This window comes from Haliotis rufescens, unplaced genomic scaffold, assembly GCF_023055435.1.
Source record: "Haliotis rufescens isolate VD_foot unplaced genomic scaffold, xgHalRufe1.0.p SCAF_9, whole genome shotgun sequence".
NCBI classification, from domain to species: Eukaryota; Metazoa; Mollusca; class Gastropoda; order Lepetellida; family Haliotidae; genus Haliotis; species Haliotis rufescens.
Genome location: NW_025964383.1, coordinates 24,852,543 through 24,956,523, shown reverse-complemented (window position 1 = coordinate 24,956,523; position 103,981 = coordinate 24,852,543). Strand labels below are relative to the sequence as shown.

Sequence of the window (103,981 nt, the reverse complement as noted above, 5' to 3'; positions counted from 1 at the left end):
CGTCATATTTGGAAATGTCCTCCACATGTCAAACCATAAAACTTTTTGAAAGCTTTAGTGATACCTTGAATGCTTTAACCTTGATCAAACAACTTCTGAGCAAGAGCCGTTTGACGTTCTTTGAAATCTTGGAAGAAAGAGCTTGCTCGATTGTATCTCAGAAGTTGTGAAATGTAATCTCCAAAGACTGGAGCCTGCTCGACATGAAGGGAAAGTTGAATGTTGGAAGTCATCCCTCTTGTCATAGTCTTGTGGGGAGTGTTTTGTCACTCTGAATCTTTATGCACGGATCCAAATATTTATCAGATGAGGCGATCTCACTGGTCTCCTTAAGGAGGGTAAATCAGTGGAATGGATTTGGCTCTTTGATGGTTATTGCACGATATCAGTTCATCGATATCCAAAGTTTATTGTCGTTGTAATAGACAGGAAAAATAAAACATGCACATGTGATATTTTTTTATCAAACAACTGCTTTGTTATAATTTCAGAAACATATGTCATATATAAACGTTGTAGTTTGTGCATTATGAAACTATCATTTTTATAAATTGTTTGTGATTGTGACATTTGATGGGCAAACCGAAAGCGAGTGGAGTGGAGGGGTTTGTTTGTTTGTTGTTTTACGCCGCACTCAGCAATATTCCAGCTATATGACGGCGGTCTGTAAATAACAGAGTCTGGTCCAGACAATCGAGTGCTTAATATCATGAGCATCGATCCGCGCAATTGGGATCGATGACATGCATCAACCAAGTCAGCGAGCCTTTTAAACTGTGTTAAACTGTGTTACATAGGAACTATCAGAGTTGTACACTTTATATCAAATGTTTACACCAAATAAAAGCAAAGAAAAGTCTTTGTACACATATTTCACTCCAATGTACCCGCTTACATTAATAAAAATCTACCTATTTATGATAGAGGTTTTATAGTTCTGCCCATATGTACTTGTTCCTGAATTTTTGTGTAGGTATATTGTTTTCACAGTTCAATTCATATTCACGAAACACTCGCGAAAAAGCACACATTTCTTTGTTCAAATTTTGAACCAACCCTTGTCTGGTTTCAACAACCGGAAAAAATGTTTGGTATTTGAAAAATATGATATGTTGTCCATTCGGTGTTACTTTTTCACTTTTTCTTAAGGTAGGCCACCTGTTACCTTATGTTTATGTGTCTTTGTAGATATTAAGTAAATTCAATTATATTTGTAGATCATATTGCAACGTTTAACAATATACTATAACGGTATATTTATATTATACTACATAATATTCAATCATTTATGGTGAGGTTGCTTGATAAATGGTGTCAGTGGAAAATGAAATTGAATATGAAATTGAAATTAGTTCTTTTAAAATTTGTGCAGGCATGCAGGAGACACGGAATATCGAAAACTGTACTGTTTAACAAATGCATAACAACACATGGCTTCTGAGTTAGGCTTCAGCAGTAGTCTGGTAGCGCTGTTGTCATACACTAAGACAGAAGGGGAATTTCTGTACAGCATCACATCACAGATCAATGATCGGTACATATCACACTGGTTATGGGCCAGGAACGCCACAATGAGTTTTCCTCCTAATGATCAGTGTTGGCTCTCCCGGGTCTACACCATCACACCAACAAAGCAAACTGAGTGAGTGAGTTGGGTTTAACGCCTTTAACAGTATTCCAGTTATATCACGGCGTGTCAGCTTAATGTGGGAGGAAAGCCCGAAGTGATGCAGGTCTCAGACGTTTACCACTTCGGTGAAACCCACGAGCACGGGTATGGTGCTGACAAACCTAGAAACATAATCGGGGCGAATCGGGATTCGAACCCACAATCATAGGTTTCTGGCGTGCCCAAGGGACGACTTAGACGACTGGGTCACCCGTACCCCCCAAAGCAAACTGAATATACGACACAAGATGTACCATATCCGATGCATTTCATGACATATACTTCCGTTACACATAGAGAGGTAATGTAAATCCATATTAACCAGTATTTATGATGTTGTACAACGCATTATTAAGTGTGGATAATAAGATTATAATTTTTGTGCGTGTATCTTACTGATTTTATGACACTTCTCTTAGATGACAACCGTCCTATAACATCAGTGAGTGAGTGAGTGAGTTGAGTTTAACGCCGCTTTTAACAGTATTCCAGTTATATCACGGCGTGTCAGCTTAATGTGGGAGGAAAGCCCGAAGTGATGCAGGTCTCAGACGTTTACCACTTCGGTGAAACCCACGAGCACGGGTATGGTGCTGACAAACCTAGAAACATAATCGGGGCGAACCGGAATTCGAACAATAACATCAGTGCACAGTTACAACCATGTAATAATACACATTTTCATACGTCATATTGTCTCTCTTCATAGTCTAAGATCTGAGTTCCAGTAATGAATCAGTTGACAATTTCATATAAGGCTTTATTATGCCTCAAAATGAGATTGACCAACCAGAGAGCAAGACTATTAACCCCACATGAGCCCGTAAACCGTCAGTAAAAATCCAAGATGGTTGTTACTGACCTAATCTGAGACCGTATACAATCAGTAACAGCCATCTTGGATTTTCCAACACACACACCTCACATATATTACATGAACATTCTGGTACCGCAATTCGTTATTTGACACTTTTTTGTGTTTTACTATCGTTAATTGTGATGTGCAAGGACATTGTTCTGTGTTTTAAATCACGTTCGTGACTTTATTGATAAAGATTATAGTTAAACTTGTCAACAAGGTTTGGCCTCTAAGATGTGAAGAGTAGTCTCCCTTTGACCCTTAACGTCAACGAACGGTTGTAAGTGTCAAGTTTATATGGATACCAGAGTGTGTAAATGTTTCGGCATAATAATTTCGTTACGGTGTCATATTAGGTTAGCAGAAAACTACTGGGCTCAGTATGTTTCTGCTAGCCTAATATGACACCGTATACGGCAACTGAAGACACCATGACCAATAATATGCAGTAGTGTCTTTTAGTAATAAAGAAATATGTAGGCCTCATCAACCATATTTCCTTTCAATTTTCTAGAACGAACATCCAAGTATTATTGCTCACCCCGTCACAAGTTTACTGGATCATCATGTAATATACTGGCGTGCACCTAGTCTTTCAGATTAAGGTCACACATTCCAAAGTTTGCAACATCACCAGATACATCGTCTGTGATGTTCCCATCAATTTCTACACTACCTATTGATTTCCCTCCAAAATAGCAATAACTGTTTTCTTATACTCTTCATTATCAGGGCAGTACTCATCGTAGTCATCCGGATCCTTGCCATCATCTTCGTCATTCATTGAAGAAATATCAGATGACAGGAACATTTCCAGGGGCGTTTCACACCTAGCATAAACATCACAGGCAATAGAGGAAAGAGCCTTCACAATCAGAAGATACTCATCCGCAAATTTTTTGAAATGAACGTTCCATGTCTTGATTGCTTCTAAGGCATAATGAAGAGGCGTTCTTTCTTTGTTGTCACGAACGGATGCATTGGCCCCCGACTGCAAAAGCCGATGTACGCTCCCATAACTTCCTCTTTGACAGGCAAAGTGTAAAGGTGTTTGGCCTTGATGATTTTGAATTTTCAAGTCTGCTCCGTATTCTAGGAGATGCTCAGTGCCTTTGTTAAAGTTCATGTATGCAGTAAGATGAAGTGCTGTGTTCCCCTTCTTATTTTGTATATCTGTCTTGGCTCCGCTCTCAAGAAGTAGTTTAACATTGGAAGCTAACCTGCTTTTTGCACTGCAGTGCAGAGGGGTGTCACCCTTTTCATCAACTGAACATGGGTCCGACTTTGCCTCGAGCAAATACTTCACACTGGTACTGTCTGAACCTTTGGCTGCAATATGAAGTGGCGTCCTGTTTTTGAGATCTGAGGCAAAAGGATAAGCACCTTTGTCTAGTAGTAATTTTACGGTCTTGCTAGAGCAACTCCAAGAGGCAAGATGTAATGGTGATCGGAGGCTCAAGTCAACGGAAAATGGGTTGGTCATTGTGTTCAGAAGGAGCTCTACTGTTTCCCTATTTCCCCATTCACATGCCGTATGCAGTGCTGTTTTTCCTTTGTTATCTTGTAAACATGGATCAGCGCCTCTGTCCAAGAGACTTTTCACATTGTCGCTGCGACCATACTCTGCCGCTATGTGCAATGCTGTGCAACCATCAACATCTTGTAGATTTACATCCAATCCTTCCTCGTTCAATAGAGGTTGAACACAAGTGTTGTTTCTTTGCATGAAAGCATAATGCAGGGCAGTGCGCATTTTGGTATCTGTTATCCATTGAACTCCTTTGTACTGGAGAAGAAGTTGAATACAGTCAAAACTGTTTGACAATACAGCATTATGGAGTGGAGTCATTCCCAGATGGTCCTGCAATGATGGATGAGCACCTCTCTCAAGCAACTTCCGAGTGCCACTTGCATTATTGTATTCTGCGAGTAGATGAAGAGCAGTCGCACCACTATTAGATTGGATGTTTAGAAATTGTGTATCAAACTGTGACAATATATCTAAGAGTGCTTCACAGTAGTCATGTTCCATAGAAAGCACATGCAATACAGAGTTTCCAGTATCATCTACCATTGTACGATCAAAGTGTCGTTCTAATAACACTTCCAAAATCTCAGCATTTCTTGACAACACAGCAGGAAACATGGCTGTTCTTCCATGGTCGTCAGCGACATCCACGGGTGAATGTTTCTCGTCGAGAATATATATCAACTTTTCAACCGGATCTATCTTAGATGCAGCTGCAATGTGTACAAGTGAACATCCAGTTTCATTTGTAAGGTCCAATCTTGCACCATGTTCACACAGACACGTTATCATATCAAGATCACATTTGAGAACTGCCTCAAATAAGACAGTTGATCCTTCAGAAACGTATGCATTGGGATCAGCACCCTTGTTGCAAAGTAGTCGCACTTGGTCAATATCTCCATATTGAACAGCTGTTAGCAGGCATGTAACATTTCGCCCACCTGTGTGGTTAATGTCACTTCCTGCATGAAGAAGCAGTTCCGTTGTCTGTTTACTACTCCAAAATGGATTAGTCAGAGGAGTATACCCCAAACTATCTTTGATTTCTACAGATGCTTTAGCTTCAAGCAAAGCATATATACAGTCTAAGTGATTAAAGCTGGCAGCTAGGTGCAGTGGAGTGTCCATTTCGCCATCTTGTATATCTACCATAGCCCCAATGCTTATCAAGAATCTCACTGATTCTACATTCCCATTGGCTGCTGCTATATGAAGAGGTGCTTGCTTCATGAAGTCTCTTTTGTCAACTAAACATTTTATTTTCGCAAAATGATCAGGGTGTAATTGTTTTGTATTTCCCTGATCAAACATGTCCACTATACCAAGTTCATGTTGAGGGATTTGATGTTCTGATAAAAGTCTTTCATATATCATTTCCATCTTCCTTTTGCTACTTAGTTTCGATTTTGCTGCCATATGCATTACGTTAGCTTTTGAGGGAACATCCTCCGTAACAGATATACTGGGGTCATGCTCCAGCAGCAGGGCCAGACATTCAAGTCCACCAAACTCCAGTGCTGCCGTTAGAGGGGTTCTCCCAAGATTGTGATGCGTTTTATCCACATTTACACCTGGGTACACTTTAAACACACATCGCATTGCTGAAGGTGTCACATGACTGGCTGCACGATATAATAGGGATTCTGGATTGACATTGCATCCTGTTGTAAGTAGGGCTTCAATGATATGCTGGAGTGTATCATCAATATTGTAGATCTGGTTGTGATGGCTCCCCCCTGAACTCAATACTTCAAAAATGTTGATCACACATTTACTTAGAAGTGACAGGTGCTCTGTGTTAAGCTGTTTCAGAAGAAGGTCAACTATCACTCTGTTGTGATTGAGGGCAAGCAGGGTAAACAAATGAGTGAAATCCAACATTTCAAAGTATCTCACGTCTTGTGAATACATTGTTCCGTGTATCATACTGATATCTTGCATATATGGCACTGCACAAAGTGCACGGAAACAGTTGTTATCAGGGTGTACACCCATCTGCAGGAGTATCTCATATAGCTGATGATGCCCACCATAGATGGCACATGCCATAATCTGTCTTAACACTGAGGCATGGAGATACGTATGTGAAACAGGAAGAAGTAACATGACAAGTTCCACATTTCCTTTCAAAGCCATGCACGAGAGCATGTTGTCACATTCAAATAATGTTATGTCACTCAAATAGACAAGAGGGTTGGGTGATTCTGCCTTCAAAGTGACACCGAAAGTTGTATTTAACAACCGAGAAATCATGTCTTCTGTGGACCATTTTTGGAACACAAATTTAGCAAATTCCTTTTCCTTTAAAGAAGGGTGATCAAGGACATCCAAACATTTTTCTGACACCATTATTTCTGTGATTCTGTCAGCTAAAAGATAATAGTTGTCATTCGTAAGTATTATCAGGTCTTCAGTAGGAGAATCCAGACTACTGGATTCCCTTACCTTTTCAACTAGCAGCATTACTGGACACACTCCGATGCACATCTTATAAGATGGAGCCATTTTCAGGAATACAGCATCAAATATGGACTGATGACTAAATGTATAATGATTGTCTGATATAGTGAGAAAAGAGTCACAGAGGGAATTAGCCTTTAGCCTGATATTTGATCGAGAAGGAAACGTCGAAGAGTGGCTGATATTTTGCAATGCACAGAGGATATTTTGAAAGGTTTCTGGTGCTTCTCTGGTATCAAGTGTTTTCGTCTTCAACTGACCTTTATGCAGTAACACCAGAAGCAACACAAAGTACCCAAAAGGGTCACTCTCTTCCAAGATGTCTATTTCTTGAGCCAAAAATTCAAACGGTTTCAAGAAGAAGGTTTTACCATTTGATTGTGCTTGTCTGCTGCTGGCAAAGAAACGGCAACATTGTGGAAATCCAAGGGAAGAATGGGCTGTCTCCGCTATTTCATCCATATCCTCTTTACTTATGCAAGACCTTCCACAATATACTTTCAGGAATCTTTTCTTCTCATTCACCTTTAGTTTATATTCGTCTTTGTCTAGAGTTATGCATTTCAAATGTTGCATGAGGATACTAGTATCAACCTGACTCGCACACTGGTCATAAACATCTGGTCTACTGGTCATTATCAGGAAAATATGTTTTGCCTCCACAATTGGCCAAATGATGTTAAATGTTCTGAGCCATCTATCGACATGTCCCTGTATCATGTTACTGGAACCAAATATGTCGTCCAGCATTACAATATACTTTGTCTGTCCTGTTTGCGGAATCATATTCCATTCCGACGGGGCAGTAATTATAACTGGTGTCCTGGAAGTTTCTGACGCTATTCCTGCCATTAACCTTAGGCCAAGATTCGACTTCCCAGATCCAGATATACCTTTAATGAATAAACACCCAAACCTTTTTAACGTTCTGAAGGCTGACCTCTCAGCATACGTGGACACATGTTTCCCCGAATGTTCATACTCCATCAATGCCCTTGTTGACTCTGAAAACAAAGAGAGGCGATATCATAAATATTTGTTTAATAGCACATACAAGTAAACTAAATGAATTGCCTATTTTATCATTCACAAACACAGTAACACCTGAATGAACCTCATCGCAACAACATATTTGGAAATATACTACTCAAAAGAAGTTATGGAACACCCGATTCTTTCATATTACTATAGTTAATATCTCAGATTATGACAGATTAACTATAGTAATATGAAAGAATCGTTTGTTCCTTAACCTCTTTTGAGTAGTATACATGTAATACCCCTAACACAGTTATCATGTCAGTCTAAACTTGAATCTGGACTCTAATGGACTATTATAACAACCCACCACCATCTACGACTTGGTCTGGTTTGTTCCAAAATGACACCAACGAAAAGTCGCATCCGCCGTAGCAGTTGTAGGGTCATGGGTATGGGCGTTGTTGTAAGGTTTCCATAACTAAATTTCAATCAACAGGTGTCCTCCTTTCCGTCGCTATGGAATTAGGAGAGTAATGAAAATGAGGTTACAGTGTAGAGTATCGTAAGATAACCTTTGCACTTCAGTGAGTTGATTGAAATCGGTTAAAAGGGTCAGTTGTCAATAAACCCTTTTATTAAACCTGCATATAGCAATCAGGTGGTCGTTGGAGAGAGGGAATGTAGAAATGATTAGTCATTTGCACATCAGGACAAAGTAACGATCAATTAAAACTGCGAAGTTTCATGATGGTCGGATAAGTAATATTTCATAGTGATAACCCTGAAGGTTGGTTGGTTGGTTTGTTGTTAAACGCCGCATTCAGCAATATTCAAGCTTTATGACGGCGGTCTTTAAAAAAAATCGAGTCTGGACAAGACAATCCAGTGATTGATATCATGAGCATCGATCCACGCAATTGGGATCGATGACAGTTCATCAACCATCTTGATCCCGTTAGTCGCCTCTTACGACAAGCATAGTCGCCTTTTACGACAAGCATAGTCGCCTTTTACGACAAGCATAGTCGCCTTTTACGGCAAGCTTGGGTTGCTGAAGACCTATTCTACCCCGGATCTTCACGGGTTGATAAACCTGAATATAAAAAAAAATTAAAAAAATCTTTCATTTCAACCCTTAATATAAAGGTTTGTTATTAAAGTGCAATTTTAACATGTAGAGTTGTAACAAGGGTTAACCCGCAACCCTTAATGTAAAGTTAATTACATAACGAGTATTGTTTACATTAAGGGTTTTAGTACAAACAAGGGTTAACAAGCAACCCTTAATGTACTTTTCACATGAAGAATAATTTTCACACTAAGGGTTGTAACAAGACAGTATGACTCTGAGAACCAGGGTGTCGACTCAAATTCAGCTTTAGCAGCAAAAATGTTCAACCCATCTAAATAAAGATACTTACCAACCATATTTTCAAAGGTTGGGTTACCTGTAACAGTACAATTACAACGTGTTAGTCAGTTGCTGCATCATTACAAACGGTGGGTAAATGCCATATTCACTCACTATCAACGTGACAGATGTATTCGTGATTTATTACATCGTTTTTGTGTTGGTTAGTTAATGCTGCTCTTAGCTATACACCAACTGTATGACGCTGGCCAGTAAATAATCGAATCTGGACCAGATAACCCAGAGGGTTTGACATCGTGAGCATCGACCTACGTAATTGGGATACGATGAGATGCATCAACCAAGTCAGCGAGCCTGAAAACCTGATCCTGTTAGTCGCCTCTTATAAAAGCATGGAATCCAACAATTATGTCCATCCTATCTTATTTTCAGGGTGAAAATTGGGACCCACTTCCTCATGTTTTATCATAAGAGTGAGTGAGTTTAGTTTTACGCCGCTTTTAGCAATATTCCAGCAATATCACGGCGAGGGACACCAGAAATGGGCTTCACACATTGTTACCTTGTAACCCGGGCTCTAGGCGTGACGAGCGAACGCTTTAACCACTATGCAACCGAACCGCCCCGTTTGTCATTAGAGCCAAATCATGAAGATGTTCAAAATGGGTGGTCAGACTTGGTTAAAAGCAGGTGATCTGATCCCTGTGACGATGCTTATTCTTTAAATCACATTGTTCCACACTCGATCACTTGCAGGCATCCTTGACAAATCTCGAGCATTGCTGAATGTGGCGCTAAACAAAATACTCACATTTACATGTTTTTTCATACTGTCATGTTTTGTTTTCATTTTGTATTCATTCCTCGTTTTGAGTTTTACAAGTCATTCGACCCATGAAGATCCGGGATAGAATAGGTCGTCAGCAACCCATGCTTGCCGGAAAAGGTGACCATGCTTGTCGTAAGAGGCGACTAACGGGATCGGGTGGTTAGGCTCGCTGACTTGGTTGATGCATGTCGTCGTATTCCAATTGCGTAGATCAAAGCTCATGATATCACTCACTGAATTGTCTAGCCCAGACTCGATTATTTACAGACCGCCGTCATATAGCTGGAATATTGCTGAGTGCGGCGTTAAACAACAAACCAACCAGCCAACCAACCTATACAGTACAATTACACGTGATCCTCCACACCCAAGGCTTTAATTGTTAAGCCAACACGGAAACTAAAGTGTGCGTAACGCAGGTCGCATTGCAGGTTTGGTTGTGTGACGTGTCAGGTAAACTATCAGTTTCGATTTACTGAGTGTTGTGTCCTTGTTTCGTAGATGTTATGAGATTGACTCGAAGGCTGATAACAGGGAGCTAGTGTGATAATGTCAATGTTTTCCTTCATTGTGTGGGTCATTTGGCAACTGACAATTGTGTGCCGTGTATGGGTAACGGGGTAAAACAAAGTCCCACGTGCTTGTGTAACATTTATTTTTGTGTTTATTTGATATGAAGAAATCAGTAAAGAAATGTTTCGCTAATTTTAGATAATAACATAAACGACTTGTTTGTATTTTTGTGTGTAAAAACATCGAGTCTGGACCAGACAATCCAGTGATTTATATCATGAGCATCAGTCCACGCAGTTGGGATCGATGACATGCATCAACCAAGTCAGCGAGCCTGGCCACCCGATCCCGTTAGTCGCCTTTTACGACAAGCATAGTCACCCTTTACGGCAAGCATGGTTTGCTATTCTACCCCGGAATCTTCACGGGGAGTACTGTATAGGACCTAAGACAAAATACAAGTGAATGCCTAGTATTACTGACACCCTGTATTCAATGGAGATGAAGTAAACGCTATTGTAAACTCACCTGTGTGTGACGCCATGCTGCGACAAAACACTCACACCTCGCACAGACAGTCTTGATTTATGGCAAAACACCTCGTGACGTGATAGCTGTGGACTGTTAGCTAACTTCCGGATTGTTTGATAACGTGACTGTGAGGGTAAGGTAGTGTTCATTTTGCTGTTCGGGGGTATGTTGGGAGGAGCGGAGGTTGTGCTTAGAGGTGGTGGCATGGTGGTGGCATGGTGGTGGACTGGTTGTGCTATGGGTGGGTGTGTGCGGGGATTGGACAGGATAGTTTTTCGGTCATGCTTCAATGCATGCAACTGTCCTTTGAAAGGAGAACTCGAGCAATTTAAAATGTTACACGGGACACACAGCATGTCCAGCTTGCAATTGTTTAAACCTTTTTACAATTATATTTTTTAATTATTGTCAGGAATACAATATGTGTGGTATATTGCTAACCATAGAGTGAAATTGACTATTTGAAAGTTGAAGTCATCCCTATTTCCATGCGGTCTTGTGATATATTAATATAAAGAAATTCTGTCCTTGATTGTTTTAAGGGTTATAGTTTATCTTTGAGACATAGATTACACGCTCCATATCATGGTTGGTTGGTTGGTTTGTTGTTTAACGCCGCACTCAGCAATGTTCCAGCTTTATGACAGCGGTCTGTAAATAATGGAGTCTGGATGAGACAATCCAGTGATTAATATCATGAGCATCGATCTACGCAATTGGGATCGATGACATGCATCAACCAAGTCAGCAAGCCTGACCACCCGATCCCGTTAGTCGCCTCTTGAGACAAGCATAGTCGCCTTTTACAGCAAGCATGGGTTGCTGAAGACCTATTCTACCCCGGATCTTCACGGGTGCCCATGTCATGGAGCTTTGGAATACAGTACAGTAGAGGAAAAGACGTGTCTTCTTAAAGAGTCAAAAGTTGATATTACTGATGCGCGAATTCAGTTGTTTAACACCGCAACCCCCTCCCTTCCGCGACATATAGTCGACGCCTCGTCAGTCTCTCCGCCCGTAATCATTTCGTTTCCGGAGCTCAACTCGACAACCGTTCAATATTTTTCAACAATAATTGGAAGATATATCAAACCGATCCTGATATGCGCCTTTGGCTATTTACGGATTTGTGGCGTTTTTTATTTTTGTCGATTTCCATGGAAACTATTTGTACTTAGTCTCGTAATGGGGTGGATTTCGTTTCCGGAGCACAACTAAAAACTCGTTCAATATCTCTCAACAAAATTTGGCAGATATATCAAACAGATCCTGAAGGGGTGTATTTTGCTATTTAAGTATTTTGTGCATTTTGTATTTTTCTCTGTGTCCATGAAAACAATTGGACTTAGTCGTTTTCAGAGCAGAACTCGAAAATAATATTAAAATATACTTAACCTGCAAGGTTCATCAATCATCTCCTGAAGTAGTGCCATTATTTTGATTTTTTAAAGGAAATTTCCCCTTTCCCTGGAGACGAACTGGTCTTTGTGTTTTTAGTGAGAGCAGAACTTGAAAGGCTTAAAATATCTTTATCAAGACTTTGAAAATGTGTTTTCAAATAAAATAAAAATTCCTTGATCGGATTGTGTGATTTCCTGTTTCATATTGACAGTTGTCGGGAAGTATTATCATATGATAGACAGATTAGATGAAAGTCCTGAAAAATGGGGACCAGTGGGATATGTCATCTTCAACACACTGTCCTGATACGTGACCTAATTTGATATGGTCTTTGATCAAACCTTAATGTAGTGATGCTTGCATATAATGTTTGGTTGGTTGGTTGGATTGTTGTTTTACAACTTCAACCAAGTCAGAGAGCCTGACCACCCGATCCCGTTAGTCGCCTCGTACGACAAGCCTAGTCGCCCTTTACGACAAGCATGGGTTGCTGAAGACCTCTTCTTTCCCGGATCTGCATATAAAGATTATGTTACTTGCATTCAGTCATATGACCAAGCAATGACGTCATAATTATGTAAGCGAAATCATAGTCGCTAACCATAAGTCTTAGTTCTCCCACGAGCAGACAGCTCTAAAGAAGAGGATGACATGCCAAAAACAATAACACATATTGAGAAATAATTGGATGAACTGTATATTCGTCAGTCTTCTGTGTTAGAATTATCAGGATTATCGCCAAGGCTAGGCCTTCTGAACAACCTTCAGACCTGTGAATGGGGTTTACAAGGCGAATGCCGACAGAGAGAAGATGGGAGCCCCGCTCCGTCGCAATACGGGACGCTGAGGGCAAACTGATCCCCAGGGAGAATTGCAGATTGTAAAACAATCCCTGCAAAGGATAAAACTGCTGTCAGACTTGGAAATTAAAAGACTCGGAAGTGTTAAAGCATCAGACAGGCCCTTGTTTAACAACATTAGCAAAACAGCGTGATATTTGGAAACAGCGTTGGAGATTGTGAGTCAAATCGACGGTGAAAATGAAACTTCCTCAGATGAACAAGGAGACCTTTATTGAGGCGTTGAAGCGCATTTAAAATACCTGCAAGACGAGCATACAGCTTTTATAGTTCAGGACAATTTGACCTCACAACCTCCAGACTTTTTCGTACCGTTCAGTCGAACAAGAGTATGTTTTCTCCTGCCTCGTTTGACCAACTGTGTAGTGCGGCGGCCATGTCTGCCATGGCAACCCAGAATGACTTTATCCCTCGTACCGTGGTGGTAGTGACTTATCGTCATATACGAGCGCTCTACCGATGAGCACTTTGCCGCAGTGTAGTAGTTTCAGAGTTACCTCCCTTATAGCATGCAATGTTTACACCCGTCAACTTGGCGGACTGTGAACACATTCCCTGGACTGGATAATTAATGGTGTTGAAATTCTTTTTACTGAAAAGCCGGAACCGTTTTCTTTTCCGAACCCTGCACTTACACCCAGAGGAGTATAATTCATAGACAGTGAGTGTGATTCTTGTTGACTTACGGTCGCAGTTACAGGCGGTGTAAATGGCCCAAATTACGTCTCACTTATCGGTCGCGTTCCGAAACGAAAAGGAAATCTACGTCTGACATCAATATGGACTCCAGGAACACCTGCGCTGATATCGCTGCAATGGTTACCACAAAAAGCCAGAATTGAATTCAAAATTCTAACCCTGGCCTACAAATGCTACATGGAAACATCCCCATTATATCTCACCGATCTACTGCCTAAATACAAGCCTTCCAGATCTCTCCGTTCTCAGAATAACCACCTGTTACAAGTCCTGGAAACCCGTCTCAAAACCTTTGGTCAGATATCTTTCCAGTTCTGCGCTTCCTCGCTATGGAACAAACTACCATCTGATCTTAGGTGTCGCCATCGCTTTCATCCTTTAAGGCTTATCTGAAAACACACCTTTTCAGACAACACTGTCAACTCGATTCACCTTTCATCAGCATAAATATTATTTGCTAAACCTATGTAACGCCATGAGCATTAACTTGGTGAAAGGCATCTGGCACAGTATAAATGGACTTATTATTATCATCATTATTATACTTGAAATACGTAAATAGTTATTGTGCACCTTCATACAGAAACGAGGATGTAAGAATTGTGTCTACAGTGATAAAGACAGATGACCTCTTCGTTTCCCCTAGACATTAAAAATGGTTTCCACCACGTGCACTAGGTCTGAGTGGAGAAATTATACTACAGATGGTGTGTATTACCATTTGACTTATAATGTGGTCCTCATTATAGCCAAGTGACCAAGACAACTTTTACCCTACCTCAAGATCAGATCGCTTGGTGTAAGACCAGTAGTCTCCGTGCAGAATGACCTCTAGTGTTGTAATTGGTGATCCTCGTGATTTGCATGATTAAGGGATTTAGATCAACTACCAGAGTTGTTGCTTAGAACCCTTTCACATTTTGGATTGTGTCGGTTATTTTGTTAATACATGCCAGACTAACAAACGAGTTCTGAAGAAAGATATTTTACATACATCCATCCACCCAAACATACATACATACCCGTGAAGATCCGGGTAGAGAATTGCCCTTCAGCAACCCATGCTTGCCGTAAAAGGCTACTAACGGGATCGGGTGGTCAGACTCGTTGACTTGGTTGATGCATGTCATCGTATCCCAATTGCGTGGACCGATACTCATGATGTCAGTCACTGGATTGTCTGGTCCTGACTCTATTATTTAAATGTTGCCGTCACATAGTTGGAATATTTCTGAGTGCGGCGCTAAACAACAAATACACAAACAAACAAGTCATTCATGTAATTATTCAAAATTAGCGAAACACTTCTTTATTGATTTCTTCATATGAAGCCTCGAACAAATCAACAAACAAACAAACAAACATAGACAAAGAGGTTATTCAGCTGCACGTCATCAGTTTCATTTGGTTACCACTTGACTCACTATACACTTGAAATCGTCCACTGTGACGAAATGCTCAACAAAGCAAATCAATAATTGTGAAGCTGGAAATTGTATGAATATGTTAATTTTGAAATATATACACGTGAGTGGACTTAGTGCTGTGAGGCTGAGTGAGTCAGCAGCCATCGCGCTTGTGTCTACTGAATATAGCTGGTAACTGGCCGGGCTTGAGTGGCTGTTTCAATATGGCGGCTACCTCAGTAACGCACTCTCTTATAGTGAGAAATATCTGTATTTTTCCTATTGTTAGTTTGCTTTGTTTGTTTGTGTGTTTGTGTGTTTGTTGTTTAACACCGCATTCAGCAATATTCCAGCTACATGACGGCGGTCTGTAAATAATCGAGTCTGAACCAGACGATAAAGTGATGGACATCATGACATGCATAAACCAAGACACCGAGCCTGATCACCCGATACCGATAGTCGCCTCTTACGACAAGCATAGTCGCCTTTTACGGCAAGCTTGGGTTGCTGAAGACCTATTCCAATCCGTATCTTCGCGGGTGCCCATTTTAAGAAGTGTTTACCAATGTACGTGGTTCTCTCTTGCTTGACGACTATTCCAGTGCTACGAATACATTTGGCCTCTATTTTCATGGATTACCCCGCGATCTACCAAGAAGAAAGCTATGGCTGGCGTATTGTCGACTCAAACTCAAAGTCATAAGCACATACAGCAGGTTGTGCTCCTTACATTCCTCAAAGAAGGATTATGAAAGGGATCCCGAGTTCATGGCACACTATGGCTACAATAAAAGTTAAACCCAAGCTTTTTAAGTATGCTGCACCGGGCATTCCCTTGGCTACCGACGGCACAAGTTTTGGTTGGTTGGTTGTTTAACGCCGCACTCAGCAATATTCCAGCTATATGACGGCGGTCTGTAAATAATCGAGTCTGGACCAGACAATCCAGTGATTGACAGCATGAACATCGATCCACCCGACGGCACAAGCAAGAATACGGTCACCAACCGTGCCAGGTTCACCGAGAGGGGGCGTTTCAGAAGCGACGACGGTTAGAACAATTAGAAGCGGAGAAGGAGATATGAACTTGATTGACAATATTAAGTTGTATAAATTACATGCTCTCTTGTATCTTTCACAGTTTTTATTTACCCGAGTTGTTGGTGTAGATCGATTTTACTGTACTTTGTTTTTATGTCAAAAATGTCGAAGGCTTTGTCATTCATTAGTGATTGGGCACTCGACTATATACACTAGCCGCATGGTTACTTGGTTTGAAAAAAATAAGAATTGTCATAGTTGTTTACGATTTATATAATTTATATTTTATATAATTAATCAGTGAGTTGGGTTTAACGTCGCTTTTAACAGTATTCCAGTTATATCACGGCGTATAAAATTCATTAAAATATGAAATAAAATCATAAAGTGTAAATTAATTATTTTCCGGTTATAGGATCTGAAAGGAGCATTATGTTTGTTTCAAAGCAACACAAGATTGTGGACAGTCCAGTACAGATATTCAACACAAGTCAATATTTCAGCGAGGGCACGGGTGGCCCAGCCGTCTAAGGCGCCGCGGTTCGCTGTGCAGAGTTGCTTCCCTTGGGCACACCAGAAACCTATGATTGTGGGTTCGAATCCCGGTTCGCCCCGATTATGTTTCTAGGTTGGTCAGCACCATGCCCGTGCTCGTGGGTTTCACCGAAGTGGTAAACGTCTTAGACCTGCATCACTTCGGGCTTTCCTCCCACATTAAGCTGACACGCCGTGATATAACTGGAATAATTTTAAAAGCGGCGTTAAACCCAACCCACTTACTCCAACTTGTGTTGAGTTTGCTGCATCTGTCAGTGGAAAACACCGTTTCGAATGTCAGGTGTCATGTTAGTGATTTATTCTACCATTCCATATATTGGTTTTGCTCAGAATCAAATTGTATTAATTAATTCCATAATTGTAACAATTTTAGCTTTCATAGTGATATATGGATTATCATTTAAGTTGAACAGATAATATATGTTGATTCATGGATACCTTCTTCCGATTATTCAGGCCATTGCGTCTCAATTCCATTATGATAAATACCATGTAGCAACTCAATATGATTTATGGCTTCCTACACACTCTGAGCTGTTGCACATGTATACATATCTGGTTTTGATTTGGTTTGCTGTTTTACGCCGCACTCAGCAATATTCCCGCTATATAGAGGCGGTCTGTAAATAATCGAGTCTGAACAAGACAATCCAGTGATTAACATCATGAACATCGATCCACGCAATTGGGATCGATGACATGTTTCAACCAAGTCAGCGAGCCTGACCACCCGACCCCGTTAGTCGCCTTTTACGACAAGCATAGTCGCCTTTTACGGCAAGTGCGGGTTGCTGAAGACCTATTCTATCCCGGACTCTTCACGGGTCCCGCGCAATTGGAGTCGATGACATGCATCAACCAAGTCAGCGAGCCTGACCACCCGGTCCGATCGCTTTACCCTGTAACATTTCTCGAACAGAAAGCACCATTAGCTTTAAATGTTGCATGAAAATGAATCCGTAAGGTACGACATTTTATGAAATCTAAGAAAACTATAAACACCTATGAATATAGCGCTAGCGATGTCTCGTATTATAGTACGTGGTATTCATTTGGAGTGGTGGTCCCTCGAACTGACGTCCCCAAACTTGCCTAATTTGTACTTACATTAACTATGTAACTCCGACATATTAGAGTTTATTGTCATATGAGATTCACTGCACATTGGCGATAGAAATGACATAAATACGAAGATCCAAATAAATAATGTAATTGAGGGCTACAGTGAATGACAGAGTTTTTGTACTTGGTTCACTATCAAATAATCTTATATTTACAAGCAAAAGCGCTGCTCACCCATACACGTTAGGTCGTACATCAGTCAGGGCGAATAGACAAACTGACACGCATGGCTTGCTCCCCCTTGCGTCAGTATGTCGCGGACAGTTCTCGCGGTTGATGTTCAATGTTTCGTTGTGCATCCCGCATCTCCAATTCAATAAACCTCTCCTGTCTATATCTTGCCGATTGAATACATGAAACCACCATAACACAATTAACTGCAACCTCGGGGTGTGGGAAGAAATCTCGAATGTGATGCACATACCTTCAGCAAAATACATATCTAAATAAATATTTAAACGCTAACGTTTTTATTGCACATATTAAGGTAAGGTGAAGAAAGTTACGTAATCAGTTGTTTTGGTCATGCAGCTAGTTATCTTTTCACACCGCCCCTCAATCACATTCCCTTAAATAAACACAAACAAAACAACAAGAAATTTTAAAGTGGACCTCGACTCGCTTCATGCGAAGACCCTAAGACAACACATATAACGTCAGCGTTTGGGGGACAAGATGGCGCCCTTGTGACAAGCAGTGAGGGAGAGCAGTGCTCTGGTTGGTTTAATGGCTTCAAGTCAGAACTTGGTATTCTGAACTAAAGCTATTGTCTCTCCAAGTTTACCTTCTTCGTATCAAGCCTCTGATGTGGAGCATGAATATGGTAAACACAAACAGTAACATAAGTGGTCTCATTCACTCGTCTTAGTGTAAAGCAGACACTTATGTTTGCCATAATGTTCAAGACACCTATTTGATTATCACCATTGGTAGTGGGATGCTGTGATGCAGCTAAAATAGCGCTGACTTTGGTGGTGAATCCAACACATGAATCCACAGTGACTAACTTTGTATCATGTCGTGTTCCTGTTGATCATCGGGGGTGATGAGGCTGGGTCTTCATAACCGCCGTGTAAACTAGATGCACTTCATCAACAACATACATACAAGAGGAGCTGTCCCTGGTCAGTTGATGAATGAGTGCATCATCTTACTATACTGACTAAAGCAGCGGATATCGAACTGAATATCAAGCACGTCCCTGAAAATAAAGTAATTGAGGTCATATTAACCGAACAACTACCATGACAAGTGTATTGACTGTGACTTAAATCACGAGGTCTGAATCCAAACGGGTAGGTGATGTTGTGAGGTGAGGCGTCCAAGATTATTGCACTCATATAGCGACGTGCATGTACGTGTGTGTGTTTGTGTGGCTGCTTGTACTAGTCCGGACTGATGCCGATTTATAGTGCTAGCACACTTAGATACCATGCCGCAGTTTAACATGAATACCCCACTCAGACACAGTATACTGACTCCGAGCCGACCAGTCCTTGTTTTAGCCCCTTAATGTCAAGCACCAGACAGGGTAACAAGTACCATCTTCAACGTCTTTTGGTATGACGCGGTCGGGGATCGAACCCCGGACCTTCCGTCTCCGGGCGGACGCTCTACCACTAGACCACGGAGGCAGTAGGTGATGTTGTGAACAACAATTAACCCTGTATGTGTGTGACAGGAAAGCTGAGGCCATTGTAACTACTTGTTATACAGGCCAGTTATTGTAACCGACAGTGAAGGGAGGAAATATTTCAACTGATCAGTAATACATAGGTTTGTTAAAGATGCCTCTTATTTAAAGCATTGTGTTTATGACCAATAGAGTGCTAATAAAATAAATATTGTATAGGGAATACCCTTCATAAATTTTTTCAAAGAATTCAACTTTTAACAGTCATGTAGTGACAATATCGTACCTGCAAATACATAGGTAAAATCATACACCATGCTTAACTTGAAAATCCAACCTGAAAAAAGAAAAGCAAATCATGACGAAGCTACTTTCACATCACCCAAAAGAAACCCTCTTCCCGAGGTAAGAGAGTTAACTGACTTAAAAGTCCAGTTTCCACCCTTGCCGAACTAGGCTGGAATTACTGGGCTCGATCGTAGCGCCACCAGTGGTCATTACGTGTTATGTCCCTTCTAAGCCTCTCCTATGGACCAATCAGATTCCACCCCTTGTATCACTTGCATTTGTTTCAAACAAAATGGCGGCGCCCTGTCAAGACGATCTGATCAATAATCAACATTTATGTTGTGATAAAACGGGCCTTACTTCGCGAAGTACATCAAATCACGCGAGCACCTTGATTAAAAACATGAAAAAATTTGGAAAATATCTGCTGACAACGAGTTGGCGGTGCACATGTTTTGCAAATCCTGCAATCGACTGAAATCTACACGACAATTTACGAACGGGATTTCGATTTCGGTGCGCGATTTTGATTGGACTGTGCATAGACTCGTTAGTTCAGCCAAAATGTAACTCCATAATACCACCCTAGTTCGGCAAGATGAAAGAAACCGGATCGAATAAGTAACACAGCTCCACAGGTAGGTTACGTATGCCACAGTTGAAGGGGTTATATTTAAGAATATTTCAGGAGTGTTAGGGTCATTAAATGTTTTTAAGTTTGCTCAAAGTAATTCTACATACTGCCTGTCACGCTGTGAAAAATATAACATCATCGCCAGAGATCCTCTGAAACAGGTTCCACTGTTGGCATCAATATGAATGTATCACTGAAAATTAGTGTTGACACCAGTTTGTCGCGTGAAGGGTAAGCATGTCCTGCCCTCACAGTCAGAAACACAAACAGGTGGGTGAGGTGAAATGGGGTTTAACCTCGCGTTCAAGATTATTGCACTTATGTAGCGTGGTGCATGTGTATGTGGCTGGCTGCTTGTACTAGTCCGGACTGATGCCGATTTATAGTACTAGCCCACTGAGATACCATGCCGCAGTTTAACATGAATACCCCACTCAGACACAGTATACTGACTCCGAGCCGACCAGTCCTTGTTTTAGCCCCTTAATGCCGAGCGCCAGACAGGGTAACAACAAGTACCACCTTTTGACGTCTTTAGGTATGACGCGGCCTGGGATCGAACCCCGGACCTTCCGCTCTCGGGGCGGACGCTCTACCACTAGACCACGGAGGCGGTCAGGAAACACAAACATATGCAATGGTGCCTTTACGAGCCACCAATATTGGAAGTTTGAATCGTAGTGATACTTACTTGCTACTGGAGGTCCTAGAATGTACCCAACTCCCATGGAGTAGTACACAAGCCCATATGCCACTGGAACATCCTTCAACGTAACCAAAGCAAGGACAATAGGACCCACTAGGGTATTTGTACCTTGGCTGTATGTCCCATATAAAATCCCAAACACCATCTGAGTGTTGTATGTGTGAGAATAAAGAGGGAATAACATCAATAGCACCCCAGATATGCCAGTGAATCCTATTTGGAGAATCATGTATGGAATTTTCGTGTCTGAGGCCATCATTCCCGCAACCACTCTTGAGAAGACACTTCCTACTCCCATTGCAGTGAAAAGAGTTGCAGCCTGATCTGGCGAGCTTCCTTTTTGTTGAGCATAGTATGGAAGATGGAAGACAGCGGCTGATTCACCAAGTGTCCACAGCATGATGCTTAGGTTATATATAAGAAATCGAATTTCCTTAAGAACTCGAAAAGCACTGACAACGTGGCATATATTTGATTTTATTCTTGATTTCTTCACATCTTGTTGGGGTGAAGAGATAAACGCATGGTTAAATAGAGGATCATCTGCAGTTGAAACTTCTGTTAGATCAATAGTATCCTCAGATTGTAGTTGGTAAATGCTAGTAATTTCTTTTTCTGAAGGTTTAGGATGTTTTTCTATCTCAAGAGCCATTTCCTCGCTTTCTGGTGACATATGTAAATCGTTTGTGCTCAAATGCTGCACACAATCGTGATCGTTATCAGTGTTTTCATCCACTGAGTGATCAATGTTGACTACAGTTGAACTCTGTGACTGTTGAAGTGGCCTTAAGACAGCACCAGCAACACACATATGCAATTCTATTGCACCAAGAATAAGAAGGGCGCCACTTAGATTGTACTGACTGAGAAGGTATCTCACAAGAGGCCCAGCAACGAACAGACCCATTCCTCCACCGGCAATGCACACACCAAACGCTGTTGCTTGCCTCTTTGAAAAGTACTGCCCTGTAACAACGCCTACTACATTCCAAGCAAGACAAATACCGAATCCTGTCCAAAGAGAAGAAACACATTTCAGATATGCCCATGAAAATATTACATATATGTAAAACATAGTGTGTGACTCAAAATCAGAATTTCAAGATAAAACGATTACAGACAATACAGAGAGAACTGTTAATGTGTTAATATATTTTTTATCAATTCTTAACAAACATTACAGATGAGTTACAATACTCGGTATCCTTGACAATCATTTTTGGTTTTGGTCAAAGAAGCAATGTTCAAAGACATATGTTATTTGTTTTGTATTTTTCTTACTCTATGTCAGTGACTGTTCATAATAAACTACATAAGAAAGTCAAATGTAACTATTAAGTAAATAGCAGATTCATACATACCTGATACAAAGCCATAGGTTAGCACCAGGCCCAATATGGATTTGCAAAATGAAGCAACCGTCATGCCAACTAGAGTTAAAGCGCCACCAACAATAGCTGTAATACGGGAACCAGCCTTAGATTGTATCAAGCCAGCAACGGGACCTGTGAAGTTGACAATACATACCCCTGTAAGACCCATGGACACCTAACAAACCAACACTCATTATTAGGCCGAATCTGGGATTCAAACCCATGATCTTCGAATCATGTCACGTCAAGTGTGCACAGAGTTGCAGTGTTACAGCGACAGGATTTACTCTGCGCGCCAAACAGCAGCTTTAGAACACCAGTTGAATAGAGATCTATTCCAAAGGAACATAGGAATACAGCTCGTTTGAACAAAGCATTGATGAGTCAGCTTAATCTTGCTACATTGGATCAACTTGGCAAAGCTGAGATGAATATCACTTTCTCGTCACATTTATACAGTACCCATTCACTTTCAAAATATGATCCTGATTACAATTTCATGCGCGAAAGCAGATACGTTATCAATTCAGATCTTACATACCCAGTAAAGTGCAAGTGCCAAAGTTGATTGAGCCAATCCAGGAGGTCTTAGTCAGATCATTTTCAATTTCCTCCAGGACTGCGATGTTCATGACACCAGGAGAGTACGCCAGTATTCCAGCCACGAACTGTAAGGTGAAGGCAGCTGCAAGGATCACCCAGGCGTAGCCCCGGTCGACATTTGCTCTTGAGACTTCCATCCCTCTGTCGCACAGATACATTATTATCATTCCTTGTTACTCTACAAAGTGAGGAATCTTTAAATGGATACTATGATAGTTGACGGGGGCACGGGTTGCCCAGTCGCCTAAGGCGCCACGATTCTCTGTTTAGAGTTGCGTCCCTTGGGCAAGCTAGAAGCCTATGATTGTGGGTTCGAATCCCGGTTCGTATGTTTCTAGGTTTGTCAGCAACCTACCAGTTTCCGTCGGTTTCACCGAAGTGGTAAACGTCTGACACCTGCATCACTTCGGGCTTTCCTCCCACATTAAGCTGACACGCCGTGATTTAGTTGTTGTTTATTGTTTAACGCCGCACTCAGCAATATTCCAGCCATATTAAACCAAACCCACTCACTCACTCACTATGACAGTTGACAACACTGCTGAGAACTTTTACCTTGCCTTTTCTGTTAGAATAATAACCAAAAGTCATTACATACTTTTCTGCACAGGTATGTAGGAACAGGCACGTCGGTTCTCTGGTGTGATAGGCTCAACATCAGATGTTACCTTGATTATCACAGGGCACATATGGCAGTAGACACGTCGGTTCTCTGGTGTGATAGGCTCAACATCAGATGTTACCTTGATTATCACAGGGCACATATGGCAGTGGACACGTCGGTTCTCTGGTGTGATAGGCTCAACATCAGATGTTACCTTGATTATCACAGGGCACATATGGCAGTGGACACGTCGGTTCTCTGGTGTGATAGGCTCAACATCAGATGTTACCTTGATTATAACAGGGCACATATGGCAGTGGACACGTCGGTTCTCTGGTGTGATAGGCTCAACATCAGATGTTACCTTGATTATCACAGGGCACATATGGCAGTGGACACGTCGGTTCTCTTGTGTGATAGGCTCAACATCAGATGTTACCTTGATTATCACAGGGCACATATGGCAGTAGACACGTCGGTTCTCTGGTGTGATAGGCTCAACATCAGATGTTACCTTGATTATCACAGGGCACATATGGCAGTGGACACGTCGGTTCTCTGGTGTGATAGGCTCAACATCAGATGTTACCTTGATTATCACAGGGCACATATGGCAGTGGACACGTCGGTTCTCTGGTGTGATAGGCTCAACATCAGATGTTACCTTGATTATCACAGGGCACATATGGCAGTGGACACGTCGGTTCTCTGGTGTGATAGGCTCAACATCAGATGTTACCTTGATTATCACAGGGCGCATATGGCAGTAGACACGTCGGTTCTCTGGTGTGATAGGCTCAACATCAGATGTTACCTTGATTATCACAGGGCACATATGGCAGTAGACACGTCGGTTCTCTGGTGTGATAGGCTCAACATCAGATGTTACCTTGATTATCACAGGGCACATATGGCAGTAGACACGTCGGTTCTCTGGTGTGATAGGCTCAACATCAGATGTTACCTTGATTATCACAGGGCGCATACACGCTTCAATATTGCATCGATGAAATAATGCGAACTCATTTTATTTATCAGCCTTTGTGTTATTTCCCACAACAATTCGAAGCATTCAAATCACAACAAATACATGTACTACCATGGACTTCAATTTAATAAAATTAGTGATACACCAACATGTGCAGCACACAGACATCTTTGACAGGCCTTTACCAATGATCTATATAGTAAGTTTAGATCGGGGCCTTTACATATTTTAAGAAGAAATAACGTTCAATATAATAAAACAACTGATTTTAAATGTTACTTTTTATATCAAAATAAAAGTTGCATCTGAATATTTAAATTTATATTATTTTTTTAGAAATAGTCCAAATGAACATCTACCATGCATCTGTTAAGCACTCAGTTACTCAGTTGCAATATACATACTAGTCATCATACTTTGAAATAAGAGATTTACCCATATTATTCTGCCCTTATAACATGTGTCCCACCATTCAGGGCTCTGAGTCATCACAGGTGTTATTTCATTCATCCATCATTTCTTACAGAATTCTTATACACATGCTCTTAAAATAGTAGTAAATTACAAAGTTTGTCCCAACAAACAACAAATCATACTTACTACCCCACAAAATGTGTATGATGCATACATAGATCTAAGTCATAGTTTTACCTTCTTGTTTTAGTAACATAATATGTATTTTAATGTTGACAAATTATTTCCCATACAAACCCACACACTACCCTGCTGTATCTAAGTATCCTGATTTTCATTCAACAGTACTTCAAGACACCTGTAGTATTAAGTATATATTGTAGATATTATTATCATGTAGCAAATATGAATTTAGAAAGTTTATCATCAAATCTTCTGATGGTTAAATAAATGCAAATTGAACCCCTCAGTCATTCCATGTAGATAAATGGATTTATTTATGTCAGTGTCTATAATCAGGCCCAATACGTATTTTGACTGAAAATTTCAGCTAATATGCATATTGACTGATTCACTCAGGCAAGGTATATTCTTTCTTAAAATTTCATTAATTTATTATTGCCTGAAAAATAGGACCGGATTTTTAGACAGACTGGCTGAAATGAGTTAGACTGCATAATTTAATCTCCTCAATTTAATTTGGATCTATTTTGATCTTATCAAGATCAAAGTAACTTATGTAAGAAATTACAAATGTTTTCACAATGAATTGATTGATTCTCTAAACCTGAAAGAATACCAGAGTCCCTTTTTTATGTTACTTATCTTTATTGGCATAATATTCACTTCAGAAACAGATGACTGCTAAAAAGTCATGCATGTGTAATCAAATACTAGTACACATGCACAAGTGTGCCAAGATATTAAATAAAATAAGAGTCATTCTGCAATGCAGATATATTTTGGTGTGAAGAGAAACAAGAATAACATTAATAATTTGTTTATGTTGGAATTTGAAACAACAGATTAGAACAAGGAAACATAAAAAGAAAGGCCTAATGAAGTTAAGAATCAGCTTTATCTGTGTCACAATCATATGATTATTGTCAATGCAAACTGGATATAGACACTGCATTGTTAATACAATCAACATTATAGAGATTGACAATTAGTATGAATATATTGTTTTATTTTACAAAAATTGTAGTTGGTACAAATGCTCTTGAATATGTATTTTAACTGAAATATAGGGTCCTCTGTGTCTGAAATCTTTTTTTCTACTTTGTAAAATTAAAAAAAGGCCAAAATAATATATATCTTTCATTGATCATATTGAAATATAATCATGGTAGTATTTGGCAACAAACAGCCACCAATCATACATAAAATCCTTTTATACAACATGCACCAATTAACCCTTAAATATCAAAACAGATTTCAGTTATTTCCATTTCTTTTATTTTGAACATTGTATCATGATATCTAGTTGATGACGTAATTTTACAGTGCCTGTTACCCTTACAATTTCTTGAGAACATTTCTTATTGCTCTCTGTTATATATCTGACAAATACTTACATGTGTTGCTGTCAATATTCACAACATTGAGGCAACGGGCAGCGTTGCATGAGACCTTCACATTTCGCGTACCGTATCGCCTAACCGCTGTACTTACTGAAATGCATGCATATGATGTAGCCTGCTCGGCGATGATACAACATAGATATAGGAACGTATACAAAATCTACTTGATTTTTAAAAGTGTGATATTCATACATCAAGGGCAACACTTTCAGTACCGATTGCAAAACGTCAACAAAGCGACCTGGGATGAACGATCAGCTGATCTCACCGCATCGCTTCGAACGCCTATCTAGTGGTTAACTATACAAAATAATCAGTCGTGGTCATCCCTGGTGTATCATTAAATCAAAGAACATTTGTTTCCGGACATGGCAATAGATAAATCATTGCTTAGGCGAAAAGATATACTGTCCACACACAAGCGTGACCGTTGCCGACAGAGGTGAAGGTTATACTAGTTAACTGTCTATAGGTGTCATAGTTACATGTAGTGCTCGTATCGCGCATACCACATACGCCGTCAGTTTAAGGTTGGACCGTCCGGGTCAGCGCACCTAGCGGGTTAGTGAAGGGAAGATAAATTGAAAAAGATCGCCCATTGTATGTACTACTTTCCAAATCATTGGAGGAAACATTCATTCATTCATTCATTCACGTTCTGCAACAGTGTGTGTCCGTTCTACTCCTCTCTCGAGGCGAGGAAGGCGCGGCAATACACACCTTGCCCCAGGAAAGACAAATGTTACATACCGATATTGATTACCGATCACATACACATGAACAAACATCATGTTGTTTATGTAGAGTCATAAAAAGTTACCGCTTACCTCTCACGTGATATCCTCAACAGTGACCTCCAGATATCACTGAGATAAATCTAGACGTACAGCAGGCAGACACACCACGTCAGCGTGGTGAAGTGTTACAGCGAATGCAGGACGTGTACTGCACGAACAATGTGGATATACAATCGTGTGCTTCTCCATACAAATGAGCAAATTATACATATCAATCCACTGTGACACTGCAGGATTGAATATTCTCGTCAAGCTGTAGCTGATAGTCAGTTGTACAGCGACTGTTGTAGCCGACTCATGAACGGAAAGCTCTGTTCAGACCTGCATCACGTGTTGAGCTGCGTGTTGTGTTACCGAAGTTTCGACCACGGGTGCTGGATATATAAACTGATGTATGCACATTGCACGGCGGGCCTATCATTCTCAACGTTCTAGCATCTTCGGTTAAATGTGTTTGTAATGTTGTGAGTGAGTGCATGAGTGAGTGAGTTGGGTTTAACGCCGCTTTTAACAGTATTCCAGTTATATCACGGCGTGTCAGCTTAATGTGGGATGAAAGCCCGAAGTGATGCAGGTTGGTGCTGGCAAAACCCAGAAACATAATCGGGGCGAACCGTGATTCAAACCCACAATCATAGGTTTCTGGCGAGCCCAAGGGACGCAACTCTACACAGCTAATCGCGGCGCCTTAGAACCCCCCCCCCCCCCCCCCCCCCCCCCCTTGATGTTGTAACAATGGTGAAAGTGCAACATATAATGGTGAAAGTGCAACATATTTTATATCAAAAGCGGCGAGTTCTTGAACAAAGTATGAGACAGCTATTAACTTCGCTTGACAATGCATATTGGTAAGTAAAAGCCAAATTGCGACTCGTCCTATTTATATGCACTCATTTAAAGTATTTAATTTATAAACATTAGACGGTTAGCCAATATGGAATTCCAAATTTTCTGAATCTTCCACATGACACCTTTCTGAACACGTTATTGCAACTATAAACCATAACTCACTGAACTCATTCACTCTGAACACGGTATATGTTTATTGTAATACAAGCGACAAGTGTTGTTTCCATAATCCTAAAAGATATATACGAAAAGTCCATTTTACGCTTCCGACTGTAACATAAGCATGCGTTTATGAGTGACTATCACATAGTGATGATACCAGCTGTTCTCGAAGAGGTGATTCTATCCCGCCCTAAAACACGGGAACATATGTTACATGTCAAGATGAAGAATTCCGTCGGACATAATTTTTGTCGCTGATAAAACAAATTTGTAAAAGTTCTCAACATATCTACCATAACACATTTGAAAGCTTCACTGCGGTCTTGAATGTTATAACCCTGATAAACAACTTTTATGTTTTCTTCATCGTATTGATAAGGCTAGTACTCCATCAATAATGGTGCAACATTAGTCAAATTACACGTGCACAATCAGGAGAATGTTGGAATCTAAGGACTAATTTATAGGACAGATAGGGCCATCCACTACGCTATTACGTCTTTTTTTTATGAAGTGCGATTTTATCATTTCTTATTGGTTTTTTTTTTATACCTATACGTATACAGTTTCAATAGATATACTAGTGTTGGAATAGTTTGGTTCCTCGAGAACAAAACACCAAGAAAATATATTATCCTTACCTACAGGTAATTCTCACCAAGTGACAGAGTTACAATAAACTTGTGCTAAGCATAGCGGAGTTATGCCCCCATTTCTTTGTAGGTGTGCAACCTTTCTGTCGCCACTTGACGTCAAAGAGGAAAATCAGTTTTCGTCATTTACGGCACGCCATTTTTTGCTTTGAATGTATGTCGTTATACATACGCATATAACTCCATTTGATATATATTTATGTCGTTCAGATATTAGGCAGTATTTTTTTCGCTCACCGCGTCCGTAAAGCTGCTAAAGAAAAGAAATCGTCGGACACTACTTTTATTGGTGTACGATAAAAAGCGGAAACATTGGCGGTTTTTCAACGCAGAATACATTTTCGGTCAACACTGAGCTGTGTCTTTTTTTCAAACCGGTTTAATATTTGCAGTTACATTTACACCATCAGATAGGAGTTTTTTTTTTTTTACATCTCTGCGTTATTCTGTAGCCGGAGGTAGATCCGGTGCCGCGTGAGCGCAATTCTCGCACAAGGTTCACTTTTCCGATCTCAGGAAAATGTGCGTAGAAAAAACAACTCGGGAAATCACCGACCCTCTACTAGCCTACAAAAATTCAATTGCATATTGTGACGTCATTGAACAAAAAAATATGAAGCGTTTACTTATTCCGGCAATTCAGATAACATATCAAATAAGAGTTGAAGACTCGCAATGGATTATCATACGTTAATCGAAAATACAGTCTACATCAATAATTTGTAAATCATATTAATTACATCTAACATCCATGGCAGAATGTTGAAATATGAGCTGTCGTGTTATGATAATATATTCAATTTTCTGAGGAGATTTATAATGTGTATTTGATGGTATATACACATACACAATTTGTTATAAATTTTCTTGTACAATCACAAAATGTACCATGTTCATTAGACTCACGGAAAGTACTATTTCAGGAAACCAATCATAGCGCCATTATCACAGTTTCAATGAAAGGAAAGACAAGTCGAAATTGAACTTTACAGCACATCGTATCCCGAAGCGGTTAACCCAAATGCAAAAAGGTATTGCTGTTATCACTTTAGAAGTTATGTTGATGTTTTCAATAGTTGTATTATGTTTGTATCGACAAAAACGGGGGCCGAGCTACCACACGTCAAACCGACCTCGACACAATTTGTTTACAATATGGCGTTGAATCATGTTAGATGTCGTGGCCACACTTTTGAAATCGTCTTTTTCGATAAAATGTCAAACGGTCAGGGCAATTCATTCACGCTGTCAGGTAGTTGAGCAATCACACAATTCTCATAGTCATTTCATATGAAAAAAGCAGCAGTTATTTGTCGAAACGGGCGAGCATGAAAGACAAATGGTAGACAAGAAATCACGGCACAGCTATGATGCGAACGTGTACTGTTCATCACTTCGGGCTTGGTCATTCAATGTTTACGTTTTGATCATGAACTTCCTGCCCCTACATATACACTATACCAACTTCATGTTACCACCTTCACCACCTATCTTTCCATATCTTAGATTTGAATATTTTCTGTAAATCAGCATCACATCATAAACAGAAAGACAATCTGCAGTGCCGTTTCGTCTCAAGCGCCGTGCTAAATCGCCATGACACACAGTCGATAAAAATATGCAATACTTGAACAAAACACTTCCGTTGCTGATTAAACGTTAATAGTCTTACGCCAATAACTGTGCAGTGGTGAAAAGTAATTATTTCTGACCCGTCTGATCAATTTCTTTTTCAAATTGGCTGTGGATATTATAATAGCTACGTGAATGTAGCAGGGATGCATAAGAAAGAATTCGCGGTCATTCGCATGAAATTCAACATGGCAGAAAAAGGTAAAGAAGAACGGTAACCACTTTACTAATCTCACCATATTTCGCAATTCGAAGCACTGTATAAAATATGAGTTACACGATGTTAAAGCTGAGATGATAAGGGTGATGATGGATATAATTTTGATTTTGCGCACTCAGTGTTTGACATCTTAATTCACAGTTGAAAAGGGATATTTTCGCGGGACCATATATAGTGCCAATACAACGTTAACATGACAACGCGATCAGCGCTATGTTCTAGGTGTCTGTTATTACCGTTATTAACGAAAATTAAAAAGGCATCAGATACATGATAAACCCATTGTTTAGAGAAACGTTTGAAGGTCTGATCCGATAGGTGTTTCTCGAGCTCGTTTGGCACATGTGCGTGTTATATACCCCGATAACGTAACCCTTGAAACACTCGTGCTGCAACAGTGTGTGTCCGTTCTACTTCTCTCTCGAGGCGAGGAAGGTGCGGTAATGCACACCTTGCCCCAGCACAGACGAATGTTACATACCGATATTGATTACCGATCATATAAACATGAAAAATCATCATGTTGTATATGTAGAGTCATAAAAAGTTACCGCTTACCTCTCACGCGATATCCACAACAGTGACCTCCAGATATCACTGAGATAAAACTAGACGCACAGCAGGCAGACATACAACCGCAGCGTGGTAAAGTGTCACAGCGAATGCGGGACGTGTACCGCAAGAACAATGTGGATATCCAATCGTGTGCTTCTCCATAGAACTGTGCAAATTATACATATCAATCCACTGTGACACTGCAGCATTGAATATTCTCGTCAAGTTGTAGCTGAAAGTCAGTTGTACATCGACTGGTGTTGCCGACTGATGATTGGAAAGCTCTGTTCAGACCTACATCATAAGCATGCATTTATAAGTGACTAGTGATGATACCAGCTGTTCTCGATGATGTGATTCTATCCCGCCATAAAACACGGGAACATATGTTACATGTCAAGATGAAGAATTCCGTCGGACATACTTTTTGTCGCTGATCAAACAAATTTGTAAAAGTTCTCAACATGTCTACCATAACACATTTTAAAAGGTTCACTGCAGTATTGAATGTTGTAACTCTGATCAAACAACTTTTGTGTTTTCTTCATCGTATTGTTCTCACACACCTCTCTTTGACCTGGTGTCTTATTCCTAGTTTGCAACAGGTGCCTTATTGCATAAGTGAATTATGATGCACTTCATCACATTTTTCTAAAAGGGGTAACTGTGGTTTTTGTTTGACGCTGAAGGTGTACCCACATGTCCATGAAGAGCAAAACTTTAAGAAGACATTGAATGAACGCTCAAGGATGAGCGTATTGCCTGGAGAGTGAACAAATCGTGTAAGCCCGAAGCCATTCTCAAGTTTTGGAACACATGAAGAGGTCACAACATGATCTGACTTCTCATAATTCAACATGAACTGGCAGGACGGCTGATAAACTCAACTATAAGTAAATGTTACGGCTGTGACCCTCCTCTATATTGGCGCGCGAACACATCCTTGTAGCAGACACACTCACCTCACATTTTGAATATCCGTTTAACCAAACCACCATACTTTGGCAAATTGCCATCAAACTTCTCCCAGACTCACCGGTGTAAGCACCCGTGCAGAGCACAATGAAAGCGCTATAAATAACTTCACAAGAAGGCAAGCAGCAAGAACCATCCAACCATATCCACGTTCAACCTGCTCTCTTGTAATTTTCATGATTGTGTTTTTACACATTGAACCAGTTTATGTTGAAACTGTGTGCAACTCACTAATGAAAATGCATCTGCCAATGCCACCATCTACTACAATCGGGTAAAAAACCTATACAAAATGAATATGTTCGGCAATGTTTCATTCATTAAACGAAAAACATATTCACGCGTATGTTGTAGGCTACCACCAGTGTTGTCAGCGTATGCATAGGTCATAATAACCCTGAATGTCGGTGCCACACAAAGTAAATTGTTTGCTTTACATACCATTTGTTGCATTTATTTGTTTGTTTTTTTGTTTAACGCCGCACTCAGCAATATTCCACCTGTATGACGGCGGTCAGTAAATAATCGAGTATGGACCAGACAATCCAGTGATTGACATCATGAGCATCGATCCACGCCATTGGGATCAATGACATGCATCAAGCAAGTCAGCGAGCCTGACAACCCGATCCCGTTAGTTGCCTCTTACGACAAGCACAGTCGCTGTTTACGGCAAGCATGGGTTTGTGAAGACCTGTTGTACCCCTTGTTGCACTTGTAGCTGTGGGCTATCAGCGTGGGTGTTCATGTATGTCCCAGTGTGTGTATCACGCTATACCTAGACCAGTGGTATGAATGTGAAGTGTATTACCATGGACATATTATCCCTCCTATCCTTGACGTTGTGTTGGAGCGACACAACCTGCGATCGTGAACTGCAATGACCCTCTTTTGGTTAATTGTTTGGCCTTATGTACTGCATTCCCGCTGGCATGGCATAATTGTATACGTGAACATGATCAGCCCTTTAAACTAAAGTTCCAGTTTCAGTAACACGTAGATTGAACAGTTTTAGTCCATATTATTGTGTTTACTAAATGCGTCTCTCTCACGCCAATTAAAATACCATTGTTTAGGTGTATCTTTCATAGGGAATATGTATCCACGCTTATGAGGTTTTCGGTTCTTTGAGAAAGAATGCAGTATTGTACGAGGGCTGGCTGAAAGGTTCTAAGCCTACCTGTGAAAGACCCGTACCAAGTCGATGGTTTTCATTTATTTCTCCACATAGTCCTCTTCCAGGTTTACACACTTTTGCCAGCGATGCTGCAAGGCCTGGATGCCGGTGAAGAAGAAATTATCTTCAGCCACTCTAAAAGTCATTCACAGCGGAAATGACGTCATCATTACTGGGAAAATGGCGACCGGCTAGTTCCTTTTTCATTTTGGGAAACAGGTAAAAGTCTGACGGGGCCAAATCGGGTGAATAAAGGGGATGGTCAAAGAGTTCGAAGCCACAATCATGGATCATGGCAACCACCGATTTGTGAACAAGAGCATTGTCTTCCTGGACTCCTTTAGTGAGCATTCGCCGTCGCTTAGCTTTGATAGCTTCACGCAACTGTCTCAGTAGGTCAGCATAATAACTTCCATTGATAGTCTGGCCTTTTTCAAGATAGTCAATCAGCAGAATATCCTTGGAATCCTAAAAGACTGAAGCCATCACCTTTCCAGCTAAAATAGTGGATCGAAATATTAGCACACAGTGAAAGGAGGGAAATTCAAAACCATCAGTGGTAGACCTGCTTGCAAAATGTTGGGGTTGACAAGGAAATCTACAGCATAATTAAACATTTCTAAGCAGATTATCATTGGCGGTCTTGAATTTCCCTCCTTTCACTGTGTGCTAATATTACGATACACATTTTAACCAATCAGAAACGTTTGCTGAGTTCAAGCCCGTGTAGCGCCGTAATTTCCGGCCACCTTTTTCTTGTTTACCTCAGCGGCGCAGCACAGAGCTGACATTTGATGGTTGTTTTAAAATAGATACGAGGTAGGGTGACCACAGATGAACATGATTGTACAGCCTATGGTTTGTTTAGCCGGTGCCAATCGGTTGAAATTAGTGACATTCATATTTCATGTGATATCAAGCTGTGATTCGAACCGACTGCGAAATCTTGAATAAGAACCAAGATGGCGGATGTCACTCCTTGTCTCCATGTACATAGAGGGGTGTGATTATTTTCTATACGAATATATTATGTTATACACGCTATTATCGAATTCCTGTGCTGGACACGGGTCATCGTCAAGGCTCTCTTTGCCAGGCTTGAATTCCGCAGCCCACTTCTTTACAGTGGAAAAGGAAGGGGCATCATCCCCTAAGGTGGAGACCATGTCAGCATGTATCTGTGTTGGAGTTAGCCCTTTCAGTTGCAGGTACTGGATGACTGCCCAATAGCCAGTTTTGTCCATTTCTGGTGATTTCAATGGGTAGGTTCACAAGATGGTCTGGTACGAAGACAATAATAACACTACAGTTGCATTTCTTATGTCTATGATTCATTAACTGATTCTACTTGTTGGTGGCAAAAGTTTGTTTCAATCCGATTGAGATATCCCACTTAGGCTTAGAACTTATCAGCCAGCCCTCGTACAATGTAATGCCAACCACTAATGTTATCAACATGGTAACTTCGAATCTTTTGACTTATGCCACGATTATGTTAAACACAGCTACATCCTCGTTATAACGCTTCTTGCATATCTTCCTTTCGCTGTGGCAATGACGTAAAGTCTTTCTCGATCATTTCGCCTATTGGGGATCTTTTTTCAAAATGTTTGGTCCTCCGCTCCCTACGACAATTTAGATGCAGTTGAACTGTCTTTCAAAAAATAAAAATAACAGATAAACATAATATCTATAATTATATTTGTTTCATGAGTATTAATTGCAAACGTCAACGCCAGAGAATGCTAAATTTGTCACTCAATGTTTAAGTGTTGATCATGAACTTCCTGCCTATAAATATACACTATACCAACTAAATATTAACGATCATATCTTTCCTAATCTTAGATTTAATTATTTTCTGTAAATCAGCATCATAAACAGAACGACAATGCGCACTCTCGGTACCTCTCTAGCGCCGTGCTAAATCGCCATGACACACTCACGCGTCAATTTCTTTTTCAAATTGGCTGTTTGATATTACAATAGTTACGTGAATGTGGCATGGCTGCATAATAAATAATTCGCGGTCATTCGCCTGAAATTCAACAGGGCAATCAGAGGTAAAGAAGAGCGGTAACCGCTTTACTAATCTCACCATATTTCGCAATCTGTAGTACTGTATAAAATATACAGTTACACGATGTTTAAGCTGAGATGATTGGGGTGATGATGGTTACAATTTTGAGTTGCGCACTCAGTGTTTGACATCTTAATTCACAGTTGAAAAGGGATATTTACGGGACAATTAATGGACCCGTGGCACCAAATGCGTATGGCATGTGAGGGTAGTCCCGCGGCACCATGAGAGTTGAAGCAGATTGCCACCTGATAGGGGATTGCCTTTTTCACATTAACAAGTTTTGTACGTCTGTATTTTATTATCATATTTTCAAAGATTTTCATTCCTCTGTGCTCGGCTCCAAAGTAAAATACTAAAATTCAAAACACAGAAGGTTTATCCGTTTGTTATGTGATCAAGAAGAGCGGAATAACAGATGGGCTTAGATCCACGCAAAATATCAACAATAATGTTCCCACGAAAGGTCTATAAGTGTTTGAATCGGGTTAAAATAGCATCATCGACGACAGATGCGCGTGCATATAATCAGTACCTTCGTTTCCGGTTCTGAACCCTTTTTTACAGTGATGCGTTGTGAATGCGCATTGAACATTTATAAAATGTCTTCTGCAATGAGTTCTGGACTGCGGAAGCTTTTCAGCGTTTTCAGTAGAAACAATTCATTTGCGCGTTTAACAAGAACTTTGAAGGTGGGGGACGAACTGTCGTTCAGGGTTATAAATTAGACAATTCGGAAAATTTAAGATAGACGAAGACGCAGCCATTAAAAGTATCCAGACACATGTAAAACGAATATACTTTTGTCTCACTTTGTTGGTACTCGTTGTGGAGTGAATACTACTCAAGAAGCAAGGATACAAGTACAAGTAACAGACAACATAGAGCAAAAGGTTAAAGTAGCAAGTTTTGCTCAGTTGGACAAAGCTTCCAATATTGAGAATGCTTCATACAAGAACTGTATTAATACACCTTAAATAATGCAGCAATTTATTCATGATATTGAATAATGTAATACAGTGATCAGAGGATGCATGATTGATGCCAGTTGTAGCAGTAAGTCAATATATCTAATGTGTTTACATTATAGCATTTTCCACCAGAGTGCTATGCACACAGTTATTATAACTAGTTGTTGTACCAGCACTGTACTGTAGATCATTGGGAGTTATTCCCCTTTAGTTGATTAAACATGGCTATAAAGTTGAACCTCCTAAACAGAAGATCCAGAAGTCAATAAGACCATTACACCATTGGTCAGTCTATACCAGTAGAGTTGCATGAGAGTTGCAAGACGGAGATGGTTGTGAGAGGATAAACCAAGGGGGAGGGGTAATTCCGATTCCCACACATCGTACAAGCAAGTTAAGATCCGACAGAAAAAAACGGTCCTATTCTAAGAAATTAAATATTTTAGCAACGTTTGTTCGATCTGCAATGACATATACATGATATATGTACATTGAAGAGGAGAATTAATAAAGTGACACATATTTTAGTTTTAATATATATTTAATTACTGAGATGACGCTATGGAAACAAATGACAATAGGAAGAGTAAGGAATTGCAACGGACATCATTTTGGTCACTTGAGCATCATATGTGCCACACATCTTCCACAAAACGTGAAAGCTTTACTTTTGTTTGTTTGTTGTTCAACAATTCAATTGTTATATTGAATATTGTATATGTTTTTACTTTTGTATTCATTATCAGCTCTGAAACATGGGATATCACTTATACACTGCATACAAAAGATAACTCTTCCCTTGTCGTGAATGCATGTCATCGTATCCCAACTGCGTGGATCGATGCTCATGATGTCAATCACTGGATTGTCTGGTCCAGACTTGATTATTTACAGATCGCCGTCATATAGCTGGAACATACATAGAGCGGCATTAAATAACAAACCAAACAACCAACCAACCCTTGTCGTGACATTGGCCCTACTTAATATCAGATGAATACTGAACAAGTGTAAGTGCAAAAGCAACAGTTTAAAAATTGAAATCAATAACTGTAAAATAAATATACATATTTGCATATACAACTCTGACATTAGATGTGGTATGACTTGTTGAGATACATACATGTGTACGTGTCACTAATTATGCCAAGGTTAGAAGGGTCCTTGAAAAGGACCATCAAAGGACAACACCTCGAAAAAAGGTTTAAGCTCGAACCTTTTTGGCAAACATGTTTTACACTTTTCTGTGCCCTAAGAAGACGCATGCCTGTAAACTCACTTTTGGAAAGAGTCCATTGTGAAATCACGTTCAATAATCTTGCATCCAAAAGGCATCAGATCTGTCCCGTGACTACACACACACACACACACTCATATATTCCTTTTGCACAGAGGTATGCACATGGCAAAGACGGCACTGGCGAGGTTACAACATCCTGAAAGAAGACAATGATTATGCGTGAACAAAGGTATACATATTACATAGGTCATGATGAACTGTCAATAACCTTTAACTACCAAGGCATGTTCCGGTATGTTTGTTTGTTGATTAACGCCGCACTCAGCAATATTCCAGCTATATGACGACGGTCAAAATAATCGAGTCTGTGATTGACATCATGAGCATCGATCCGCGCAATTAGGATCGATGGCATGCATCAACCAAGTCAGTGAGCCTGACCACCCGATTCCGTCAGTCGCCTCTTGCGTCAAGCATAGTCGCCTTTTATGGCAAGCATGGGTTGCTGAGGACCTATTCTACCCCGGAATCTTCACGGGTCTGTTCCGGTATGATGCCCAAGACACATACTGTACGGAAGCAAATGACTCACATTTCCCTGTGAAGATCATGCAACTATCAGGATTACCAAATGGCACTAGATATTTATTATTATTACTGGTTTAACATAGTAAGCATTAAGTAACACTTTTTCAATGTTGCATATTATCCATATATATATCGACTCAAATCTCTACGTTTACTTTCATTTTCCAAAGAATAGTTCTTTTATCATTTTCAATTACCCGCAAAAATAAACGTGTTGTCATAATCTCCGCTGCTTTCATAAATTAGACCTGAAACAAATATGGTTACCTTTTATCAAAACATTTTGCTGATAACACCTGAATTCAAGTTTACTAAAATTAATAATGCAACATACACATTAATATCGTAATAACATTGCAGCAATATTTATTCAATTGCAATATATTAAATTTTGGCTGAACAGCTCATAAACCAGCAAATATGTTCCATATTTATATGTACAGCTCAATAATGGTTACACGGTTGAAGATGTTTGCCCATTGAGGACAAAGCTGTTCTATTCTAACAATCAAATTAAAAAAAATTGTTCATTCACTCACAAAGTAGTTAAGAGAAAAATGTATTTCAAAATTTACTTACTTGCAATAGGTGGCCCAAACATTAAGCCGATTCCTAAGACAAAAGACCACATTCCATAGGCAACGGCTAGTTTAGATCGGCCTATCAGTTCAATACATATGGGACTCACTAACGTGTACGGTCCTTGACTGTATGTACCATATAATACACAGGCAACCATTTGGAGATGGTACGTATGTGATAGCACAGGGAGTATCATAATTGATATCCCTGACATTCCTTGCAGTCCAACATGAAGTAGGATGTTTCCGATAGATTTGTCAGATGACGCAAAACCAGCAAGCATTCCGGAGAAAAGGGCGGAAACACCCATTCCAGTAAACAGACTAGCTGACTGTGCAGGTGTACTACCTTTATATTCGGCATAATTTGGTAAATGAACCATGCAGGTAGCTTCTGAAAGAGACCAAAATAGAACACTGAGGAGGTAGAGGAAGAATCCATTTGCACCAAACAGAGTTACACTTTCTCGTATTGCCCCGCACCATGAATCTTTCTTTGGTGAACGTGAGTTCTGTTCCAGCAGGGGTGCAACAGTTGTATTTGCTGCTCTAAAATTGTCTTCTTTAGTAATAAAACCAGAGTCAGGACTTCGTACGTCTGTGTCTTCATTATCATCTGTTTGTGAACAGGTATGTCTGTCATCATCGCCCTGAAGGAAAACTGTAACAGTAGTCTCATTTTGTGCACATGGATCATCTGTTTTTGGCACACAATTAAGCTCAGCAGGGTCTTGAGGTGCATCAACACACTCTTCAGTCCCATCTTCACAATCAGGTTGCACCGAAATTGACTTCTCTGGCTTCAGTGTTGACGATGGTCTAATTAGAACTCCAGCTGAGCACACATGAAATCCGATGGCACCCAAAATGAGCAACGTTCCGGATAGGGTGTACAGATCTAATAGAAATATAGTTAAGGGGCCGACTACAAGTAGTCCTAATGCACCTCCAGACATGCAAATACCATATGCTGCGGGTAGTCTTTTATTGAAGTAGTCACCGGGAGCCACGCCACTCACATTAGCTGCCAGACCGCAACCTAAACCTGTGGAAATATATACGTCAAGTACGGATTCTCTGTGAGTGAATAAAAGAGGTAAAACTGCATGCATGTTATCAAACGCTACAAAATATGGTATGGGCTGGAGTTCATCAGATTCCGAACTAAATACACAAAGTACATAACAAACTTACATGTCTCATGACTAACGAAACGTCTTACATACGATCGAAGTTTGTCTGATGCTGTTATAGGCCTGAAGGAACGAAATATAGTTCTTACAAAATACATATACAAGTCATTGATATACGATATTTTTGAATAATGATTCCTCAATACTTCAGCTGATAACTTCATAAAACGTACGAGTATATGTCATTATCTGCTACAATGTATGCCGTGCTCCATGTTTTATTAATATATATATATATGCTGACTTTTGTATTATTTTGAATGTCTTCTGGGTACACTTCATGGAAATATTCACCCGTTATGACGCCGAACGTGAGGATTAATCCGGTGACAGTTCTGCAGAAGGATGCGGATGTAAGTCCCAGAAGTATCAGGATGCCACCAACAAAACTGGCCAATCTGTGTCCCAGTCGGCCTTCGACCATTCCGATGAATGGTCCTGAAAGAAGGTATTTATTGCAGGTGTCTATATTGTAATTTTCGTTTCAACACTAAGTATGTTATCGATTAATACAAGGACGCTTCGTTAACAGAATGACATGTTCATTTCACATTCATACTGCTTTACAGCAAGGCTCTGGTAATGTCAAGCAATGTGTGTTGACAGTTCGAAATGTGTTTTTATCCTTGTCATGTCTACACATATATGCCATCCGGTAAAATACTTGTTACAATGTTCATATCGCTCCATAGTATGCAAACACCGACTGAACTGAACTTCTTTGTTCATAATACTTATTGGTTATTTATACTGTAGTATACGCCATTGTATAGAAGACATTGGCCTGTGTGCAGAACATGGCTCATGTCAATCGATCGCGCACGTGTTACTCCAGACAGTGGTAGACTCTCTGCTGGTCTGATTGTGTGTACGTTGCGCAACTCGATCTGTTGTGTATCGGGTGTCCCTTAACAACACAAGTGAAGTAGACTTTAGCCATGTTCCGACGTAATAATTTCAGAGTTGCTGTCGAACTGGGGCGTCACAACAACATCCCATATAATGAACGTCTCTGCACTTTCTGTTTTTCAAAGGGACATAACCATGTAGAAGATGAATTCCATGCTCTTATGATTTTTTACCAGTATTCTAGAGCAAGAAGAAACACAGTGTAGAACGGTAAATCATTATTAAATCTACCCAGTATGCAAATATATATATATTTCCATTGTATTATGGGCCGGTGGCCTGAAGTACCGAATACATTTGTCTGTATGTTTGTCTGTCTGAAGTACAAGTATCTCTTTCATCAGTATGAAGCAAGGCACCCGCGCATCAAAACCATGTCATTGCTACCGATTCTTGACATCGACAATGCTTGAACATATAATTCCAATGGTTAATTACCATGTAGCCATGTCATGTATGTTCAGAATCACGTAATTGCCATTACCCTTAGGACAGCTGATCCCATTTGTCAAGTACCATTATCATTGTAATACAAATTTACTGTCAGCGAATCCGAACGAGCTGTGCAACGATGTCACTTCTCATTATTTATATGTATTGGTATTGATTATAAATATTTAATCCGTGACCTTGGTTAAATAAGCTTTGGTTCAGAGACGAAAAAGGAAGGGCTCACCCTTTAACAGGCTACGGTTTGGCTAGGCGCTCCGGGGCGGCACCTGCACAACCACTTTTATCATTATGTGGTGACTTGGCGTATGTAGCTTCTTGTTCATATTTACCTGCAAATAATAAATACTGTTTGAACAGCAACTTACTGTTAGCAATTCATACCGAGAACCGTAACCATAATCAACGTTATAAGCGTAAATGGACCCATGCTCCACAGCGCGTTGTTAGATACATAGTTAAATCGTCAAGGATGCCACGTTATATGATATATGGTATAAGTTAAATGCTATATGTTACATGTGATATGTTTACGAACAAGTTATATATTATACGTCACATGTTAGATGTTAAATGATATATGTTACAGTGAGTGAGTGAGTATAGTTTCACGCTGCTTTTAGGAATATTCCAGCATTATCCCGGTGGGGGACACCAGAACTAGGCTTCACACTTTATACACATATGGGGAATCGAACCCGGGTCTTCTTATGACGAGCGAACGCTTTAACCACTAGACTACCCCAACGCCCCGTATATGTTAAAGTGACATGCTATACTTCACATGTTGTGTGTGTTATAGTGCAAAACATTTCAATACTTTTATTTAAAAAAGTGTAAACAATTTCAATACTTTTATTTAAAACTTCATTTATCTAAAGTACCTTTTGCGTGGATCGATGCCCATGATATTGATCACTGGATTGTCTGGTCCAGACTCGGTTATCTACAGACCGCCGTCATATAACTGGAATATTGCTGAGTGCGGCGTTAACCAACCAACCAACCAACCAATATGTTTCAAGTGCACCGAGATACTATTCCCTTTGTCTGTTTGACATATTCAGCAAACATTAGGCGTATCCCCTCTAATCATAACCCCCTTCCGGGAAGGACCCTTAATCTCCAGCGCTCCTTAATGCCCCACGTTAAGTAATACCTCTATCTACAAAGCATGATTGGCATCGTCAGTCAGAGAGACGGGACAAGATCATCGAATCGCCGTCCGATTTCTTGCCTATGTGTAAGTAACAGAGCGGGAACATTGGCCACTCGGTCCCGGTGTGCGGTCTGTCACGTTATTATCAACCTGTTCCTTTCGACCTACTTCAACCCAGCAACAATATACATGGCTGCTGTCGTCTAAAACTTCACCCCTGGGTTTCGTCTTCCGTTATCACTCTGAGCTACCATCTAAGGACAAAGCGTACGCTCTTGGACACATGTTGCATGTTATACATTACATGGTATATGTTACATGGTACACATTATATGTTATACATTACATATTATATACTGAACCGCAAAAGAAACGTCACCCCAAGTAACATTGCAAAAAAGGTGTCATTTAAATAGCTGGGTAATTTTTGTCAAAGTTTCTAATATTTAACATTACCTTGTCCGAAAAAGCAGATGACAATAAAACCGATCGCCCAAACGTATCACGGCAACGGCCATGGTATCCCGATGCACGTGAGTTCCGTGCAAATTGAAATGCACATCCGTTCCCCCATTTCTTGCCCCTTAAAAATCCACCCAGATCGGATAGCATTCATTCGTTAATGAATTGCTACCAAATGCCAAGATTAATAAGAAATCAGCGACACCAAGCCCTTGGACGATTGCAAGCTGGACAAACCGCCCGACAAGTAGCCAATGCATTTCAAGTCCACGTAAGGACCATATACAGGCTCCAGCAACGGTACCGAGCACCAACACTACGGATGACCGACCACGTAGTGGAAGACCAAGGGTCACCACCCGACGTCAGGATCGTCAGATTGTGCGACAGCATCTTCACAATCGCTTTGTTACTGCTGCAGAAACTGCTCGACAGATCATTGGGACACACCAGCAACACATTAGTGCGGACACCGTGCGTCGACGATTGACGAGCAGGCACCTCTAATGTCACAGGCTACAACGAGGAACTATTCTGACACCACGCCATCGCCGGGTGGGCAACACGGCACCAGCATTGGCGGCACCAGCAGTGGAGAAGAGTCCTCTTCTCAGACGAGAGCCGTCACTGTATCTCAACAGCAGATGGCAGAGAGAGAGAGAGAGAGAGACGCCGTGGGGAACGTTATTCGGATGCTTGTGTTGTTGAGAGAGACTCGTGGGGTGGTCCGAGCATCATGGTGTGGGGTGGAATTGGTCTTGCACAGAGGGTCGGCCCTGTGGTCTTCCAGAACATCGGTCCAGGGAGAGGCAATGGTGTCACAGCCACTCGGTACATTGGTCAAGTCTTGAGACCACACGCCATACCTCATTTGGCACGTCGCCGCAACCACGAGTTTCAGCATGATAACGCCCGTGCCCACACTGCGAGAGCAAAAAGAGCCTTCCTCCAGCAGAATGGCATCAGAACCATGCAGTGGCCTGCCCTTAGTCCCGATTTAAATCCCATTGAGCACCTGTGGGACGAGATTCAAAGACGGCTGAATGATGTCCGACCAAGGCCGACAACTGCAGCTGAACTGTGTCAGGCGTTCCTCAGAATGTGGGCTCAAGTGCCTATGGCTTTCATCAACCGATTCATCCATTCCATGTTTCGACGTTGCACGGCAGTCATCAATGCACATGGCGAACACACGAGATACTGACGTGTGATGCCATTTTCTCAGAGACTAGTGTTGTGTTTCACTTTAAGAACATTTGAAACTTTCAACCTTGATGATCAGTTTGGCCAAGTTTCATCTTTTTAATATGTCTCAAAGTATGTTTCCAGGACAAATACGATCTATCCATAGTGACGTGTCTTTTGCGGTTCAGAATATGTTCATCGTTACACGCGATGTTACACGTTATAGGTTATATGTTATAAGTCACATGTTATGTCATACATTCCATGTTATAAGTTATACATGTTATGTTATACATGTCATGTTATACAAGCACTTACCAGAAACATGTTTAGAAACCCTTCTATTTATATTGACGACATTTGGACATCTGGGAACTTTCTGTCTTCATGGCGTGATGCCATAGTTGTTCCTATACCAAAACCTGGACGAAATCATACTGATCCCACAAGTTATAGGCCTGTTTCATTGACCAGCTGCGTTTGCAAAACCATGGGACGCATGGTCAACAATAGATTAACATGTTACTTGGAATCTTATAAATTAATTACTAATATTCAGTGTAGATTTCGGAAAAATCGAAGTACTGTTGATCATTTTGTTAGAATGGAGTCATTCGTTAAGAATGGCATTATTAACAAGCAGCATGCAGTGTCTATCTTTTTCGATTTAGAAAAAGCATACGACACATTACAATTACAATTATGTCTAAATAAAATTCAAATTTAGTCGCGAGAAAATGGCTTTAAATTTTCTAAAGCCAAGACCAATTGTATACATTTTTGTCGAGAACATAGGCCATATGAACTATATTTGGATGGCACGCCTATCAAGATTGTAAAGGAAACCAAGTTCCTAGGTCATATTTTTGATAGCCATTTGACATTTAAACCCCATATAAACTACCTCAAAGCAAAATGTCTGAAGGCGCTCGACTTATTAAAAGTCGTTTCAAATTCAAAGTGGGGAGGTGATCAGAAGACCCTCCTCCAACTACATAGGGCTCTCATCCATTCAAAACTCGATTATGGAGGAGCATGCAAAAGTAATCTTAAAATTCTTGATTCTTTTCACCATCAAAGATTAAACTTTGCCTGGGATCCTTTAGAACAACTCCAATGAATAGTCTATATGTAGAGGCTGACGAGCCATCGCTTAAACTCCGACGTATAAAATTATCTTTACAGTATATCACTAAATTATCTTCAAATCGATCTGATCCTGCATACGACTGCGTTTTCAGCCCCTCTATGGGGAATTTTACCAAAAGAAATCCTCTCTTATTCCCCCTCTTGGAATAAGAAAATAAAACAGCCATTTCTTCTGCAACTATAAACCTTGATAATATTTCTCCTTATCGTCTTTTGGCTTCGCCTCCTTGGCAACTGATAAAGCCAGAGGTAGACGTGACATTAAGACAACTGAAGAAAACATAAACTAATCCACTCATTTATCAACAAGAATACAACCAACAGCGAAATAAATATGACACGTACAAATATATGTTTACTGATGTATCCAAGGATGGTGTTGATATCAATAAATTACATGAAATTAAACCAAATATCGGTTACACCTACTTGGGTTGTCAGTCCAGATTTAATGATGCGACGATGTCGTATTGGCCATAGCAGGTATACAAATGATTATTTACTGAAAGGTGAGGATCCTCCATTTTGTATCCCTTGTGATGAGAGAATCACGGTCAAGCATGTCCTGCTTGACTGTGTTGATTTTGCCATCACAAGGGATAAATATTTCAAATCTTCATATGTCAAGAATCGTTTTAATAATATTAGTTCTCATTTAATCATTGTTTTTTTAAAAGGAATAGAATTGTTTGAAACATTTGGATTAATTTATTTTGCAAAATAACTAAATGTTGTTTTAAATTTGGTAGATTAAATTAGCAACTGTGATTGTCAGTGTCTGTATCCTCGAAGGGGGTTAAAGTACTGTAAAACTATTGTCCCACAGAAAGGGTACGTAAGTTCCACATAATTCAAAGTAAATGTAGGCCTACCACGATTTTAATCGTAGTATATTTGTTAGTTTTTATTGATGGCTAAACTTGCATACAATAGCCAGCGGCTGTAGGGGTGGTGTTAATCCTGCTGGGGTCCATGTAGGTAGCTTAGGTACGGTAAGTCACCTTGGTCTCTAGTTTAGTGATCTACCTTCAGCTGCTGGCGATCTATAGCCCCTTTTCACAATGTATTGTTCTGTTTAGTGATAGCTTTTGATGGCCACATACCAGTTTTAAAAATAGATATCTGTGATAAGTCTAGTAATTTTACTGTCCTTTGCTGACAGGTTCTTACATAGTCTAAATTGGTGTTTACTTAATGTATAAATTGCTTTAGCCGAGATATGGCTGAAATATTGCCGATGTGACCATGATATTGACTCACTCACTCACTCACTCACTCAATCACTCAGAAGTAAATGTAGGATTGTGGAACGACATACATGTACTTCCTACCTAGTATCGTCACGATATGGCTGAAATATTGCCGATGTGACGTTAAGCTTTAACTCACTCACTCACTCACTCACTCCTACCCAGTCATAACATTGCAGTAATTTAACTTTCAACACATTATATATGTCCCCAAATTGACATATATGGTAGGACGGGATATACCAATATCTTCCAAATGTTGCGTTTGCTATGACATCACATTGATACCTGATGCATCTGTTCATTGACCTCGGTGTATAATTGTGGGCCAACACATACAATATCAACGTTGAATCGTTAAGATAAAAAATCAACTCACCACACATTGTAAATGTCCCCAACAGAGTTGATCCTATCCAGGACACTTTGACCAAATCACCGTCAATCTCCTCCAGAATCGCCGGTGTAATCACCCCAACAGAGCAGATCAAAGCGCCATAGAGAACCTCAATGGCAAAGCAGGCAGCAAGAACCACCCAGGCATATCCACGATCAACGTCTTCTTTTGGTGTTTTCATTGTCTCGTTTCTAAAAAGTAAAGAATTATTCCAGGAACATTACGGTTGTCCCTCGAGCTCTGTGGTTTGTTTGTTTGTTTGTTTGTTTGTTTCATGCAACACTTCTTATTATTACATCTATATCACATGATATAAACGAGTCCGATTTACACAAGCCGAGACAATGGTCTCAGAACCTAATCACCCTTGACAATATAATCACCACTTTCCTATTCTGATAGGGGTCTAAACATAAGTAGTTTATGTGTGTCAATACTACAAACGGTAAGTGAGAGAGTCAATGTTGTTTGTTAATTATTATTATGCAAGAATACAGGACATGCACATGACTATATTGTTTGGGTCTGTTTGTTGTGTAACGCCGCACACAGCAATATTCCAGCTATGTGACGGCGGTCTTTTGTTAATCAAGTCTGGACCTGACAATCAAGTGATTGATATCATGAGCATCGATGTACGTAATTGGGATACGATGACATGCATCAACCAAGTAGGCAAGCCTGACCACACGATTCCGTTAGTTGGGACTGCCTAAAAGTCGGGCCGTGCCGGGCCAAGACGGGCAAAAGTTTTATTGGCTAATTACCCCATTATCGGCGATCGTATCTACATATTATTGATGCAACACACACATGACATTAATGAACAATCACAAACCAAAAGCGTGCACCATCATTAAGTGATTCGGAGTAATTGAAATTTAAAACGTATCAAATACTTCCAGCTGCCTTAATACAAATTTCAATCTGTCGGCATAGCGTTTACATTTATAGGATAGTACTATATCTAAGTAAATACCACTTTATAATTCATCACTGTTCATCGTGTTTAAAGCAGACACGTTGGTTAAAGTAGACCCCGTCTCCTCATACTCTCAACAGACTCACAAGTGTTGGGTCCAACTTGGCCCGGGCTATCAAAATCAACTTTAAACACACAGATGTATCAACAAATGTGTTTACATCTATCGAGTAGTATTTTATCTACCTATATACCACATTATAGTGTCACAGATCGCGGTATTAAAAGAAAACAAGGTGCTCAAAGTGAAGCCCTTATCCCTCTTCATACTCGACATAGCCTCTATCAGAAGTGTTTGGCTTGCGTTCGTTCCGATTTGGCCTGGGCTGTCAAAATCAACTTTAAACACACAGATGTTTCATCAAAAGTATTTATATCTATACAAAGTGAAGCCACTCCACGTCCACTCTTAACTCTCAAAGTAATAGTTGTTTCGCCTTCACCATAACCGTATACTTCTAAATGTGATTGAACAAACCCCAAACAAACTTACATGTTTAGAGGCTTCCCAATCTTAAATCCTCGGTAGAAAACGAATACTTTAATGTATAAATGGTCATAAAGGGTCAGTTGAATAGTAGACGTCACACATCGTTCGATCATTGTAATGGTCAGTTTACAGACCCGGCATATTGACATTTGTCAGTAGCTGGTGGTCAGTTACTGACCAGACCACACCACACCACATGTGTCTGTGTCTATGAAAACTAATTATTGTTTTTTAGATCACTGACCCCCTCGTATGAAATTAGTCGTTGTTAATTGAAAGAAACGAGGGAAAGGCTTATTCCAAGTAAGTAGATACTGGCAGCTGCAGGTTGCGTTGAGGCAAAACATAAAAGTTGTTGGCTTCTAATTGTTACACTGTTAGTACAATGTATTTACTACATGCCATTCCACTTCCTGTGTTACAAAAAAACACAACCCCCTTTACCCAACCAGCATTTATTAGTTATTACTTTATTTATAATCCCAAATTAAGTGAGTAAATGCATTTGACTTCCCCATTCACGAGATTAATATAAGCTTGTACACCTTGTTTGATCTCGTCGTAGTGTACGTTTTGTAGCTATTCCAACAACAGGTAAAGTGTGTTGAAGTTTTGGCATGTTTATATGGTGCCATAAGCTATGATCTTAAGTCAAACGTGTTTTGAATTTCTAAAAAATGTTTAAAAAAATCTTTCAGGGGTCACATGTATATATATTGTAATGTGAATTTTAAACATGTGTTTTAACTTTCGCAATTATGTTTTGACATTTTACGCAATATTTATTCAAACATCAGCTGCAGACCCTTGTCTGACGGAAACACGGTTTCTTTACCGAACGCAAATTATAATATCAGAAGGTAACTAAAATGGAATTATGAATTTACCTGTAAAGGTTGAGAATGCATTTACACAAATGATTCACATGTACTCATAGAACAAACGCATACTGTTTACAATTGAGAATTATTCATAACGTACCACTGGTTAAGACATGTTAATATCATATTTCAATGTTGAGGATCGCCTCCGTGGTCTAGTGGTAGAGCGTCCGCCCGGCGAGCGGAAGGTCCGGTGTTCGATCCCCGACCGCGTCATTCCAAAATACGTTAAAAGATGGTACTTTTTTTTACCCTGTCTGGCGCTCGGCAATAAGGGGCTAAAACAAGGACTGGTTGGCCCGGAGTCCGTATACTGTGTCTGAGTGGGGTATTCATGTTAAACTGCGGCATGGTATCTCAGTGAGCTAGCACTATGAATCGGCATCAGTCCGGACTAGTACAAGCAGGTCTTTTTATAAGTGCAATAATCTTGGACGCGACGTAAAACCCTATTTCACCCCACCTCACCTTCAATGTTGAACATTAGATCAATCGTAGAACTGTTACTCAAATAGCACAAGTACTTGAGTTGATACCATTAATGTTCAAGCATCGTCTTACAATACGCTAATTTTAATGTTCGATTACACTGAATTTAAATGGAGAAACGTTTTAGCTGAACTACAAGTCTTGTGTCTCATCGTCCGAAAATGCAAGTGTGGAATTAATCCAAATTACACCTGTACTCAGCTTGCTTAATTGCCCCTTGTGTACTTGCAATAAAGTAGGTGTTGCGTAATCAATCAACCATTTGCCCTTAATTAGCTGTCCCAAGCTTTTAGTTGTAGTTTATAGCATACAGTTTCATTGATAACTTACGCATTTGTTGAGGCTGATGAACAAAGATGATAAAACCTGCACAACCTACTTCAGTTTCTGTACTGTACTTGTTTTTTTCTACGAGCAGTACCTCCTTTTGCATCCTGCATACCTTTCTACCTGTCGGATCGACAGCCCGGGTCTATAAAATAAACATCCTAAACATCACGAACGTAAATGTTGTTGCATATAGTGTTTAAGAGGTCGCCTTCTGCCTATGCAATTTCGGCTGACCTGTCCGTCTTTGGGACTCCTGTGCGTGAGTAGGGTACACATATCTATGGTGAGTTTGGTATTCACATAATTTCTGTTTTTGTATTGATATGGTTTCTATTTTCTAATATTGATATAATTTCATTTTTATCCTTGGCTGCTCTGTTCATTTTCGTTCGAGTAGCTGTCCATCTCAAATGTATGAGTAAATGTACGAATGTAAAATAAAGTTGCTATATATACTCAACTACAAAGTTCCTGTGACACCACTATTTTAGCGTATTTTTCAAACAAGAAAAGTTTGGTTTTTCAATATTGAAGAAGATGTATGGGATCAAGTCACAAAAACGCAACCGCTACAGAAAAGCATGTATTCCATGCAAAAAGTGACTTTTATGCAAGCCCCATGCATTTCACTACCCAAGAATGGGTATAAAAACATGTGCGTTAATGGAATTCCATATGCATTGTTTTGCATCGTGCTGACAAAACCACTCAGAAAAACAACAAAATTACGCAATTATTCAACATTACGAAATGTCACGCCTGTCTGAAAATGAGCGTCTACGAGCCATTTGTATGGTTGAAGCAGGATCGAGTCAACGTGATGTTGCAAGACAATTTAACGTACACAGAAACACCATTTGGTGTTTATGGCAACGTTGGCAACAGACGAATGCAATCAGAGACCATACTTGGAGTGGCAGTCCACGCGTAACCAATAATCGACAAGACAACTGGATTCGAACAACACACCTACGAAATCGATTCCAGCCAGCAACAGTGACTGCAAGTACTTCCCTGGCCTTCGACGAATACCTTCACAAACCGTACGTCGTCGCCTCAGATGTGCAGGGATTGTCGCCAGAAGACCCACCAGACGTCCCATTTTGACAGGAAACCACCGTCAAGCAGGTCTACAGTGGTGCAGACACGCAGTGGGGACAAGTTCTATTCACTGACGAGTTTCGTTTTCACCTCAGTCACAGCGATGGACGGATTCGAGTGTACCGACGTCGAGGTGAACGTTACGTCAATCATTGTGTCATATAAGAAGATCGGTTCGGGGGCGGCAGAGTTATGGTATGGGGTGGGATTACAGCAAGACAGAAGACCCGTTTGATAGTGGTAGAGGGAAATCTCAATGGACAGCGCTACCACGACGAGATCATCGGCCCTGTTGTTCTACCGCTTTTGCGTCGTCATGTCCCAGGCATCACCTTTCAACATGACAACACCCGGCCTCATATTGCTCGACTTGTTCAAGATTCTCTTCAACAAAACAACGTGAATCTCACCCCCTGGCCGGCTCGCTCCCCTGATCTCTCAACAATCAAGCACATGTGGGATGAGATGGATCGGCGCCTTCGACGTCAACCACGTGTTCCAGAGACACTCCAGGAACTTCGAAACATGCTCCAGCAGATATGGACAGATATCCCACAGGACTTTGTGCGACGCCTGGTCCATTCCATGAGACGAAATAGTGTTGCTTGCATCGCAACCAGAGGTGGACACACACGCTATTGATTTGTAAATTTTGGCATGTTCATGTTTTTTTTTATGAAATCACGCATTTTCTGAAGTCAGTATGGCAAATTAAACCATTTGAACACTTACAGGAGTCTTTTATCTGTTGCAAACCAAAATTGTTTCAGATTTGTTAAAAAACATAACTTAGCGTTAAATCTTATTCAATGTCAAAGGATCGTTTGTTGTTCAGTATATATAGATGTAGCAAATGGCTAGCTGCCTTGTCAGCTTACAATTTTGATGTCAAATACCGACCTGGAAAATCGAATATTGATGCAGATGTGCTGTCGCGGATTCCAGGAGATCATGCAACAGAGCCCGCAGATAATCAGATTTCCTCAGAATCTGTCAAGGCTATCTGTCAGTCTGTTTCAGCACCAAATTATGTTGAGTGTTTAAGCATGTCCTCAGAGTCGGTAGATGTTGGTGATACAGGTCATGACCTGAAGAGCATGTCTCCAAAGGATTGGAGACGTGAACAGTTTTGTGATCCGACACTTGCAGATGTCATCAAATGGGTCAGAACAGGACAAAGGCCAAAAAATGATTACATGCAATCCAGTGAATTTTACATCCCTTTCTCGCAGATTTGACAACCTTAAACTCAAACAAGGTGTGCTATACAGAGTGACTACCATGGATGATGAACTTTAAGAACAGTTGGTACTTCCTTATCATCTCTGTTCCCAAGTTCTCAAGAATCTTCATGAAGATACGGTCATTTAAGGTGGGATAGAACATTGGCTTTGGTAAGAGAGCAATTCTACTGGCCTGGAATGGCAAGTCAAGTTGAGAAGTGGGTGAAGGAATGCCAGAGATGTTTACGCCGAAAGTCAGCAACAAATACCAGAGCTCCCTTAGTGAATATCGAGACCACATATCTATTGGAATTAGTTGCTATGGACTTTCTCACTTTGGAAACATAGAAGGGGAACTATCAGCACATCCTTGTAATTACTGATAACTTCACTAAGAATTCTCAGGCTGTTCCAACAAGAAATATGACAGCCCGTACGACAGCAGAAGCATTTCTTAACCACTTCGTAGTACATTATGGTTTACCAGCCCGAATCCATTCGGACCAAGGTGAAAACTTCGAAAGTCGTCTGATTGAGGACAATGACTGGAATGAAGAAGTCTAGAACGACACCGTACCATCCTATGGGTAATGGTCAGACAGAGCGCTTCAACAGGACACTTTTGAACATGCTTGGCACCCTTGAACCTGATCAAAAGAAGGACTGGAGGATGCATGTTTCTCCTCTAGTTCATCCCTACAATTGTACCAAACATGAAACTACTTGTCATTCTCCCTTTTATTTAATGTTTGGACGTCATCTAAGGTTGCCGATAGACCTTGCATTTGGAATTGACAGAGACCATGCCAACCAGTCGTTACAATCATACACAAAGTCTCTGCGTGACAGACTAAAGAAATCATATGAATTAGCCACTAACACCACCAGGAAGTCTAAGAGAAAACAAAAGCAGAACTATGATCAGCAAGCAAGAGGAGCAGCTGTTCATGTTGGCGATAGAGTGCTGGTGAAAGCTCTTGCCTTCGAAGGTAAACATAAGCTAGCAGACCGGCATCTTCCCGAGGCAAGGGAGTTAACTGACTTTAAAAGTCCAGTTTCCACCCTTGCCGACCTAGGCTGGAATTCCTGGGCTCGATCGTAGCGCCACCAGTGGCTATTACCGGTTATGTCCCTTCTAAGCCTCTCCTATGGACCAATTAGATTCCACTTATCATATCACTTGCATTTGTTTCAAACAAAATGGTGGCGCCCTGTCAAGACGATCTGATCGATAATCAAGATCTATATTGTGATAAAACGAGTCTTACATGGCGAAGTGCATCAAATCACGTGAGCACCTTGATTAAAAACATGAAAAGATTTAGAAAATATCTGTTGACGACGAGCCAGCGGTGCACATGCTTTGCAAATCCTGCAGTCGACCGAAATCTGCATGACACTTTACGAACCGGATTTCGATTTCGGTGCGAGATTTTGATTGGACTATGCATAGACTCGTTAGTCCAGCCAAAATGTAACTCTGTAATACCAGCCTAGTTCGGCAAGGGCGGAAACGGACTTTTATAGTCAGTTAACTCACTTGCCTCGGGAAGATGGCAGACCGGTGGTAGGAGGATGCATATATTGTCCAAGGACACCTAACCCCAACATTCCTGTGTTTGTAGTGGAGCAAGAGAATGGAGAGGGTCGAATTAGAACTTTGCATTGGAATCATCTCCTCCCTATTGGAAGTGTTTCTACAGAAACCGTAAGACCTAAACCAAAACTAAGAAAGAGAACTGAGATTCAAACTGTGACAAACAAACCAGATGACATACTGGAACAGGATGATGACCATGACAAGGTTATTTTGTCAGTTTCATCTACTCCTCATATTGATTCTGTCTCTTCAGCCAGTGATACATCCACAGGTGAAGATGTTGTACAAGATCGAACTGAGGAAGAAACTGAATCAGTGGAAGTTGACCGTACTGGTGATTCTCCATCAGAATCAGAGTCCACACTGGTCACTGAAGATCAAGATGTCATGGATGTTAAGGTCGTTTCGGATCTTGCGGATATCACCCATGTCTCCGATGCTGCCGATGGCATTGCAACAGATGGTGCTCATGTCACAGATCTTGCCACTGCTGACGTAGACCACGTCACTGATGTTACAAGTGTCACGGACGTCATGCCAGAAAATCTTGAAACAGACTAAAAGTAGTCCTGAGACATCTGGAGTATAAAACGACGCAAGGACTCGAGCTCCTGTGCAACATATTCCGCCAAGTCGGCCCTGACGATCAGACAGAGTTACAAGGAACTTGCATGGCAAACTGGTGGTGAGCTTGTAATGTCACAAACAGGTCGACCACTGGCTGGAGAAAGCAAGATTTCTGGAACATCTGGCAACCAGTGGAACTTTCGACACATTGCCTTCTAAGGTATCAGATGTTCTTTTATCCGTCATCAAAGATAACTGATAGATGACGGGAGCGTCATTTATTGATAGGGGTGTAGTGTGTAGCAGTGACATTTGGATGGTATTTTAATGTCTGAACTTGGTTTCTTTGTACATATCTATTTTACAATTATTGGATGTAACATGTTGTTTTATATTTTATGGTTTAAAGGTGAAACAAGAATAAAAATAACGTATAAGTCATAAAAAGGTTGTAAAAAATATTGATGGCTGGTGGCAGTATTCTAACGTTTGTGGTTTTAAGCGAATGTCAATTAGATTGACATTTGGTTTTGTTTATCTATAAGTTCATATGAATTTCATTCATCTGAATGGTTATGACGTCAGAGCTATGTAAAGTATAATGCTGGATCAAGAGTATTGTCTCATTCTGGATCCAGGATGAAAGTTGTTTATCACCTAACCCTAATTCTTAGCTTCTCATTGGCTAATTGGCTAACCTTTTTGGACATACCCTTTTCGACCAAACACCAAATGGCCTGGCGGGCCCGTGCGCGAAATACGCATGCGCTGGAAAGAGTACGTTAAATTCCTGATTTAAGTAAGTAAGTAAACACTGACATCCTGTTCCAAATATCACGATCTGACAATGACTAGTATGTACGTGATGGCGACTCCTTTGAAAAAATATCTTGGACGGCACAAGGAAAAAGAAGGCATTGTGGCGAGATCAGGAGCCAAGGTGGCTGACGTTCCCGATCTCCTCTGGACATTGAAAGGTTTAAGGTAGGAGACGTCTTCATATCATATCTTTTAGCAGTTAAAGGAAGTAACATTTTGCCCGTTAAAGGGACTGTTCCACGCACGTAGTAATGAAGAATCAGTCATAATAAACTCAGCACAATGATAATTGAAACCGGTTTTGATGACAGATAGAGTGTGTGTATTTCCCAAAACGTACCATACGTTTGGGTTTCAGTAAACGATACTTCTGATGTTACCGTTATTTAACATTGTTTTCAGTTCGTCATTGTCCATGTTGGGATCAATGACCTGGCTTACATACCCAGTACGCCCAGACAAGTCTTGGACAACTTCACCAAACTGCTTGGCTTTTAAGGGAACGGAACCAACGGTATATCACATCATCTCCTGTCAAACACAATCCAATATTTGCTTGTAAATTACCGGCTCTTAAGATGACCTTGCAATGCACCGTCGGACATAGTCCATAACGTTGTCAGATGACAACATATTATTATATAATAGGTTCGTCCGATTTGTTTCTCTTGACCAGAAAAGTACAGTTTTGGTTGTTAATAACGTCTAAGATATTTATGTTCCTACAGAGCTGTGGTATTCTTTCCGTAGTCAACCCGAGAGATCGGAACAGGTGGCGCCATGACCAGGGCATTTCACACCACGATGCCCTGAACCAGAAGGCCTACGCCCGAAACGAAGGTCTAAAACACCTTTCTGAAGCAGATCGACTAATGTAGTAGGACACCCTGAATTCGTGTCAACCGGTACAGTGAGAAAGGACTTTATCGCGCATGATGGGCTACATCTATGATCAGTAGGTTAAAAACAGCTGCCATCAGACCTGATCCGTGCTCTTTCTGAAAGCTCGGGCTAAGTCGGAACAAACGGACAGAGATTTTCTTAAGAAAATATAGTGAAAGTGATCAGTTTACTTTAATTGCGATGTACTGATTAAAGTTGATTTCGACAGGACCTTGATTTCCTTAACTACCGCGATCTGAGACACTATAAAGTGGTATATAGGTAGATATAAAACTAATCAATACATGTAAACACATTTGTTGATGCAGCTGTGTGTTAAAAGTTGGTTTTAACAGCCCGGACAGAGTCGGACCGAACACTTCTGACAGACATGTTCTTAAGAAAATACAGTAAAAGTGTTTGATTGTAACGGATCAGTTTTCTTTCAATGCGATTTACTGTGACACTATAAAGTGGTATATAGGTAGATATTATACTAATCTATAGTTGTGAACACATTTGATGACACACCTGTGTGTATAAAGTTGATTTTGACAGCCCGGGCCAAGTCGGACCCAACACAAGCCAAACACTTTTGATAGAGACTATGTTGAGAATGTGGAGGGAAAACGGCTTCACTTTGAGCACCCTGTTTTCTTTAAATACCACGATCTGAAACACTAAAAAGTGGTATTTAGGTAGATATAATACTAGTCTATAGATCTAAAGTATGTTTAGTAGAAGTACCTGTTATTAACACGTGTCGTGTCAACCCTATGACATTCGCGAATATCCACTTTCAGAAAACATCCTGTGTGGGTTTAACATGAATTAGTAAAGGTTAATTAGGATTGCCCAACACGTTCATTAATGAAAGAAGAGTAGTCAAAACACTGTCATTTCCTGCCCAGGACATCACACTCCTACACGCTAAGGTCGGTGAGAAATCTTATCAAAGAAAACACACAGTCAAGACACTGACTTTTCGACGAGGACTCTTGATATGTAGTTATAATTATCAATTAATTACATTGTTGAACATGCATTTTGATGCAAACTCAATTAAATTAGTAAAACTACGATTGTGGACATTTGCAATCTGCCTAGATATGTACATCTCATTTTATTATTCTGCAATCCATTTTTAGTATGACCCACTGGCCCGGCCCGGCCCGACTTTTCGGCCCCCCCCGCCCCCCCATCACCCACCCCCACCCGTTAGTCGCCTCTTACGACGAGTATTGTGAGACAAAGTAGATTTAAGTTTTGTGTTGCAACAGCCCAAAACACAACCGCAGCGGATGCCAGGTACGAGAATTAGGCCATGTAGACATTTGAACACGAGTTTTGAGCTTTGAGCGAAAACTATAACCCCTATCAAAGCTTCGAATATAAAACAATTATGATAGCTGGCGTTTTTCAATTGCATGAAGGGTCATTAAGTGTTCAATGTAAATTTGATTGTTCAAATAACAATGTTTCATTAACATATACACTGTCTCTGCAATTAATTACTGGATTACACAATATGATAATCTCGAATTCGAAAGGCACATATGTATTCGTGTACGTTGCATAGCGATAAAACAACGTTTCTGATCCCATCGTTCATGGACGTATTGCGGGTTTGTAACATCAAAACGCAACAGCGTGAATGTGATCGCAAAGGCCTTCGCCTTGTAATAAACATGTGTTACCTTCAGTCAGATCCCTCAAAACGAACTCTATGTGTGTAGTAGAGGACGATAGTGTTCATGTGCTGATGTACCGACCGTCTTCTGCGTTGTGGTAATATGCACGTATGCATGGTTTGTATTAAAAAAAATCGCGCTGCATTAAATATTGCACAACATCGCGACATACACTCTGTTAACTTTCCGTTGTGTATTCTCAGTTATAGCCCTTCGCATGCAGCAACATATTATCCGCCCCGCCACGAGCAAATATCTTACCTGGCCCAGATTGTTTCGCTGAAAATCTAGGTCGGATCATCAGTGTTATTGTTATTGTTGATCTACTTACCCCCCGCGTGTGCTTGTCGCTGCGTTCGAGCGAATTGCTCAGCGATCGCGAACACTAAAGGACTGCTATTGATTCCGAAAAGGCGCGGTTACTCTCTAGATGACCCCGTGTGACCGCCTGTTGTCAGACAGTTGAAAAGTGTAGCAAGACAATGGTGTCGCCTGAAGAATATGTCTAGTAGGTTAAACAAACACGTGTTGAAGGGGGCTGATAGATACGCTGTCAATGGTTGTAAAAAATGGAATGATAGGATAAGAAAGAAGTTTAGTAATATGGATTTAGGACATCTGTTTAACGCAACAGGTTTTACGGATAAATTTTCTGTTTTTACACAGGTGGAACAATGGTGTATGAATGAATATGTTCCCCGTTGGAGTGATATGTTAAGAAAGGAAGAGGGGCGAAATGGGCTTAATAAATTGAGAATGTACCGATGTTGCAAGCAAGTATATGGGACAGAATACTATGTTTCAAATAAGATGGCCAGAAACTATAGATCGGCACTAGCCAAGTTTAGATGTGGCGTGGCTCCTATTCGAGTGGAAACCGGTCGGTACGAAGGTGTACCTGTCCACAATAGAACATGTTTTCACTGTAATGACAGCGTAGAAAACGAGGTCCATGTTTTGTTTCACTGCGTATTATATGACGATATCAGGGCAACTCTTTTTAAGGAATGTATTGCTAAATCTTATAATGTTTTAGATATACCTGATATCGACAAACTTTGGTTAATTTTCAGTGACTCCATTCTGTGTTTTATACTTGCCAAAGTCTGCTTTTTAATTCTTAATCGTAGAAGGCATCTTTTATATGGATAACTATTTATATCATCTTTATATCATTTATGTATAAATTTTATGATAATTTGTCTCTCATAATTCTATTGAATGGTTCTGTACATTCTATCTATGTCAAGTTGTACAAAGCTGTTTTATGTATGTACAGAAGTGAAACATAATTTTTTTTTGTCTGTCTGTCTATCCAACGCATGCATGAACATCAATGTAAACTTTAGTGACTGGGAAGTATCCATCCGGTGTATATGTGTGTATATATATATATATATGTGTGTGTGTGTGTGTGTGTGTGTGTGTGTGTGTGTGTGTGTGTGTGTTTATGAATGTGTGTGTACGCATGTGTATGTGTGCATGCGCGTGCGTCTGTGTAAGTATGTGTATTTGTACATTTTTATTATTTCATTCTCATGTGCATCACGTCATAGCAGCCTAGCGGTTAGCACGTGATCAGTGACAGTTATACCTCAACGATATCCATTGTGGTATACTATTTCGATTTGATTACATGTATATTGAGGACATACAATTGAACTCTGTGTCGAACTTCCTTATCATGCCATTACGTTCTGGTGGTGTGAATAACGTTTTTCGGGCGTGTTGAACAAATAACTCGCACTTTTCTCAAGTCCCTTGAGTTCAACACATTTATGTTGTTAACTGTTTCTGAATTGTTTTCATTTCTCGGCGCTCGGCTCCGAATTGAAATAAAATGTTTCTAATCTAGGCTACCCGACCGCCCCTAATCGGTTAAGTGAGTGAGTGAGTATAGTTTTACGCCGCTTTTAGCAATATTCCAGCAATATCACGGCGAGGGGCACCAGAAATGGGCTTCACACATTGTACCCATGTCGGGAATCGAACCCGGGTCTTTGGCGTGACGAGCGAACACTTTAACCACTAGGCTACCCGACCGCCCCTAATCGGTTAAGTGAGTGAGTGAGTATGGTTTTACGCCGCTTTTAGCAATATTCCAGCAATATCACGGCGAGGGGCACCAGAAATGGGCTTCACACATTTTACCCATGTCGGGAATCGAACCCGGGTCTTTGGCGTGACAAGCGAACACTTTAACCACTAGGCTACCCGACCGACCCTAATCGGTTGAGTACCATGAGTTAGTACTAACACATTAAAGAACAGACAAACTCTGCAATTCACTAAAACGTTAAACGAGAAACCTTAAATAAAGGACGTATCCGAGAAAATGGAAGTAGAAAAGGATCCCTTTACCTAAAATTCACCCAACATGGGGGCCCAGTCATCTAAGGCGCCGCGATTCGCTGTGCAGAGTTGCGTCCCTTGGGCACGCCAGAAACCTATGATTGTGGGTTCGAATCCCGTTCGCCCCAATTATGTTTCAAGGTTTGTCAGCACCATACCCGTGCTCGTGGGTTTCACCGAAGTGGTAAACGTCTGCATTACTTCGGGCTTTCCTCCGACATTAAGCTGACACGCCGCGATGTAACTTAAATACTGTTAAAAGCGGCCTTAAACCCAACTCACTCACTCACTCATTATTTGTTTACGTGCTCAAAAAAGGCAAAACAACAGACAAGCTTCGATCCATGCAACATATCAACGGCAACCTCCCAATTGTCACACATCTCAATTGTCAACCGGGTTATACCAGGATTAGTCAAGGTTGGCTAGTCAAGCAATAGTTACCTGTTTACCTTTCATTAGAGTGAAACAGACCAGAAAACACACATTTTGAGGAATTTACAGGATTGGTCTATCATGCACTTTTAATCATTAAATCATACCAGAAATCACTCTTTTTGAAGTATTCATTACATTATTGCAAAACTTGACAGGAATCTGATCTCTAGGTGGGTGGCAGGGGTCCGAGACGTGTTTAGTGAGTGAGTGAGTGAGTTGGGTTTAACGTCGCTTTTAACAGTATTCCAGTTATATCGCGGCGTGTCAGCTTAATGTGGGAGGAAAGCCCGAAGTGATGCAGATCTCAGACGTTTACCACTTCGGTGAAACCCACGAGCACGGGTATGGTGCTGACAAACCTAGAAACATAATCGGGGCGAACCGGGATTCGAACGCACAATCATAGGTTTCTGGCGTGCCCAAGGGACGCAACTCTGCACAGCGAATCGCGGCGCCTTAGACGACTGGGCCACCCGTGCCCCCAGACGTGTTTAAGGAAGTCCCCAACAGTGGAACATTTCCCACGGCAGGTCTTGATGAGACATCTCCCGTTTGTGGTCTGGTCTCTGGTTCGATTCTTGGAGTAAGTGAACCCATCAAAGTGAGGTGAGGTGAAATGGGGTTTAACGTCACGTCCAAGATTATTGCACTCATATAGCGACGTGCATGCACGTGTGTGTGTGGCTGCTTGTACTAGTCCGAACTGGTGCCGATTTATAGTGCTAGCCCACTGAGATACCATGCGGCAGTTTAACATGATCAATACCCCACTCAGACACAGTATACTGACTCCGAGCCGACCAGTCCTTGTTTTAGCCCCTTAATGCTGAGTCGCCAGACAGGGTAACATCAAGTACAATCTTTTAACGTCTTTTGGTATTACGCGGCCGGGGATCGAACCCCTGACCTTCCGTTTTCCGTGCGGACGCTCTACCACTAGACCACGGTCAAACGTTTATTAAATCTTTCGTGTGTTATTAGACCTTTAAGGTATTAAAAAAAGAAGGATATGTTCACTTTGAAGCATCCTCGGCCTCTACAGATTAAGTCTTACAACCCATGTGCTATCCTTCCCAGTGATGTGGAAAGACGTATCGTGCAGAATATGCATTGTACGATGTTTTGAGATGACATTTATTTATGTTATTCAGTTTACTTTAGAAGAATGAACAAGGATGTAGCTCACATTACATATTGCTTACAAATGCGGTGCGCAGTGACCTGAAAACTCAAGACAGAAGGCAAAGAGATATTGTCAACCTGCCTCACAGCTCCTGTAGCGTTGTTGAGTGCCCGTTTGGGGCCTACATATTCATATAGGACTGCACAAACACGTTGTGTACTTTGGCTGTCTAGTCTCGTACAACTGATATTTATGGCACGTTCATGGTGTATTGTCTTAGCATTACTTCATGGCCTCGACACTCGAACATCAACAAGGTATGTACATCGATATGACACATGACATGGTGTTTCAATGCGTCCACTATTTAATGCCCAGCATTTTAAAATACAGGCGCACCTAAACAGAAGGTTTAATTGTGTCTGAAAAACCTCAATATGAGGCTGCGTCTGTTAACGTCATAAGCTCGTGTGCGATTAGGTGTGCTCTATGGGAATGATTGATATCATCAGCATCGATCAACGCAATTGAGATACGATTACATTCATCAACCAAGTCAGCGGGTCTGACCACCCGATCCCGTTAGTCGCCTTTTACGACAAGCATGGGTTGCTGAAGACGTATGTGGGTATGTAGGAATGTTGGTAAGTGAATATGGGTGTTTGCTGGTACGCGGGTATGTTACTGTTGTAGTATGTTTTATGTAGGGATGTGGTTAAAAGAGTATGGGTGTTTGCTGGTACGCGGGTATGTTACTGTTGTATGTTGGTATGTAGTGTTGTGGGTATATGAGTATGGGTGTTTGCTGGTACGCGGGTATGTTACTGTTGTAGTATGTTGGTATGTAGGGATGTGGTTAAAAGAGTATGGGTGTTTGCTGGTACGCGGGTATGTTACTGTTGTATGTTGGTATGTAGTGTTGTGGGTATATGAGTATGGGTGTTTGCTGGTACGCGGATATGTTACTGTTGTAGTATGTTGGTATGTAGGGATGTGGGTATAAGAGTATGGGTGTTTGCTGGTACGCGGGTATGTTACTGTTGTATGTTGGTATGTAGTGTTGTGGGTATATGAGTATGGGTGTTTGCTGGTACGCGGATATGTTACTGTTGTAGTATGTTGGTATGTAGGGATGTGGGTATAAGAGTATGGGTGTTTGCTGGTACGCGGGTATGTTACTGTTGTATGTTGGTATGTAGTGTTGTGGGTATATGAGTATGGGTGTTTGCTGGTACGCGGATATGTTACTGTTGTATGTTGGTATGTAGTGTTGTGGGTATATGAGTATGGGTGTTTGCTGGTACGCGGATATGTTACTGTTGTAGTATGTTGGTATGTAGGGATGTGGGTATAAGAGTATGGGTGTTTGCTGGTACGCGGGTATGTTACTGTTGTATGTTGGTATGTAGTGTTGTGGGTATATGAGTATGGGTGTTTGCTGGTACGCGGATATGTTACTGTTGTAGTATGTTGGTATGTAGGGATGTGGGTATAAGAGTATGGGTGTTTGCTGGTACGCGGGTATGTTACTGTTGTATGTTGGTATGTAGTGTTGTGGGTAAATGAGTATGGGTGTTTGCTGGTACGCGGATATGTTACTGTTGTATGTTGGTATGTAGTGTTGTGGGTATATGAGTATGGGTGTTTGCTGGTACGCAGATATGTTACTGTTGTAGTATGTTGGTATGTAGTGATGTGGGTATAAGAGTATGGGTGTTTGCTGGTACGCGGGTATGTTACTGTTGTATGTTGGTATGTTGGTATGTAGGGATGTGGGTATATGAGTATGGGTGTTTGCTGGTACGCCGGTTTGTTACTGTTGTATGTTGGTATGTAGGGATGTGGGTATATGAGTATGGGTGTTTGCTGGTACGCGGGTATGTTACTGTTGTATGTTGGTATGTAGGGATGTGGGTATAAGAGTATGGGTGTTTGCTGGCACGCGGGTATGTTACTGTTGTATGTTGGTATGTAGTGTTGTGGGTATATGAGTATGGGTGTTTGCTGGTACGCGGGTATGTTACTGTTGTATGTTGGTATGTAGTGTTGTGGGTATAAGAGTATGGGTGTTTGCTGGTATGCGGGTATGTTACTGTTGTATGTTGGTATGTAGTGTTGTGGGTATAAGAGTATGGGTGTTTGCTGGTACGCGGGTATGTTACTGTTGTATGTTGGTATGTAGGGATGTGGGTATATGAGTATGGGTGTTTGCTGGTACGCGGGTATGTTACTGTTGTATGTTGGTATGTAGTGTTGTGGGTATAAGAGTATGGGTGTTTGCTGGTACGCGGGTATGTTACTGTTGTATGTTGGTATGTAGGGTTGTGGGTATATGAGTATGGGTGTTTGCTGGTACGCGGGTATGTTACTGTTGTATGTTGGTATGTAGTGTTGTGGGTATAAGAGTATGGGTGTTTGCTGGTATGCGGGTATGTTACTGTTGTAGTATGTTGGTATGTAGGGATGTGGTTAAAAGAGTATGGGTGTTTGCTGGTACGCGGATATGTTACTGTTGTAGTATGTTGGTATGTAGGGTTGTGGGTATATGAGTATGGGTGTTTGCTGGTACGCGGGTATGTTACTGTTGTAGTATGTTGGTATGTAGTGTTGTGGGTATAAGAGTATGGGTGTTTGCTGGTACGCGGGTATGTTACTGTTGTATGTTGGTATGTAGTGTTGTGGGTATATGAGTATGGGTGTTTGCTGGTACGCGGGTATGTTACTGTTGTATGTTGGTATGTAGTGTTGTGGGTATAAGAGTATGGGTGTTTGCTGGTACGCGGGTATGTTACTGTAGTATGTTGGTATGTAGGGTTGTGGGTATATGAGTATGGGTGTTTGCTGGTACGCCGGTATGTTACTGTTGTAGTATGTTGGTATGTAGTGTTGTGGGTATAAGAGTATGGGTGTTTGCTGGTACGCCGGTATGTTACTGTTGTATGTTGGTATGTAGGGTTGTGGGTATATGAGTATGGGTGTTTGCTGGTACGCGGGTATGTTACTGTTGTAGTATGTTGGTATGTAGTGATGTGGGTATAAGAGTATGGGTGTTTGCTGGTACGCGGGTATGTTACTGTTGTAGTATGTTGGTATGTAGGGTTGTGGGTATAAGAGTATGGGTCTTTGTTGTTGCGCGGGTATGTTACTGTTTTAGTATTTGGGTGTGTGGGTATGTAGAGTTGTGGGCATGTGAGTATGGGTGTTTGTTGTTGCGCGGGTATGTTGGTCTGTTACTGTTTTAGTATTTGGGTATGTGAGTATGTAGTGATGTAGGTATGTGAGTATGCATATGGGTGTTTGTTGTTGCGCGGGTATGTTACTGTTTTAGTAGTTTGGTATGTGGGTATGTAGGAATATGGATATGTGAGTATGAGCGTTTATTGGTACGCGGATATGTTGGTATGTAGGTAGGCAGATATGCGGGAAACATATAATTTGCATATATAAGCAATTCTCCACGTTCTACATCTTCAGAATTACAGTCTTCTACAGATAAGTAGAGTATAATATAATTTCAGCGATGGACACAGCTCATGTTGTCATCCTTCAGAGGAACCATACGTACCTGAAGGAATGGCTTCAGGTGGACCCTGTGCTGGACGCCTTGTACCAGGACGGTGTCTTCACACAGGTGGACCCTGTGCTGGACGCCTTGTACCAGGACTGTGTCTTCACACAGGTGGACCCTGTGCTGGACGCCTTGTACCAGGGCTGTGTCTTCACACAGACAGACTATGACAGGTGTAGGCAGGCTGGCGGAGAAAAGTGTGAGATGTTGTTGGAGATCCTAAAGAAAAAAGGAGTGGAAGGCTACAGAACACTGTGTACAGTCCTGGACACAACGCAACTATTTATAAAAGAACGCCTTGATCGGACCTCGACTGAAGCAGGTACAACGTCGTAATTTGTGAAGAGTGCACATTCTTAATTTATTCAGGAATTATTAGGAAGTATTCATGTGAGAAGGGGCGGTCGGGTAGCCCAGTGGTTAAAGCGTTCGCTCGTCACGCAGAAGACCCGGGTTCGATTCCCGACATGGGTACAATGTGTGAAGCCCATTTCTGGTGTCCCCCGCCGTGATATTGCTGTAATATTGCTAAAAGCGGCGTAAAACCATACTCACTCACTCATGTGAGAATGTTAAAGGATCTTATCTTCACAATCACAAGGGTTGGACAACTGAACGTCATTACACGGAGTAATGGCAAGGTATCATTTCAATCAATCATCCAATGTGGCCAAACGTGTATGTATTCTGCATTCTATTAGATAGATGTGTTTCATTTTTACCACTGGGTCCTTACGTTAATCTGGGGCTTCTACACATGATTCTACATGATCATGCCAAATAAGCTATCAGTCTTTTGAGATATTTCATAACCATACGATCATGCTTCAAGAAACGTATTATCCACTCTAAAAAGTGATGAAGTAAAGATGTAATTATTGTTTCAAATTTACATAAACCGACATAAGACATTACTCTCAACAATTAGTGACAGACTGATTTGGCACTATTTCAGCTTTGTTCAAATAGTGCAAAACCTGAACATGATACAAAAATACCAAGCGTTCCAAATGAAATAGCACATTGCTAATCACAGGAAGCAATCCGATGATATAGTTAATTTTGTTTGTTTGTTGTTTAACGCCGCACTCAGCAATATTCCAGTCATATGACGGCGGTCTGTAAAATAATCGAGTCTGGACTAGACAATCCAGTGATTGCCATCATGAGCATCGATCCACGCAATTGGGATACCATGACATGCATCAACCAAGTCAGCGAGCTTGACTACCCGATCCCGTTAGTCGCCTTTTACGACAAGCTTGGATTGCTGAAGACCTATTCTTCCCCGGATCTTGACGGGTCATCAGATGATATAATACTGGTACTTCGGTGAAGAACATAAACGTATATCTATTCTCTTTCAGGTCTGACAAGTGTTATCTTTGTTAATAAGATAAAGTTAGAAGCTCAGCATAGGAAGGAAATAGAGGAATATGAGAAGCAGATAGCTCTGTTACAATCAGTAAGTCAAACTCGCTTATTTCTCTGTACCACATAAACTATTTATTAATCAGTATTACTCTTTGGGAAACGTATCAAAATTGTGACTGTCCAATATCCAAGGCATGCAGAACTGTGAAGACCAATTTTCCGGAATGTCACGTGAGAAATTCGTCAAGGTTTATGATTGACCTTAATCACATTGCGAACCTGGTAATCAGCTGTGGTACCATAGACTTTTGAAATGGAATTTTAAAATTATTTTCTGGGTTTTGTAAGTTTATCCGTTTTACAATTTCTTCTTTCTTCAAGTTGATATATATTAAAACAATATCTTTATATATGAAACCAATTTTCACATTATTGAGAAAAGTAACAAAACTAAAATCAAAATACGAGTCCCAACTTAAACCCCTTTGTGTAGTTGCCAGATAACATCACAACATAGCGATCCACCTAACATTATACAGAAGAGATACAAGAAGAAAGGATTAACACACAGAAGTCTACAAACATTCCTCTAATGCGTTACACACACTGAGTATAACAAACAAACTACTGATTTTGAAGCGAAGTTTTCGGTTATTTCTATTTGAAAGCTCGTAAAAGTAACGGGGAGCCGTAGAAAACGAAGCAAGGGAGTTAACTGACTGTAAAAGTCCAGTTTCCAACCTTACCGAACTAATTATATAATCTGCAATAATGGAGTTACATTTTGGCTGTACTACAAGTCTATGCATAGTCCAATCAACTCGCGTAAAGAACTAGATATCCGGTTCGTAATTATATATATAAACAACATGGATTTCAACGTGCAGATTTCGGTCGACTGCAGGATTTGCAAAACATCTGTACCACCAGCTGGGCGTCGACAGATATTTTGCAAATTCTTTCATGTTTTTAAGCTAGGTGCTCACATGATTTGATACACATCACGGGGTAGGACCCGTTTTATTACAATACAGATCTTGACTATCGAGCAGATCGTCTTGCCTGGGCGCCGGGGTTTTGTTTGAAGCAAATGCAAGTGATATGAGAGATGGAATCTAATTTATCAATAGTTTGAACAAAGAAGGGACATAACTCGTAATAGCAACTGGTGACACTGGAAATTTCAGCCACTTTCGGCAAGGGTGGAAACTGGACTTTTAAAGTCGGTTAACGCCCTTGCCTCGTAGAAAATTCCTTCAATCGAACATTTCCGATAAGGTTCTTAACTTCGACCCACTTAATCGCAAAACTGATATCCTAAGAGATTCGGAATTTCATGATGAACACGTGAGTATCACCACTTCTATGCGTAATAAAATTCTTGTCAACATGAACCCCAAAATGCCGTGTAACTAATAACAAAAGGTTGGTTGGTTGGTTTGTTGTTTAACGCCGCACTCAGCAATATTCCAGCTATATGACGGCGGTCTGTAAATAATCGAGTCTGGACTAGACAATCCAGTGATTAATATCATGAGCATCAATCCACGCATTTGGGATCGATGATATGCATCAACAAAGTCAGCGAGCCTGACTACCAGATCCCGTAAGTCGCCTTTTACGACAAGCATAGTCACCATTTACGGCAAGCATGGGTTGCTGAAGACCTTTTCTACCCCGGATCTTCACGGGTTAATAATAAAAGGGAATTCGATAAGTACAAGTTTCTACTTATAACATGTCAACTTACATATCCACCAAATTATCGAGCACAGGCTTAACACTCCTTTTGCATTTTCATGTTATATGAAAAGATTAATACCACAGCGCTGTAAGGAGATATCACACTATATGAACAACGTTATTAACATACACTTTCAGTCGAGAGCCGAATAAAAAAAATAAAGTTTTCATCGGCTTACCAGCAAGTGATTAGGAATGTATTGAGACGGGGCACTCTGATAAACATATAGTGATGACAAAACGAATGTCTGTGTGTATTGATGTTCTTGAAAAATAGTGTAACAATATACTGGCAGTTGATTTGGTTAAAACAAATGGAAGGTGGTGTTCTTTCTCTCCTGGTCTAGGAATAACAATAATGTGGTCTTGCGAGGCAAGCAAGTACTGCTTTCTATTTAAGGTCATTACGTCACATTAAACCAATTCTTTAAACTCTGATTCAAAAGTAACACCGGTTTAACTGTTAGGATAACTGTAAAGATATAGAATGTGCTCATGTTTTCGCAAGTAAGCGTTTATTTGGTTAACAAATTCCACTCCTGATCATGTTGTCCGCAGAGAATGTGGGCGCTATCCCTTGTATGTCACAGTTAATAAGCAATGTGTACAATAATGGTGCAAACTTGTATGAATGAAACTAGATTTCCAAGAGGAGCTCCATACATGATGCTGCAACTGGTTTCACATGAAATCAACTGCACGGCAAAAATAAAATTACTGCTGTGTATTTTTGGATTCGGTTAGACAGTATGTCGACACAGTTGATTCGTTTCTCTCTGAATTAACTCAGCGTTTAAAATGTGCTTAATTTGAAAAGATGGGCATTGGTCGTTTTCCAACAGTTCCAAAACGAGCTATCATATAAATTTTAGACATACCCTTGAAACAGAATTTTATTTGTTTAATTTATATATTAATAAATTTCGCATTGCGTTGGCACAGTTTCGCCGTTGTACTCATTCTCGTTTCATGGAAAATGGCAGGTATTCAAATATTCCTTGGGAACTGAGATTCTGCCAGTATGTAATAGAATTTTGGTTGAAAAATGAGTATCATTTCTTGCTTGTATGTAAATTTTACATCAACTTAATATACTTACATATACATAAGAAGTATTGTATTAACCCTAATAAAACTAGATTTAATGTTTAAAGGCTTCCAAACATATATTTATTTTAGTGAAATGTTGCCATGTTTATCCTCGAGGGTAGGGAACTGAGAAAAGCAGCCTTAAAATAACGAACTCATTTAAAATAACGAACTCAAGTGTTCTGTGATTACCTCCCTTCATCTGCCAAGCGGTGTCTGATCAGGTGAACATGTTTGATGGAAAACATAAGTACCGAATAAGAATCGAATTGATACAATAATATATTCATTTAAATATGTATATATATATATCAATTGATTTCTTTAAATTAGTTAAATAAACAGCATTCAGCTGCGCATATTTGTAAAAATGACATTAATCCTACTGTTGATTGAAATGATGTCAGTGATGTATTATTTAGTTGCAGGCCTATATTTTTATTTTCTTTCCAGGACATTAATGACCTCAAACAGCAGTTGGAACAGCTGAGAGGGATTCAGGACACACTAGAGAAGACTAAACACAAGGAGGCAAAAGATCATATTTCACAGATCAAGGAGCAAGGCGTACATATAGAAGAGTGTGCGTTATAATTTTGATTTTGAAAGTGATTTATTATTGAGTAAGAATTTATTAAACGACGGTTAATCCTTTTCAGTCATTGTGGTGATATATATTACCTGGATATGATTGTCCAAATTTTCTGGATCCGTTTGGCCTGATAAGAATAATTTTGCCTTATGTTTTCAGTGCAATTCCATTTAGCAAAGTCACAAAGGGACCTACTGAAGGCCAACGAAAAATGTGACAGACTCAAGAAGGTATGCTGCAGATTATATCCTTATATCCATCTGCATATGCAAAGTGAGTGAGTGAGTAAGGTTTTACGCCGTTTTTAGCAATATTCCAGCAATATCATGGCGGGGGACACCAGAAATGGGCTTCACACATTGTACTCATGTGGGGAATCGAACCCGAGTCTTCGGCGTGACGAGCGAACGCTTTAACCACTAGGCTACCCTCACCGCCTCTCATGTGCATAGGATGACAGATTGTAGAGATCATGATCTAATTCATGCCACCCATAATAAACATGAAGGACTGTCCACAGAGGTGAGGCGAAATGAGGTTTTACGTCGAGTTCAAGATTTTATATATTTATCGACGTGCATGCACGTGTATTTGTGCGGCTGCTCATAGTAGTCTGGACTTATGTCGGCTTTACAGCGCTAGGCTTCACAAATAACATGTCGGCGTTTAACATAAATACCTCATTCAGACACATTATGCTGACTTGCACGAAGCTGGTTGTCGCATAATTGGAATTGGCTTTAATCACATTTACTCGCATTACAATTATGCCTGTATACAACCTAAATCTTATAATGTTATACACTTGAGAGATCCGTGAAGATCAGGGATAGAATAGGTCTTCAGCAACCCATGCTTGCCGTAAAAGGCGACTATGCTTGCCGTAAAAGGCGACTAACGGGATCGGTGGTCAGACTCGTTGACTTGGTTGATGCATGTCATCGATCCCAATTGCGTGGATCGATGTTCATGATGTAAATCACTTGATTGTCTGGTCCCGACCCGATTATTTACAGACCGCCGTCATATAGCTGGAATATTGCTGAGTTCGGCGTAAAACAACAAACCAAACCAAAACCAAATCTAATAAGTATTTGATTTTCCTGGGTTGAAATGCAATTGTGTTATTTGTTTGGGGTCTTGAACGTATTTTCCTACTATAAGACATAAATTTAAACACGAAAGGACACCTCAGGCATAGTTTCATTAGAGGAGTGTCTTATCCTCTTTTGAATGATTTGATATTACTTGTAGATGCAGGGGCGGTCGGGTAGCCTAGTGGTTAAAGCGTTCGCTCGTCACGCCGAAGACCCGGGTTCGATTCCCGACATGGGTACAATGTGTGAAGCCCATTTCTGGTGTCCCCCGCCGTGATATTGCTGGAATATTGCTAAAAGCGGCGTAAAACCATACTCACTCACTCACTCACTCACTTGTAGATGCTGGAGGAAGAAAAAGAAGCCTATAAAGCGTTAGTGGGACTTCCTGCACCACGTACTCCAGACACGTCAGGAAACACAGGAGAGGACATGGATGAAGGTACAGGATCAGATACAGAGGAAACTAATACCAATACAAATACCATGAAACTGTCAAACAATTTACCGAACCGCAAAAGAAACGTCACCATGTCGCTGGTGTGTCCCCATGGTCTGTCGAGCAGTTTCCGAAACAGTAACGAAGCGATCTTGAGGATGCTGTCTGACGATCCTGACGTCGGGTGGTGACCCTTGGTCTTCCACTACGTAGTAGGTCATCTGTAGTGTTGCTGGAGCCTGTATATGGCCCTTACGTGGACTTGCAATGCATTGGCTACTTGCCGGGTGGTTTGTCCAGCTTCCAATCGTCCGAGGGCTTGGTGTCGCTGATTTCTTGTCAATCTTGGCATGTGGGAGCAATTCAATATCGAATGAATGTTATCCGATCTGGGTGGAGTTTTACAGGGCAAGAAATGTGCATTTCAATTTGCACGGAACTCACGTGCATCGGGTTACCATGGCCGTTGCCGTGATGCGTTTGGGTGATCGGTTTTATTGTCATATGCTTTGTTTTTTTATCATAAAATTTCATTTTTTCAAGACAAGGTTATGTTAAATTTGAGAAACTTTGACAAAAATACCCCGATATTTAAATGACAACTTTTCATGCAATGTTACTTGAGGTGACGTTTCTTTTACGGTTCAGTACATATCCATTGCGTATTGCTGAAACTGAACTAAGCACGGTCTGCTTTAGATAAGTTTTCACTGAGGCACTGAAAATGCCTGAAAACCCTTTTGTTTCTCTGTTTAGCAAGGCCATGTATTGACAAGAAGCAGACCTGTGTGCTTTCGGTGCATGGCCACTGTGATGTAGACAAATTACGTCTTCTTCCATGTCTGCATGCTGCTTGTGAGTCATGTATAGAAAAGCACCTTAACGAAGAAAGACGCTACAAGCTAGTGTGTCCATGTGGACAGACCTTCACTATGGGGGAAACTGCACCTGACTTTGTTAGGCGTAATGAAGCTGCATATGCTGCTAATTCTGAAAAAGAAAAGAGATGTTCCTACCTTCAAATGACTCACGATACCAATTGTGTTGTTTACTGTAAAGAATGCAATGATAATCTTTGTCCAAACTGTCTCAATATTCATAATTCAGTAAGGCAAAACAGCAATCACACTGTTCGTGAAATCAGCGAGACAAAGCTAACATCCATCGACAGGCTGCTTAGACAAGAGTCCCATTGTGGGGAACATCCTGACAACAAGCTACAATTGTATGACCACGACTGCAGAAAGCCGATATGTGTTGTTTGCTTGCATGGAGCTCATGAACGTCACATGAATTCAGATTTGAAGCACCTTCATGATGAAACAAAGAACCATCTCTTGGAGGAACTGGGAAAGCAAGAGAGTAAACTTCAAGATATCAGAGATACACTTAAATGTGCTAAACATCACCGACATGAATTAGAAGAAACAAACCTTAAACTTGAAACAGACATAATGACAATACACAGGAATGTTGCTGTGAAATTTCTAAGACGACAAGCAACACTTCTTCAAGACATTCCACTGAACCTTAAGGTCCACAATGAAGCAGTTCAGGCACAGATAGATCTTGCCAATGTTGTTGAGGCCTCAGTAGTTAGAACCATAGACTACATCCAGCGAGCTTTAAAGTCAACAAGACATTGGGAACTCATCTGTTTGACCAAAACGATAAATAAAATGTCTGAAGAAAATATGAAGGCAGGAAAATTTACAGCAGATTCAAGGAGCACACAAGTTAGATTCTGCTTCCAAGGAAAGAAGGCATTAGAAGAACTCATTGACATTTCCGGTTGTTTGGCTACCACTATGAAGCCAGATGACATCCCAGATAAACAGCCTACCATTGCAGGTACAGCTCTTCATTTCCTTGAAAACAAAAACAAATTGTATTTTCTAAACGAATACTATTATCAGCCAGCTCAAGCTTGTTACTGTATCTTTATCACATACGTTTATCTGATATAAAACAACTTTTAAGTCATGACTCTTTTTGACAGACCTCCAAAACCAAATAGACATCTTTGCACAGAATGCCTCCAAACTGGAAAACAGGCTTGATGAAACTTTAAAGGTAAGGTAATACCAGCAAATGCACACATGCATTGAGGTGAACTGTTTCTGACATTTATATTATTGTAATTCCAAGAGAACTTACCTTCATATCTATGCATGTTATTGAAGGAAGTGGTAGTGCAAATGAAAGGGAAATGAATATTAAGAAGTAGTGCAAATGAATGGGAAATGAATATTAAGAAGTGTAAAATAATCTCGAGGTAAATGTTAGTTAAAAACATTTATACAGTAAACTACGGTTATAACGAACACGCTTATAAAGAACTGACGGATATAACGAACTAACATTTTAGTCCCGACTACTTGCTGTAGTTATGCTGTACATATGCTTATAACGAATTACGGTTATAACGAACTAAAATAAGTAGTCCCTTTGAGTTCGTTATAACCGTAGTTTACTGTATTTCTATTTGTCAGGTGGTGTCGATACATCAACAGAGATGGATGGATCGTATGCAAACTTCTTGGTATGAGTTTGTTTAAGAGGGTATTGAATGGAGCAGAATTGGTCATAATTGTAGAAAATACATCTACATTTCGAGAGAACAATAGAAACAGGGTGTGTGAATATACAAATTTGGTTGAAATAGTGTCTGCAGCGAATTCTTTCAGTGTTTTATTACCTTTGCGGCTGAACTAATGCGTCGATTCTTTGAAGGTGTTAACCTGCAAGAACACACACAAACCCAAATGGTGGTAAGCAACAGAGACGTTCAACCAGGGAGCCCGCCAAGGACACCTGATGTGTATGAATTGATAAAAACCGTAAGTTCCTTACATTTGTGAAAATAGTAACTGCCCATTCCCTCATCTTAGTGACAGATACCTGATACATTACAGAATATACGTATGGAACTTTTCATGGAAAACTAAGCTTTCTGTTAATTTGTGTTTGATAGTGAACTTGGAGTGAGACAAGGCTGCATACTAAGTCCTTTTTTGTTTTCATTTTTTATTAATGAGTTAGCAACACAAATTCAAGAGAGTGTACAAATGGAATTCAGCTACATCCTGACATGACGCAATTAATTTTACTATTATTTGCGGACGAGTAGCATTGGCGGCTTACAGACACAAATTAACGAATTTGAAAAATACTGTAATGAATGGAAATTAACTGTAAACAAAGATACAACGAAGATCGTTGTTTTTAAAAATGGAGGGATACTTGCTCAAAAGGAAAAATGGCTCTACAAAGGGGAACGCCTAGAAACTACCTCTTTCTACATGTATTTATATTAGGTGTATATTTAGCAAATTATCTTACTTGGTCTATGCATGCAAAGCAAGCATCGATGCAAGGTATTGATTCGCGTGTTGAAACAAATCTATATTCTTGTAAATATTACTTACAAGTCGTTCTTCAAGATATTTGTCCGATATTACTATATGGAGCAGAGATATGGGGACTCAGTAAGCTTGAAAAACTAGAAAAAGGTCATGTATATGCCTGCAAGAAATTCCTTGGTGTTAAGGTTAACAGACCAAGTGTTATGGTATATGGTGATTGTGGCAGATTTCCAATGTATATATATTCATATATAAAGGTTATCAAATATTAGTTGAGATTATTGAATATGCCATCTTATAGGTTCCCGAAAAAAAGTTAATATATGATGGTCCTCCTTGATAAAAATGGAAAACGAAATTGGGCAACAGACGTAAAAGACTTGCTGTTTTCCGTTGGTTATGGCTATGTACCGTGTCAACAAAATATACAATGTCATTCTTATTTCATTAGACCATTGACACAAAGACTTAAAGATATATTTTTACAAAACTGGTCTCAATCTGTATCTGAATCAAACAAAAGTATCTATTACAAAATGGTAAAAGAATTATCTATATCCCGAACAGTATTTATCTCGTTTAAATGTAAAAAAATCCGGGTTTCCTCAGCAAGATTTCGCTGTTGTTCACATTATCTACTTATTGAAACTGGGCGTTACACGGGTATTAAAAGAGAAGAACGTATTTGTCAATTGTGCGCTCTGAATGACATTGAAGATGAATATCACTTCATTTTTATATGCTTATTTTATGCAACATTAAGGGCTAAGTATATACCTTAATATTACTATGTCAATCCCAATTTCTTTAAATTCACATCTCAGTTAAACAACTCGAAGTACTTTCTTTTACAAAATTTATCTCTGTACATTTATCATGCAATGAGACACAGGAAAAATATATGGACTCCACTGCATTATAAGTGTACTGGGGGCGGTCGGGTAGCCTAGTGGTTAAAGCGTCCGCTCGTCACGCCGAAGACCCGGGTTCGATTCCCGACATGGGTACAATGTGTTAAGCCCATTTCTGGTGTCCCCCGCCGTGATATTGCTGTAATATTACTAAAAGCGGCGTAAAACCATACTCACTCACTCACTATAAGTGTACTGGGTCTGGGACCTCCTCAGTACGGAAATAAAGAGATAGCTTCAATCGCATTAAAGTAGATTTACAAAAGCCTGTAAGTATGAGTTAATCGTTCATTAAACTTTTGACTTGTTATATTCCCCTGTCTGCATAGATGATGTCTGAGGGTGTCAGGTCTCATGATGTACATCAATCATGTATCAAACTGAAAGGTTAGTAGTATCATCCCTATGTTGTTGTATAGCACATGCCATTATTACACACCCTATGTTGTTGTACAGCGCATGCCATTATAACAATCCCTATGTTGCTGTACAGCACATGCCATTATAACAATCCCTATGTTGTTGTACAGCACATGTCATTATAACAACCCCTATGTTGTTGTACAGCACATGCCATTATAACAACCCCTATGTTGTTGTACAGCACATGTCATTATAACAATCCCTATGTTGTACTGTTATGCCATTATAACAATCCCTATGTTGTTGTACAGCACATGTCATTATAACAACCCCTATGTTGTTGTACAGCACATGCCATTATAACAACCCCTATGTTGTTGTACTGTAATGCCATTAAAACAATCCCTATGTTGTTGTACTGTAATGTCATTAAAACAATCCCTATGTTGTTTTACAGCAGATGCCATTATAACAATCCCTATGTTGTTGTACAACACATGCCATTATAACAATCCCTATGCTGTACTGTCATGCCATTATAGCAATCCCTATGTTGTTGTACAGCACATGCCATTATAACAATCCCTATGTTGTTGTACAACACATGCCATTATAACAATCCCTATGCTGTACTGTCATGCCATTATAACAATCCCTTTGTTGTTGTACAGCACATGTCATTATAACAATCCCTATGTTGTTGTACTGTTATGCCATTATAACAATCCCTATGTTGTTGTACTGTTATGGCATTATAACAATCCCTATGTTGTTGTACTGTAATGCCATTATAACAATCCCTATGTTGTTGTACTGTAATGTCATTAAAACTTTCCCTATGTTGTTGTACTGTAATGCCATTAAAACTTTCCCTATGTTGTTGTACTGTAATGCCATTAAAACAATCCCTATGTTGTTGTACTGTAATGCCATTATAACAATCCCTATGTTGTTGTACTGTAATGTCATTAAAACTTTCCCTATGTTGTTGTACTGTCATGCCATTATAACAATCCCTATGTTGTTGTACTGTCATGCCATTATAACAATCCCTATGTTGTTGTACTGTCATGCCATTATAACAATCCCTATGTTGTTGTACTGTCATGCCATTATAACAATCCCTATGTTGTTGTACTGTAATGCCATTATAACAATCCCTATGTTGTTGTACTGTTATGCCATTATAACAATCCCTATGTTGTTGTACTGTTATGGCATTATATCAATCCCTATGCTGTCGTACTGTCATGCCATTATATCAATCCCTATGTTGTTGTACAGCACATGCCATTATAACAATCCCTATGTTGTTGTACTGTAATGTCATTAAAACTTTCCCTATGTTGTTGTACTGTAATGCCATTATAACAATCCCTATGTTGTTGTACTGTCATGCCATTATAACAATCCCTATGTTGTTGTACTGTAATGCCATTATAACAATCCCTATGTTGTTGTACTGTCATGCCATTATAACAATCCCTATGTTGTTGTACTGTAATGTCATTATAACAATCCCTATGTTGTTGTACTGTTATGGCATTATAACAATCCCTATGTTGTTGTACTGTTATGGCATTATATCAATCCCTATGCTGTCGTACTGTCATGCCATTATAACAATCCCTATGTTGTTGTACTATCATGCCATTATAACAATCCCTATGTTGTTGTACAGCACATGTCATTATAACAATCCCTATGTTGTTGTACAGCACATGTCATTATAACAATCCCTATGTTGTTGTACTGTTATGGCATTATAACAATCCCTATGTTGTTGTACTGTTATGGCATTATATCAATCCCTATGCTGTCGTACTGTCATGCCATTATAACAATCCCTATGTTGTTGTACAGCACATGCCATTATAACAATCCCTATGTTGTTGTACTGTAATGTCATTAAAACTTTCCCTATGTTGTTGTACTGTAATGCCATTATAACAATCCCTATGTTGTTGTACTGTCATGCCATTATAACAATCCCTATGTTGTTGTACTGTCATGCCATTATAACAATCCCTATGTTGTTGTACTGTCATGCCATTATAACAATCCCTATGTTGTTGTACTGTAATGTCATTAAAACTTTCCCTATGTTGTTGTACTGTAATGCCATTATAACAATCCCTATGTTGTTGTACTGTCATGCCATTATAACAATCCCTATGTTGTTGTACTGTCATGCCATTATAACAATCCCTATGTTGTTGTACTGTCATGCCATTATAACAATCCCTATGTTGTTGTACTGTCATGCCATTATAACAATCCCTATGTTGTTGTACTGTCATGCCATTATAACAATCCCTATGTTGTTGTACTGTCATGCCATTATAACAATCCCTATGTTGTTGTACTGTCATGCCATTATAACAATCCCTATGTTGTTGTACTGTAATGCCATTATAACAATCCCTATGTTGTTGTACAGCACATGTCATTACAACAATCCCTATGTTGTTGTACTGTTATGCCATTATATCAATCCCTATGTTGTTGTACTGTCATGCCATTATAACAATCCCTATGTTGTTGTACTGTCATGCCATTATAACAATCCCTATGTTGTTGTACTGTCATGCCATTATAACAATCCCTATGTTGTTGTACAGCACATGTCATTATAACAATCCCTATGCTGTACTGTAATGCCATTATAACAATCCCTATGTTGTTGTACTGTCATGCCATTATAACAATCCCTATGTTGTTGTACAGCACATGTCATTAAAACAATCCCTATGCTGTACTGTCATGCCATTATAACAATCCCTATGTTGTTGTACTGTTATGTCATTAAAACAATCCCTATTTTGTTGTACAGCACATGCCATTATAACAATCCCTATGTTGTTGTACTGTTGTTGCCATTATCCTATTTATATATGTTTCAAATGCAAATGTGTTTGTCAAAATAGTTCAATTTTGGAATAAGTCTTTTCCTAATGTTTAAAACTGATTTATGTTCCAGTTTGCCCCTCTAATGTGGACATTGTAGGACATGGTGCCAGTGCCAGACTGCTTGTATGTAAGTATCGTGGAGATTCCACTGCCAACTGATAGTACACAAATACTTCTGTTTCCCTACACAGCACGGATACACGGAAGGTTTGGTATATCCTAATATAAGTACATAACCATATACAAGAGTGAATAAATATACAGTGTGGGATGGCTGCCTATGTTGCCACTAAATGCTAGAGTCAGCACCACGTTACAGAGTAAAGTATACTACTAAATATTAGTTAAGAAGTGGATCGTATTATGTAACAGTGATTGAGTGAGTTTTCATCAACACCGCTTTTAACATTATTCCAGTTATATCACGACGTGTCAGCTTAATGTGGGAGGAAGCCCAAAGTGATGCAGGTCTCAGACGTTTAACACTTTGGTGAAACCCACGAGCACGGGTATGGGGCTGACAAACCTAGAAACATAATCGGGGCGAACCGGGATTCGAACTCACAATCATAGGTTTCTGGCGTGCCCAAGGGACACAACCACCTCGGATTATGTAATAGAGTAAAGGTTGCCACTGATGACAGAGTGTACTAGGCATGTTTGGCTGATAGAAGAAAGTATTGTACAGGGTATAACCATATCTGCAATTTCAATAATCTTGAATATCTTTCCACTTTAGGCCCTGTACTTCACATGGATGCTGCTCGAGCAAATAAGAAGTGTTGCCACGTAAACTCCCATGGAGAGCTTATCAATTCACCACCCGACACACATGAACAGGACAGACACAGTTTTAAGGTGTATCTTGGCACCTGCAGCTCTACGCCAGTATTCGTTCCTCAACAGCCATCCGCAAAACCCAACTCCGACCCTCCCAGTCCGCAATACTGGGAGACACTATCAGTGGTTGGTGTTGCGAGTGAAGAGTTGCATCTGTCAATCCTGGAGACAGGCGTGTCTGAGGAGGTACAGATGGACAAATGGTACCGGGCTTGTAATCAGTTCCGGTCCTGGAGTGTCCGTGTATGGAGTTGCGACAGACATCAAGGGAGAATCTGTACCATTGTGTATCGGGAGGGTGAGCGAGGAAGATGTCTAACGGATACTATGCCTCATTCACCTGGAGCACAGGCAACCCTCCACTATGGCGTAGTGTTGGATGTTGAAAGGGGGAGACTCGGTTTCATCGACCTTGACCGAGAGGTTGTGTTAGCCAAAATTGATGTAGAGATAAGAGAACCACTTTACCCGATGTTTGGCGTAGTCCCAAAGTCAAGTGAGTGCACCGTGAATATGAAACTTATCTGCGGGAAAGACATCACAATGACCGCCATGAAGAAATCTCTCATATACAAAGTGCTGACACAATGAACTGGGTGTATGGATGCATTAAAATTAGACTCTGAATTGGATATCAGAGACAAAGAAATGAAACTGAAATGAATCAAAATGACATCAATGCTGTCGAGTTGGGACATACATTAATCTCGTGACCCATTTAACGATGCAAATGTTCATCTCCAATGTTTACCTGCAATTAACACAACTTTTAAAATTCCGTTCTTTTGTGATTTTTCCAGTTTACAATGTATTTATAAATATATCAAATATAGAACATAATGAGTATATTACATTACATTTACTGCTAACATATTGACGATGTGAAGAGAAATCCTACATCCATGGAACTTATCTCTCCTCATATCGAGTGTGTTGAAATTATTTTATATTTTATGTATGTATAAATGGACCGTTTGTATGTTCACAGTACGAGTGAGTGAGTGAGTGAGTATGGTTTTACGCCGCTTTTAGCAATATTCAAGCAATATCACGGCGGGGGACACCAGAGTTCACAGTACGATAGTTGTTAGCATGGTTATCATGTGTCAGGTGTAATCCCCAGAGGTGACTACTTTAATATTGATGAAATAGTTACAAATGCTCACCAAACAGACATGACGTCAATGTGGATATTGTTCTTGAAACATGTTCAAATGAAGATGCGCCTAAACTATTTTGAGAATATTTTAGTTTGAATGTTTGAATGAAATACATGTACAGACAATATTTACCACATAGGATGATATCGATCGCCCATTCAAAATGCACTGCTGTCTCAGCCGGCATATAATACAGGTCTGGTTATGACACCCCCTGTCATACGACCGTCTATATCTTGGCTTCATCTCAATGCAAAATGCCTCATATCATTGCTAGGTATGTGATAATGCACTATGTCTATGGGGGCGACCGTTCAGCCATTGCGTCGTCTAGCTTCATCTATGTGGAACAGCTCAAAAAACACTTCCCTCTAAAAATAACGTCGTCCTATTTACGACGTCATCATGTTGAGACCGCAAGTTCGAATCTCCAGAAATGACCTCATGATAGAACAATGTTTTATCGTGAAATAAACCACGCTTCGTTCTTCATAGTTCCTCGCGATTAATCGCGAAGCAATCTCATATTACACAATAATGTATAATCTTCGTCATAACGACCCGTGAAGATCCGGGGTAGAATAGGTCTTCATCAACCCATGCTTGCTGTGAAAGGCAGTTATGCTTGTCGTAAAAGGCGACTGACGGGATCGGGTGGTCAGGCTCGCTGACTTGGTTGATGCATGCCATCGTATCCCAATTGCGTGGATCGATGCTCATGATGTCAATCACTGGATTGTCTGGTTCAGACTTGATTATTTACAGACCACCGCCATATAGCTGGAATATTGCTGAGTGCAGCGTTAAACAACAAACATATGGATCACATTTTTTACAAACCAGGATCGCCCATTCAAAATGCACTGACAAGCCGTATCAGCCCAGGAGGGGATATAATACATTATCATGTATAGAGGTACCAATTAGTAAAATATATTTAAATAAATATAACAGCAACAGAACAATCAATCTCATTAAAATCAGATCTTAGTTCTCGCTACCGCTAAACTAAGATCTGAGGACATCCCATTACGGGTCACGTCAGACCGACCTTGCGCGAACTTTGACCGACCAATGGAATGACCAATCAGAAGGCAGCTTTCTCGTGCTTTACGGCACTAATTTCAAATTGGCGACTACGCTTCGAAACATATTTTGACAAATTCTCGATTACAAATTTGAAACCTGTACAAAAGAACATTCTGGAATGGTCAATAGCTGGTCTAGATTGTAAGGATTCAGTCGATAAACCCGCAACTATCGTTCGGAATACCCCATGTTAAAGTTTTCGAGGTTGCATGATTAGAAATCACATTCCGACTGTCACTTTCATAATGTGGTAAGCGACGCTCTGATTGATCGGATGAAAGGTCGTTCTGACGTGACCCCTAATGGGATGTCTTCAGATCTTTGTTCAGCGGTAGCGAAAACTAAGGTCTGATTTAAATGAGATTGCAGAACAATATATTGATGTTCATGAACCCAGAAATTCACCACGGCACCGCCATAGTATTTACGGGTTTCCCGTCAATGGCAGGCATACGTGCTGCCCTGGCCTGTTCAATCTACTTGTGAAGGAGTGTGAAACATCGACCAGTTTGGTCCCCAAGCATCTAACACCGAATGAACCTTGTTCCCTTATAGAATGTTGATGTTATTGTTAATGCACAAAGTACAAAATACTCATTCACAGACATTAAGTGTGCCTACTCAAAGTTCAAGGCAATGCTGATAAGAATAGTGTCCTATGTCTTTAATATAGAGAATATGGAAGCATGTTTATACATGACATTGTACTTTTTACTTCAAACAATAATCTAAGATTTTATCAACTGACCTCAGCAAGAACTTATATGTTTCAAATAAAATGTGATTTCATTACGTGTATTTCATGTCATCTTCCTGTATGTTTCGTTGTGTATTGGACCGCCTCCGTGGTCTAGTGGTAGAGTGTCCGCCCGGAGAGCGGAAGGTCCGGGGTTCGATCCCCGGCCGCGTCATACCAAAAGACGTTAAAAGATGGTACTTAATGTTACCCTGTCTGACGCTCGGCATTAAGGGACTAAAACAAGAACTGGTCGGCTCGGAGTCAGTATACTGTGTCTGAGTGTGGTATTCATGTTACACTGCGGCATGGTATCCCAGTGAGCTAGCACTATAAATCGGCATCAGTCCGGACTAGTACAAGCAGCCACACAAACATACACACGTACATGCACCTCGCTATATAAGTGCAATAATCTTGGACGCGACGTTAAACACCATTTCACCTCACCTCGTTGTGTATTGTACCAGAAACCACCAAGTAAGCAATCCGCTGCTAATAGCTTAGTTATCTCCCTTGCTACAGTAAACGCGACAGGACGGGCTTTTGTAATCATATATATCCTCAACGTGTGTAACAAAACGTCAATGGAACATTAGATCGACTAAAATATATAAGAGGGTACATTCAAACTGATCATATTGTAATTGAGTAAAATGATTCACGTTTTCTTAGGGTATGTTTAACAATGTAATGAGTGCATAACCTTCTAAATTCCTCTGAATGATGTTTGCTCCTGACTCACCGTGTTGGCAGTTTGACATTACACAGGAAAAGCACTCATTGAACAAGGAAGTAAACATATTTATCCAACGATTGTCTAATACTGCACAGACGGTCAGGGCTCGTCAGTTGAAGGTAGGTAGTTTGTGATTATGATAAGCGACTTATGTCTGATATAAGCAGAATCAATATATTGTTTGTTTGTTGTTTAACGCCGCACTCAGCAATATTCCCCTACTTTTTGACAAACTTTCCAACGAAGAGAAGAGGTAAACATAAGCTCAACTTGAACTTTCAGAACAAGTGAGCAAACCATTTCCTATACACAGTAGCTTACACACATACGTTGTTTAACGCCGCACAAATATTACAGCTATATAACGGCGGTCTGTAAATAATCGTGTCTGGACCAGACAATACAGTGATTGATATCATGAGCATCGAGCTACGCAAAAGGGATACAAGGGCATGCATCAACCAAGTCAGCGAACCTGACCACCCGATCCCGTTAGTCGAATCTAACGACAAGCATGGGCGCCTTTTACAGCAAGGATGGCCTGGGTTGCTGAAGACCTATTCTACCCCGGATATACACGGGTCGCATTGGTATGTAGGAAATGAGACAAATATCCTTGTCCTTTGAGGTTAAGTCATGAATGAACGATTTCCACTGAGGATCTATGATAAGAATGAGTGAGTGAGTGAGTTTGGTGTAACGTCTCTACGAACGGCATCTCAGCTATAGCACTGCTTGATAAGGGAGGGAGGAAATTTGATGCAGGTCTTGGGCGTTTAAAACTTTGATACGGATGGGATGGTGAGAAATCTAAAAGCATGGTCATGGCAAATATGGAATTCGAGCCCACGTTCATGGGTTTAAGACACGCATGAGGCACAATTCGGCGAATTGTCGCGCCTCGTACGACCGGACCACCCGTGCACTCTTGTTAGTATAGGTGCAAGGACAGCGTTATATCAGGCAACACCATATTGTTTTCTTTGTCACAGACATAAAATAGGAAACGCATACATAACAGCTCCTTCTCACAATCGGAATATATATTTACTTAATAAGTCTCTCTCAAGTATACCTTCTCTGAATAACAAATTAAATGCAAACGGTACGTTTCCTGATTATTGATATCTGAGCCCGCAGTTCTGTCTGCTGTGCCGTAAAATTTTATATTAAATGCTGCTTTGGTATAACATTGTCGCAGATTCCGTCTATCCACTGTGTATGTCAATATTCAATTTGGGCACCAACAATTACTGTACAACTGAATTTGGCCAACGTATTTCTACGTAGCAGTAATCTTTCTCCCGCTCAGAACGTTTGGCTATTGAAAGGATAGGCCGCGTCTATTATCATTGATGAATACCCATTGGTAACACGTCTTACAAATCATAGCTGTATGGTTGTATTTAATAGGAAAATACCCAACAGACATACATTCCTTTCAGAGAAAATCTGCTGTAGATAATGAGTGAGTGAGTGAGTGAGTGAGTGAGTATGGTTTTACGCCGCTTTTAGCAATATTCCAGCAATATCACGGCGGGAATATACCCATGTCGGGAATCGAACCAAGGTCTTCGGCGTAACGAGCGAACGCTTTAACCACTAGGCTACCCGACCGCCCCTGTAGAAAATGAAGTAATTGTTGTACATATAAGCTATAAATGGCGGACAGTAATCAGTCATGTCTTAACCATGAGCATCGTTGGGGTAAGTGACTTAGATCAAGTGAGGTAAGGCACACATGGTACACACTCAACGACTTTAATTATAAACGTTATGGATAAGTCTTGTTACTTTTTTGTTTTTGCTTTGTCATGGAAATACCATAGTCTAGAGTTTTGAAAATATTATCGAATGTAAAATTACTATGAGAGTACTAAAGAAATGAATTTGTGTAATAAAAAGTAAGATTACTAATCCACTTGGAACCTATAAAAAGTATTAAAAGAACATAAGAAATCCAACGGTGTAAAGTTATAATTTTTACATGTGAATATTATGCTATATTTCTGAATGTATAAACATTCAAAAGGAACAGGATCAATAAACATGTTTATATATAAACTAGTGTCCAAAAGAAACGATACCACACATTTTTCAAAATATTTTTTTATGAAGAGTTAATTTTCGTCTGAAAAGGTACTTTTGCGTATCCTACGTTCCAAACCAAACGTATTCGGTCGATAAAACCGGGAACATTTGATCAATTGAGAAAAAAGCGTGCAATTTGCCCAAATGACGTTCCGTCCCGTAACACGAAATGCACGTGCATATCTTCTGTAGATCTTCTGAGAGAGAGAGAGAGAGAGAGAGAGAGAGAGAGAGCCGTTGGAATGCTCCAACAGGGAGCTACACACCGCGACGTCGCCAGAAGGTTAGGATGCCCGCGCATAACCGTCACCAGGTGAATGCAGCGGTTGCGTCAAACAGGTCGGACAGCAGACAGGCCGAGAAGCGAGAGACCACGGGTGACCACGCCTCTTGAAGACCGCCACATCCGGGTACTTCACCTTCGGAACCGCTTCGTAACGGCGACGTTAACGGCACGGACGGCATTGGGACTCGTGATAAGTCGACAAACCGTGTACAGGAAACTGTGGGCACATGGTATCCGAACACGTCGCCCCTACCGCGGAGCGTTCCTGACACCTCAACACCGACTCAACAGACGGATATGGGCCACGCGACTTCGACGGTGGCAACGGTGGAACTGGGCACGTGTCATGGTTTCTGACGAAAGCAGATTTTGCATCTTCGGGAACGACGGCCGGCAGCGTGTGTACCGAAGAGGAGGTGAACGTTTGGCACCGAACTGTATCCATCAAGTCAGGCCATATGGAGGCGGAGGTTTCATGGTTTGGGGTGGAATCTGCGGTGACGTCGTTATTCCAGGAAACCTGAATGCGCAGCGTTATCGCGATGACATCTTACAACCAGTTGTTGTGCCATTCATCCAACAAGAGCCTAATGGTATCATTTTCCAGCACGATAATGCGAGGCCTCACGCGGCAAGGCTGACCCAGAACTTCCTAGCAAACGCCAACATTCACGTTTTACCATGGCCGGCATGTTCAACGGACATGAACCCAATCGAATACATGTGGGACATTCTCTGCCGCAAAGTCAGAAATCGCCCTATGCCTCCAGGAATTGGAACAATGCCTCCACCATGAATGGCAACGCATCCCCCCAAACGTCATCAGACGTCTGACGTCATCAGCCCGTAGACGTGTACTAGCGTGTACTGACGCTCACGATGGACATAACCGGTACTAACGTGACTTTGAGACGTGTGTTGTGACATTTTTCACACTTGACTCATCAACTGTGTTCAAATGAAATTCTCATTTTGGACCCCCCGCGTCTTTACATGTCTGTCCTCATGATTGTAAAGGATTGATTACAATGAATTCTTGTACACGTACTGTGAAAACATTACTCACAAGTCATATACCAATTTGAAATGTCTGTATCGTTTAGTTTTTTTGTAATGTCCTTTCAAACACGTGGTGTCGTTTCTTTTGGACATTAGTTTAGTATAGGTCAAGCCATGTTTATGAGGCTTTTCAATCGACTGCATCCATGATTCCGTAATCGGAAGTATTGAGAGTGAGCCGAGAGATTATATATACCATTATGCATCAATGGTACACGATATATACTGAACCGCAAAAGAAACGTCACCCCAAGTAACATTTAGAAGTAGAAAAGGTATCATTTAAATATCTGGGTAATTTTTGTCAAAGTTTTAAAAATTTGACATTACCTTGTCCGGAAAAATGAAATTTGATGATAAAAAAACAAAGCAGATGACAATAAAACCGATCGCCAAAACGCATCACGGCAATGGCCATGGTAACCCGATACACGTGAGTTCCGTGCAAAGTGAAATGCACATGCGTTCCCCCATTTCTTGCCCTATAAAAATCCAACCAGATCGGATAACATTCGTTCGTCATTGAATTGCAACCACATGCCATGATTGACAAGAAATCAGCGACACCAAGCCCTCGGACGATTGCAAGCTGGACAAACCGCCCGGCAAGAAGCCAATGCATTTCAAGTCCAGGTAAGGACCATATACAGGCTCCAGCAATGGTACTAGACCACCAACTACAGATGACCGACCACGTAGTGGAAGACCAATGGTCACCCCCCAACTTCAGGATCGTCAGATTGTGCGACAGCATCTTCAAGATCGCTTTGTTACTGCTGTGGAAACTGCTCGACAGAACATGGGTACACACCAGCGACACATTAGTGCGGACAACGCGCGTCAACTGTCAGGCCACACTGAGGACCCATTCTGACACCACGTCATCGACGGGACCGTCTTCAGTGGGCAAAACAGCACCAGCATTGGCGCTACCAGCAGTGGAGAAGGGTCCTCTTCTCAGACGAGAGCCGTTACTGTATTTCAACAGTGTTGTGTTTCACATTAAGAACACTTGACACTTTAATTTCAAACTTGATGATCAGTTTTGCCGTGTTTCATTCTTTTTATTATGTCTCAAAGTATGTTTACAGTGTTTGGACAAATGAGGTTCTCATATATCTATCCATGGTGACGTTTCTTTTGCGGTTCAGTATATATGAAAATATGTTAAGCAGGGTATACAGCAGCATGGCTACTATCTAATATGTCTAGCTCGAAACTTACTTCTGGGATGTCACTCGCGACTGAGTGTTGCATAATAAATAATAGCCAAAACATACTTTTGTGGACCAAAAGAAGTGTATACCTTTTTACAATGGTAGAATAAATATAGAAATTACGACTGTAAGCTGTGCTGATGTTTTCTATCTATATTAGCAATATTAATATTTATATACACATATACTCTTTAGAGAAGTATAGGACCTTGAGATATAGATATAGAACAAAGATAGGTGTTGAGGACATCAGTAGTGCTTAATACCTCCAAGATTTGTCAAACATGCGTATGAGTTTCCCAATGGCGATTTAAGGGAGTTTGTCTATTTTTCTGGCAGGGCCTGGCCAATTTCAACCCGTGAAGATTCCAGGGTAGAATAGGTCTTCAACAACCCATGCTTGCCGTAAAAGGCGACTATGCTTGTTGTAAAGGGCGACTGACGGGATCGGGGGGTCAGGCACGCTGACTTGGTTGATGCATGTCATCGATCTCAATTGCGTGGGTCGATGCTCATGGTATTAATCAGTGGATTGTCTGGTCCAGGCTCGATTATTTACAGACCGCCGTCATATAGCTGGAATATAGCTGAGTGCGGCGTTAAACAACACGCAAACAAACAAACAATTCACTGGTCTGTAGGTTGTTCTTTAGTCAAGTTACGGACACGCATCTATATTTTTTCCAGGTCTTGAGAAACATGATGTCAGGGCACAGCTGCTTGGTGTATGAGATCCCAGAGAGCCTGATAATAGAAATACTCCTACAAGTTCCAGCCAAAGATATTGTACAGAACTGCGTGCTTGTATCTCGTCAGCTGAATGATATCATCGCCAGCCCCACACTGTGGAAGAGAAAATGTAAACTGGAAGGGAAGTATATTCCTCGTTTTGTGAAGCCAGAAGATTTCAAAAAGATGTATTTCTTTAATCCCTACACAAGAAATCTGATCAAGAATCCATGTGCACAGGGTAGGATCATTTATATGCACAGTGAATAATGCTATGCTTCTGAGCAGATTGTGAAATGTTTCATTGGCATAGGCTATTATCATTGACATGATAAGCTGATCTTACGTGTGATGTATATTGAATTTGTCTCTGAGCAATTTGTTGAAAATGAAATGTCAAAATGTTTAATTGAAATGCGTTTTCTTGTCCAGACATAACTGTTAACAACGCGCTCTAATTTACTCACTATGAACCCGTGAAGATCGGGGGTAGAATAGGTCTTCAGCAACCCATGCTTGACGTAAAAGGTGACTATCCTTGTCGTAAGAGGCGACTAACGGGACCGGGTGGTCAGGCTCGCTTATTTGGTTGATGCATGTCATCGATCCCAATTGCGTGGATCGATGCTCATGGTATTAATCAGTCGATTGTCTGGTCCATATTCGATTATTTACTGACCGCCGTCATATAGCTGGAATAGTGTTGAGTGCGGCGTTGAACAACAAACCAACAACAACACTCACCTATGTCTCATCTGTATCCCAAACCATGAAGATCCGGGGTAGAATAGGTCTTCAGCAACCCATGCTTGTCGTAAAATACTACTCTGCTCGTTATAAAAGGCGAGTAACGGGATCGGGTGGTCAGGCTCGCTGACTGAGTTGATGCATGTGATTGTATCCTAATTGCACGGATCGATGCTCATGATATCAATCACTGTATTGTCTGGTCCAGACACGATATTTTATAGACCGCCGTCATATAGCTGTAATATGTGTGCGGCGTTAAACAACGTATGTGTGTAAGCTACTGTGTATAGGAAATGGTTTGCTCACTTGTTCTGAAAGTTCAAGTTGAGCTTATGTTTACCTCTTCTCTTCGTTGGAAAGTTTGTAAAAATGTAGGGGAAATGGGTGGCTGTGTACACAACAAACCTGTGGTCAAGACTGACCGAGGTAATGCTGTTTTATTGCACATCAGAGAACAGAACAAGTCAACCTCCAATTCTTCCCCTTTCAAATTGCCTGGACATTTGGCCATAATGGGTTCATGGCACAAAAATCGTTTACAGAAAATTAATTATTTTCTAAAGTAGACACAATTTATGGATAACAACTTAAGACAGTTTGAGGATCTACACCGAAACGTCGCTTTTTACAATATTAAAAAGTTGTTATCCATAAAATTGTGTCTACTTTGTCATCCGTCATCTTCTATGTTATGGACCGCCTCCGTGGTCTAGTGGTAGAGCGTCCGCCCGGAGAGCGGAAGGTCCGGGGTATGATCCCCGGCCGCGTCATACCAAAAGACGTTAAAAGATGGTACTTGTTGTTACCCTGTCTGACGCTCGGCATTAAAGGGCTAAAACAAGGACTGGTCGGCTCGGAGTCAGTATACTGTGTCTGAGTGGGGTATTCATGTTAAACTGCGCCATGGTATCTCAGTGAGCTAGCACTATAAATCGGCATCAGTCCGGACTAGTACAAGCAGCCACACAAACACACACACGTACATGCACGTCGCTTTATAAGTGCAATAATCTTGGACGCGACGTTAAACCCCATTTCACCTCACTTCTATGTTATGCCTATCAATGAATTTAATCAATTTTCTAACTTGAATTTTAAAAAGAAGTCGAATAACACGATCACATTTTGTTTCGTTTAAAACAGCTGAATGATTTCAAAGTCACAAGGTTTAGAGTGAGTGAGTTTTCCATCGCATGTGTACAGTTTCCGTGTTTCTTTGATTGCTATAGAGGGATTACAACACTGGCAAGTGATGCGAAATGGAGGCAATAACTTCAAAGTGGAGACAGGTCATCATGGATGTCAGGATGTAACTCAAACAGATATGGTTCAAGGTAAACTCTCTTCTGTGAGTGCGGTGAGGTGAAATGGGTTTTAACGTCGCGTCCAAGATTATTGCACTTATATAGCGATGTGCATGCACGTGTGTGTGTGTGCGTGTGTGTGGCTGCTTGTACTAGTCCGGACTGATGCCGATTTATAGTGCTAGCTCACTGAGATACCATGCCGCAGTTTAACATGAATATCCCACTCAGACACAGTATACTGACTCCGAGCCGACCAGTCCTTGCTTTAGCCCCTCAATGCCGAGCGCCAGACAGGGTAACAACAAGTACCATCTTTCAACGTCTTTTGGTATGACGCGGTCGGGGATCGAACCCCGGACCTTCCGCTCTCCGGGCGGACGCTCTACCACTAGACCACGGAGGCGGTCTCTCCTGTGAGTGAGCGATGTGGGTTTAATGAACTGTATTTAACAGGGTGTTAACTGACTATATAACTCGAGTGTTCACCCTTGCCGAACTAGGCTTGAATTAGGGGGTTATGTTTTGGCTGGACTAACGAGTCCGGTTTGCAAACTGCCGTGCAGATGTCGGTCGATTGTAGGTTTTGCAAAACATGTCTATGGTCAACATGCCGTCAACAGGCTTTTTCCAAATCTTTTCATGTTTTTTTAATCAAGGTGCCCACGTGATGGTATGCATTTCGCAAAATAAGGCCCGTTTCATTTCTTGAATATCGATCAGATCGTCTTCTCTAGGCGCCGCCATTTTCTTTAAAGCAAATGCAAGTGATATGAGAGGTGGAATCTGATTGGTCAGTAGGAGGGACATAGACGGGACAGAGCTCGTAATAGCCACTGGTGGTGCTACGATTGAGCCCAGAAATTTCAGTCCAGATCGGCAAGGGCTTAAACTGGTCACGTAAATGTTGTTCATAGTAAGTGGATCGGGGATGCTAAATACAGCTCGTATGCTAATCTGTTCTGCTCCATCACTTTTGTTTAATTCTTCAGAGTGGCCAGAGCGGAATATAAATAAGTGGGCCACGTCGTATGGGCATTGTGAGAAAATGCAGAGAATTAACCTCGGGGAGGAGGGTGTGGTCGCGGAAGTGTTGGACACGATCAAACCAACCATCTACATCTCCGAGTGGTAGGTTGAGAGCCTTTTTTTTTTTATGGATTAACGTTAACACATCCGAGCCAAAACATTTGCAAACACTAAGTAAAAGATAAACATTGTCCAAAGTTTTGTTTTTGTCAAATCGTAAAGTTTATAAAACATTAAGGTATTGATAGTTATGTGTTTTTTATTTTACCTGTATTTTCATATCAAAACACTCTTAACGAAATACATTAACATTTGTTACCATAACAACGAAATACTATTACAATGATTAAAATGATAACGTAGAGTCCTCTCATATCCCCTTAGAATTGGTTAGAATTGATTTTCGGCCACCCATGCTTGTCGTAAGAAATATGTTCGTTTTGCACACAGGTTGGTTTGGTTGGATGGTTTGTTGTTTAACGCCGCACTCAGCAATATTACAGCTATATGGCGGCGGTCTGTAAATAATCGAGTCTGGACCAGACGATCCAGTGATTAATATCATGAGCATCGATCCACGCAATTGGGATCGATGACATGCATCAACCAAGTCAGCGAGCCTGACCACCCGATCCCGTTAGTCGCCTTTTACGACAAGCATAGTCGCCTTTTACGTCAAGCATGGGTTGCTGAAGACCTATTCTGCCCCGGTGTTCACGGGTCTGCAACACAGGTATGAGTTGGTATTTGTACATAAACTAAAGAAAAATGAGTATATCTGACACCAAAGTTATGTATTTAGTATAGTATTGACACAACCCTGATTAATATTACTTTATGAAGGTAGGCCCAGGTTATCTTTATATTAAAGGTTCGCTGCACGACAAGACTGCGCATGTCACTATGAGCTGGAGGTGAGGCTGTTGTCTGGTGACGAGCAAGAGCTGGACAGATTCACCTTTGAGGATAATGTCCCACAGTGGACTTCAGGAGAGTGGACAAAGGTAGTTCCCCTGGCAACTTAGCTGTGTAGAGTTGAATCCCTTGGGCTAGCCAGGATCTTATGACTTTGGGTTGAAATGTCAGATTCACGGTATTCTTCGTTTGTCAGCATGTTCGTTTCCTCAACAACATTGGAAACGTCTAAGAACAGCATATCTTTGACCATGAAGCTTTCATGCTGTGAAGATAAAACACTATCCCAAGCTGCGCGGGGTGTTATAACATTTGTCACTCTTGTGAAGCACACGTGTGGTGATAATGGGCCACGGAGTATAATCAGCTCTATCTTGGATGTTTGTTTGTTTGTTTGTTGTTTAACGCCGCACTCAGCATTATTCCAGCTATATGACGGCGGTCTGTAAAATATTCGAGTCTGGACCAGACAATCCAGTGATTGACGTCATGAGCATCGATCCACGCAATTGGGATACGATGGCATGCATCAACCAAGTCAGCGAGCCTGACCACCCGATCCCGTTAGTCGCCTTTTACGACAAGCATAGTCGTCTTTTACGGCAAGTATGGGTCGATGAAGACCTATTGTACCCCGGAATCTTCACGGGTCCTATCTTGGATGTGAATTCACATTCGGCACGGTTACAGGGCGTCATTCTGCCTTCCAAATATCAGTGCCTAACACCACTGAGTCCCCATGTTCCCTAGATATGCACTAAGGCTGCAAATGTATTTTGATATTTATAGCCGATACAATGATCTAGATCTTTGGTATTTTCTTATGTATTATGCACACTGTTTCCCTCCCCAAAGGAGTACTGTCTACAGGGGGTAGCATATTATACACACAGAGTGAAAACAAAATAACTATTATTGTCAGAACTGATTATTTATGTTATTTACAGGACCCATCATCAGACACCTTGAAATGAATCTGAGTCGTCAGAAAATGAATACATATATGACGAAATGCCATCATGTGACATCATCATAAGTCAAAGTCAAAGTTCTTGTTATTTGATTATATATTTGACAATACTATATTTTGCGAACATTGGCTCTTACTTTTTTCATGTATAAAATATAACTGGTAATTTACCACAATTCTACACAATAACAAGATATCATATTTTGTACGTGTTACAATACCTGTTTTAGAATTGAAAAAATAATTCTGTTTTAAAAGGATATATTCAAATAAATGATCGCTGTTTTGTTTTTCAGATGCAGCATGTGTTTAAAGACTATAAGGCTGGCGTTAGGTTCATTGAATTCCGACATCTTGGGGTTGATAGGCAGTTTTGGGCCGGACATTACGGACCAAAGTTTACTCTCTCATCTGTGAAATTTATGTTTGACTAATGCAGAATAGTTAATCTCAGACTCTGTATTTTCAGAACTAACCTGAGAGAGCAATATCGACTGGTCGCCATAGCAACCGTTAGTTATCATGGTAACCACAAACATGTGATATTTGGAGATGGAGGTGAATACATGTATCCAACTGATATTCCTGAATAATTTATCGTCAAAATATTATCTGTAGGAATGAAAGACACTTCAGGAAGTGAAATTTGATTAATAGAATAATAACACATAATAACTACAGATTTATATAGCGCTGGTATCCAGTTCGAAGAACTGCTCAAAAGCGCTACATTTGAGTCTACACAAAAAAGAGGCATTACACAGCTAGGAAAACACAAAGCCTCAATACTCCAAGAAAGATTTGGTGAAAAGATAAGTTTGAGTCTTGATCGGAACAAAGTAGGACTGTTAATGTTCCTGATATCCAATGGCAGCCTATTCCATAGCTCAAGGGCAACTTTGGTGAAACTCCGACCTCCAAAAGTCGCCGTTCTAACACTAGGCACAGAGAGCAGGGACTGGCAGCTTGATCTGAGAGATCTCCCAGGCTAGTTCTCTTCAAGAAGCTCGCTGATATAAGTTAGTCTTTGATTGTGTCTCGCATTGAACACAATCAGCATCACTTTATACTGGATTCTCTCATTGATTGTGAGCCAGTGGTGGTTCCGTAAAATCGGTGTGATATGGTCAAACTTTTTGGATTTAGTAACAAGCCTGGCAGCACAGTTTTGACCTCTTTGAAGTTTTGTCAAAAGGTTATGAGGAAGGCCGATAAGTAGAAGCTCGCCTATTGTATGTTATTTGAGAAGCTTGACATATTGTGAAGGTGGTAGTGGTTTGATTTGTTGACAATTTGTGTTATTACTGTATTGCTTAAAGTTTAGGTATCATGGAAAATATTTATAGATTTTTCTTACATCCTTATGTAGGTAGTGTGCAGTACTATAGGATGACCGAGAAAACAAGTGTGAATACCAAACCTTAGTGAGTGAGTGAGTATAGTTTTACGCCGCTTTTAGCAATATTTCAGCAATATCACGGCGGGGGACACCAGAAGTGAGCTTCACACATTGTACCCATGTCGGAAATCAACCCGGGTCTTCAGCGTGACGAGCGAACGCTTTAACCACTAGGCTACCCGACCGCCCCATCAAACCTTAGTTGTTGCGCCATATTTTGATGTCTGTGTTTGTCAGAACCAAAACGAATCTTAATTAGCACGGATGGCTTGCCGGCAAGCTGATTAGGTATTAGAATTGTAGGGAGACCTGTATATATATAATACAGGTATGGATTCCATGTTTGTCAAGAGTAGTGAGTGAGTGAGTATGGTTTTACGCCGCTTTTAGCAATATTCCAGCAATATCACGGCGGGGGACACCAGAAATGGACTTCACACATTGTACGCATGTCGGGAATCGAACCCGGGCCTTCGGCGTGACGAGCGATCGCGTTAACCACTAGGCTACACGACCGCCCCTTTGTGCAGAGTATGGTTGGTGGGGACGTGTCAAGTAGCCTTGATTTAACGTGAATTACATTATTCCATCCCAAGAATAATGGAGTTCATTTGTGGATAGGAGAATGTCAAAGAGTTAAAAACGGTGAAGAAAAGGTTTGCTTGAACGGAGACTTGCCTGTTTGTGTAATTTTGGAGGTAGCTTGTGCGATGTGTAATGTTGGGGGTAATTCCTCCAATAAGACCATATATAGAACCTCGGTGTATAAAGGCTCCTCCTCCGATGTATTTGCATTTCAGCCTTTGATATTGACAAGACAGAAGTGCAAATAAACCATATTTACGAAATCTGAACTGTTTTGGAAGCTAGCATCTAACTTGTTGTTGTGGTTCACGTGCCAGTGTAAACAAGCATTTGTATAAAACGATAATCAAATCGACACATTTGGCATAATGTTTTTAACAATATGGTTATATGTGAATAAATGGGCTAAAGTACTGCTTGTCTAATGTGATGCATGTATATATGATCAATTCTTATGTCAGGCATGTCATGTATATATTCAGTTTATATCATCACGCCAGTAAACAAAACTGATACGACAATTTCAATCTTCTCGTTGTTTGTTTCACATAAATTCATCAGCATATGAGCTTCAACATCATGATTATGTTTCTAGGTTTGTCAGCACCATATCCGTGCTCGTAGGTTTCACCGAAGTGGTAAACGTCTGCCGGAGACTTGTATTACTTCGGGCTTTCCTCCCGCATAAAGTTTGTTTGTTTTTGTTTGTTTGTTTGTTGTTTAACGCCGCACTCAGCAATATTACAGCTATATGACGGCGGTCTGTAAATAATCGAGTCTTGACAAGACAATCTAGTGATTGACAACATGCGCATCGATCTACGCAATTGGGATCGATGACGTGCATCAACCAAGTCAGCGAGCCTGACCACCCGATCCCGTTAGTCGCCTTTTACGACAAGCATAGTCACCTTTTACTGCAAGCATGGGTGGCTGAGGACCTATTCTAACCCGGATTTTCGCGAGTCATTTGAAAGTAGTTTTTAAAGATATTTTTGAGCACGCACAAATCAATCAATCTTGAACGTCTGTTAAAGTTAAGTAAATACTAAAAAAAAACATCCAGCAGGTGTACGCCGACAAACGGCCCCGTTGGCAGATGACTAAATATAATGTATAAGAATATAAGAAAAGTCTGATTGACTTTACACTAGATGCTTTCAAGACACGAACAACAGATCACAGAATACCAAATGTAACGTTAAAATGATATAAACCATTTTAATTTAAATTCGGTTGAAACACAACATTGTATTTGCATCCTATCGGAATGACCGTGATCGTTTCTTATCAAGAGCACTAATTTATTTGGCGAGTGAGAGTTGTTTCCCTTTGACTACAACGTAGCGAATATATGTGGAGTCTAATGGTATACGATAACCTTTATCCAGTGGACCAAAACGGTGCAAGGAAATGTTGTAGCATCCCTACGTATTGGTGCCAATACTTATACATGTACTGTCATAAAGAAATATGGGGAAATAAGTCAGATAGAGCAAGACTGGTACCCTGCCCTTCACCTCCTATAGCGGCTGCAGGCAAAGAGAGCAAGCGCTCTGGGGCAGGTAAACCAGTCTAGAACAGGACGTGGCTCCTGTTATGATCGCTGCCGAATAACAAACATGTTTAGTGTAATAATTTACAGTTAATTATTTATGCATAAGCGAGACAAAGATATGGTTTCTTTTAAAAGTTTCGTTACATCTTTCCAACGACTACTCATCCCCATGGCCCATGTGGTTTTCTCAAACCATAACAAATAAGACATTACTTCTCAAATTATCTATTTTGCTCTCACGAAGCGTTGTGTAAGCCACGTCGCAGTTGCGGGACATCCTGTACTGTATGTCTGTTTCCTTGCTCTAAGTTCAGGATTTCCTTCCCACATCTGGCAAAAGGATGTTTGTTCAATGTGTGATGCAATCTATCTGCTTTTGGGGTATAATGCACATATTTCCTGTACACAGGGACAGTATACATGAGATATCGTAAAGGATGTCATAAATCAATCCTGAACTTTGTTCTAGTTTTTTGTTTAGAAGACATGCACAAGTAATCTACGTTAAATGCAAACAGTATCTGTATCTATTGAATCAACTGACATAGAGTCCAAAGGCGTTTCACTTGTCCTTGTTATTGTTCACTATCCGCGGGATAGCATTGTTATCGCACGCTGAAGTCTAAAATAATATGGTTCCAGCAATATCAGTTGAATGATTTCACTGTGTAGCATTTAGACTAGTTATTGTTTAAGTTGAGCATTGTTATTTCTAAGTTTAAGCAGTCCACTGGTATCGTTCTAGCTTTGTTTACAACTTATATATTTCGGCTGTAGTTGTATTATTAAACCCAATGAAAAGAACGTCGTAAAATGTGAGTTAGTTTGTAAGTATTACGACATACTTGCGACATATTTGCCACGTCCCGCAACGTCATTGCTACTTATTTACGCTTATATTTTTAAACACATTTTCGTTTTCCTTTGGAATCATCCTTTCGAATTCTTTATATTAATTTTTAGTGCTATCTATCTATAAAGTTGGTTGGTTTGTTGTTTAACGCCGCACTCAGCACTATTCCAGCTATATGACGGCGGTCTGTAAATAATCGATTCTGGACCAGACAATCCAGTGGTCAATATCATGAGCATCGACCCACGTAATTGGGATCGATGACATGCATCAACCAGGTCAGCGAGCCTGACCACCCGATCCCGTAAGTCGTCTTTTACGACAAGCATAGTCACCTTTTACGGCAAGCATGGGTTGCTGAAGACCTATTCTACCCCGGATCTTCACGGGTCCTATCTATAAAGGACAACGGCTTCATTGATCAGTTGTACATAACAATAATGTGAGGCAGCAGCATTAATCACAACATCAACATTCATTGCAATATGGGTTTAACTGTTTATCTTTAAAAGAAAATAATATAATTTCAATCTCGGGAATTTCCTGTTTATTTTACCCAGCTTATTTTTACCTCGTGGTCCGAGTTTCAAACATGTTTGTTTTTTGGCTATTACTTGTCAGCGCCTGCAAGTTTCAATGCAATCCAAATACCACAACATTTATACAAAAGTGTTATCCTGTAGTATACAAGGTACTGACCTACTTTCTGTGTTTGTTTGTTTAAAGCCGCACTCTGCAATATTCCAGCTAAATGACGGCGGTCTTTAAATAATCGAGCCTGGACCAGACAATCCAGTGATTGATGTCATGAGCATCGATCCACACAATTGGGATACGATGACATGCATCAACCATGTCAGAGACCCTTACCACCCTTAGTCCCCTCTTACGACAAGCATAGTCGCCAATTACGGCAAGCATGGGTTGCTGAAGACCTAATCTACCCCGGATCTTCACGGGTCACTGGCCTACTAGATATACTGAAATTATTTCATGTTTTTTAAATATTAAAATGTTTACTCATTTGGGGAAAAACCAAATAGAATGATGAATAGATGAGTAAAACAATATTGGTTTCCCAATGAAAAATGTAATAACCCAATTAAAATAGAAACCTTCGTGTAAAAAACTCATTTTTAGCATTAAATCGGTTCATATTTTTCACATTTACCGAGAGTTCAATTTCCATAATAAACGCACCATGGGTAATATCATTTGCAATATGACGTCACTAGTGCCAACTGATATAGTAATGACGTCATAAGACTTTATAAAACCCGTTTCACGTGGTGTAGATAGAAGTGTGTGATTCTAGCTTCTCATATGCGAAGGCTACTGTTTTGTTCGGTTGTTTGAGTGTACTGAAAACTTTATTCAAAAGAAAGATTTTATGGAAGCTTTACTATTTTATGTTATTGGTAGCTTTGGAAGAGTTGCTTCCCTTTACTTGTATGTTTCAGAAATGGCGGAGACCCGTGAAGATTCCGGGGTAGAATAGGTCTTTAGCAATCCATACTTGCCGTTAAAGGCGACTATGCTTGTCGTAAAAGGCAACTAACAGGATCGGGTGGTCAGGCTCGCTGACTTGGCTGATACATGTCATCGATCCTAATTGTGTGGATCGATGCCCATGCTGTCAATCACTGGATTGTCTGGTCCAGACTCGACTACTTTACAGACCGCCGTCATATAGCTGGAATATTGCTGAGTGAGGCGTTAAACAACCAACAAACAAACAAACAGAAATGGCGGACTTTTGTTGTAGTCGATTTGTGACGTACTAGATTAAGATTTTTATCTGAAGAAGAATTGTTGTATTTGAAGAAGGAATAGAAACGATGCAAGTATAACGTACTGTAAAGTTCGCGATGATGGTTGGAAGGGTCCGTTGCGTGAATTGCGCTTATTCGTTCATTTGTGTTGGGCATATTGGCTCTTGCTGAGTTGCTGTAGTTTTCCGCGAGAGATACCATAGGTCTCATCAAGATTCTAGCTGGGTAGATTTTGTAAACAAACGCCCTAAAGTTGAAGTAACTCCTGTGTTTGATGTTACCAGATTCATAACTATCAAGTTATAACAGAAAGAAGTGGTTGGTCATTGGATTTACTTCTCAGCTTCGAGAACGCCATTAGACAATGCTAACAGTGACGTCATGCATATGCGCATACAGTAGTTGATTAGTTGGTTGGTTGTTTAACGCCACACTCAGCAATATTCCAGCTATATGACGGCGGTCTGTAAATAATCGAGTCTGAACCAGACAATCCATTGATTAATATCATGAGCATCGATCCACGCAATTGGGATCGATGACATGAATCAACCAAGTCAGCGAGCCTGACCACCCGATCCCGTTAGTCGCCTTTAACGGCAAGTATGGAATCTTCACGGGTCGCGCGTACAGTAAGGGAGGTAACTCTCAAACCATCAATACGTAACAACTCCGGTAAGTTTTCTGTATACTAGTACTTATTCAACAGATAAAATCTAAGCACAGAAGTATGCAAGAAATGTGTTTAATATGTGTTCATTGTTACTCTAGATATTCATTAATATCCGCTTTTGTGTCTTTTTCACATGTTCACTTCCATGTTATATCTATACTCCGTGATCAGCTGATCATTTCAGTATGCTGTTAATTCACGTAATTTTGGTGAAGAGTGAGTGTGAAGTAATTTCAATGTTTTGTTTTAGTTTTACAGACATCCTCGTTTAAGAGCTGGGACAATGCCTATGAATATCACTACCCCTCAAATGCCCGAGGGCAGTCAGTATGTGGAGGGCCCATCCAAAAGACAGAACCATGAAGCCCACTCGTTGCACACCCGCGCATCCAGCAGGGTAGCGAAAGCCACAAAAATACATTGTTGCAACATTCTATTTTTAATAGTGTTTTGACCCGTGAGGATTCCGATGTAGAATAGGTCTTCAGCAACCCAAGCTTGCCGTAAAAGGTGACTATGCTTGTCGTAAAGGGCGACTAACGGGATCGGGTGGTCAGGCTCGCTGACTTGGTTGATGCATGTCATCAAACCCAATTGCGTGGACCGATGCTCATGATATTAATCGCTGGATTGTCTGGTCCAGACTCGATTATTTACAGACCGCCGTCATATAGCTGGAATATTGCTGAGTGTGGCGTTAAACAACAAACCAACCAACCAACTAATAGTGTTTTTTTTTTTGTGGCTCATACTTTTTATTTAAAAATATTTCTGGTGACAACTTATAGTACATTGGCATATGAAATTAATGTTACCCGGGTTTTTTGTGATGGCTAAAGATGCAGATGACAGAAGTGTCCATGTTTCTATGTCACATCTTCCAAATATGTAGTGTGGAAGTCCTACCAGACACTGATGCCCAGAAGGTACAGGTACCCAGAATAGACTCAGCACATCCTGATGCACAGTCGCTGTTCAGTGTACATCAGAAACATGGGACACCGTGCTTCACAGTATGGGGTAATAAAATAACCATTTGACAGTAAATAATCTCACTATGTAAACACCATATACAAAGAATTTCTGTATTTCACTATTTTGTAGATCTGTTAAATTCTATAATTTTTTGTAACCTGTCTTTTGATGTAAAAGTGTAGTGTGGATGACATATAAAAGTACAGACCTGATACAATTAATTGACTGTAAACTGATGACATTTGTATTCCGACGCCAAGTAAGGCCGGAATTAAGCATGACAATACCATGCCTCACACAGCTGATGACCATCATCACCTACTTTTACAATTACTTTGTCAGTGTACATGTTATTTTGACAAATTTGAAAAAAAAAGCAAAAATTGTTCATTCATAAGTATGTGAATAACAGTCGATTGCACGTTTCCTACCATATCATGAGCATCTGCATGTGTTAATGAATCGCTTTCAAAAAGTGATGATTCAAGGTGTTCGCGAAAAGGTGAGTGTATCCTGCTCCACCGGTGCCTGAAGAAATTCCTTGTGTTGAGATCCAACAATATTGTATGAAAATAATGTTTATTGTCATGCAGAGCCACAAATAATTAAGCCGCCACATAGCTGGAATATTGCTGAGTGCGGCGTTAAACAACAAACAAAACAAACACAAACAATTTAAACATGTGTTTGTGTCTTGTGAGGTACAGTGCTCGAGACACCAAGAGAACCATACAATTGAAATAATCCACCAACAATTTGCCACCGAGCAATTCAGCAAGTGCTTGTGCTATTTCCTACAGCTGCTTTTCCCCGGCGTTCGCCCATGCTGCCAACTCCCTCATCCTGCATCTGTCACACTGTATTACAGAAACTTTGGGGGGAAAACAGCAAAAGCCGATTGACATTTCAATAAAAAAAGGTTTATTTTATTGCGCGCAGAGAAAAACAATACATACCGGTACGTCAGATGGAAATCGTTCACTGCTCACCTGGACAACACAAGATGTAATAACTTTCCTCTGATTCTTCGACAATGTCTGCAAATCTCAAAAGTGAACCTCGTGTACACAAGGTGGTGACAATGTTAAGGTTTGTAAACCATCCACTGGGTGTGATTTTATGTAAGCTTCAAATGTTATTTTAGAAATAGACGCACCAACTCACGCTGGGGTGAAGGAAGCGCAGAGCATTTCCTTGGCACGCTTGCGCGCAGAGGCAGGGAAAGTTGATCTCCACCTATCATGGACGATCCATTAACAGATAGATTATGAAATGTAAAACTGTCATTTATTAGTCCAACTAAACAAAACATTACAAAAATAAAATTACCATTGTTTCGTCATAAAGGGCGAATAACGGGATCGGGTGGTCAGGCTCGCTGACTTGGTTGATGCATGTCATCGATCCCAATTGCGTGGATCGATGCTCATGATATCAATCAACCAATCCCGTGGGAAGCATCTGTAAGAATCAACTTACATTCATGATATAAGTGTATGGTAAATATACCAGAGGCGACTAACGGGATCGGGTGGTCA

The 103,981-nt window shown here is 40.5% G+C and overlaps 5 protein-coding genes across 15 annotated transcripts; 2 read left to right on the top strand and 3 right to left on the bottom strand.

The window, feature by feature from the left end:
• Positions 1 to 1,768: 1,768 nt before the first annotated feature.
• Positions 1,769 to 10,817, bottom strand: LOC124127968 (ankyrin-2-like). The gene is made up of 3 exons (XM_046491380.2): positions 10,743 to 10,817; positions 8,922 to 8,948; positions 1,769 to 7,523 (listed from the first exon to the last, which is right to left on the bottom strand). Exons 1-3 carry the CDS (start codon positions 10,756 to 10,758, stop codon positions 3,205 to 3,207), a joined length of 4,362 nt encoding a protein of 1,453 aa, XP_046347336.2. The 5' UTR covers positions 10,759 to 10,817; the 3' UTR covers positions 1,769 to 3,204.
• Positions 10,818 to 17,656: 6,839 nt separating this feature from the next.
• On the bottom strand, positions 17,657 to 32,403 carry LOC124127953 (monocarboxylate transporter 14-like). Of its 2 annotated transcripts, none has more exons than XM_048391505.1 (6): positions 31,533 to 32,403; positions 23,011 to 23,213; positions 22,458 to 22,601; positions 21,082 to 22,107; positions 19,755 to 19,805; positions 17,657 to 19,036 (listed from the first exon to the last, which is right to left on the bottom strand). In XM_048391505.1, the coding sequence occupies exons 2-6, from the start codon at positions 23,207 to 23,209 to the stop codon at positions 18,981 to 18,983; spliced, it is 1,476 nt and encodes a 491-aa protein (XP_048247462.1). In that variant the 5' UTR covers positions 23,210 to 23,213; positions 31,533 to 32,403; the 3' UTR covers positions 17,657 to 18,980. The 2 variants fall into 2 exon arrangements, with proteins under 2 accessions (XP_048247462.1, XP_046347324.2); XM_046491368.2 differs by lacking the exon at positions 31,533 to 32,403 and adding an exon at positions 26,656 to 27,094.
• A 4,859-nt stretch (positions 32,404 to 37,262) lies between these two features.
• Positions 37,263 to 58,755, bottom strand: LOC124127938 (monocarboxylate transporter 12-like). Of its 4 annotated transcripts, XR_007219739.1 has the most exons (8): positions 58,357 to 58,469; positions 47,278 to 47,486; positions 41,920 to 42,025; positions 40,629 to 40,772; positions 39,140 to 40,186; positions 38,758 to 38,808; positions 38,012 to 38,168; positions 37,263 to 37,641 (listed from the first exon to the last, which is right to left on the bottom strand). XR_007219739.1 is itself a non-coding variant. In XM_048391408.1 (6 exons), the coding sequence occupies exons 2-6, from the start codon at positions 47,474 to 47,476 to the stop codon at positions 38,104 to 38,106; spliced, it is 1,506 nt and encodes a 501-aa protein (XP_048247365.1). In that variant the 5' UTR covers positions 47,477 to 47,486; positions 58,357 to 58,471; the 3' UTR covers positions 37,651 to 38,103. The 4 variants fall into 4 exon arrangements, 1 of the variants encoding a protein (XP_048247365.1); XR_006860090.2 differs by lacking the exons at positions 41,920 to 42,025; positions 58,357 to 58,469 and adding an exon at positions 58,682 to 58,755; XR_007219738.1 differs by lacking the exons at positions 41,920 to 42,025; positions 58,357 to 58,469 and adding an exon at positions 58,612 to 58,678.
• Positions 58,756 to 62,402: 3,647 nt separating this feature from the next.
• Positions 62,403 to 81,332, top strand: LOC124127880 (E3 ubiquitin-protein ligase TRIM33-like). Of its 6 annotated transcripts, none has more exons than XM_048390783.1 (13): positions 62,403 to 62,580; positions 65,782 to 65,846; positions 65,895 to 66,153; positions 67,199 to 67,296; positions 70,491 to 70,620; positions 70,789 to 70,859; positions 72,069 to 72,168; positions 72,922 to 74,016; positions 74,165 to 74,238; positions 74,658 to 75,005; positions 76,771 to 76,828; positions 79,785 to 79,841; positions 80,454 to 81,332. In XM_048390783.1, the coding sequence occupies exons 1-10, from the start codon at positions 62,553 to 62,555 to the stop codon at positions 74,721 to 74,723; spliced, it is 1,986 nt and encodes a 661-aa protein (XP_048246740.1). In that variant the 5' UTR covers positions 62,403 to 62,552; the 3' UTR covers positions 74,724 to 75,005; positions 76,771 to 76,828; positions 79,785 to 79,841; positions 80,454 to 81,332. The 6 variants fall into 6 exon arrangements, with proteins under 6 accessions (XP_048246740.1, XP_048246741.1, XP_048246739.1 ...); XM_048390784.1 differs by having other exon boundaries at positions 65,782 to 65,894; positions 65,991 to 66,153; XM_048390782.1 differs by having other exon boundaries at positions 65,782 to 65,942; positions 65,991 to 66,153.
• A 2,991-nt stretch (positions 81,333 to 84,323) lies between these two features.
• On the top strand, positions 84,324 to 97,133 carry LOC124127925 (F-box only protein 6-like). Of its 2 annotated transcripts, XM_046491324.2 has the most exons (6): positions 84,324 to 84,397; positions 89,619 to 89,901; positions 91,640 to 91,744; positions 92,707 to 92,845; positions 93,615 to 93,747; positions 94,925 to 97,133. In XM_046491324.2, exons 2-6 carry the CDS (start codon positions 89,631 to 89,633, stop codon positions 95,060 to 95,062), a joined length of 786 nt encoding a protein of 261 aa, XP_046347280.2. In that variant the 5' UTR covers positions 84,324 to 84,397; positions 89,619 to 89,630; the 3' UTR covers positions 95,063 to 97,133. The 2 variants fall into 2 exon arrangements, with proteins under 2 accessions (XP_046347280.2, XP_046347288.2); XM_046491332.2 differs by lacking the exon at positions 91,640 to 91,744.
• The last annotated feature ends 6,848 nt before the right edge of the window (positions 97,134 to 103,981 follow it).

What these genes read in the sequence shown, in the direction of transcription:
- LOC124127880 (XM_048390779.1), top strand. Translation starts at nt 62,553, where the DNA reads ATGGCCTCGACACTCGAACATCAACAAG. An exon ending in TCGGACCTCGACTGAAGCAG is followed by an intron (nt 66,154 to 67,198) that starts GTACAACGTCGT and finishes ATTCTCTTTCAG; the next exon opens with GTCTGACAAGTGTTATCTTT. An exon ending in AGATAGCTCTGTTACAATCA is followed by an intron (nt 67,297 to 70,490) that starts GTAAGTCAAACT and finishes TTTTCTTTCCAG; the next exon opens with GACATTAATGACCTCAAACA.
- LOC124127925 (XM_046491324.2), top strand. Translation starts at nt 89,631, where the DNA reads ATGATGTCAGGGCACAGCTGCTTGGTGTATGAGATCCCAGAGAGCCTG. An exon ending in TCAAACAGATATGGTTCAAG is followed by an intron (nt 91,745 to 92,706) that starts GTAAACTCTCTT and finishes TTAATTCTTCAG; the next exon opens with AGTGGCCAGAGCGGAATATA. An exon ending in ACCATCTACATCTCCGAGTG is followed by an intron (nt 92,846 to 93,614) that starts GTAGGTTGAGAG and finishes TTTATATTAAAG; the next exon opens with GTTCGCTGCACGACAAGACT.
- LOC124127968 (XM_046491380.2), bottom strand. An exon ending in AACCTTTGAAAATATGGTTG is followed by an intron (nt 7,524 to 8,921) that starts GTAAGTATCTTT and finishes CTTTGTTTTCAG; the next exon opens with AGTCAACAAGGGCATTGATG.
- LOC124127953 (XM_048391505.1), bottom strand. Translation starts at nt 23,209, where the DNA reads ATGGAAGTCTCAAGAGCAAATGTCGACCGGGGCTACGCCTGGGTGATC. An exon ending in AACCTATGGCTTTGTATCAG is followed by an intron (nt 22,108 to 22,457) that starts GTATGTATGAAT and finishes CTCTTTGGACAG; the next exon opens with GATTCGGTATTTGTCTTGCT. An exon ending in TTTTACCTATGTATTTGCAG is followed by an intron (nt 19,037 to 19,754) that starts GTACGATATTGT and finishes CTTTATTTTCAG; the next exon opens with GGACGTGCTTGATATTCAGT.
- LOC124127938 (XM_048391408.1), bottom strand. Translation starts at nt 47,476, where the DNA reads ATGAAAACACCAAAAGAAGACGTTGATCGTGGATATGCCTGGGTGGTT. An exon ending in CACGTTCGGCGTCATAACGG is followed by an intron (nt 40,187 to 40,628) that starts GTGAATATTTCC and finishes ATATTTCCACAG; the next exon opens with GTTTAGGTTGCGGTCTGGCA. An exon ending in CAACACGTTTATTTTTGCGG is followed by an intron (nt 38,169 to 38,757) that starts GTAATTGAAAAT and finishes GTCTTCTTTCAG; the next exon opens with GATGTTGTAACCTCGCCAGT.